At 34.1% G+C, this 144179-nt stretch overlaps 3 protein-coding genes across 4 annotated transcripts; 1 reads left to right on the top strand and 2 right to left on the bottom strand.

Annotated features, from left to right (window-relative positions):
- The first annotated feature begins 57554 nt into the window (after window positions 1-57554).
- Window positions 57555-121578, top strand: LOC129801536 (mucin-2). The gene is made up of 4 exons (XM_055846742.1): window positions 57555-58284; window positions 85748-85899; window positions 109341-110244; window positions 115684-121578. The coding sequence occupies exons 1-4, from the start codon at window positions 58209-58211 to the stop codon at window positions 115848-115850; spliced, it is 1299 nt and encodes a 432-aa protein (XP_055702717.1). The 5' UTR covers window positions 57555-58208; the 3' UTR covers window positions 115851-121578.
- Window positions 121480-122526, bottom strand: LOC129801591 (uncharacterized). The gene is made up of 3 exons (XM_055846813.1): window positions 122326-122526; window positions 121864-122230; window positions 121480-121804 (listed from the first exon to the last, which is right to left on the bottom strand). Exons 1-3 carry the CDS (start codon window positions 122399-122401, stop codon window positions 121627-121629), a joined length of 621 nt encoding a protein of 206 aa, XP_055702788.1. The 5' UTR covers window positions 122402-122526; the 3' UTR covers window positions 121480-121626.
- A 5247-nt stretch (window positions 122527-127773) lies between these two features.
- Window positions 127774-132002, bottom strand: LOC129801572 (OCIA domain-containing protein 1). 2 transcript variants are annotated; one of them, XM_055846786.1, is made up of 6 exons: window positions 131827-132002; window positions 131450-131757; window positions 131299-131392; window positions 131151-131232; window positions 128232-128246; window positions 127774-128105 (listed from the first exon to the last, which is right to left on the bottom strand). In XM_055846786.1, exons 1-6 carry the CDS (start codon window positions 131920-131922, stop codon window positions 127879-127881), a joined length of 822 nt encoding a protein of 273 aa, XP_055702761.1. In that variant the 5' UTR covers window positions 131923-132002; the 3' UTR covers window positions 127774-127878. The 2 variants fall into 2 exon arrangements, with proteins under 2 accessions (XP_055702761.1, XP_055702762.1); XM_055846787.1 differs by lacking the exon at window positions 128232-128246 and having other exon boundaries at window positions 131827-132000.
- Window positions 132003-144179: the final 12177 nt, after the last annotated feature.

Below are 144179 nucleotides of genomic sequence, written 5' to 3'. Positions count from 1 at the left end.
ATTTCTGTGCAATACCTATTGTACCATTATTTATAAACTTACTTACTTACTTATCCGGCGCTACAACCAATTACTGGTCTTGGCCTGGCTCAGGACCCGTCGCCACTCGAGCCTGTTACGCGCCACTGTTCTCCAATTCCGCACCCCTAATGAGCTGGCGTCCTGGTCCACGCCGTCGGTCCATCTAAGGCTGGGTCGGCCTCGCCTTCTCTTAGCATAAAGTTCGCCCCTAAAGACTTTCCAGGCTGGGTCGTCCTCATCCTTCGTTATTTATATAAAATAAGATAAAATAATGAATAATAAATAGTTCCCTTTCGCAAAATTTCTTATATTATTCACATGTGTATGAGAAATATAACTCTACCAAATTGCTAAAGAAGCAACTAAGTAAGTGTAAAAATCTGAGTAAATTAAAATTCGTGCCAAATAAATGTTCCTAAATTAAAATTGAAATTCCCTAAGCCTTAAGGTGCTAATATTTGTGTGTAACATTGATTTTAAAAGCATAAATTTATACCCTTGAGCCTTGAAGTTTTCTATCAAATCAGAAAATTGTAAGAAAATGTCTCAGACTTTCCACCCGATTACCTCAGCTTAAAGAAATTTATGAGAATGTGTAGGTACATCGCAAAAGGTGTTAATCACCTGGTACGATGAATTAAATTTATCAGTGGGTAAGGTGACTCTGGGAAAATTACTTACGCTCCTGAGAAAATTCTGTGCTCTCGAAATTCTTGAGCTATCGATGTTGTGAGAAAATTGAAAAGTTCCCGGGGAATTCAATTGCGCACAGCCATTTCTTTGAGAATGCAGACAGATGCTGGAGACACCGGGGATGGGTTGTTTTGCCCACAGCAAATTGATTTCTTCTTCCTTGTGTATTGGGAGTCCTGAAAATACCCATAAATTCGCAACACCATCAATCATCGGTGAGTCTCTTGTGACGCCGTTCAATTGAACACGCCGCTGAATGATTATTTATTAATGGATTTATTACACCATCAACAGTTGCACGTTAATTAGTTTCGTTCTCTCCCAAATGGTGTACAAATATTTCCTTAAAAACGCAATATCATTGCAAAAGACTAAATATTGGAAAAATGACGAAGCATTTAATGGAATTGCTATTTTTCTATTTAATCGGAAGTTCACTATTAGAAAAATGTTACCTTTCGATATATTTTTTAACTTTGGCATAACGTTCAAGCTGGTAAAATGATGATGTTTTGGAAAGTTTAGTGGAGCTTTCTTTGGGATTCACACTTTGCATCAACAAACTATTCTAAAATTCTTTGAAGTTATAGCATTAGGAGAGTTGACTAATGCTTTGAGCCTCAGTTGATGCGTCAATTTCTATGATAAATCTAAGTTGATTAAGAATAATTTAATAACTTATTTTTTCTGAGAATTGTCTAAAGTAAAACAATGTTTCAGAAAAAAGACAATAAAATGCAAAATGTATTCCTCGATTTAACAATCTCGAATTTATCTTTTTTGCTATTACATTTACATTACATCAAAATATTCCTTCGCTATGAGATTCTTTACTTTATTTACATGTTGGTAGTATTATTAATTAATTAATGAGAATCGCGCAAGTTTGAAAATCGTATTATCCCATTAATTTGTGATATAAAAAATAATTCATGATATCAAGTTCGTATATTTTGCTGCTCGAACTCAAGGAGACAGCATTTATATAATCATTTTATTTTCAACTTGTAACACGGCTAGAAACCAAACGGTAAGAGATATCGATTTCCGGTCTTCAACCACCCTCCCATAAGTCAACATTTGCTTTTTCTGCCACCCCCCTCATTCACTTAAACATTTTTGCTCCTTATCAACATTTTTGCTTAAATTTGGATGTTTTTGAAAGATCTTGAAATTCCAAACCCGACTGTATCGGATTTAATCGGTCATGAGTCGGAATAATATCCGTAATTGATGTAACTTCTCAAAACTATTTTTTGTTCGAAAGCTTGGGATACGGCTAGAGGTCAAACGGTAAGAGATGTCGATTTCCTGTTTTCGATGACCTTCCCATGGGTCAATATTGTCTAGGATAGTCTTTTTTCTTTTTCCGCCACCCCTCTCCTGCCTCCGTAAAACCAAGTTCTCTTTGGTTTATTTCGAAAACGCCTCTTAGGGAGCATCTAAACGGGGGGATTTTATTTCGAAACCGCCATTTTGACACAAAAGTCCCCCACTGAGCTTTAGACCGGTGAATTTTTGCCTATCTTTTGGCGCTTAAAATCTTCCTCTTCGAAAGCCCTATTTGTTTATGTTCTTCAAATATTTTGACATTTTAAGCGATTTAAATTTTTTTTTGTTTTTTAGAAGATATTTTTCTCGTGATCCATTTTCAAAGTTATCAAAAGTCGAAAAGCAAGTGAAATAAGGACACGGTATCAATCTCTCTTCTGAATGTATCGTTTAATCTTCTTAATGGTCAAATTGTTAAATAGACATCCTTAAATAGAAATAAGGAAATGGTTAAATAGAATAAAGTTGATTTATAGAAAAATAAAACCTTTGGATATTTTCTTAATTTAGCAACAATATTGGCATAAAATCCTGCGGTGACGGTTTTGGTATAGAGGATGGGTGCCTCATTTCCTCTTCATTATGAAGTGTTCGTCACCAGGCATAAATATTAACTTTAGCAAATTCTTTGATTGTAAAACACTGTATGATTGACTTTTGAAACGTTTCGAATTAAAATAGAAAGTCTTCCATACTATCTATTTTAGTTAGAGCACACTTGGAGAATTTATAACAGAAGGTGGAGAAAATTTATCTCAGGCATGAACCACTAGGGGAGATGTCCCGAAACTCACCGGTGCATAGCACAGTGGGGTGCATTTCGAAATCCCCCCGTATAGAAGACGCCTTACAATTTCTTTCATTTTCGAATGTTTTAGGGATGTCCAGGATGAATATTTCGTCATTGGACACCTTTGTTCGAAAATCATTTCGATATCGAATTTTCGAAGATCAAAGTTTAACCATTTTAGAGGGCTATTTTTCAACTGATTTGCTTAAATATGGAAGATCTTGAAGTTTACAATTCGACTACATCGGACATAATCGGTCATGAGTCGGTATAATACCCGTAAACCTTTCACAGATTTACTTTTTTATTTGTTCGTATACTGGTTACTCATGCTAAAATATTGTAAAACCAACTTTTCTTAATCAATTTCTTATTTCGGAAATGTTTATTTTTTTATTTAGTAATTTAATCGGTAGTGGGGATCTCAGTGGCGCAATAGATAGGACCTTTGGGTTTTGGGCAGACGAGATTTCTGACTCGACTCGCAAAGTTGTGAATTCGAGTCCCGCCCGGTGCAAGCAACCGAATGTCAGGAAAAGACATTTTCAATGTGATAAAACGACGTACCACCTCATCTGCCCAAAAAACTCTGGGAGTATGGAAGAAGCATCCACATTTCGAGGAAGGCCCTCCTTGGGCGGTCTACACACGGACTTAGTGGATTCTTCCACTACGGAATCAATAGGAATAAAACATGATTACATTGTAACAATTATTCCGATACGAATAATAATAATGAAATCTGTAGTTGGTAGTAATGCGGTATACTCAAAAAGCATGCGAAGAAATAATACAAGGAACGGATAGCTATTTCTTGTGAGTTCGAGCACTCCGTAAAGCTTGGACACTTTGGCATCTCTTTTTATATTATCTCATTTTTTCTTACTAACTGTGGTCAAGAAAGAGTTTTACAACTGCTCAATAATGGTACATTAAGAGTTTAAGAAAACTTTCGATATACCCCAAGTTCTAACCAGTGACAGTGTTTAAAGTTTTCCTCGATTGTGGGAAAAGTTTCCAGTTTGCCAATAAATTCTAATTGAGGGAAGGCTCCCCAGACTTTTCAACACAACTTTTAATAATACCAAACAATTGTGTGAACAATTTCTCAGGGAAAATTGATTGAATATTAATCGGTAATTAATCAAACAGTAATTTACACAGAGAAGGGTAATTGAGTTAGTTTCGTGTTTAAATGAAGTACCGTCCGCTATTTGGACAGTATATGGATGGTATTCGAAGGCAAAATTGAGTATTTCTAACCAAAAGTTTGTAGTGGAAGTTTCGAAGAAGACCCAAAGTTTGGCCTGATTTGGAAAAAAAGTGGCTGCAAGAGTGGCTGGAAATAAAATACTCAGCGCAATTGTTGTGGGATCTTCGTGCTTTTGAGGGGGAGAAAAACTTCTTATGCAACAGAAACTTGAATGGAGAGATGAGCTTCAACAATACAATCGATTAGAGTCGTGGGAAAATTGTACAAGCAAGAAAAGTTGAAGGGAAGTATGGTTTCTTAACTCCGATTAATCTGCAGAGTTTTTTTTTGTGACGAAATCAACCAGGTTTTCTGCAATGTTTTTCGATGCACGTTTACTTATATTTGTATGTATTTTGATCTTCTTTAGAGAAACTTTTAGATTAAGATTTTAATTACTAGTAAATAAACATTTCAATTATTAAAAAATGATTTTGTATCTTTTGTATGCTGTTTATAAACAAAAGGTATTTGGTATCGAAGTCAAACCGTCATAGTCTGAAACTGGTGTTATAGATTTCGAGCAGGAATAATATTTTTCTTTGAAAGAAAAAAAAAACAACTTAATAGCTAAATCTGTGCTCAACATCTATTAAAAATTTAATTTTCACTAGAAATCTTAAATCAAGTTGAGAAAAACATGCATCAAAATTATAATGTTTAGTGAAGAAGAAAGCTCTATTGTTGGTGATTTATTGCGTTTGAAAATTGCATCTGAAAATAGTATTCAATTCTTTACCGAAATAAATGAAATTTTTCCATCGTCGTCTCAAAGGAAAAAAAGTACGATTTCTTTAGAGAATTTCTTTTCTTGACCCCCCCCCCCCCTCATAGAATTATAATTGAATTCTCGTTACGAATTTTCCTCGTACTTCGAAGGTGGAACACTAGAAAATTCCCAGAAATATGCAACGTGTGTTTTTGAGCTTTTTCCTCGCATGACAAACAGCTTTTGCGGCAAGAAGTGAATTTTATTGCATTTTATGCATCATTACGCGAAAGCAAAAGTATATGGTAGAATAGAACTTTCTCTCATAGGGTATAGAGTGTGAAAAAGCAGGAAAATTAATGATGGAATTTTCTTGGTGTTTCCCATTTTCCAACGATAGCTGGAAAGCTCCACATGAAAACTCCGAATATTCTCTGATTAAAATGACAAAGCACAAAATATATGACAGTTGGGGGGAAACTTTTCACTAATGAAAATTGTATGTTTTCTCCCCAATTTCCCCATTGAATCAGCGCTTTTTTCATCTCCACTCAGATGTACTTCCTTGATTTCTCGCCGATGATGGCAAAAGAAAGCTCCATCGCATGTGTGGAAAAGGGTGTGAAAATTGCTGTAGGAGAAACCCCAGTGATAGAGATGTTTCTCTCGTGAGGAAAATCCCTCTGACAGAAAAAATAATTCAGTTGGAAAAGCATCCTTCATGATACAAAGAAGAATATCTCACTCGAAAATTGCTCATATTTAAATAAGATTAAACAAGCTTAATTTTCCAACAGTTTTTCCCTACCACCTTTGGTATGTTTTGCGCTTTGTAGAACAGTAAAATTGAAAGAGAAAAAAGAGATTTGCATATTAAATTTTAGAAGACCAAATTTACCATACAAATCAACAGAGAATGAAAAGTTATAGCTGATATATTTCAGGTAAGTAGAATATCGTTGAGCTATTTATGTTTACTTCACATTTTTTATTCAATAATTTCACATAGAGGACAGTGGGACAGTTATAAGTAGTTGATGCTTTTATCTTCAAACTAAATTGGAAAACTTTTATGAGCAAGATTAAAGCTAACTGTCGAACTCACTTAGACATTGGTTATTTGAAAACGAACATATTATATATTTATTTACACAGAAAAAAATATTTTGTAAAATTGTTAAAAAAAATATTTGTGAATTCCTATCCGGGAGTTGCGAAATGCTCGTGTTTCGTATAATCCACAAACAAGTTCGTAAAAGTTTGTACTTTTCTCACAAACATTATTCGTAACATGATTATTTGACGAACATTTTTTGTACTTTTATAAACATTTGTTCGTAAATGTTCGTAAACACACAAAAAAATGTTCGTAAAAGTTTGTCATTCGTTCGTAAATGTTCGTAAAATGTTCGACAGGAAAACAAGCATTTATGAATAAATGACAAAATTTTACGAACATTTTTTGTGTGTTTAAGAACATTTACGAACAATGTTTGTGAGAAAAGTACAAACTTTTACGAACACGTTTGTGGGTTATACGATTCACGAGCATTTCGTAACTCCCCCATAGGAATTCACAAACATTTACGAACAATTTTACAAAATATTTTTTCTGTGTGGAGTCTTACGAAATGCTCGTAAACCGTATAACCCACAAAAAAATCGTAAAAGTTTGTAACTTTTTTACAAACATTGTAAGTAACATGATAATTTAACTCCTCCCGGAATGAGACTTCATAATACACACATTCCCTATATTGAGTGTTAAATTAAACAATTAAAGGTAATTTTTTTTAAATGTGTGTTGTAACAATTCGCACTAAGGCTTGACTAAACTCCCATCATACTTGAGCATAAATATGAGTGTTAGTACACCGCGAAAACTAGGATGGTAAAAATTTATCATCCTCAATGCTTCTATGACCTGTCTTAAAATGACATTATCTTGAAATTAACATGTTTTTTATCCCTCTCGTCCTTTAGTTGTTCAGAAATGAGATTTTTCTAACTTTTTGGATATGTTTTTTAATTAGCCCAGCTGAGCATTTTTTCATAGACACATTTGACCGGATGCACTAGAGGACTAGAGGGCCTATTTTTCAACCGATTTGGTCAAATTCGGATTTATTTGTATGGTCTTGAAGTTCCTAACTCAAATCCATCGGTCCCAACCGGTAATGAATCGGTAAAGTATCGGCAAAATTTTCTAAAATTAACTTAATTCCCTAAATTACCCTCCATTTGATCAATTTTCAATTTTAAGATATAGTATTATGATTATTTATAGACAAAATTAAATTGATGTTAACCCATTCCTTACCATGGCATTATACATCATACGCAAATTGAGTGATTTTAGATGATTTATTCCCGGGCAATTTTTATCCGAATTGCTGTCGGGAAAGGATTTTTAGTATTTGTTTAGTTCTTCAATTTCTTGAGAAAACTAGTCCGATAGAAATGGAAATACATTTTGGTATTGTTTTCTTGCTTCGCGGAAGGTCAAGCAAAATTTTTTCTCAAAATGGCGGACGGAAAATGCGACATCCTGTCGAATTTGTTAAAATTGGCCGCTTTCCTCTTTCCTGATTTGAATTCTAACATTGACTGAATGGGTTAAATTGATTTTGCACACAAAAACTCTTCGAATAAGAATATTTACTTACACACTAGGGGAAGGTGCTCTCCCTTGGAACGTTCATGCCTTCGAATAATGTGAATTTTCTTTTAAGCTTCCAAAGAGACTTACACATATCTTTTAAATATTAGTCTGCTTATCATCAATTATTGATAATTCCATGATGATTTAGTGTAAATCTCTTACGAAAAACAAAAGAAGGGGAATGTAGGCATGTTTTGCACAGAGTGAACCTTCAAACGATGCGAATTTTGTCTTTGTTTGCAAAGATCTGACCTACCATTTCTCATCTCGTTTCATGAGCTTAATAGTGATCTATCTTATGGCTAAGAAATGACAAACTAGCTGTTTGCAAACAAGGAGAAAATTTGAGTTGTTTGAAGGTTCACTCTGTGCGAACCATGCCAACATTCCCCAAATTCACATTATTCGAAGGCATGAACGTTCGAAGGGAGAGCACTTTCCCATACTCATTTGTAACTTTTTTTTTTTTTGAAACATTAGCACATTAGCATTCATCCTAAAAAGTTCAAGTTCTGAAGTGTGCAAGTTTTCTAAACTCTTATTCTTTTAATTCGTTATATTAACTTTCATCATTAAAGTTTCAGTTATGTATGTGAATTTAATAAGATAATAATGATAATTTTGTTTCAAAACAGGTTTTGGTCCTGATAGGTCCTTGTACTACTTTCTGAATTTCTTTCTGGTTACATTGGCTACCCTCAATAAAAATAAATTTAGAGACACACCTCAAGGTTCCAGAGAAGCTGATGTGGTTTCTCTTGATTCCTTTGGTAGAATTCTCTCTTTTTTTTTGTTCATAAAAGGGTTAGTGAAGCGAATATCTTCGATAGTGCATTAAGGCCCCGATATAGAGTGGGGTTATTCGTATAAAAGAAGAGAAATAGAGACTGAATAAATAATACTGCAATTTTCTGAATACGAAAAATTGGTAAATTGTAAAAAAAATGGTAGTATGTGGCTATGTGTATTTGAGGTATTTCCAATTCCATCTAATGGTATAACACTTCACTTCTCCATTCATAAGATAAATAATAAAGAAAAAGAATCGTCTCTTTCTGGCATTTTTTCTGCCAAAGTGGTTGGTTTGTGGAATGTCATTTATTTTACTTAATATCTCTTCAAGGATTCTGATGTCTTTTCTTCCCTGTTGTTGGCTACCGCGTCAGAAATCTCTGGATTTTTTCGTCCATCCATCGAAATAATTGTTTCCTCACGTGCTGCTTTTCATGGTGCTATTAAATATGAATGGTGGAAAAGGGGCTCGAGGTGTCTGTACCAAAAAGGAACCACTCTCTCAGAGGAAAATTTTTCTAGAAGGAGACAAAGACATTTGGAATCTTTTCACTGTTGTAAGAAGGGAATAACACTTCAGTTCAGATACTTATGGAGTGCTCCATTGTAATCGTGATTCTTAATTTAATGATCATCCATTTGGGAAAATAACATGGGTGGAAAATCTTTCAACGTCCATATAAAACTTCACTAAAAACGAGAAAATATACATTTAGATCTGCTTCAACCAATTAATAAGGAAGGTGTTAAACAATATTTAATATGACGTTAAATTTACAATTTAAATAAGATTGAAATTGGGCTCTTTCTTCATATTTTTAAATTAAACTGGTTTTTACCATATGAATATAATTTAGTTATGCAAACCATTTGTGAAGCAAAAATAAATCATGATAAGACTCCATTTGAAAATAGGAGAAAAAAGTCCAATTTCAAATCTGCCACACCTCTCTTTTAGGTATAGTTCGTTTAGAAAAAACACATTCATTCCCATCGCACTCATCCTTTAATTTTGTATAAAAATTTAAATTTTCTTAATAAACAACTTTTATTTTTTCTTAAAATGAGAAATCGTGAAGATTCGTTCTATGGCTCCCATTTTAAAACTTCTTTTTTAGTTATTTACTCAAGAAAATTCTAAATCTGAGATGTTTTAGTAATTAATTTTAAATAAATGTTCAAAACCTTGTCAAGAAGTTTCATGTGCATATTGGTTTTTAGGAACAAGCACAGAAAATCGTCGAATGAAGTGAGAGAATTGTTTAGATATAGAGTACTGCATATCTGCAATTGCAAATCCACTCAATTCAGAAGGACACACAAAAAGATAACACAGTCGATTGATGGTGTGAAAGCTCTGAATAGACGATCAAGCCTTTCTGTTCAGTGAAAAATCCATCGATTTCCCATTGCTGCGGTGTAACTAAAGAACTCCAAATCTGAGAGTGGTATATTGTTGACCAACAAACAATCCGATTGTTCAACAATTTAAAATGCTTCTCCATCTTCCGCCCCGGTTTTTCTGCTTTTTTTCTCGAACGTTGAAAGTCCAATCGTAGCATATAACAGTTGATGGTGCAAAAAAGCTGCCATTGTAGTTGATGTTTCAGTTCCTGAAATGCCAGGTCAGTGGGTGAGTGTGGTACAAAGGATCGTTGATTTCTTCTGCATTTTGTTCATACAATGCTTGTGATGGGGATTTATGCATTTCTGATGGAAAAGCAAAGCTTCCGTAAAGGTGAGATTAAAATTGGAAAGAGTTGTGCAATTTATTACAGATTTTTTTTTAAGACAGAATTATATAAGAAAATTTATTGTTTGCAGTTTCTATAACAGCATTTATTTGAGAAAAAAATAATAAAAGGAATTATAAGAGTTCGTTTGTAATGAGTTTTAATTTTGTTGAAAAATATGTAAAGTAGCGCAAAATTTTCCAACTTTGGGGAGTGCTCGAACTTGTGACTCAGACGATACACACTAGAATAACTTTCGAATTATATTAAGTGCTAATCCTAACAAAATTTCATGTCCTCCAATCAGGCCTACATTTTTACAGAATGTTTCAGATAGTGGACGGAAAAATAGATCTTTTTTTTCTCTTAAATTCTTCACGACGCCGACGTTTCTTTTTTTCACAATTGTTCACTCTGAACAATTGTAAAAAATTGTGAACAAATTTGTAAAAAAAAGTCCAAGTGCAGTGCAGCAGCAGAGTTCCCTACCTGTACGTGATTTTTCCTCCACATTCGAAACCTGATGAAGAGAACATCCATCCTCGAAATGTCGTCAAGGTAAAGAGAAAAAACCAAGAGTTTTCTGTCCACTATCTGCTACAGCCCATTAGACCGAAAATTCCTCCAAAACATTTTACAAAATGTGTTTCGCCAGTTCCTAATCATGAATATACGGGTGGCTACAAAACTTTTCCGGCCGTCCGTCTGTCCGGCAAACGGGCCATTCTTTAGGGTTTGATAACACCCAAACCTTTCAAACTAAGAGAGATATCGCCTTGTGATTTTTGGTAGACCTTATACAGTGGCATCCAAAATAATAAAACCACTCCTGCGAAACCTTTTGTAATTTTTTGATGTTGAAATATTCAAATAACGCCGAATAAGTATTGTTTTTGGCCTCTAGGGATCTCTATTTGACAGGGAATATGTCAATATTGAAATACTATTTGGAGAATAAAATTGGATCAATATCGTTTGTAACTGAAAACTCAAATTTTTGTCTAATTAAAAAAAACAAAATTTTTATATATTGTATAAAAATTTAATATAATTGCTTGACAATCAATTTAAAAAAAAGGTAAAGCAAATTTTTGTTTTGTAAACATGTTTTTGACATTTCAATGAGAGTGAATGAAATCTCGATCTAGTCATCTCGCTCACTCACATAGGAAATTTTAAAAACATGTTTACAAACAAAAGTTATTGTGCTTTGGACATAAGCCCACTGAGAAAAAAAAGAGGGTGCGATTAACTTTTTTTCCTCATAACTTTAACACTTTTTAGGTGTAAAAATATATCAACATTTTTTAATGTCAATTTTACACCTTTTTAAGGGTAAAATTAACATGAAAAAGGGCAACTTTAACCCCCAATACACCTAAAATGCGTAATATTTACACCGATTTTGGATCAATACTGCAGGGTAAAATTAACATTTACGGAATGTTATTTTAACTTTTTCGGATTTCTCTCACTCAGTGCCGGTCAAGTTCTGATCTACTCTTTTTTAAAGCTTGGGTCTGGGGTATCCGAGGAACTTAATTTTTGTTAGATTATATCAAGTACAGTTATACTAAAAGATTTCAGCTCGATCTATGTAACAGGTTCTAAAGAATTAACATTTTTAAATTAATTTCACAAGGTATTTTTTAAGGTCTTTTTTTGTTTAATTGATTAAATTCTGAAAATTATAATCAAAGTTGGAGGTTTGACCCCCTCTGGCTTTGATCGGGAAGATTGAAGGGGTTTAAGTGTTTTTCAAATCGAAATCACTAGGGTCCCAGATAAAAATTTTAGCCAGATCCAAGCCTTGGGAACGGAGCAATTGATAAAACGAAAAAGCGATATTTTCAAAATAGCGGTAGAAAGGGTGGAGGATGTGGGAGTTGAAGCACTTTACAATTTTTACCGGACAACTTTTGCTCCATTAACCTAAAACCGCAAATCGATGGTCGAACATATGGCCAGGAAAGCTTTTTAGCCACCAATTATATTTGAAACCAGAAACACAATTTGGCAAAATTTTTAGACCCAATTAGAAAACATATTTTGTTAAGATTAATACGTGAAGATTGTTAAAAATCTCACCTAATCAAAAGGTATTACTGAATTTTCAAAAAACTGAAATATACTTCATGAGATACATTCATACATTTTCCTGTTGTGTTTTTTTTGTACACATTTTTCCTGTTTTGTTCTTTCTTAAGTATATACAATTTCAATATGTCGATTCATAAAAAAATTAAACACAGATAAAAAAATATGTAAAATTTGTAAAAATAAAATATTTCTTAAACTAAACTTTTGCTGATAATTTAGAAAACAGCCAGGAGTATAAGACCTAAAGGTATTGAGACTACTAAAATTGCAAATTCTCACATAATGTTAGTGCAATTAATATTACTACCATTAGTTAAATTAGATGAGATTTTTTTGGAGGGAGACTTATTTTTTAATTAAAAATGTGGAATTATCTCAAGAAAAAAAAAAGATTTTTTCTCTAAAGCGTCCTCCTTTGAAATTGTATGTAGGTGTGACCCATTTCTCTTTATTCAATTCATTAGGTTGAAGAGCAAAACCTAGGAAACCCCTTTAAAAGCCACAAAGTTATCAGAGAGTAGCACTCAGAAGTCCTCATAATTTCTTTAAGAGAAAGCATCGTTGCTTCCATATGAGGAATTTCGGCAGGAGACAAAGGAGTATTCTATGGATTTACCCCATCTTCAGTTGCAAGGCTCGAAAATTACAAATTCACACACGATGTTTAGTAACAGATAAATGAGGAGTAATTCAAATCGAATAAGACAACTCGTCACATTGTCACCCCCCAGGGAGCTTTCGCGCCATTAAGCCAGATCTCGGCTTTTGTGGGGAATTACAGGGGAGGATGGGGGTGTACGAAACAATTTCCGTATGTGCGAATTTCGCTCCTCACGGGCCGGAAACTTGTGCAGATGAGAGACGTGGGGCTCCAAGAGATGCGCTAAATATAACAGCGAGAGCCAAAACCGTCATTTTAGATTTTCGTTTAACAAAACAGCATTTACACATTATCTACATCGTCCCAAATGGTGATTCTCACGAGATTGGCTAAAAGCGTACTGTTTAATTATGGCCGACTTCAAGTATTGAAGAACCCCTTGTGGTTGAAACAGATTGGATCGATTGAATTATGAAAATTTTGTTAAAAAATTTCAAGTAAAAAAATCTAATTTAGTAGTTATATAATTAAAACGAATATCTTTTTTTAACGAAACGAAGAAAATAAAATATTTTTGGTTTTCTTTTTTGTTACACAATTTAAGTATTAATTTTAGAGTAACTTCTGACACATTTTAGTTTTTCTGACCAAAATAGAAAAAAAAATGTTTAGTGTCTTTTTTTTGTTTTTTTTTACAGATTCTTTTTAAATTTATGATGAATTTATAAATTTAATTCGAATCGACTATGAATCCAGAATAAGCTAGTTAATTGATTTTGTTAATTTAAAATTATATTTTATGAACTTGAATAATTTAATTGTTTTAATCAAAAATCTTAAAGAGTCAAGGAATGTATTTCCTTGAACAATTTTATTGATTTTCTCCATTTTCTCAGATGATTGAAGAGGTTTACTTTTGGTATGTTACAATGTACTTCTATATCAATCCTCTATCAGGTAAGACCGCCTCAAGAATAATCGCAGTAAATGTAAATTTAAATGCTGTAAAGAGTGTTTTCAAAGCGTGGCTTGACAAGTGGTAACTATAGAAGGTTAAGTATTTGTAAATCGGACTTTAAGTCCGGTAAAAATTTATTTACGTAGTTTACTTACGAGGTCGCATACTTTGCAAATGTTGAAAAATAGAAATATAATTTTAATACCGGTAAATTAAATGAATTCTAGAAGTGTGGTTTTTTTTGTAATTTCTCATAAAAAATTAACAAATTTGAATAGATAATAGTTCAACAACTTCTACTTCGTTAGACAATTTTTGAAAACTGAAATGAAACAAGCCTGGTATAAGAAAAGTTGAATTAAAGACCACCAATCTAACACAATAGAATCAATAATTTCTTATAAGTGATTTACTAAATCTCTCATAAATAAAAGAAAACGTAATAAAGAATTTTTCCTCTATATAAAAATACTAATATCAACTTCTGAAACATTCGAAATTTACGTTCGTCAGATTTAAAATTTTTCATGGTTCCTTTCCTGCTATTTCTTTTACATATTGATATTTTTAAGTAAACATAATCAATTATCTCTCAAATTATCAATTCAGATTTTTTTATAATCTGAAAAATATCCAAATGTATAAAAGCTTTCGGCTTTTCCAATAACTGTCTGTAGACAATGTGCATTGAAAATACTTGTTGATGTCAGGTCAACCTGTGTGAATTCTAGAAGAGAATTCCACTGTGGAATATGGTCAGTCATTCGAATTGGGCTCAAATTGCATTTCAGAGACCATTTGGTGGCCAGAAAATAGCATATAAATCCACGTGTTAGAAATTTTCAGTGAGCACAAGTGCTTTATTGCAATTTCGGTATCCGATCATGAGTTGATAAATTTTTTGGGTCAATGAGATGCGCAGCAAATTCACAGCAAATCTCCACTATAATTGGTCAACTGTTCTGAGTAATATTCCATGTACATATACAATATTCTGGTTTGAAATTGAGGGACAGAGTCTCTCAAAACAATTGTCCTCTCAAAAGGACATCCGTTTTGAAGTGATAACATTTTGACGTGGATCCAGAACAAACAACACATGGAGAATTTGATTTCAGACACTCTCACCGCTAAAAGCATCTCCAAAAGCGAAATCAATACTAACAATATCCTCTGTGGGCTTTTAAAGTACTATTGGAATAGCGTCAAATCCAAATATGTGATCTTTACTCGGTCATTCGAAAAACCAAACATTCACTGATAAAAAGTGTAATTTGGATTTAGAGCTGTGTCTATCTATCGCATCACAATTTTACCATTTTTGAATTCAAAAAGGAAGTGCTTTATGTCTTTCTTATATTTTTTCGTAGAAATCAAAATCTGGCTTAGAGTTCCAATTAAACCAATTCTTATTTTTAGCCCAATTTGACCAAGATAAATTTTTTTCTGAAATTTATAACATTCTCCAGCTTCTGTGATCCGAAGACAAATTTATTCTTTTGTTACTTCTTTTCAAGCAATGTTGCCTGGAATCTTATAGATTAGTTTATAGTCTTTATTAGGTGAGATTCTTAACAATCTCACCTACTATAATCCTAACAAAATTTCATGTCGTCCGATCGACCTCAAATTTGGCCAAAATGTGTTTCGCCACTTCCTGATTCCGAATATATATGTGGCTAAGTTACGTTCCCGGCCGGCCGGCCGGCCGGCCGGCCGCTCTTTGGAGCTTAATAGCTCCTAAACTAAAAAAGATATCGACTTGCGGTTTTCGGCAAAGGTTATATATCGGGTGAAAATTGCAACTTGGTGCATAGACCCCCCACCCCCCACCCCTCCTTCCGCCATTTTGAAGACCACCCTTTTTTTGTTTTCTCAATAGCTCCGCCCCTATGGCATTCAGCGGACTCAAATTTTAGTATGTTATAGCTGGGCCTTAGAGCTTTCCATCAATACCAAACTTAAGGTCCCCCGACCCCCCTGACCCGAGCTATAAGAGTCCAAAAAAAATTTCTTAAAATGGCCATTACTCCGGTTCTAATTGTCAGAATTTAAAAAGTGATGGCTTTTTGGAAAGCTCTCGTGAAATGCCACTTCCCCTTCTAACATCGCAAGTTCATAAAACCACCGCTAGGGGCGCTTTTTTTAAAAAGAAAATTTTTAAATCTTAAAAGTTAAATAACTCAAAAATTCCATTGTGCATCGGGCTGAAAATTTAGTATGTTGTAGCCGTTGATTATACCTATCAAACAAAAAAAACCTTAAGTCGATCCATAACCCCTGACCCAAGCTATAAGGGGTCAAAGTTCGAACATTGACCGGCCTCTATCTCCGATTCTAATTAACATAGCGACCTAAATTTTACCTTTTTGGTTTCGTCTCGATGAGCACTTTCAGATGGAAGTTCAAAAAGTCACCATAGGTGGCGCTGTGATAGCGTCAAAATTCATCGAAATTCAAAGTCACTTTTCTCAAAAACGGCATTGTGCAAGTTAATGAAATTTTTGTATGTTGTAGTCCAGTCTAGGACGTTTCCAAAATGGTGCGTATGCGCGCTGTGGTTTCAATAGAACCGGAGATATGAGGGGTCAAAGTTCACGAAATTCAAAAAATCATATCTCCGGTTCTATGTGACCGATTTTGATGAATGAGGGCTTAAACGAAAGATCTCACCAAATGCTACAACTTTCTAGAATATTTGAACTTCGTGGGACCAACACCAGGGGCGCCACAGTCGAAAAACCAATTTCAATATCACATAACCTCAATTATCTCGACTGTCGCTGAACCGATTTTGATGATTACTTCAACATAATTGTAGAGCACATTTGTCTCTACATTTCGTCCATACATCATTTTCCACTCAGACTACGCTATCACTCCGATTTTGCCGTTTAAGTGTGAAAAAATTGATTTTTCCAATAATAACGCTTTGAAATCACTCAGATGCCAATTTGACTGCCTCTACTCCACCAAGACACTTAAAATATGGTTTTAAATGGAAAGTCCCACAAAATACAACAATTCTTTGATTTAGTTGAAGTTCAACAAATGACTACTTGGGGAACTCTGGATGAAAAAACGAGTTAAGAAACAAAAAACCTCGCTTATCTTGGCTTCTGAGTAATCGATGAGTTCAAGTTCTACGGCAAAAATATACAGAACATTCTGGTCTACATTTCACCCATATAACACTTTTCTGTCAGTTCATCCAAATCCTTGATATTTTGGTTTAAATACAAAATTTGTATAATTTCACGAATTTGATTCAAGATAACTGAATGGCGTCTCCCAACTTCAGCTCCAAATCGAATTTGCATGCATTCCGAGTTAGCTCACGTTAAGAATCTCACCTACATAAGCCGGTTAGGATTATCTGTCCCTTTTCTCTAAAATAATTCTTAATACATACTATATTGAATAAAAATGTAGACATAACTTTAGTGGCCTATTTCGGTCACCTTGGTTCTCATAGTTTTATGCCTCTCCGGAATACTTCCAAAGTATCTTTCATTTATGATCTTGATCGTAGAATGGACATTTTATTCTATTATTTTACACTGTGCATTCTCTAAAGTTTCCAAAAACTAAAAATTCATGAACTTTTGAGGAACAAAAGAGGTGTCCAAAATTACAAGCAGGCCGAAATTTGGTACGCTGACCCTATCATTGGCTGAATTTTTAAATTTTTTAATAAGAATTTTAGAAGATATGGTATAAATGTTGCAATTTCTATGTCTAGAATTAAATATTTTTTAAAGTGCTGAAAAAAATAGAGAAAATATTATATTAATGCTCGGACTCAAAGAGAGAGCAGTTATATAATCGACTTTTTTTTCAACTTTGCACTGTTCTGGAACTTAAACGGTAAGAGATATCGACTTCCGGTCTTTGGTGACCTTTCCTCAAATGACATTACCTCGTACCCAACCTCTTTATTTTTCCCCCCTCCCCTTTTATACGCTCCCTATCCCTCAAAAATAGGTCAAAAATGAGATTTCTCCAATTTTGCAAAAAAATGGCCCAAGCTTTTTTAATGATTTTTGGATATGTCTTAGAGCTAGTCCTAGCGAATATTTCGTCCAAACATATCTATGACCGGAAAATTCGCCATTTTGAATTATTGAAGGTCAAAGTTCAATCACTTTGGAGGATCCGTTTTTCAACCGATTTGGTTAAATTTGGATTTTTTGGAAAGATATTGAAATTTTGAACCCGACTGCATCGGTCATAATCGGTAATGAACCGGTTAAGTACCGATTTTTGAATAATTTTACATCCCATATTATTAACATTCCCGAAAAACAAAGTTTTTCCAATTTTGCAAAAAATTGGCCCAAGCTTTTTCAATGATTTTCGGATATGTTTTAGAGCTAGTCCAGGCGAACATTTCGCCCAAACTTACTTATGACCGGAAAATTCGCCATTTTGAATTATTGAAGGTCAAAGGTCAACTACTTTGGAGGGCCATTTGGTTAACCGATTATATAACCGATTTGGTTAAATTTGGGTTTTTTGGAAAGATATTGTAATTTCGAACCCGTCTGCATCGGTCTTCATCGGTAATGAACCGGTTAATAACCGATTTTAGAATAATTTTACATCCCCTTTTTTGTAATGTTCCCTAAGAAAAATGTTTTTCGATTTTTCTCAAAATTGGCCCAAGCCTTTTCAATGATTTTCGGATATGTTTTAGAGCTAGTCCAGATGAACATTTCGCCTAAACATACTTATGACCGGAAAATTCGCCATTTTGAATTATTGAAGGTCAAAGGTCAACTACTTTGGAGGGCCCATTGGTTAACCGATTATATAACCGATTTGGTTAAATTTGGGTTTTTTGGAAAGATATTGTAATTTCGAACCCGTCTGCATCGGTCTTCATCGGTAATGAACCGGTTAATAACCGATTTTAGAATAATTTCACATCCCCTTTTTAGTAATATTCCCTAAGAAAAATGTTTTTCGATTTTTCTCAAAATTTGCCCAAGCTTTTTCAATGATTTTCGGATATGTTTTAGAGCTAGTCCAGATGAACATTTCGCCTAAACATACTTATGACCGGAAAATTCGCCATTTTGAATTATTGAAGGTCAAAGGTCAACTACTTTGGAAGGCTCATTTTTCTTTTTGCTTAAAATTTGATTTTTTAGAAAAGTATTGCAAATTAGAATCCGGCTGTATCGGTTTTCATCGGTAATGAATCAGTTAAGTACCGATTTTTTGATTTTCAAATGCTTTTGTGATTGATTTATGAATCAATTTAATCTCTAGTAGATCAGTGATTCCAAAAGATTATGCAAAAAGCTAATTCACAGTGAGTTCTGTCTCGTGAGTTCGAGCATTCCGCAAAGCTGGGACGCTTTGCCATCTCTTTTTTTTTCTTAGTCATTAACCTCCTCTTAATGTATTCTAATTATAGGCAAATTTGAAAGTAAATTTTATGTATTGCTTTACATCGATCGTGAACGAGCAACTTTGAATTCTTATCATCTGATAACTTTCTTATCGAAAGAATTAATGCGCTACGAATCTTTGGGTCAAAAGCCACGGGTTCGAGCATTCCCGTAAAAGTGGAATTCCTTACCATTCCTTTTTGTCTTATATTACTAGTATCAAGAAGAAATATCCAGAAATAGGTGCCTATAAGATTTTCATTACATTGATATGTGTTTTCTGATTAGGCAACACATTTTCCCATTAAATTTATAAGCAATGTGCCTTAGTATACTATAATAACTTGTGATAAACTTTCTTGGTAGTAAAAATTCACTATTTAAGTGAAGGAAAAAATATTTTACTCAAATTATTAAAATTTATAGTGCATATTTTCTAAATTTTCTCTTTGAAAATTTTAATAAATTTCAATCTTAAGTTGGTGTACGTATTTAATATTTTACTTTGTCTTTGATTTGTGTTACTCTCTAAATTTTAAAATATTTTGATACTTTCAACATAATTAACCACAATACTGAATTTTGAATTCTCATCTAAATTTTCTTCGCATTGTTCAGTCCATCTAACTTTTCATTTAATATGCTTTATGATTAAAATTTTTCAAAAGTGTACAATAACCTATTGAAACTTCCCTCCTGTTCATACATCAAGCAACCGGATAAAAACTTTTAGAAAAACTTTTTCGAGACAATATTACCGTTCAAAATCTCGCTTTAAAAGCTGCTATAAACTCAGGCCATACTCGTACATACTAGCTTTGAAAATTACCCCGTCATAGCCGTCATACAAGAACTTTCAGTGCTTGATTATCGCCTTGATAAACACACCGTGAAATTATTTTATTATTATCCTTAATCGAGCAATTAAGGCAGCAGTTGAGCATTCAATTAATCTTCCCTCCATACCAACTTTATTTATGGTTTGAGAAATTATAATTTAATTAAATTGTGTCACTTGATTGACGAACAGGTTAATTGGTCTACAAATTACTCAATCTCATTTTATTTCACACAATTTCGGAGTTGACACGTCTCGCGTTGTGAGATAAAAACATCCAGACATACACTATCTCTTGTGTAAAATCCTTATATTGATCACGGAGGGTGTCCCTGGATGACAACGTTTTGGATGGAAATTTTGTCTTGTTAATTAGTGTTGTTAAATGAATGATAGTCATTTCTGTAACTGGGAGACACACACCATTGCTGGAACGCTCGAGAAATTTCTCAGCTAAAATATCATGAGCATATGAGATTATGAAATTGTGTCCTTTTCTCCTCTGAAACGTGAGAATATATTCATATTGAGGGTCTTTTTACTGACATCCTGCCTCTCGGTCGACAACAGGGGGTCTATAACAAGAAGTTTTGCATTGCATATCGACTTTAATCATGTGTCATATTCTGAACGTGTGAATTTTATAGTGTTCTCAATTTATATGAAGTGTATTTTCCCAAAACACTTTTACTCTACATTCTCATATGCAATACTTAATAAAGTTCTAAAAGATGAAGATTATTAGTCGTGAAGTAGTTTTGGGAAATCTGGCATTATGGGAAACTGGGGTAAACACGGTTTCTAACACTGCAATTTTTTCAATTATTTATTACACTTTAGAGGACAAGATATACATAAATTTATAGCTACTAATGGAGATCCTTATCCAGTGAAGAAATGGTCGACATAAGTTCAAGCAGTGTAGACATAAATATCAGTGTGTCACACTGCCCCAGTCTCCCCAAGTTGACTTAACCCATTTAGTCAATGTATCAGAAATACTTGAGATAGAATGTTCATATTTTGGGAGTAGTTTCCTACAGATTAATAGATGATTTTTTTTAAAAGAAATTTTTTTTACCTATTATGGGGGTGCGGTGCTGGAGCCCGTGTCAAACACACGTCTTAACGGTCACCGAATTTAAAATCTATGCATTAATTCATTATAAACTCTATTGCTTTAGATAGAGTAACTATCCAAGAAAACAAATTGGCAACCAGAATTCAAATCAGGAAAGACGAAAGAGGCAAATTTTAATAAATTCGACGGGATGTCGAATTTTCCGTCCGCCATTTTGAGCAAAAATTTTGCATGACCTTCCGCTAAGCAAGAAAACAATAACAAAATGTATTTTCATCTCTGTCGGAGTATTTTTTCCAAGTAATTGAAGAACTAAAGTTACTAAAAATCCATTCCCGACATAAATTCGAATATTAATTTCCCTGGAATAAATCATCTAAAGTCACTCAATTTTCGTATGATGTATAATACTATGGTAATGAATGGGTTAAAAAAACTATGCGGTGAATTGTCCATACTATAAACATTTCAAAAACATTAGGAGGAACGCGTTTTGCGAAACAAATTATACACAGAGAAAATTTTTCAAGTATCCAGATTCAATACCCATCGTATTGATTTTAATCCCACTATTTCAATACCAAAATTATCCCAAATTAATTTAATACCACGAGGTATTGGAGCCCTTTTAATACCAAAAGTATCCCAAAAAAGTATTGATTCTAGGGCATTTTTTTTCTCTGTGTACAAGAAAAATTTATATTTCGATAATCGATATCACTTTGTTCAGCTCAATTCATCACCCCGTAATTCACTTAGAATACAAGTCTGGTGTATAGCTCGAATCGATCAGAAAATTTCTTTTTTTTATATTAGGCTTTTAAATTACCAGTAAAAAAGACTTAACTCCCTTCAATTACTTCGATACAACGTATGGATCATAAAAAACCGAAAATAACCATTATATCTCTACTTAGGGGAAATGCTCATAATTTTGTCCAGTTTCTTATTTTGGACACTTTGAGGATAACATTGGACACTAAAAATAAATTGATTAAAATGATGGATTTTTATTCCAATATTTGATGAATAATGAATTCTATCTAAATATTTGCTCTTTTTGGAAGATTTTAACACTAAATACGTTAAAATTTGAATATGATTTGAGTTGAAATTGCTTTGTTGAAAATTCAGTGTGAGCAATTGCTTACGAGAAATATGACAGAACTTCGTGGCTTACTTCAGTCTTATTTAGTTTTGGTGAAGTACTAACAAAGTTTGTTCGCTGTTTTTGAGTGATATTATTGAATATTCATTGAATATTGTGTTGATTCACGTTACTGATGATTTGTACATTTGACCTGAAGTGAGATTTGCCTTGTGAATTATATTTTTCGTGTGAAAAATGGGAAATTTTTTAAGACATTCACCAGTGAGGTGATGATTCTTATTTTGGACAGGTGTTTTTCTCACGAAATTTCGTGAAGTTTTAGCTTTTGTGATGACTATGTTGGACAAATGCCTGGAGAAACAAAGGAGCATCATCTCTACGAAAGAGATGTAGCGAGAAATGCCTTGTAAGGCTCCCGGAAAGGTCAGGGAATGAGCGAATCCGCACGTACTTGGAGCACCGAAGTCAACTCACTTTAATGAATGATATGGAAAGTTTCCGGGCTTCTTGTGACATTCTACGTTTCCCTTACATGAACAGGAAGAGGTTCATCAAATGAAGAACAATGGGCATCCTATTGAGGCGGATTAGCTGTCCAAATTTACAGTCAAGTTGGACAAATTAATAAACAAGTTGTCCAAAATAAGAGCCAAGGTCACCTCTACTTATCAATTCATTTTTAAACGTATTAAAACTAATTTTAATAAAAATAAGACGATAAATAGCTTGCTAAGTTTCTAAACAACCCTTCTGAAAAGAGAGTAACAAGAAATGTCAATTAGTATAGAAAATATCGCACTTCAAACTTGGAACTTCGATGCTTATAAGCAGACTGTCCAAAATTATGAGCACTTCCCCTACCATTCAAAAAGTTTACAAAACATATCCTTAACCCCTGTTTATTTTTTTTTTGACACGTCGTAAGTCCTTTTCTACAGTTAAACTTTAAATGAGTTTTAAATTAATAGTCTATTTTGCAAAGATTACAATAATGCTATGAAATTCAGCAATAACCTAAGCTAAGCCCTCGTTAAACTCCACAGACACCTGCCCCCTGAATTCCATTTAGAGCTCAAAACATTCACATCGTGCGGAATCCGTCTTAGAAATTCATCCAGGCGCGTTTTCGAGGCAACAAAAAAAAAAAGAAAAACTGGCATGAGAGAAGTTAGAAGTAATGTTACATTTGCATGCGAATGCTGAAAAGGAGAGGATCCTTCTCTTTGTGTATAATTCCCTCCAATTTGGGGCTTTATTTGTCAAAATTGAAAGGAAAAGCTTGTGGTTAAATTATGAATTATTCACTCGCATTTTATACCATCCATCCGCCAAAGTGTCTCATCTCAGAATTACAGCGACACCACGAAACATTCTACTGGGGAAAACTTTCTCTATCTTGGTGCAAAATTAATTTGGAAAATGAGGTGTTCTCATATAAGGATTCACCACAAAATCGGCCAATTTGGTTCACCTCAATTGCTCTGAAATTTGCATCTTGCTCAATTTCTAACGTCAATGTGTAATTTATTTTAAGAGGTTGTTTCTTATTTATTTTAATAATTTATACGATGGATGCGAAGTCAAGAAGCACCAAATGACGCACTGAATTGAATTTTTTTATACATATAAAAAAACTTGTAATACTCTTCTAATGAAATTATCATAAATTTTAGACCATGTAGATTTTTCTGGAAGATACAAAGTTGCAAAGAAAATAGATAATATAAAAATAATATAGAGAAAAGATCAAAAGACTACAATAGAAAGAAGAGTATAAAAATGTGAACAACAGAAATAATTAATTGTTTCGTAAACTTTTTTGGAATCATATTTGAAAAAAATTGACATCTGGACCTTTAATTGCATAAAACAAAGTTTTTTTTAAACACTCTGTATTAGAATAAGGCTATCAGGCTTCGCACACATTGTGGCTCCAAACACTTCAAATTTTTCCCATATTTCTTTAATAAATTTGACCTACCTATGGCAACATATGTTAATCGCTAGTCTTAAGTCACACATTTCCTGAAAAAATAGGTTAGCTTTATTAAGAGGTTACATGAGTCGCGCATTCTAAAAAAGCAGCATATTTCCTTGACATATAGTTTCAACATAATAAACAAAAATTTAATTCGAGTTCTTAACCATATAAAAGAATAACGTTTTAACTATTTTTTCTAAAAGTTTTATTTAAATATTTTAAAAATTCAACCGGTGAGACCTGTTTTTTTAAGACAGTTTTTGAAAAAAGTTTTCGTTGGACAAGATTTCTCAGAGTGAATACATCTGACATCAAAAACCTAAATATTTCCTATTAGATGATGAGTCAAACTCGTATTTGAACTGTAGAATTTTTTTTAATCTTGATCACAACTTATTTTACAAGACAAATTGTGGTGCAAAATACACTAAAAATTGTTTTTTTTTTTCTTTTTTGTATAAAATTCTGATAAAAATCCAAACTTTATTAAAAAAAATCTATCGTTAAAAAAAAGGATGTTTTTTTTCAAAATAAGTCTCTGAAAATAAGGTCTCAACAGCTGAATTTCAAAGATTTTTAAATGATAATTTCAGAAAATATAGTTTAAATGTTGTGTACTTTTATATGTTTAAGAACATAAATTAAAATAAAAATTTATTACGCTGAAAAAGAAATTAGAGAAAATACAGTGTTTTCCTGTCTTTTTGACCCACGTAACCCCTTAGGGAGCATCTAAACGGGGGGATTTTATTTCGAAACGGCCATTTTGACACAAAAATCCCCCACTGAGCTTTAGACCGGTGCATTTTTGCCTATCTTTTGGCGCTTAAAATCTCCCTCATCGAAAGCTCCATTTGTTTATGTTCGAATATTTTGACATTTCAAGCGATTTTAATTTTTTTTTTGTATTTCAAGAGATGTTTTTTCGTGAACTATTTTCAAAGTTTTCAAGAGTCGAAAAGCAGGTGAAATGGGGACACGATATCGATCACTCTTCTGAATGCATCGTTTAATCTTCATTAATGGTCGGATTGTTAAAGTTGATTTATAGGAAAATAAAAACTTAAGATATTTTCTTAATTTAGCAACAATATTGGCATACAATCCTGCGGTAGGACGGTTTTAATATAGAGGATGTGTGCTCCATCTCCTCTTCCTTATAAAGTGTTCGTTACCAAACATAAATATTAACTTCACCTATCTTTAACAAATTATTTCATTGTAAAGCATTGTGTGAGTGACGTTCGAAACGTTTCGAAATAAAATAGAAAGTCTTCCAGACTATCTATTTTAGTTAGAGCACACTTGGAGAATTTATAACACAGGGTGGAGAAAATTTATCTCAGGCATGAACCACAAGGGGAGATTTCCCGAGACTCATCGGTGCATAGCACAGAGGGGTGCATTTCGAAATCCCCCCGTATAGAAGACGCCTTAGGAAGCATCTAAACGGGGGGATTTTATTTCGAAACCGCCATTTTGAAACAAAATTCCCCCACTCAGCTTTAGACCGGTGCATTTTTGCCTATCTTTTGGCGCTTAAAATCTCCCTCTTCGAAAGCTCCATTCGTTTATGTTCGAATATTTTGACATTTCAATCGATTTTAAATAATTTTTTTTGTTTTTCAAGAGATGTTTTTCTCGTGAACTTATTTTCAATGTTATCAAGAGTCGAAAAGCTGGTGAAATAGGAACACGGTATTGATCACTCTTCTGAATAACGTTTAATCTTCATTAGAATATTGTCGAATTGTTAAATAGACATTCTTAAAAAGAAATAAAGAAACAGTTAAATAGAATAAAGAAATAGTTAAATAGAACAAAGTTGATTTATAGAAAAATAAAAACTTAGGATATTTTCTTAATTTAGCAACAATATTGGCATAAAATCCTGCGGTAGGACGGTTTTGATATAGAGGATGGGGATGGATGCCCCATCTCCTCTTCCTTACAATGTGTTCGTCACCAGGCATAAATATTAACTTTACCACTCTTTAACAAATTCTTTGATTGTAAAATTATGTGTGATTGACGTTTGAAACGTTTCGAAATAGAACAGAAAGTCTTCCAGACTATCTATTTTAGTCAGAGGTCAGAGCAAACTTGGAGAATTTATAACAGAGGGTGGAGAAAATTTATCTCAGGCATGAACCACTAGGGTAGATTTCCCGAGACTCACCGGTGCATAGCACAGTGGGGTGCATTTCGAAATCTCCCCGTATAGAAGACGCCTTAGGAAGCATCTAAACGGGGGGATTTTATTTCGAAACCGCCATTTTGAAACAAAATTCCCCCACTCAGCTTTAGACCGGTGCATTTTTGCCTATCTTTTGGCGCTTAAAATCTCCCTCTTCGAAAGCTCCATTCGTTTATGTTCGAATATTTTGACATTTCAATCGATTTTAAATAATTTTTTTTGTTTTTCAAGAGATGTTTTTCTCGTGAACTTATTTTCAATGTTATCAAGAGTCGAAAAGCTGGTGAAATAGGAACACGGTATTGATCACTCTTCTGAATAACGTTTAATCTTCATTAGAATATTGTCGAATTGTTAAATAGACATTCTTAAAAAGAAATAAAGAAACAGTTAAATAGAATAAAGAAATAGTTAAATAGAACAAAGTTGATTTATAGAAAAATAAAAACTCAGGATATTTTCTTAATTTAGCAACAATATTGGCATAAAATCCTGCGGTAGGACGGTTTTGATATAGAGGATGGGGATGGATGCCCCATCTCCTCTTCCTTACAATGTGTTCGTCACCAGGCATAAATATTAACTTTACCACTCTTTAACAAATTCTTTGATTGTAAAATTATGTGTGATTGACGTTTGAAACGTTTCGAAATAGAACAGAAAGTCTTCCAGACTATCTATTTTAGTCAGAGGTCAGAGCAAACTTGGAGAATTTATAACAGAGGGTGGAGAAAATTTATCTCAGGCATGAACCACTAGGGTAGATTTCCCGAGACTCACCGGTGCATAGCACAGTGGGGTGCATTTCGAAATCTCCCCGTATAGAAGACGCCCTAATGGAATACGGGAAAACGTGCAATGTTCGAAGCCAGACCGTGTGCGAAGCTTGAAAGCTTTGCCCTACTATCTTCCAAACAACTTGTTATTGGTAATTTATTATTAAATTTCAAAACGTTTCAGAAACCTAAAAGGGTTAAAATTTTATTGTTAGATAAGATACATAAGGACGTATTTATCAACCGATTTGAACTGTATTAGGTAAGATTCTTAACGATCTCACCCACTATAATCCTAGCAAAATTTCATGTTCTCCGATCAGGCCCAAACTTTGACAAAATGTGTCTTGGCACTTCCTGTTCACGAATATAGAGGGGGGGGGGCTAAGAACTTTTCCGGTCATCCGGATTTCGAGCTTAATAACTCCCGAACTAAGAAAAACATCGACTTGCGGTTTTTGGCAAAGGTCATCGGGTGAAAATTACAACTTAGTGCATTGACCCCTTCTTTCACCGTTTTGAAGACCCTCCTTTTTTATTTTCTCAATAGCTTCACTCATATGGCATAGATGCACCTCTAATTTTAGTATATTAGGGTATAGAGTTAGAGCTTTCGATCAGTACCAAACTTAAGGTCTTCTAACCTCCCTGACTCGAGTTAAGGGTCCAAGAAAAATATCTTAAAATGGACATAACTCTAGTTCTACTTGTCAGAATTAAAAAAAATGAGGGAGTTTTAGAAAAAATGCCTAGTTCAGTTTATTTTAATCACACATTTTTTCACGAATTTGACTAATGAATAGCTTATCCCTAACGTCAGCTCTAACTCGAATTTGCACGCATTCCTAGTTTAGTTATAGCTCACGTTAAGAATCTCATCAACAGTAAGCAGATCTAAGCTTATTGCTAGTTTTAATTTTCTTTAAATTCTGTCTGATTCACAAAATGGCGAAATTTTTTGGAATTGGTAATGAACCAGTTCAAGAATGTTTATGACAGATTTTTACGGGCACAAGAAATTTGATCCTTTATCTATAAATTTTATACTCTATAACCATCATCTAACTTTCCGTGAGCTTTATATGGGAATTTGTGTTGGGCACAAATAGAGCTATTAGAATATTTCCGCAGGCATTTGGTCTGAAGGTGATGAAAAAGGACCAAGAAAACCGCACACACAATCCGCCAATCGCGGAGATGAAATTGCAGAGTAATTGTAGGCTTGATTGGGGTCCCCGGAAGCAATTGAGCGGTTTGTGGCGCCAAATGGCATTAGACCCTCCCTGGCTCCCATTCGCCTTTTCCCAATCCAGGCATCCGAAACTGTGGTCACGGTGAAATTAGGCAAATGGAGAAATGATTGTGGTTGAAAATCAAGTTAAATATTTGTCGACGAGATTGCGGAGATGACTTTTGAAATGCCCGGGTGGGTGGAAAAAAAAAGTTTACTCATGCCAAAAGCTCGCTTGTTTGCTAAACAAAATGATGTTCTCAACTTCTTGTTGCTCCACCCACTCCACAGGACTATCAACTTTCATCGCCCCAGATGTTACACAAATAAAATATGCTTCGAAGACCTTCATTGGAACCGTGTGTGGGGCTAGAAGGTAAATTGGAAAGGTTATTTCCTCAGGTACGTGGCGTTTTTTTCTTGGCTTTGACTTAGTTTTTTTCACTTGTTCTTTGCCACCTTTTGCCTGAAAAAAAACTTTCGATAAAAAAAAAACCAAGCGTTCATTACGTAGAAAATTTTAAATAATGAATATTTGTCTAAACTTATATAATCCTTTTTCAACCTAAATCTTTAAAGATGGACTCCTAAATAGAACTTTTCAAGTGTTTAATTATAATTATGCGTATGCGTATATGGGTTTAAAAGCTCTCGAAAGCTCAAGAGCGAACAAAGTGGGAAACTAACCCACAGAAATCCAAAGTGTCCGTCGTTCTGATGAATATGGAAATATGGTTATTTGGAAATCAATTACAGTGTTTCCACCACAAAATGAATTTCCATGAATTTTGTGCACATTCATGCAAATTTATTGATTTTTAATTGTTGCTTTTTAGACGAAATAAAAGCTCTGTGCATGTCCAAAAATCCCTTTTGCTGAAACACTCAATTCCACCTAATTTACAATTTCTGGCATCGAGTTTCTCCCACAAATACAAATTAACACTATTGGGAAATTATAATAGAGGAGCACGTGATTATTAATTTATTAGTGCATAAAATCAATTGTGAGATCACTAATTGAACTTAAATGATGACAATAATTGAGATTTTCAATCTGCATTGAGTTCTCAATCGTCAACAGATGCAAAAGACCTATGTTATATTTACAGAGAATGTTGTTTAATTGGGAAAATAGTATTTGGTATGGGATGATTAGTTCCATTCCACGCATTTCACCAAATATTGACCAAGTTCGTCAAAATAAACACACCTTCATGGCGCCTCTTTTAATTATCTTTCAGGTCTTTTTCCACGTTGTAACACTTACCCTATTGATTTCTCATGACCCAATCGTTTCTCCCAGGATTTTTAATTAAAAATGTTTTGCAAAAAATCGACAAATTTAATTAGGCGCACGTAGAATTAAATACTCTTAGGTTTCGTGGTCAACTTTTTAGCTGATGTCATTAAAAGTTAGCATCAAAAGCAAAATATTTTGAAGTATTCTTGCATATTCAAGCAAAGGGTTTTTTTTACTCGGACTCCCAGCACGACGCCGTATTTTAGGTTACAGACACTTACAAATTTTTATTACCGTACTATTTTGCTTTGAATTTGTAAGCCAAACTATCAAAAATATCGCCATGGGATATTTAGAAATCATTTTTAAATTCGTAAGTGAAATTATGAAAAATTTCACCTAATAAACTATTAAATCAAAAACAGCTTTAATTTTTGAGTTTATCATTTGACATATTTGGAAAAGCATATTTAATAGATTATCTCGAAATGGAATTATTCAATTATATTTTGTAAAGCATACGATAATTGTTAACCCATAGCCGAACGCCGAACCGAAAAATTGTAATCCTTCATTCCTATAATAATATGCCCAAACTTCATCCTTAGGGCAGTTCAACAGGCTGACTGTATACTGTATCCCGTTGCTTATGGCAAAACTTAAGAAATTCAATTTCCGGAGCTTAGAATCCAAGATCCAAATTTGTCAGTGTCGTCAGTGTGTATTTTATTAGATATCTCATTGTCTTGTTAAAGAGAATCTACCGATTTAGAATTATATGTATTTAAAGTTACACATTTTGATAGAATTTTGAAGTTTAAAGAAAAACCACTACCCGTTCTTCTGTCTCTCATTAATACACGGAAGATATTGTTTGGTAGCCTTTAAGGATAATCCTCATGTTCTAGCTAGGACATTTTTTAGAGATGTAATTTCTTTTGTCGTCTCATTACTATTCTTCTATCCATCTACTCAAGAACAAGTTTTAGATTATTTCAAAAACAGTTCCAAGGATTAATTTTATACTAGTAGAGATATTACGTCCGTAACAATTTTGACAGAAAATATAATTATCATGCTCCATTTATTTTTTTTATCCCATCTAAAACAACTTTAGAAGATTTATTTCTTAATTGGCTTGGTCCAAATTAAATATAATTAATAATAATGAATCTATTAAATATCCGGAATTTTTGTTTAAAATTTTCTCTCTTGTTGTTAAAGCGTGTTCACGATAAAGTTTTAACAAACAAAAACACTTCCCACATAAAAACTATTTAACTTTAAATGTGTTGTTATTAGTATTTAGTTGAACTCATTTTGCCTTTTTAATCCAACTTTCCATTTCCAAATTTTCGGATTTTTCTCTTGAGACCCACCATCATAGTTTTGGAAAGGTCATTTCCACGTGTCCTGATCCTGACTATCCTGACTATTCCACTTCTGAGCAAAACTTTTGGTGTCATTCTATAACGGTCACTTTTAAATTAAAAATGAAATATTCTAGTAATTCGGAATTTGCTGCGACTTTCGGGGCAGATACCACTTTTGTCTGTGTATGTTTTATCCCATATTTCACCCTTGATCCCATTCGGTTCAGTCTAGGTCTAGATCTAGACTAGCCCTCCAAAGAGTGTGTACGTGGACAGTGGTTGGTGTGGAGTGGAGAAAATTTCCTCCATGTGGAGGGTACTTGAGAAGCCTCGGACAGTCTTCAGCGTCTTCAGAGACACCAAAGGATCCCAACCACGTACCGTCGTTGCGGGTGACTTTGCACTTTTTAATAAATACTAAAAAATCAACAATTTCTGTTAATAAACGACAATGAAGATCTTCAGATCTAATGGTAAGGTGCACGAGATCTACAAGATAACGTGGTCGCCATCTTGATTTGACGTTTCTGTCCGCCATTTTGAATAACTGTCAAAACTTAAAACTTGTCCTATTGGACTGAAATTTTAGTATGTTGTAGCTCATGTACATACCTTTTCGAAATGTATCTTTGTTCCGACTCAGGTCAAGCAATTACCTAAGTACAGAGGCTCAAAGTTTAAAATTTTGAAATATTCATATTTTGGCGATCTTTATTTTCTAATCCTGAATTTTAATACCTAAACGAAATGCCTCAATAACCATTAACAATGGTTGAGGCTTTTATTCAATATATTTGTTTACTCTTGGCGTCTACACATTAGAAGATTTTTTTTTAAAATGCCTTTTTAAAGAAAATTTCCCATATCCCTGTAGGCAAAGGATTAAAAAAAGCATTTTTTAATAAAATTTCTACTAGTGTATAGACGGCATTAACATAATAAATAAAATAAACGAATTTATTTATTTTTTATTTTTTCATCTTTGCAAAAACCTCAGATAAATTTCAGATCCTCAAATAAAATGCTGTTGTAAACAATAACATTACTTTTCTTTTTGTTTGTTTGTTAGATCTCATCGCCTAATGACCAGCGCACAATAACTTTTGTTTGTAAATATGTTTTTAAAATTTTATATAAGAGTGAGCGAGATGACTAGATCTATATCTCGCTCACTCTCATTGAAATGTCAATAACATATTTGCAAAACAAAAGTATTGTGCGTTGCGTATAATGATAGAGCTGTCTTTTTTGTGATGGTTTCGATAAGAGAAGCTCCCCGTAGTTCTGTATTCATAAAATTGTCAAAATTTTGAACTTGGAACCCCTGTATCCAGACAATCGCTTGACCTAGGTCGGATTTTATATGTTCTGAAAATGTCTTGACATCAGCTAGAACATATAACATATAACATTCCCGTCTTTCCGGATGAGAGTTCAAATTAATATAATTTTTAGGGTGTTTTTCTCTATTAAATATTTAAAGTAATTTCAAGAACGATTTTTGAGTAAACTTTTCTGTAATATTAAATTTTCTCACAGTTTATTTACTTTCTTTTCTTTGTTTTTTGAATAAAAATCCCGAAATTCAGTGAAAATCATTGTTTCACTTCCTTAGCTGGTTCAGCATCCTTTCTCATGTCTCTCTTCAAAATATCCCAGTATTTCTCGATTAGCAGAATTTCTGGGCTATTTAGTGAGTTGTAGTCATGGGGTACATATTGGATGATCTTCAAATCATCTTACGGTGTCCTTGGCATAGGCAGGATGCTAGATTTGGCCAGAACAGTGAAGGAATGTCGTGGTCCCGATAAAGCGGCAGAGGAGGCTTCTGAAAGCGTAAATCTCGCGGTTCATTGTGCCCACCATGAAGAACTCTTGGCTCCAATGATCACAGGAGTAAATCGCATTCAAACCACGATTTTATTGGAAACTTCGAGTAGTTCTTGAATCTGTACTTCTTCGCTACACCCGTATGAGATTTTTCAGTATAAAATTGCTGACCAGGAGCGGAATTCTGTAACGCTCTGGCAATGCCATATGACAAAATGGGTTCGAATCTTAGAAGAGCTTTTTCGAAAATGCGATCCTGTAGCCGTGATATTGTCATTTCAGCTCACGTGACATTGTCAGAAGTCACATATTTGACATTTCTGGCAATTCAAATGACAATGAATTTTGTTAAACAAATCAACCAAGACGTTATTGTATTTTCATAAAATCATCAAGTAAAGGGATTTCATTAAAAAAATCAATGAATTGCATTTTCGAACTCACATGATATGACAAAAAAAGTTCGAATGGCATTGTCAAGTTTCGAACTCACGCGTGACAATGCCACGAAAATTACAGAATTCCCCTACAGAAATGTGCTTGAAGTCGAATCTCACGATCGTTTCATCATCTATCAGAGCACCCTGTAAAACCCTTAACATGTTTGTTATACAACCTTCGGGCCCTAGTTTTGGGCACTTGGTACTGCTGATTACTACGGTGGGCTGCTAGTTGAGCTTTGTAAGTAATCAAACAAGCAGAGGGGTTAATGTTAATGTACACAAGCATCTTTTTCTCCATTTGCTGGTTAGAATTCCTCGATTCTTACCACATCTTGGTTTTTGAGCAATAGTTTTGATTTCCTTGAATCGTAAAATTACGTTCCGGATGGTCCCACATGAGTTCCCAGTCATTCTTCCTCTTTGTGAATATGTGTAATATGGATTTTGAAGATATTTGTCAACTATGCCTTCACACCTTTTCTCCATTTTTTGTTTAATTTCTCACTGATTAATAAACATAATTGTGAAGATCAAAGCAAAAATGACACATATCCTATGGCCAAAGCTTAGGATATGTGCCATTTTCGCTCTGACCTCCACAATTATATGGTAATACGACTAAAACAAATCTTATGAATAACAATTCAATGTGAACAAAAAATCGTTCTGCACTATCACCAAATTGTGACAGATTGATAAATAATTTGTTCAAATTTTATCGTGCACACGCTTTATCATGTTTATTGTATGGGACTAAGCTCGAAATAGAAATTCATATGAAACCTTGTCATTTTGTTGTTTGTGGTTGTGTATTCATCAAACATTTAGCATTTTTTTCTTAATTCAAAATTATTAGATTTTATTAGGAACGGCACTTTCACTCTATTCAAGACTTAATGAAATTTTTTTTAAGATTATAAATTAATCTTGGAAATTATTAAGGAATTTCTTAAAGTTATATAGGAAGTCTTCAATATATTTTCAGATAACTTACTTATTTGACAGTTTGATGAAAAACTGTTGATCAATAAAGAAGCCCCATACGCCCTTACATTATTCTTTAAATCTTTAACTCAATATCTAGTCTTCGATACTTCAACTTTAAGGATCACATAAAGTTACCTGAAACTTTTAAGCTCAATTGTATTCAATTTAAGCAGCATGACAATTTTTCACTGAACTTTCGCAAAAGAAGTTTTATTACAATGTATTCCCATAAGGGATTTGTGATGCAATGCAAGATAAAGTAAGAGGGATTTAGAAAATCTCATGAAACTCCTTTGAAAAAAAAGAATTAATGTTACCTTGCAAAAGAGAGGCAGTACGAGAATTTTAAAGGGCTTTTCGAGAAAGCGACAATGCAGATTAAGTCCCTTTGTGTTTGCACAAAAATAGAAAAATACTTTGTAGAGATTAAGCGTTTATCTGCTTGAAAACTAGCGTATATAACCTACTTTTGTATTCTCACTAATAAAATTTTAAAACAACATAAAAGGCGATTTCAATTTCTTATCCACTTTTTACCTCGAGAGCCAGCAGCAACATCTCTATGATGATGCTTTGGCTCAGGAGGATGACAAAGTCTCAGGGAATGGAGTTTAAATTGTGTTTGTGAAAACTACACCAAACGAGCGACACTTTCTTGCACTCAATTCCCCATAAAGGTTTTCCCCATGCTATTTATTTTTCATCTCACCTGCATCCACACATTTTCTTCAACAGACACATCTTGCCACTGGGATTGAGTGCCTGAGAAAGGAAACTTGGTGAATTCAATCAGAGAGGAGATGAAGTTGAACCACTTTGGAGTGCAATTGACCCATTCCGTCTAGTGAACCCCAATAAATGACCATCGAGGTGAGACTCCGTGAGAACTATTGCATCTGTCTTGCCTCTGGAAAAAGCTCAACATAAAAGCTTTCTTTCTGTCGCTCAACTTCTAAGAAAGAAAAAAAAAAGAAAATTCCTCTCACAATTCCAACAACGACCATTGCAAATAGAACAGAAATTAACTACTCGCCTGATTGAGAAGCTTATTCTATATATGTTATATATAGATAATTATAAAGGTTTGATACAGCAAATCTTGAAACTTCTTCTCATTAATTCCTTACTAAGAAAATTGTCCTTAGAAAATTGATACAGCATATGGGAGGATACCAAGTTTACATATATTCTACCATTAGTAATCAATATAGAATAAATGGGATGAGTAAGACACATAACAAATGCATCAAACTACAAAGCTGACAATTTTTCAATGCGAGATATTTTGCTGAAATTTGTGACTTTCAAGTAAATTTAGTGGGTGCAATTTTCAAAATTTATTGCATCGATTTGGGGTATTGAAAACACTTTCTTCAGCACAGAAGATGGATGAAAGTTACAAGGCTGTTTTCTGAAAGAAGAAAAATATGTAACAACTTTATATGGCAGGTTATACTAAGATGAACTGCGGCTGAAAGATTACACCTCAAGTAAAGCTTTTACGTCAATTGATATTTTATTGAAGGGTGAGTACGAATAATTTTGGATATTTGAATGTTAAGTTGAACATCTAATAAAAAAAATTCATTTCTTGATGGCGTACTTTATGCGCTTCATAAAGGTGGATTAGAATTTGGTTTGAGAAGCAGAAGTTGATATGAACTTGGGTATACAATGAATTAAATGGTATAGAGCACTTACTATATCATGCAATGTGCTCTGGGTTCGAATCGCATCCAGTGAGCTTTAGTACAATGAATTTTGCAGATCTTTGGTACTAACAATCTCACATACAAGAAAAAATTTATACTGAGAGACTAAAAATCTCTAGTGTCTATAACTCTATAGAAAAAAACATTTCGTAAAATTGTTTGTAAATGTTTGTGAATTTCTATTGGGGGCTTACGAAATGCTCGTAAATCGTACAACCCATTAAAAAGTTCGTAAAAATTTGTACTTTTTCACAAACTTTGTTCGTAACATGACAAATTTTTGTATCAAAATTTTACGAACATTTTTTGTGTGTTTACGAATATTTAAAACAAATGTTTGTAGAAGTACAAAAAATGCTCGTCAAGTGATCATATTACGAACAATATTTGTGAAAAAAGTACAAACTTTTACGAACTTGTTTGTGGCTTATACGGTTTATGAGCATTTCGTAAGTCTCCGTTCCCAATAGGAATTCACAAACATAATTTAATAAATGAATGAATAATTTTACAATTTTTTTTCTGTATATGAGATATTTTACATCAGTATTAGGGGAAAGTTCCCATGCTTGATACGACCCAAGCTTAATAATAACTATTTTTTTCCTATGTTAATCAATAGTTATGATGACTCAAAGCAATATATTTCAATAGCTGGTGCTAAGCCTCAAATTTCCTAAAAAAATAGGATCCTAGCTCTTTTTTCCTAGTTTCAGGAAGCAAAAATCAAAAATAGGTCCAAAACTGTTGTGGAGAATTACCTATAAATATATTGTGGTGTTATAAATCTGTCAGGGACTGTGTGTTTCTTGGGCTTCCTTCTACCGTTTGTGATATTCACGTACCTGGAAATATATATTCCTTTATTAAATGTATTCAAGTGATCCGGAACGTAGGCGGCTGGATTTTCCAGAAGACGTTTCCTCGATGACCGCCAAATGCCATTCACCAAATCCACTGAGGCAGTGAAACACAATTATTCCCTTCACCAATTATTTATTTACACCAATTTCTCCACTACTAGACTGAACACAGTTTAACTCTACGTCACTGTCGTTTTTCTGTATTTTTAATTTAATATTTTTATAAAAAATTCACAAAATAAACTTCTAATTTTCTCTCCTCACGTCTCTTTGAAAAATCAAGTCTTACGTAACTCCTCAGACTAGTTCCCCCTCATTCCCCTACTTTCTTTCCAGCTGATCTTATTCACCACTTTTTCCTCCTTCTCTCTCCCTCCATGCATATTCAAAATCCAACCGTCTTTTGTCTCTTATTTTTAAGAGGTCTTATAGAATGGAAATTCTATACACTGTAATTTCGATACATGATATTTCATAAGTACGTTTTGACACTCATAGATCACGGAAATCATGTGCGCCAAAAATCGATTTTCTTGGACGTCCCGTCCGTCCGTCCGCCAATTTGGAATACCCCAAAATTTTGTTTTTTCAATTACCCAGCCCCTATAGCATGGATCGATCTCAAATTTTAGTATGTTGTAGTTGGGCCTAAAAGCTTTCGACCAATATCAAACTTAACCCCTTCCGACACCCCTGACACGAGCTAGAGGGGGTCAAAAATTCAATTTTTATATGGCCATATCCCCGGTTCTAATTATCGGAATTCGAAAAATTTTGGTGTTTTGGAAAGCTCTCGTTGACTACTACAACCCTTATGACATCTGAATTTCATCCGATTAAATCGAAAGTTTGATTATTCGAAAAATCGATTTTCGATTAATCGATCGCGAATATTTCGAAAACTAGACGATGCTTTTTCTTAGCTTAGCTGAGGTCGAGACCTTTCCAACGGTGGGTCGCACTCCTTCCTCTATGTTCCCTGATCCGAGCTATAACCAAAAATGTCATGACCGGACTGCATTTTTGGTGTTTCTGAAGCGATTATGACAAAATTTTAGTTTATATTATATCTGAGATCAAGATGTTTCTAACGATGGGTCCCATCCGTCTCTACCCCAACCCAATGTACCCCGACCCTTACTATATCCATATGGACCGGACTCTATCTCTTATGTTTATTAACCGATTTCAATGAACTTTTTTTTCTTTTGTTGGTATTCCCCAATCAGACTATTTAAAATAGTAAATGACCAGTAATAAGCCCAGATAAGCTTATGGTAGCTGAGATTCCTACCAACTCGGGGTGCTTGCAACTCGGAATACGTGAAAATTCGATTGTGAGTTGAATTTTGGGGGTAAAGAATCGCGACGAGTCAATTTTATCCATTTCGGTGTCCAAGAACCGTTTGCTCGACGCGATTCTTTCCCCTTAAAATTCAACTCACAATCGAATTTTCTCGTATTCCGTGTTGCAAGTACCCCGAGTTGCACGCGTTCCGAGGTCACCTGTAAAGAATCTCAGCTACCATAAGCTTATCTGGGCTTATCACTGGTTTTTAAGGTTGCAGAATGACATTTTCATGGACTCAAAATGAAAAAATGGTTTTCGCTAGCGCCCTAATGTCATAAAAACATGGTTTAGAAAAATTACATAAAAGTGATTTTAAAACTAATAACCAGTCATATAAACGATTTAGGCAGATAGATTAGAGTTCCGTCTAAATATTGATGTCCAATTTTTTGTATCCGGTAAAATTTTTACTGTGAAAATGGGCCTCCGAATTGTCGAATCAATCATTATACAGGAAGGCCCCGGACCCAACTTGTATAAAAATCGCTACTGAATTTCCATTTTCTTCTTGAAGAAAATCTAAAGATTTCCAGGAACTATTTGAGGTTAGATTATGAACCTAATAAGTGAGATATTTTTTTGACATAGTAGAAGAATCGCTTCGGTTTATGTGTTAATCAGAAAATAATCACAAACCTTGGACATCATTTTACAGTATCAAGCATGGGCACTGGGCACTTTCCCCTACTATTTATTTTTGTAAAAATATATATTCACAATGCAACTCAAAACATATACACTACTTTACATCACTCATTCAAAACTACAGGGGCGCACATTTAGCCATAAGTTTACTTTTGATCTAATAGTTTTAGTATTTTGCCATATTTTATTGGTTTATCACAATTCTTTTCTTCTTACTTTAATTTAAAGTAAAGGAAGAAAAGGAGACAATTTTTAAAGTTACCTTAAGTAAACTTGTGGCTAAGACTGTTCGGTTTTCGCCTTTAATACAAAATAAGTAAATATTTCACTCTCTCACTTCAATTAATAAAAGTGATAAAAAAAAAACAAATATTAACACAGAACCACCAGCAGTAACTCAACCTAGGGAGTACAAAATTTAATAAACACATTTAATTATGGTGGAAATTGTTCTCTTTAATTCACAGATCGTTAAATTATCCACAAGCTTGAGTATTTCCAGTAACATTCAATTTCTTATATTTTCCTCCTACACAATTCATCCGCCTATGAAATGAAATTTTGTTTGTAGGTCAGAAAACAGGAAGAAAATAACCATGGTTCAGTAACAATGACGACATCCAATTTATAGAGATGGGTGCGAGAAAATTAATAAATATTGCAAAAAAAAAAACACCAAGTGTAAATTCATCAGCAACCTGAAAAATTCATGGATTGCAAATTTACTCTAAATGGAGGGAGGGTACTGGCTTTGAAAACGTCACAGGGTCTGATTTATTTATTTTCAAGTCCACATCTGCTACTTTTTTTTGTACCTATTTCACTTTCAACCAGCAAATAAACTTCCCCCTGGACCGGAATTAATTAATATTTTACGAAGATCTCTTTTTTTATGAGCTTATTTCTCACAGAGAGAATTTAAATATATTTTCTTTAAGGTATTTGCTTCATTTAGACGGAGTGTTTTATTTTTTTTTTTAACCATTTAAACATTTGAATTCTCATTCGGAAGCTTAATCGTTCCATTGCATTGTTGATTTTTGATTAATTTCTCATACAACAGTGAAATTACTCACTGCAATTTTAATACACGTCCTGTACGGAAAGAACAATTAATCTCTATTTGTTATTTCATTTCGTCCTCATCGTTTTATTTTGTGAAAGATTTGTAATTTTGTGAATACGATGTTTTATCAATAAACACTAAAACCTACCAAGACCCCGTCAAATTGAGCGATTTAAAAACTTTTTAAAATTAACACATATTTAAACGGTATAATGTCACTATTAAACTTTATGAATTTCTTAAAATATGCATGTAATATATTTTTCAGTGTTTCAATTTTAATTTTTTCCTCTTTTCCAAGAAAAATTTGTTGAGTATTCTACCCTACCGCGGTCTGTTATTTGACCGAACGCGCTAGGAAAAACAACTAAAAACGGTCGGTAGCTTTAGTGTTAATTGTTTAATTCGAGCTACTAATCTTAAAGCCACAAACAGACTTATGCTAACGCTCATAAACATTTAGCCCCATAATGGCCTCTACACACTAGAGAAAATTATTTCCAAATTGAAGCAAATTCTCTACGCTTGTGTATAGATCTTGAATTTCAAATTTAGAAACTTTAGAAAATTTACGTTCCAAAAATTGTATTTTTGTAATTTTGACACACCTATCTCTCTACAGTTTTGCATGCGATTGCATTCAAAAAATCAATTTAAAAAAGATGACAAAGCATTCCAGCTTTGCAGTGTGCTCGAACACACGAGTAAGAGTTCTCCGTGCATTACTTTTTTCCGCACGCTTTGCACAACCGGTATGCACCCGGTTTACTAAAGATGAAATTGATTCATAAATTCACAAAACCATTTCGAAATAACAAATTGCTTAAGAAAAGCAGATTATAGAATTTATTTTGCACGAGTATAACAAGCATATGGATAAATAAAAAAGTAAATCCAAGAAAGGTATATCATTTACGGGTACATTACCGATTTCTTACCGATTAAATCTGATGCATTAGGGTTGCAAATTTCAAGATCTTACAAAAAAAAATCAAATTTAAGCAAATCGATTGAAAAATGAGCCTTTCAGGGTTGTTGGCATTTGACCTTCAAAAATTCAATATCGAAATGTTTTTCGAACGTAGGTGTCTAAGGACGAAATATTTATCTTGACTACCTCCAAAACATTGTTTAAAAATGGAAAAAATTCTAGGACCCGTTTTCGAAATAAATTAAGCAAACATGATTTTGCAATGAAAGGATGGGGTTGGGGGAAAAAGGAAAATAGATTGTCTTAGATAATATTAATTTATGGGGAGGGGTCTACGAAAACCGGAAATCAATGTCTTTCCCACTTGGCCTCTAACTGTAAAAGAATAAAAAAGTGGATTATGTAAACTGCTTTCTCTTTGAGTTCGAGCAGTAAAATTTTAAATCTTTAACGTTTATTTAAGGACGATTGTGTTATCGGTGATCCAAAGAAAAATTTTCCTAGGCTCATCTGAAATTATATTTTGCTCTAAGAAATCAAACAAAAATCTGACTACAATTTTTGATCCTCTCGTCCTTAAAGTATTATAGCACTTTATGAATAATTAGTTTTCAATTCTACACAAAATGTCCTTATATGCAGCTATATTCCTTTGGTAAAAAAAAGTAAATGACACGCAAAAAATTGTTTTTACGCATAAAGGATTCTTCAACTTCGCTTACGTGACTTGAATTTTTCTATTTGACATGCGAAAAAAATTATTCCAGTAGAGTGAAGAAAATAAAATTGTTGAAACCTCGAAAAAGTACGAAGTTTTTATTCAATTGGAACACTAATAAAATTTTTTTATGTGATCTTAAAACCTTAATCATTTTATCACAACATTCTATTTCCTATATTTATTTACGATAAAGATGTGAAAACTATTTTTCTTAAAATTATCTTTTCGGCAAGTTTCATCCCAAAAAAAGATCTAAAGAGGAAGTGTGTTAAACGATGAGTCCTCATGTCTTTTAGCGGCTGAAGCAATGGTTTCTGGTGACGACAGAAAGCTCAGTAGGTGGGCGGTGAAATGTTGGCCTAGTGCCAGGTCGAAATGTCCGGAAATTGAATGAATTACTTCCGTTTGAAGACACCCTCGCAAAATCAACCGCATAAAAGTCATTTTAGCTCTCTGCAACCACCATAAATTTCCATTCGGTTGCTCTCCCTATTCCTTTTATTGCTTCCTCGCGACCAAAAGATTATTATGGTGTGAGAGGACTTTTGCTTCGATACCACCTTCCACATTTTTTTTTCCCAGGATGGAAAGCGTGCTCTCGGCAAATTACGCCAATGTTGAAGAACATCGTGCAGAATTTTCTGCTCTGGACACTCTCGAGTAACCCCTTTTTCTGCCACAGCCTCTCGCAGTCGTCACCAGATTTCTGTGGGATTCAGCCCAGGGTGGTAGAGTTTTGTGAAGACCATCAAAGACGGATTTTCTCAGTTTGTGGGAAAATTCAGTAAAACTCCAAAATCTGTATTCATAGAAAACTGGCTAAATAAATTCCAGTCACGTTTGAATATCGAGAAGTCAATGGCTTTTCTTCCTCCGCGCCAAACCGATGAAAAATCAATTTTCCACACATTCAAAACCCGCTTCGGAGGCGCATCGCAAGAAAATCATTTTAATATTTAAATTGCGTGCAATAAACTTTTTCATATTTCAATTTTTCTGGTAAAGAGAACACTTCTTTGTTGGGATCTGAGGTATATTTTCTGATGCTCACTGATATATACAGCTTTCCATAAAACAGCACTTTTTGTATTTAATTGATTTCAAGAGAATTCTCCGTCAATGGATGTCTGAGTCTCTTTTGTCTCCATTCCTTTTAAATATTTGTGCTTCTTACCTCAGAAAATTGTTATCCTTCAAATATTTGTTCTTTTCTCAGACAATAAATATGAATATTAAATATATCATATTTCAGTGCTTTGAATTTTTCAGAAGAAAAATTTCAACCTTAGAAAAAAAGATATATATTTTTTAGAAAATTATTAATGCTTAAAAAACTATGTTAAAAATACCATTGTTGAAAAAGAACAAGTAAATTAAAAAATTTCAATCTCTTCAAATTTTTCACAAAGTCAAGTTCAATTCTAAAATTTAACTTTGTGAAAGTATCAGAGAACAAAATTGTGATATGGCAAACACTTTGTAGACTATATGAAATCGTTACTGATAATTCACATTGAAGGTTTGAACGGAATAAAAAAATATAATTAATCTAAAACACGGGAAATACTGTTCTTGAGAATAAAATCACCCAGTCTTTTATTGCTCAAACTCAAAGAGAGAGCAGTTATATAATCCACTTTTTTCAACTTGTGATACGGTTAAAGGCCAAACGGTAAAGGATATCTACTTCCGGTTTTCGACGACCTCCCTACCCCATAAGTCAACTTGGTTTATTTTGAAAAAGGATCCTAGATTTTTTTTTAATGTTTTGGAGGTAGTCAAGATGAAAATTTCACCCTTAGACACCTATGTTCGAAAAACATTTCACTATTGAATGTTCGTATGACAATGTTGAACAACGTTGATGGGCCTATTTTCAACCAATTTGCTTAAATTTGATTTTTTTTAAATCCTTGAAATTTCCAACCTGGTTGCCATGGACTTAATCGGTAATTAATCAGTATAAAGTATTCGTAAATGATCTGGGATTTACTTTTTTCTTTGTTCGTATGTTGTTACTCATTCTAAAATATTCTAAAATCTGCTTTTCTTAAGCAACTTTTTATTTCGTAAGGTCGGCTTCAGACTAGAGGTTTAGCCCAGTTCCCGAATGTCTCAAAATCTTAAATTGCGAGCAATTTTATTGCTTTTTAAGAGCCTAATAGGTCATTTGTTGTTAATAATCCAATCCTAAGTTAATTTTCTCCAAAAAATCGTATTTGATAAAAAATTAGAGTTGTTAAGCCATATGGCTAAACCATAGGTCTGAAGCCCGTATAATGGTTGTTTTTCTTAATTTATGAATCAATTTAAGCGTGAGTTCGAACACTCCGCAAAGCTGGATATAGCTTTCTGTTATAGTAAATAACAATGGATTATTATAATAAAGGTTATAATAAAAGTACAATGTGGTGGCGTGGGCACGGATGCGACCGACCGTTAGAATAGTCTCGATTTCAGATTCAATATTCGACAATTTCATAGAAACCGCTTTGTAAACACCGAAAATACAGTCCGATCAAGACATTTTCAATTAGATCAGGTCAGGGAACATCAAGGGAGGAGTGTGGCCTACCATTGGAAAGGTCTCGATCCCAGCTACAACATACTAAAATTGAAAGAAAGTATGGTCTAGTTTTCGAAATATTCGCCATAGAATTTTCGAGAATTTATTTTTCGAATAATCGGACCTTTGATTAAAACGGATGAAGTCAAGGTGTCAAAAAGCGTTATAATATGCTATAAGAGCTTTCCAAAATATGAAATTTTTTCAAATTCTGACAATTAGAATTGAAGATATGTCCATTTGAAAATTCAATTTTTTCAATTCAATATCTCGTGTTGTGGAAGGGGCTATTTTTATGGAAAGCTCTTAGGCCCAGCTATAACACACTAAAATTTGAGAATGTTACGTTCATTTTTAAAAACGAACGTGAACAAGATGCATATGCTGCTTATTCTCTTATCGGTCAGATGTTCTAAAAATACAATTGATCGACACTCGATGGTGGGGGAATTAATTCCTCTGATATCGGATGATAAAGAGATATTCATTCTCTTGGCCTGCAACCGCTGGTCCAAGAACAGTGTTTTATGTATTGTCTGCGAAATTGTCAAATTAAAATTAATTGTGAAATATTATAAATTGTGATTGTTAATGAAATTAATTCTTGATCCTCGTATTCGATGTTTTTATCTGGTGCAAGGTCCTTTGGAAGACCTGGCGCGCGACATAAAAATATTGAGAAGTACATCGCACCAGATAAGTATCGCGAAAATCTTCTCTGGAGTTTCCATGCTCAGGAAGAGTAATCACCAGATCGTGGGACAACTAAAAAGTTACCCCCTGTATCTTGGTAACAAGATCTATCGATGCCATAGGGGATGAGCTATTGAGAAAACAAAGTTTGGGGGTGTTTTAAAATGGCGGAAGGGAATGGGAGGTGGATCTGAGACCACCTACTTCTAGCCGCCCAGCGACATTTCACCCGGCATTACCGAAAACCGTTTATCGATATCTCTCTCCGTTCTCTCACCAAAATGCTAATGGGACGGGACGTCCACGAAAATCGATTTTTACCGCATATGATATTCGTGATCTATGAGAGTCAAAACGTGTAAATCCAAAATTTGGACCCGATAAGATTTCACCTATAGGACCACAAAAGCTGAGATTATCTCAGCTAATTACCTTAACGATGTGTATATTGAAACTAAGTTATAAGTTCGAGTATTCGACAAAACTGGAAACCTTTGCATCGGAACAAGTTGCTATTCCTTTGATATTCTTATTCCTGTTCTTTTTAAGCCACAAAACATGATAAATTACTGAGTAATTAACATGACAAGAGACTGGAATGGAAAATGCACTTAAAGCTTAAACTGCAGTGAATGTGCAAATTATTTGGGTAATTTCAGCAAATTCATCTTGCTGTACTCTACATTGAGCGTACTTACGAATCACTGAGCAGATAAATCGTTAAGGATATAACGATGATCTCTGACTTTGCTTTTAATCACTTTCCATTTAACTTTCCGCATTTCGATTTTCGTAATTGATTTCTCATCACAGGAGCTTCTACCACGAAAGCTCTCTGCTATTCATTCTGAAAAAGATGTATATACTTCATTTTGCATGCACAATAAAATGGTATAAATATGATTAGGTTGGTAAATCACTCGTGTAGTAAAGCTCATAATTCTTCACAGTCTTATTTCAAGGTATATCAGTCACACTTGAGGAGGATTTTTAGCTCATCGCGCGAGCTGTCTTATTGTTGTGAGGAATATGATGTAAATTTTGATGATTTTCCTGGTGAATTATTAAGTATAGTGAAACCGGTAAAACCGCATGTGGATGAATAGAAAATATTTTCTTGTCTGCTTTCCCCCGTTTACCGAATGAGGTGGAAAAATTCAAATGGTATGGGAGAGAAAAATGGTGAAGTATAAATTTTAATCAAATCCAAATAAACTCACGTTTCTTCTTTGGGGTGGATTGAGATTAAAATTTCCCAATGGAATCCTCGAGAGCACCTGAGATTCCCAACTCTTTCTTCCCAATCCCTCCCCCACATCATTCTCCTCTTGAGCTCTCTTGAGGACAATCTCGTGCACCTCTTTAAGTCATCAAAGTCTTCATCGTGTCGCAGACGCTTACCTGCTCAATCGGCGTGATTCAGGAGAGAAAGAGGATTGGCAGGGGTGCCGCAGGTATAATTAGATTTCCCATCTCCAACCCCATGACTTCTCGCGCCGAAGGAAATTACACCAGAAAAGGCGGAAGAGTGGGTTTGGAAAATGCCAAGAAACAATATGAATATACGTGAGAAAATTTCCTCAAATAGTTATAAATTTGAACTTTTATCTCAACTTCTCTCTAGCATACCTTCCCATCTACTTACAATCACCCTGCCTTTCGCCACCCACTCAGCTCTATAGAGCTTTGTTTCCCTCGCCATAAGTTGTTCTCTTTGTCGCACAACTCTTCAGGATAGACACTTGAGTTGGAGTCTTTTTCCAACCTTCTTCTTCTGCAAGAGCTTTTTGAAGAGAAAATGCTTCAATTTCTCGTGGAATTTATAAAATATTCAAAATTGCAGGACAAGAGCTCGAAGTTCATCCCAGAAAATAACTCAAACAAATAATTAAAGAAACAAAAGCACCAGCGGAAATATGTGATTGTTTAATAAACTGGAAGCATAATCGGGATTTTTTTTAATATTTGCCAATTAAATGTAAAGCTTTCCAAAGCTCAAGCTGCTGCAAATATTTTTCCACTTGATAAAATTTACAAGCATGTTTTATTAGTAATAAAAGTAAGTTATTTTCTTATTAAAACGAAATTTCGTGATTGCAAACTGAAAGTCCTTAGCGATCCATTTAAAAATATTCTTTTTATAGGGTAGAGTGGTACAAGTTGGACAGTGGTACAAGTTGGACAATGGTACAGTTTGGACAGGGATTTTTGTCTTGATAAATTTAGTACTTCATTTTTATTTGTATATTTTTAATGCTTTAGTTTTATAATTTGGTTCCTTGTGCTTAAAAACAAATTTTGTACTGTATTTATCAAGAAAAAAGCCATGTCCAACTTGTACCGGCGAATTGTCCAACTTGTAACACTAATTCCAAATTATATTACTTTATCCTATATCAACTGAAAATATTTTGAAATCATTAATGTATTTTTGCTCATTTCTGTAAAAAAAAAAAAACGTCATAGGAAATTTAAGAAACCCAGATCTAGTCCAAGATTCTTTTCAACGAAAAAAAAATATCCAATTCACCCTTAAATTACTTCCTTGTAGCAATTGATGAACTTTGAGGGAGATTTTGAGTGTATCATTGCGGACCAAATTGCGTAGCAGCTGACGATATAATTGAAATTTGCAACGCATTTTCAAACTTCAGCCTCCAACCATTTGCCCTAATCCGCGAAATTGAAAATCTGTTTAGGAACTTTTTCATCAATTTTATTCACTTTGGCAGTCCTTCAGTTCTTTTTATTTTCCTTTTCTTGTACCGCCCAAAAATTTACAATATAGGTTTTTCAAACCAACAGAAAGGGGGAAACAATCTGGAAAATCTTTTCTAATAAATTGCCTCAGATGATAAATTTGTTAAACAATTTTCTCCCAAGTCACCAATTGGGGATGAGGTGGGCTGTTAGTGGGTTGGTGCGCGAATGATGGAAATTTACAATGAGGCAACATAACGTATAGAGCCCAGCCCGTATTTTGTGCATTGTTCTTTGCCACCATTTGCTATATACAGTTATGTGAAGCTACCAAATTGGAATTCCTGATCGTGACGGGCTGAAAATACTCAGCAGGTTGTAATTGAAATTGCCAGAACAAGTTCCTCGATGGCAAATATGATTTTAGACCGCGACATGGTGGCTCCTGACTTTGTGGTAGACATTATCGAAGCTTTTCCCAAAATTTACTTGCCACCTTACCAAACTCTCTGCCAAAAGTGATAAGTGATTTTGGTGGGTATTTGCCGCAAAGTTTCAGGAATATGGTATAAATCAAAAACAAGGAACGAGCTTTTGTAATACCTAGTAGAAAGTGGTGAAGAGCATATGCAAGAAAATTTACCAAAATACTGATTTCAAATGCAAACGTTGCATTCCAATTATCCTCGTATACGGAAACTAAGAAAAAAGTAAATTACGTTTTGTAAAATTGATAATCAATTTTCGTACAATGCAAATTCGGTAAGTAAATGTAAAAATGCTCCTGTAATTCAAAGGATTCTTCCAAAATTATTTTATCAATTTATTTTTATTTATATAAGATATTTAAATTTGAAGTAGGGTTTAAATTTAATGAAGTTAAGTGAGAAGTGCTGAGAAGTTTTTGAGATCAAACTGTTACTGTACTGCTACGGTACGTAAAATACATTTAAACATTGAAACATTTAAAAATTGATCATAGATTTAATAGTAAAAACTTCATTACTCTAGAATAGATGTTCCACTAGAGGAAAAGTGGGAAAAGTTATCGAAATTACAAAATACCAATGCGAATAAGGGCACCGAGCTCATCAGCGCCCGCAATCTCGGCCACGTGCCATCCTCAGGAGACACTGGCTCACGAGAATCCCTCTTCAATTTTCCACACCATAAGGCATCCCATGGCGATTCCCATAAATAGGATGTGGTCTCAAGGGATGTCTCGGTTATCGTTCCACCTCGACGCGCTCTGCAGAAAACCCTGACATTTCTTTAATAGCAACTTTCTTCCTGATTACCATGCTGACCTTTGGAGATACCGCATTTTTCTTCCAGCAAAAGACCGCTCAGAAGAAAAATACAGATATTTACATTATTCCAGAAAAAAATACTCTTAAACTAACACAACCCTTTTTAAATGAAAAATCATACGAAATCGTCCACATAATATTGTTTTTGTTATATTCGGCTTGAAGGAATTACTGTGTATATCCATATCACTGAATTCATAGCATTTTTCTTTGAAGGATCTAAATCTAATATATCAAATAACAATTCCAGAGAAACAACAAATCGGAAAAGATGATTTTTAGGGCAATATTGTGATATAAATATAAAGAAAGTGATGGCAAAACGTCCCAGCTTTGCGGTGTGCTCGAACTCTCGAGAAAGAGCTATTACGTGTATTATCTTTATGCATGCTTTTTGAGCACATACTGTCAAGTGCGCTAATTCGGACACTTCGCTATGTCGATCGTTACGACTACGCTATCTAGATAAAATCCACTTAAAATAATATTTTTATTTTTATTTCTGTAATATAGTCACTACAGTTACATAATATAACTATTCAACTTTGAGAAAAAGCAAAAATAATATTTTTATTCATTAAATAACTGAGTGTAATTAACTCATTTCAAACGTTGGATTCTGTACTAAAAACTTTCTTTCAGAGAAAACATTTATTGTTTTTTTTTCTTGTGAAAAAAATATTTTAAATCCAAAGGTTTAATTAAAAGTGAAGTGCAATCATTCCCCTACAAGGTGAGTAAATAGATTTTCATGAAATAATAATATTTTATAAAGAAATTGGTGAATTTGACTGTTTACATTTTGCTCTAAAATGGGCACTTCGCAAATCAATACACTCAGTCCCGGCATTACGTCAGTTAAATCAGCATTTGTCGTAACTTCCTTTTGACAACTTTTCAGGAGACGAAATTTTCAGTTCAGCATTATTTTTCTTAAAAATGAGCCCCGAATGCGATAATTTTGAGTCAAAATAATAAAAGTGGTACTAATAAACTGTAAGTTACCTTGAAAAAATCTTCATGAAATGATTTAAAAGCTGAGATATTGAGATATATGTTAGAAGAAACACAATAATATTTTATCGTAACTTGCATCGTTTATAAATCCGTAACTTCTAATGTATGGAGATCTTGGAAGTTTCGACAATTTTCAAAAACACATTGTATCAATTTTAATTACTCTAGTGATAATGAGTGCCTTTATTTGACTAAGTTAGTCAATTAAACTGTGGCCCCTGTCCCTAAAAGCTTTTATTTCATAAATTTTATTTAATAAATTTTGTGCGCCACGTCGCTTGTTTTGTTTTGAATTAATGACAGATGGGCAAGGATTTTTCCTCACTTTTTTCTCACAAATATCGAATTAAAATGATTTAATGTTGCATTATTCGCACTGTCTTTAAATATTTGGAAGATTTTGTGAACGTTTTATTGAGAAATATTACATTTTTGCTGCAAATTACAAGCCACGCAAGTGAGCGAAAGAAGATACGGCAAATGCTGATTAGAGCAAATTTTGTATGAAAATTTGTCGTAACTTCCCCAAAAATGGAAGTTACGACAAATACTGATAAATTTTTATTAATTACGGGCACTTACGATAATTTTTGTTTAAAATAATTTTTAATGGGCTTATAAATGTTTCTTTTTCTCACGTGCGTTTAATAAACAAAATTACGCCGATTCTAAATATGTATATAACCCAAAATCGCAAAAATGAAGTTACGACAAATGCTGATTTAACTGACGATTATGCACTTCAGGATTATGCACCTGACGGAATTATGCACACACATTATGCAAGTTTGCCTACCATCGGGAGTAAATTTTTGAAATCATTTTTGAAACACGCCCGAATGTATACTATTTTGTGACGCATGAAATTTGAAAAACTGTGCTTCTTTCACAGAATGAAACATTAATTTCTTTTACTTAGGTAAAATTTTTAAATATTCTTACCATTTATTGAAGTTCTCTCCAAAAAATACTATTTATTCTTAATGCATTTCTATTAAATAGTTGAACGTTTTTGTTTGAACTACTTTTACTCCGCACGAAATTCGTTCTGTGGCAGATTTATTCAAAAGAAATCCCCTGCGGGTAGGCAAATTTTCTCGATGCATAATGCCATTTCGCGCGTTTTTTCCGGTCCCAAAAATGTGCATAATCCCGAGACTGAGTGTATTTCTTTCCGAAAATGGCATAGTTCAGCACTGTTTTACTATTTCAGATGCCAAAGGGAACAAAGGAAAAAATTCCTATGAACAAACCTTATTCTAAGGAAGATCTAAAGAACACCTTGAAGTGTGTACGAGATGGTTCTACTCTACCATAACCTATGCATCCAAAACATTTGATTTACCAAGGGCGACATTGTACAATAAATTGACTGGTAGATACCCGGAAGAGTGCCCCAGGTAGGCCAACGACGCTTACAAAAGAACAAGAATAAGAACTTGTCATATGGATCCTAGGATGTGGGGCTGGTTGGCATCCTATCGGCAAGGAACAAATTCTGGACAGCGTTAAAATCATTTGCGAGACCTTCAAAATTCCAAACTATTTTACGGATGGAAGGCCTGGAGATGCTTGGTTCAGGAATTTTCTCAACATCCAGAGCTCAGCATGCGCAAGCCAAAGTCCTTTTCATTGGAAAGGGCTGTGGTTATTGCTGAATATCTCACGGAATGGTTTCTGAATTGTCAAGAATATTTTACAGAACACGATCTGCTGACTATTTCACCAGACCGGGTTTTAATATTCGACGAAAGTGCCTTTTTCTTGACACCAGAAGATGTATGTATATTGGCCAGGAAAAGTCCGCGTGTTGTGGCAGCTCTTAAAAATTCTGGTTCGAAGGAATGTGCCACAACACTCTTTATGGTGTCTGCTACTGACCAACTTGTTCCTCCAATGGTTGTTCATAAAACTGATATTACACCAAAGATTGCCGTTCACATTAAATACTGAATGAAATAATCCAATAAAAAATTTTAAAGAAGTAATAAAAAATTATTTTCTCGTTTTAATATGCTTGTAAATTGAGTCATCCAATTAAAAGACCATTTGACCCAATTAGCGAAAAGGCGATCCATTTAGTGAACGCTAACTTATTTTAGTATTATCATTATTTTATAAATTTTCTTTAATATCTTTAATAATTTTTTATATTATGCTGCTGAATGAAACAGTGAATAATTCTATGGATTTAGAAGAGTAAAGAAGAATTTCATCAGTCCACAAACCAGTGTTTAAGTAGCACTACACGGAAAACGATCCGGTTACTGCACCTTACTATACCGCTGATTAATTTGATTGATAAAAAACATCATAAAAAACATGGCTTCAGAAAAGTAAGTTTAATAATATTTTAGAATAAGCAACAAGCTTTCGAATTTCGGGAATTTGCTTCAATAAAGACATAAATTTCTCTAATGTGTAGAGGGAATAAAAGCTTAAATTATTTTTTTTATTATATGCTGGAAAAATTTGACAAAATCTGTTTTTTTTAGTCTTCCTGATCCATGCTTTGCCTTGCAGTATACTTTAAAAAACCAAATAAGACAAAAACAAAAACAATCTTTTAATGGTTTATGAGGCGTTTCATATTGTCAATTTAATTGCAAAAATAATTATTCTGAATATTTTTTACATATTCTTCTGTATTTTTGGAAATATTTTATAAAATTTCATGATAATACTTAAAACTTTACAGTGTAATAATGATCTTTCAATGTTCAGAAATAGTTTTGAACCGCGAAACACCTTATTCACTCAATTTTGATAATTTTATCTGAGATTATGAGGAAATGGCAATATATTTCCTTATTTAGTAATCTAAATATTACATTTGTTCTATCTTATTTCTTTTTAACACAAATCTATCTTATACTATATTTCTAATAGGATTGTAATCATACTTCACGAATACCTAATGGGTAGCTAAAGCCTGTCCTAATAATTTCTCAAAAAGAGATTCTGATTTTTTTAACCTATAAAAAGTTTTAAAACCCAAATGCAAATAGATTATTAAAAAGATTGTATTACTAAGAAAAATTACTAAGGAACAAGTCAAGAATATAGGTGTCTTAAAATGATCAAGGTACTAAATTTATTGTTTCAAATTAATTAGTTGGACATCTGTTTTAAATTAAAGTATCTTTCGTACTCACTAAATTATCGTAAATTAAATCTATTTCCGTGATTTCTATATACTATCTGTACACTTTAATTCAAGGTTTATCTTTAAATAAATCTCTTAAAATTTAGAGTTGCATTTATTGCAGGTTTTGTGGTATCTTTTTAATTAATTTTAAACGAAAATTCTAGCTTTATTTCTCCTAAACAAATGCCAGCAGGTGTTGTCCTGCACATACCAGTTTGTTACAGAAAGGGGAGGAAAAGTTCTCATCTGTCACCAATTAATTGTGATAAATCCTTCAGGTATTTGTGATATATTGGCAAACACTATTCTCCCACACGAGGCGTGAAAAATGATCCGTGGAGGTTGGAAAACTTTTTCATACGCACTTTTTCATCACTAAATCCATTCCCGCACTTTTCCCCTATACTGAGGGCTGAATGCCTGAACAGGAAAATCCTCTCAAAGAAACAGAAACAAGAGGGAGAAGGGCTTAAAGAGCTCTTTTGGATGAATTTCACGGATGAGGTGAACGAAAAGGAGGACAGAAAAAGCTCCGCACAAGACACTCCAATGAATTTCGAGTGTGAAAAATCATGAGAAAATCCATCCACATCGTCCAGCATCAGAAAAAACAACCCCCAAGGGGCCGAAAGTCCATTAAGAGCTTTCTATAATGGAATGGGTGATATGTGACACATTTTTTTTTCGGGGGGATGACCAAAGACTTCCCCCAAAGGCTAAGCAATTTATTACAATGCAAAGGTGATGAGAGAGATAATTATGATAATTTTAATGGGGTCGACATTCATGTTTTTATGTTCTGCAAGTACCAAAACGAAAACTTTTTCCTCACTGATTTTGCATTTCAAAGAAAAACGGTTTTTATTAACTGTTGCCACTATCTAAATATACCTTTGCCAACATTTAGCCTATTAAAATGTACAAGCTTTCGAAGAATGTTGGATTTATGAATTTCATGGGAATGCGAAATTTCAATTTTAGAAATTCGATGGATAACATAAATTGATTCACTAAATAATAGAATTTAAAATAAATCATCAGAATAATTTATTTCAACTTTATTACTCGAACTCATATTGAGACCCAGTATATATGCACAAATAATGCATCGACTAGGGTAAGTGTGCCAAATTCCGGCCAGCTTGCAATTCCGGCCATCTTTTTTGTTCCTCGAATTTCCATGAACTTTTAGTTTTTACATACTCTAGAGATTATACAATGCAAAAGAATAACAAAAAATGTAGCTTCGACAAACAAGATGACGTGAAAAAGACATTTGAAGAATTCCCGAAGGGCAAAGAACTATGAGAATGAAGGTGACCGAAATATGGCACCAAAGCTATGTCAACATTTTTATTTATTTTAAAATGTATTAAGAATGATTTTAGAGTAAATAAAGACGATAAACTGTAAACAAGTTTCCAAGCAACACTCCTTAAGAAGAAGTAATAAAAATATTGAATTTGTATATTAATAATATTGCGTTTAAAACTTGAAACCTTGGCGCTTGCATGCAACTATGCCGAAATTTGGCACATTTACCCTATATAAATATTTTTGTTGTTAAGTGTATTACCACTTAAGAATAAGCAAATTTTTAAAATGAGACCCTCGGGGAGATCCTAAAACAGACAAGGAAGTCTTGTTCAATGTATTCGTTTATTTTCGAAAAACTCAGTATAGTGTAAAATTTTGAAATTTTACAACATTTATGTATCATATCAAAGAAAACATTACTAAAGCATACTCAAGTTTCAAAATCCTTTAATTGTATCCCTTAAATCTTTGAGCTTTTAATGAAAATCATAAAAACTGTAGTGAAAATTTAAACTCTTACTGTTTTTTTTTATCTTGAAATATATCAAATTTTGAAATGCCACATTTTGCCCTAGATTTTCAAAAATCTTTTGAATTATTATAAATTTTCATCAAATTGGCACATATAACCGTGTTTGTAATAAAAGAATCGTGGCTTCCACAAGTTTATAAGCTCTTTTCCTGGTTTTTTGTGAAATTACTTGTGTTAAAAAAGGAAAACAAATTTGTGCACCCTTTTTAAAAAGGACAAGTTTGCACTGTCCCCCCCCCCCCTGGAAAAAAATTGTGTTCTACCTCTGTAAAAAAAATAAGCAGTTTTCTTGTGGAAAATGCAGTAAATTGTGTCAGCAACATTGTAATATTTTGCCGAGGGTTGTGATTTCAAACGGGGGAGAAAGAATATCACCCATTCAGGCGGAAGCGGATGGGAAATTATTGCAAATACCACGTATGGGAAAAATGCCAACAGTGGATACTGTCTTATCTAGCTCCTCCGGAAAACTCATGTCATCCAGTCCATTTGCATTGCTGAGGGTAATTTGCAGTGGGGAGTCCTTGACAGGGGTCACGACAGGATTCCTCTTGCCAACTCTGTTACCCTGAGCCGCTGCTGTGACTTTTGTGATCTAATTTTGCATTTTGGAAGGTGGGGCCAAAAGACCATAGGGTGGGTGTATTTTGGCGTCTTTGTGAGATGGACAATTTGCTTTGCACTGACAGTGGAATTTTGGGACGAAAAACCGCCATAAATATTTATGAGGTTGTCTTTTAAAGCACAATTCACCCCTCAAAAATGAAGGATCGCATTCTAAAACGTGGCTTTGTCCCTTGAATTATTTACATCCATAGAATGTCAATAATTTACACGAATTAATGAGAAAACAAGGCACTTTAGCTCTCATAAATTTGCAACAAATTTACAAGCCAGGAAAAGCCCAGGGAAGAATTCACTGGGATTTTTCCAACTAAAAGACTCCCAAACAATGTGCAATATTGAAATTAATTGGAATGTTGGATGGAATTTATCCCTTGAAGCGGTAACAGAGTCTTTCACCCCATTTTTTGCACCAATTGAACATGCAATAAAATAAATAGAATGAATTTTCCACCCAGCAGTGGATGCTTTGGGAGGTGGGTGTGTAGATCTCATTCCTCATGTATTGCTACACGATATTTCTTCGAGGAGACTAAGGCCTCTCGGCGTTCCCTTATGGTTCACTCTCTCTCTTAAAACAGTGGAGCTTTTGAGGCTCCAGTGGTGAGAGATAATGTACGTACAGTAAAATCAAGAGAGACAGTAAAACCAAGAGAGAGATACATAGAATTTCTCTACCAAGATGAACATTCTCATGGGAAGTGAGAGCCTACGAGGTTTATAGCAATAAATCTCGTAGCATAATAGCATAATAAAAGCATAATATTGACTAAGTGTACCAAATTTCGGCCAGTTTGCAATTCCGGCCACTTTTTTTGTTCTACAAATTTCCATGGATTTTTAGTTTTTTCATGTACTGTAGAATGCAAAATACAATATAAAAAAATAACAAGAAATATCGCTCCGACAAACGAGGTGATGTGAAAAAGATATTGGAAGAATTCCGAAAGGGCAAGGAACTATGAGAATGAAGGTGGCCGAAATAAGTCACCAAAGTCATGTCTACATTTTTATTCATTTAAAAATGTATTAAGAATAATTTTAGAGAAAATAAAGACGATGAACTGTCTACAAGGTTCCAAGAAACACTCCTTAAAACCAAGTAACAAAAACATCAATTTGTATTAAAAATATTACATTTCAAACTTGAGAATTTGAGGCTTGCACACAACTATGCCAAAATTTGGCACACTTACCTTAAATATAAAACAGTAAAAAGAAACTAATAAATTGGTCGAGATAACCTAGATATAAGGGAAAGCTCCCATGCTTCATATGATCCCAAGCTTCGTATTCACTAAATTTTTCCTATGTTTCTCAATAAATGTGACTCATCGCAGCCATATTTTAAAAACTAAGGAAAATTGCATAGTTTTTAAAATACATTTTGGAGTCAGATTTACTCAGAAACATAAGAAAAATTTAGCCATTACGAAACTTAGGATCGTACGAGGCATTAGCACTTTTCCCTAAGTTTGCAGCGGTAGATGATGTATCCGTAGAATGATAATCCAAAAAACCCCATAATCGTATCTCAAACCGTTTCAGCTGCAAGTCACGCAGCCATTTTTTGCTTAAAGACAAAACAATTTTCAATTTATACATCATTTGATTTCTTAAACTGAATGAACATATCGCGATTACATTTTGGAATTCCAAAGTTGTGTCCGTTTATTTGTTTTCTGTTAAAACTTGAGAAGAAACGGTGATATCGTAAACCGAGATCTTCGATAACTTCTCTATAAGTCGGGAATAAATTATAACTTATCTTATTCTCTAGCCGGATATTTTATCTGTTTACAAAATACATTCGAATTGGTAGGTACAAATAATCAAAAGCATGTATTTTAATATAAAACGTGAAAGCGTGCCGCCGAAGAAATGTCACAAGAATGGATATATTTGAATGTTGGAAAGCTTATCTCTTGATTGAAGAAAACCCGAATCATTTGACAGATTTTTGAATTCTGTTCTAGACAAGTCTGAACCACGATTTCGAATCTAGTTAAGTAACGTAAAATTAATTATTTTTTAGACCTAATTTAATGTGTGATTTTTCTCAGTGTTTATAGCCGCCACCTTGGCTGCTTATCGAAATCTTCCTCCAGAGCATTTTCCCGGCATTTCCTCTCTCCGTAAACTCTCCCGATGGAGCAACTTGAGCGCATGAGAGTGAGTGGTGCTTGCGACCGAACATCCCTCTCTCTTGAATCTGGGATTGAATTTCAGTTGCACCGGTTCCGTCTTCTCGAGTGGATCCTCCGCAAAATCGCGCTTATCTGAGCTTCCTCTCAAGTCGCAGGAATCTCCTTCGTCAATCTCTTTCCTTTTTTGAGTTTCCTGGACCACAGTGCTTCATGGGCCTTCACGTAAATTCAGTGACTATGACTTTGTGAGCTTTTCTCAATGGATTAAAGTGGCACAACATATGCTCAAGTGTTTCACAGGAATTGAGCAAAAATCAGTGGTTTGAGGTGTAAGAAAATCAGTGAAGAATTTCCCACGCAGACACTGTGAAAGGAAGAAAACAAAAAAAATAACTGCAAAAAGACTCCAAGAAAGAAAAATAAACTTCTCTCGCAAGTCTCAATCAGACTGAAGCTTTTTTCACGCACAAGTGAACCCCCAAGTCTTTTATTTTCTTCTGTTGGTTGTCTGTGAAAAACTTTACCTCCCTCTTCTTCCTCTTCCTCCTACTTTTCAAGGTATATATACATATATCTTGTAAGTTTCTCGACGGTGTGCTTTTTTTTTGCTCCTTCTGGTCCATCTTTCTCCTTCCGTTTGTTGCTTCCGCATCCATTCCACCAACTTTCTGCAGACATTCACCCCCAAGAGAGAAGAAAGAGGGTGAAAAGACATTGGACAAGAAGGACACAAAAATGCAATCTCCAGTGAAATGGCTTTTCTCCATCGTCCTATGCATCTCCACCCAGCATAGCATCATCGCTAATTGTGGTAAGTGCATGTGGATGCCATTAATAGTTCATTGAATCGTCTAGCTCAAGAGGATGCCTCCTTAAAGAACATTGGAATACACACATGTTTTACACTTAATCCAATTATGGTATTTTTGTTTTTACTTTACCAATGAATATTTCAGAAACGATGATGAATTTTAAATTGAATTTTTCACATGAAAAACACCGTCGTTTTTCGACTTTTGATATTATTCTCTTTGATGTGTCGATGTCGAGAAAATTCAATGGAAAATTGTTTGGATGACAACTAAAATTGTATTTATTTTTTGACATCATTATTTCCTAAAAAAAAGTTTAAAAACGAAGTTCAGATGAGAAGAATTTTTAATGAAAGTTTACATCCTTTAATATTTCATAGTCATACAGAGCTTATCAAAGTGTTGACGAAGTAAATAAGGTTTGCTAAATACTCGATGTCTTAATTTTGATACAATGCCTTAAAGTGGTGTGCTAGATGTGCTAGCATGTGCAGTAACTGGTTAATTGCAGATTCTCCTGTGCAATTTCAAGAAAGACTAATATCAATTCCTTAGCTCAAATATCATCCAAAGTCAGTTTTAGCATATCTTTCTTTATTCACAAATAACTGATTTAAATTATATTTATAAAACGTAAAGTTTTTTTTTATATAGACAAACATGTAGGGTAAGTGTGCCAAATTCCGGACAGCTTGCAATTTCGGCCATCTTTTTTGTTCCTCGAATTTCGATGAACTTTTAGATTTTACGTACTCTAAAGATTATACAATGCAGAAGAATAACAAAAAATGTAGCTTCGACAAACGAGATGACGTTAAAAAGATATAGGAAGAATTCTGGAAGGGCAAAAAACTATGAGAATGAAGGTGCCCGAAATAGGGCACCAAAGCTATGTCTATATTTTTATTAATTTTAAAATGTATTAAGAATGATTTTAGAGTAAATAAAGACGGTAAACTCTTTACAAGGTTTCAAGCACACTCTTTCAGAAGAAAGAATAAAAAAAAATCAATTTGTATTTAAAATATAACATTTCAAACTTGAAACTTTGACACTTGCATGCAACTATGCCGAAATTTGGCACACTTACCCAACAGTCTGCAAAGTTAACTCCTAATTTTGAAAACTCAAATCAATTCCGAGATACAGAAACATAAAAACATCTTTTTGAAAAAAAATAACACTGCTTTGGTGTTAGGAGAGACCTTAAAAACCCCATGTTACCGTCACCTATCGTTTGCTCTTTAAGTATTTTAACAAACAAACAGGTTATAACTGTTTCTTTTAAATAATCTATTCTCTTTCTGTGTAGAATTTAAACTCTATTAACTGCAACGACAACTCTTTACAAAATTGGATTAGTTCAGGGAGAAATGCAAAAAAGAAATAACGACACATTCAACACCCGCCGAAAGTGCATACGGAAGAGCCAGAGCGTTTAATTAACCCTTCTACCACTTGTTGGCACAAAAACAACAAATACGAAGCAGGAAAAGCTTGGTAAAAGTTAGACGTAAAGCTCAATGTCTCCTAATTAATCCCATACACGAACAAGCCTGAGATCCATAATATGTACTTTACTGCTTTCCAATTAGTTTGACCGAGGAATTGCTATGATTTTCTTTGATTTCCTGGCAAATCCAGACAAAATTACTTCCCACTTTTTCCAACTACCAACCATTATTGCGAACAATACTATGCGATATTTTAAGTTATTTATCGCAATTCATATTTACACAAAAGCCATAAAATTCAATGTCAAATAATAAGGGAATTTCCCATAACTATGATTTGTGCATGTGGGAGTTTATAAAAAAAAAATAATTAAAAACTTAAAATAATTGAAATATAATGCCATATAAAACCAGAACCTTTGTTTATAACAGTGGAGAAAAGGCATGTTGGCATATTACTTGAAACTTCTAAATAAAAAAAATCTTCCAAAGTGTAGACCCCTGTGTTAACCCATTCAGTCAATGTACCAGAAATACTTGAGATAGAATGTTCATATTTTGGAATTAGTTTCCTGCAGGTTAATAGATGATTTTTTTTTGAAAAGAAATAATTTTTATCCATTATGGGGGCGCGGGGAGCCTCTGTCAAACACACGTCTTAACGGTCACTGAATTTAAATTCTGTACACTAATTTACTTCAAACTTTATTGATTTACATAGAGTAACTATCCAAGAAAACAAATTGGCAACCAGAATTCTATTCAGGAAAGAGGACGAGGGCCAATTTTAACGAATTCGACGGGATGTCGAATTTTCCATCCGCCATTTTGAGTAAAAATTTTGCATGACTTTCCGCGAAGCGAGAAAAGAACAACAAAATGTATTCCCATCTCTGTCGGGCTATTTTTTCCAAGTAATTGAAGGACTAAAGTAACTAAAAATCCATTCCCGACAGAAACTCGAATATCAATTGCCTTGGAATAAATCATCTAAAATTACTCAATTTGCGTATGATGTATAATACCATGGTAAGGAATGGGTTAATATATTGTATTTATTATCAATATTTGTCTTATCATTAATCTCCTCTACTAATGAATACAAGTTCAGAACTTAGAATCAATAATTTAGAATAAAATAACTTGGAAAATTTTTTTTTTTTTAAATGAAACATGGAAGTAGGATATTTTTGAATTCGTACATTGAACTTTTTCTACTATTTTGAAATAGAACTGAGCCTTACTATATTGTAATTTAGCTTCACAATATAAGATTGTGAAGCTAAATTATATCACGATAAGATCTAGTACCATTTAAAAATAAAGAATCTTAGCTAACAGGAGAAAAAAATTATTTCATAGGTGCCCCATTTCAAGGGTGCACGACTTTCCCCTAAATAAAATTTGATATTTAGTTAAAGGGTAGAAAAAGAATTTTAATGTTTTTAATGGATACGATCTCCCAGTTCGTCAGTTCATTCAGGTAATAACGTACTAGAAATACTGGAGCAAAATAATCATATTTTAATATTGGTTCCTTAGGGGGAATTGGGGTACCTTTATATTTGGTCAGCTTTAAAATTAGGCTTTTATCATCTATTTTTAAATGGAATTTAACCTTACGATGATATTATTTAGCTACACTCCTGTGTGCTACTTCAAGCAAAAACTTTGCATGACTTTCCCGCTAGGTAAGAAAAATGAAACAAATTGTGTTTCTGTCTCTGTTGGACTATATTTCTCATGCCTTTGATGGTTAAAAATTGGGCATCACAAACATAACTTCAGATTTCCGTAAGAAAAAAAAGATCTCTGGTCACTCAATTGTCCTTAAAGGGTTAACCTCTAGTCTAGACCATAGGGGAGATCGGGGAGGTTTGGGACACTTTTTCATGTTTTGAATTTGAGACAGTATTCCAAAAAATCATGATAGTGTATTAGTTTATTACAATTTTATGCAGTCTATAGGATACTTATGGGTATTGACTTTATAAAAAGTACCCGATAGTTGGGTAAAATGTATAATTTGGAATTAGTGTTACAAGTTGGACAATTCGCCGGTAAAAGTTGGACATGGCTTTTTTCTTGATAAATGCAGTACAAAAATTGTTTTTAAGCACTAGAAACCAAATTATAAAACTAAAGCATTAAAAATATACAAATAAAAATGCAGTACTAAATTTATCAAGATAAAAAGCTCTGTCCAAATTGTACCATTTGTCCAAATTGTACCACTGTCCAACTTGTACCACTTTACCCTAGTACTTGGAAAACAACTGAGTTTTCTTGGCGAAGATAAATCATTCAATTTGACGCTTTGTCCCAAACCTTCCAGATATGGGGCAGTATAGGACGCAAAAGGGGATGTTTGGGACGCGTTTTTTCTCGCAAAATTTGCATTATTGGAGCACGTTAATTAATTTTAAATACTAGATTAAAAATATTTCTAATAGAAATAAAAATGTTTCATCTTTTTTTTCATACTTAGAAATTAATATCAATTTAATTTGTATAGTAGAGGAATTTATTGTCAATCAATTATTTAAAGTATTTTTTCATTATTTTCCATCTACCTTTCTTTGTTTTTTATTCTAAGTATTGCAATCATGATCATCAAATTCCTCACGCGAGTAGATTTTCTTGCAACATTCAGTTTTGAACTCATTGACAGATTCCTATTTGATTTTACGACAACTATTGAAGAAATTATTGATTCCCAAGGCAGTTATGGTTTAATTATCCCTGTAGAGACATCTGCTTCACTGGTAAAGTTTGCACAAGAGGGAGATTTCCAGTAGAAACTATGGGCATTACTCTCCATTTTGACAATAAAAAATTGCACCCCACCTACAATCTTGTCGAAAATCAACGCCCTATTCATCCCCTTTCAGGTGTCCCAAACATCCCCGCGTGTAGTTTTGGTATTTAAAACCTTTAAGTAAAAATCAAAAGTGTATAATCTCTGAAACTTTTATAAAAAATTGTTCCCAGACTACACTGCTAGCTAATGAGATAAAAAAAGTTTTGATTACATATCGCTGATATAAAATATAAAGAACAAACTGAGAAATCAAAAATATAATATTTTTATCGATTTTTAAAAAAGTGTTCATAGAATTAAAACAATAAAACTTAGGATGTCCATTTTTTTAATAGTGCTATTATTCTTAATAGTGCCTATGATTGTATAGTGGTTAAATCCAATTTATTTCAAAACTTAATGAAAAAATCGCCTTGTCCCACACTACCCCTGTCCCAAACCTCCCCGATCTCCCATATCAGTCGTGCTACATCTACATCATCTTAAGTTCACATCCATCGTCATCATCACTTTCAACCGCTTATCCCTATTGGGGTCGCGGGCGCATGACATCCAGTTTAGCAGCCTACGCTTGTCGATACTCTGCCACTTCAGAAAGATGTTCGGGTTCGATCGCACATCCATATTTTTCAATTTTCGTAAAAAAAAAATAATAAGTCATTTACACTGAGAAAAAACCGGGGGTGCGATTAACTTTTTTTACCCATAACTTTAACACTTATTAGGTGTAAAAATATATCAACATTTCTTAATGTTAATTTTACACCTTTTTAGGGTAAAATTAACATGAAAAAGGGTCACTTTAACTCCTAATACACCTAAAAAGCATAATATTTACACCGATTTTGGATCAATACTGCAGGGTAAAATTAACATTTCCGGAATGTTATTTTAACTTTTTCGGATTTCCCTCAGTGTAGTGATGATTATGAGATAAAGGGTTCCCAGTGAACATAATTTACAGGATGTATCACTATAATATCGTTATCTATCTAGAACTAGAGCACTCCTCACTTTCTCTTATCGCTTTTTGATCGAAATTTTGATCAGTTTTTGTAGAATTCTTAAACCAATAGCAAATGGATGATAAAATAAGAAGCTCCTAATATAATAGCTTTGTCAAGATAGAGTACGCTCTTACCACAATAGACAATCCCACAATTACAGTTTTCAAGGAATTTCAACATTTAATTGAATATTTATATATTTTATAAAAATATACAATTTGTCATAATAGGCAAATATTATTTTTCCGGAAAATATGGTGCATTTTTCTTATGCAATTATTATACTCTCTGGAGGAATGAATTATTCCAAGAAATTGTACAAGCGGAAGATGTAATATTTACATAGAAAATCCATAAGGAAAGAATTGCTATTGGGTGGGGATTTAATCAAAATGATAAAATGGAATGAGAAAATGGAGTACTCTTCGTGTTGTGGATCAATTTGAAGTATTGAGAAAGTTTTCACAATTTCTCATGTGAATACGCCAAGTGTATGAATGTTTGGATAAATTGCAAGTAGACTAATCGCGTTGCACAAAATGAGAAGGCAACAGTATACCGCAAAAAGAGCTTTCCTGTATACACATATCGATACGTTTGTATGCAAAAGTTACACAAAAGCTCATAGTAGAATTTATTATCGGGGTGAAAGCGACATGAAGTTGCTTTAAATTTCCAAAAGTTTCTGTATATGATGGAATAGCTCTCAATCCTTTTTCAAAAAGCATTTCGCATCATGCAATTTGTACACAGAGTGCAAGAGCACATTGACACTCATTTTCATGAGAATGCACATATTTCTCAAAAACCCTTACAAACCCCACCAGGAACGTGTCTCATCGACATTTGCAAAGGATCCCGGCGGCATCGCGTGCAAAAGAAAACTTTGAGAGAAAGTATCACAATAACCAAAAGCAGAGACTGTTTGCAATTCTCGTGACTTTACGTGGAAACGTGCTATCGCAAGATGAGTCCTTTTAATGTATGTTCGTGGGATTTTTTTAAAATTAAATTCACACTTTAGACAGATTTGCATAAAGAAAACCACAATCGAAACTTCAGTCATCAGCATACTTATAATTTGGTGCAACTTTTTCTGAAAAGCAAGATTTTCTTTCAACTATTTCCACTCCATAAAAGAAACAAATGTTTTTTACAATAAAAGAAAATTAAATTTTACATAATTCTAAATATTTTATAAATAATATTTGAATATTTTAGTGTAGTAAAATATTTTATCTTTGCTCTATCTAAAAAGCCAGAAAAAATGATAGTATTTTCTTACTCTCAATTTTTGACTTTCTCATTCTTCACCCCTTAAGGACGAGTGGCACATCAGTGTCCCAAAAACCAAAACAACTTTTTGACCAAAGACACTGGTGTCCCATACGTTCTTGAAAGGTTAAAAGGATTAATTGCAAATCCTCAAAACCACCAAAAAACATTTTTTATGCCACCGACCGACGCCATATCTGCATTTTGACAACTTTTCAGGAAGATCTTTTATTGTTTATCTATTCATATATTCGGCTGTTTTAGTAATTGAAAAAAAAAATTGTTGTAATAATTAAAATCCTTTACAATTATTTATGTCAGTTACGACAAACGACTTAAAAACATCCACTGTATCATATTTCCCTTCAGGCATGTCTGGAACTCACTGATCTTTTTAATTAATTTAAAATTGCTGAAATCGATTGAGAAATACGGTGTCAGGAGTCTTTTGGACTTATAAACTGAAAAAAAACCAAATGCAATTTTCGTGTCATGACTAAATGACCGCTTAGGATAGGCTCTACAAATATCTGAAATAACGAAATATCATTAACCCATTCAGTCAATGTACTAGAAATATTTGAGATAGAATGTTCATATTTTGGAATTATTTCGTTACTGATTAATATATGATTTTTTTGAAGAGAAAAATTTTTTATCTCATATTGGAGCGCGGTGAGTCGCCCTCAAATATACGTCTTAATGGTCACTGAATTTAAATTCTGTACACTAATTTACTTCAAACTTTATTGATTTACATAGAGTAACTATCCAAGAAAACAAATTGGCAACCAGAATTCTATTCAGGAAAGAGGACGAGGGCCAATTTTAACAAATTCGACGGGATGTCGAATTTTCCATCCGCCATTTTGAGTAAAAATTTTGCATGACTTTCCGCGAAGCGAGAAAAGAACAACAAAATGTATTTCGATCTCTGTCGGACTGCTTTTCCAAGTAATTCAAGGACTAAAGTAACTAAAAATCCATTGCCGACAGCAATTCGAATATCTGTTGCCCAGGAATAAATCATCTAAAATCACTCAATTTGCGTATGATGTATAATACCATGGTAAGGAATGGGTTAAGCATACGCAAGGCATACAAAGACAGAAAGTCGCTCCAATCATTTGACCTACATAACCCTGATATAGGTCGAATGGAATTGATATAGAAACAACAGAATATCATTTTTCTAAATTTATCTGATTAGCAGAAAATATACCAAAAATAGTTTTCAAGGGATATAGGGTTTAAATGTCGAAAAGTTGTATAAAATCGTAGGATCAAAATGCATGATCTACTCGTATAAGTCACTGGCTTATACGACTTATGCCTTATGCCTGACTTATATGACTTATACGACACAACCAGCCACTACACAAAGCTGCTAGATCGAGCCGAAAGCTTTGGAAAAATGTTCTTTTTGTTGTGTCATTTCTCTTAACCTCATAGTTTTAATGACTTAAGATAAATAAAATCTCTGTAATTTTGTTATCGATCAGTGGTCTGGTCAACCATCTAAATATCTACAAATAAATAACTTCACTATTACGAGTAATACCACATTACACTAAGGTATAATTATTGGAAAATCCTTTTCTTGTGCATAAGCTGAGTTTTTCTACTTTCCCTTTGAGTTTAAAATTATCCAGACATTCCCTAAAGACTAAAAAGAAAAAGAAACACTCTCAAGAGACGCTTTGCGCGAGGGATTTACACCCTAGTTTTCCGGGTTGGAGACGATATACTCTACGACAGGCAATCTTCTATGGCAGCTTCAAAAGAGCTTCAATATTTAAATTACATCGTAGTCAAAAGAAAGTTTTAGCAAAGTTGCACCAAAGTTGAGGAAACTTTTGCAAGAGTACTCAACAAGAAACTTCTGCAGGGTGCAGTGTTAATGTCAAAGATGGAAAATCTTGTGTCAATAATTGCTCTCCTTCAAGCACCAATAATTACAAATGCAGTGTCAATAATTGTTGTATCATTATATTGCGAGGCATTTCAAAATCCTCAGGAGAAGATGTACATAATGTAAGTGTATAAACTTCACAAGACCACTTTATGTCATATTCGCTTTTTGAGAAAATTGCATAATTGAATATGTCATGCATAGATATGATTTAATAGTGCAAGCGAAAATGGAATTTCTCAATCTGCTGCATTTCACTTGTGGTAGAAAATGAATAAAATTCAGATAACACGGTTGTTGATATGTAGATAAAGTGGGGGAAAACCACTCCAAAGTCTGTCTGTCACTGGTAAAAGTTAGCAAAACCATCCGAGATTCTTGCGTGCATTACATCCAGGAAAAGAACATTCAAAACTATCAAACTTTGGTTTGAAAGCTAATGATAAAGTTGTTTTAGCTTAAAAGCTAAATTACTGTTTTTAGGAATATCCGAAATATCTTATTTTTGAGATAATTTAAATGAAAAAATCACCGAGTTATCTATTTCCATTTTCCAAACCTGGCATACATTTTGGGGCCAATTGTTCGAACTGAAGTAAAATAAGGGAAAAGCACCAGCGATCGGCAGTGTTCCTTGAATTCTTAGGTTAATACCGTGTCCGTGTCTTAGATTAATACTCTAAATAAAATGAATTTTTATAAATTATTAACTAATTTTTACCATTAAATTCTCACAAGAATGCATTGTATTAGCTCAGATTTAATTCATAAAACCAATTTTCCGTGAGAGACCTAAACAAATTTGTGACGATCCGGGCCGGGGTACAGAGTTCAAGTTTGGAATTACACCTTACTTTTACTGCTTGAACTCCACGGAGAGAGCAGTATATTATAATCCCTCGATTTTGAGTTATATATACAGTGGTGGCCAAAATAATAGGACCACTTTGTAAAGCTTATTTTTGTTTTAATTTTTGTATCTTTTCCCAACTTTTTGCCATAACCTTGATGCTCTTGATGTAGAAATCTTCAAATTATTAACATCGTAGAATAAATTTCCTATAAAACTGAACCGGTTCTCATGGGTTCTTAACCGGTAATGAACCGATTCATAGCCGATAACTAATTTATTTTATCTGAAAATCAGTTCTATTACTTTTTAAACTATTCTGGGGATCTTTTGAGTGATGAATCGGTTCAAATCGTTTGAAAACCGGTAAATGATGCGAAAATACTTTTGAGGTATAGCATCTAAATCTCGAGTTCGAGCATTTCGCAAAGCCTGGGATGCTTTACCACCCCTTTATTAAATTGTTAAATATTAAAAATTCAAATGCACAAATATAGTTAAATGGATAATTAATAGATCAATTCACAAAGATAAGAAAATTTTAGTCATTACAAAGCTTGGGATCTTACAAAGCATGGTCACTTTCCCCTATATTTATAACAGATTGGCTTAATATAATTAAAGAAAATACTGGAAATACTTGGAACTTGGCTAAACCTCTAGTTGAACTGACCCTTAAAGATACGAATCATTCTTAATTATATCCAAATCACAGTGCTAATGCTAGAAATTCAGTGCAGAGTGCAAATCAGTTCCTTCTTTTATTTTCCCTTCTTGTTTATTTTACTAATTAAACAATTCTTGTGGTTCGTTTAATATTTACCCGTTCACCACAAAAAAAAACATTCAACTCTAACATGAAAACTTCTAACCATTGTAGCATCGCAGTCTGAAAATTCCAAGTTTCCAGATATAATACAATAGCAGAAATTGAGACGTAAATTAGCTCACCTTCTTCACAATCGATAGGGTAGAGTCAGTACTTTTTCGCCAGTAAGCACTTTTTCGCCACCTACAAATAAAACCACTTTTTCAGGGAATTATGAGCTCATGGAACTACGAAATGACTATTACTTCGTAACCTCTGTCCAACGGATCAGAAAACCATAACTGGTGCTCCATCGACTAGATTATTTGCAAGTTAATTGAAGAAATTGTCGACAAGGTGAACAGTCACCAAAAAAATATGGAGTTCTTAATAAACTTGTCAACGCTCAGACAAATTGTCTTGCATTATTTTATGTTTTTGCAGTACAGTATTTGATATTTTTTCACTAAAAGTCACTTTGTTATTAACTAAGCTTCGCTCTAATATCATTATTTAATAATGTTTCCCAAAAAAATAAAGAAATACGGATGTGGTGAAATAGGGCTTACTTTTTTCGGTTGTGTAAGTACTTTTCGCCACCTGTTTTTCCAAGCATTTTCCAAGTGGCGCACCTCGCGGAATTTAGTTGAAACAGACGTAATTGTCAATTGATTTTTGTCGCAAACAAAAAATGTGCAAAAAATCATTCGAAATACTCTAATAATTGTCTAATATAGGTGTTAAATAAGAAAAGTACTGTGCAATGTACTTTTGCGGGTTTTCGAAAGCTGCTGTTTCTTAAAAATCAATTAAAAACAAGTGGCGAAAAAGTGCTTACACAGTGGCGAAAAAGTGTTTACAAAGTGGCGAAAAGTACTGAAACATGCATTGTTGCAGGAAATGTATTTTTTCAACTAGATGCCCAAAAATTCCCGGAAAATCTCCTGGTTCATTAGAGAGACAATGCTTCAAAGCACTTGTACAGAAAATTTCTTTTTATTTCGACAAAAATTGTAAGAATTACAAGGGTACAAAACCTTAAGGTGGCGAAAAGGGCTTACTCTACCCTACTTCTCTCAGTAGAACCGATAATGTTTTCCATGTTCATTTATTTATGTCTAACAAAAAAAAGGATAACTTAACACAGCAAGATCTTTAATTCCCAGAGATTTAAGCCTCAATATGTATAGAAATTTTATTATTATTTTATTATCATGATTAAATATTCTCTAAAAATAATTTTTAAAAAGTAATTGAAAATTAAGAAAAAAATGCTTGAAAACTTATTTATTTTATTTGTTGGTAACCCCTTTTTGCACATGTGTTGTTCTCAAGAAATCAACCTCATTTTCTGGTCATTAAAATCCAACAAGAAATAATTGCCACACAATCGAACAAAACTTTCCAGACCATTTTCGTGCTTTTAACTGACTGGAAAAGTTGATATCCGGAAAAGTTTTCCTTTGCGAAATGTCATGAGTTCACTGGGAGCTTTTTTCATTGCAAAACGAAATTCTGAGCTTTTTTACCATGGCACGGAACAGTTCATTGACTGCGGTGGTTGTTCATTTGGTAAGGTATAATACTTCTGTCCAACCTCGTTCTCAACATGCGAGGAATGTCTTGTCCTTCTCAAACAAGCATCATTAGGTTGCGAAAAATGAGGGGAATTTTCTCATGGTGAAATTATGCAAATTGCCCTGCAAGAGGGTGAAACTATTTAGATTTCATTTGGGTCATTTTGAGATAACAAGCGCATGGGGAAAAGTTGCCAAAAGCTCAAACAATTACTAATACGGGAAACTTTACTTTGCATGGCGAAAACATCATGTTTTGAAAGCTATAGCCTCAATTTCCCATTAGTGGCTTGTCTTTGGCATTAGTTGAAGACTTTCAAACAAATAAATGAAGATGATTCTTCTTTATGCATTTGTCGAGTTTACAAAGTGAGTGCAATTTTTCTGTCTTCAACTTAATGCCATTATTTATTTCAAGCACTCCTTCAGACATTTCGAAAATCAATTGCCAGCCTTTTTCAGCTGTGATTCTTATAGTCCAAGGAGCAGATGTGAATGGCATTCTCAAGCTGAGAAAATTGAGGAAGAATTCTTTTAAATTGTTCAACCGCAGAGAAAGCGCAAAAGGAAGTTCTTGAAGGTCTCTTCCGTAGATAATGGAAAAAATGAGACAAGTGGTGTGCTGAGGAACTTTTTGCCATCTGCTCCGTATTGGACGTACGGTTGGGGCTTACGTGAATTTTTCATCATTACTCATCTCTCTAAATTGAGTGAGTATCCTCAATTTGTTGGAATTATCCGTGGTAGTACTTTGTCAGTATATTCTCGGAAACATTTACACAGTTAATCTCTGGATAGTTACATAAAAACCTGTATCCTTTGCGAAAAGGCATTTCCTTGTAATTATACAATCTACCAGAAGTATCATGTAATGAAGCTACTTACATCACTTTACATTTCTCTAAGCCGTAAATAACCATGTATCTTGGCTGTAATAAATCCTGCAAAACATTTGATACTTGTGTGATATTTTCTGTTCCCTCTCCCTTCACTTTATGCACTATCTCGAAATATTTCTTCGCTACTTAAATCCTGCTCGTGAAAGCTCCTCAAAAGGCATCTCTGAAAATGCCAAACCACCCCACCCCGACTCCAGTATGTGGTAACAATATCACATGGAGCACAATATATGTCATTTGGGAGACACGTTGGTATCCAGCATTCTATGAACTGTTGATGCTTGATGAATGCCAGAGAGCGGGAAGAGACTTGGAACCGCACAATGGATAGTGGCTGTATGGTATTTGTGGAGCAGGGTCGCCTGCAACGGGCAGATAGCGCGGAATCCAATATATTGACGAGTATGTGGCATTTGCACACAATAGTCCGACTGGAGCGTTAAATAAAATAAAAGAACGAAGACCACAGAGAAAGCGGAAATAATAAACAGCCCCAATGGTTGAGAAATGTCAATCTCCTCAAGAAAGGAGAGACACTTTCTCTGGATGCCTTTCCTCGGAAAGCTCCCTGAAGAACATCCAATTTCGTTACCGAAGCACCCACACTGTAGGGATTTTTCCGACTGGAATCCCTAAGTTCTCTTTATGGTATTTGACAAGAAGAAATTCCTCTGTCAGTCTTAACTGAATTTTTCTTCTAATTCTTTTTTTTGTGTTCTTTTTCCCTCCACATAAGCCACAAGCATTTAGCACAACTTGAAAAAAATATAGAAATATAAAACTAAAGCACTAAAAAAAGATTTCCAATCATGTCAACTATCCAAATTTAAAAAAAAATCAAAATTATAACATAGGAGGAATTGGAGCATCTTTGAAATTGGGATTTGCACCTATTTTTAAATAAAATTGAGCCTTATCGTGATATAATTTAGGTTCACAAATAGATTGAGAAGCTAAATTACATTATGATATGACTCAGTTCCACTTAAACATGGGAGAAAAATCCCAATTTTAAAGCTGCCCCACTTTCAAAAGTGCCCCACTTCCCCCCATCAATAACAGGCATTATGAATTTTTTTTAGTACTGTATTACGTTATAAAGATCAAGCCTACAACTGGTTTATGTTTAGGAATAATTTAATATTTAAAATTAGATCTATTTTATTGGCCTGCAAAAAACGATTAAATTGATCTAAATTCTAAAGCATAAAAATGTTTCGCTAAAAAGATAATATCAAATCCGCATTACATTTCGCATTACTTCTAAAAATTAATTTAAACCAATTTTGTAGGTCAAGTCTACCGTTTTATCAATAAAAAATCAAATTCTAAATTATAAAGATACAAATAACAATTTAGAACACTCGTCAGCGACAATCAATGCACAAATATGATTGCAGAGCACCGTAATATCCTAAACAAAATAATGATCGTATTAAATTTCCAACAGTTTCCGACTAATTCTTAATTAGGCTCAGTTAGTGGGAAACTGATGAGAATTTAGTCAAATCATTATTTTGATTGTAATTAAGCCATCTCTCGGTTTTAGTCGAAAGTGTATCTAGGGGGTCAACTAGGACATAAGGCTTGTACTTCTTCGTAATTTTTTCTCTTTAGGGGAGACTGGGGCAAAAAGTCACAAAACGGATATTTTATTTTTTTACGAGCTACTCGAGCGCTTCAAGAATTTCTAATTAGCGCAGTTTTATAGGAAATTTACCGCTCTACAACTTTGTGAACGTAATTTTCCTCTATTTTATAAGAAAATATGTTTATCGAGCCAATTTCTAGAAGGTAATATTGTGACTATTCTCAAAAATGCTAGGGCAAATAGTACCAGACATTGGGTATTTATTTTGATTCGCTTCATTACGGGATTCCGTAAATTTGAAAAAATACCTAGAGAACATATTTTCATTGAAAATTTATTCATCTACACTTTTGTAAAACACCGTTTTCTCTACGAGAAAAGTGAGAAAACGAGAAAAGCGATTTTCAAGCTATTTTAGAAAAAAAAAACACATAAAAGACTGCAAATCGTTTGACCAATGCAAAAAACAAGCGGCGAGACATGATAATGACGTTTCTTTTCGCCGTGAGACATCAGAAATTGCTTGGTTTTTTGTTCCTTTTTGCAGTATACCTTTTGTTACTTTTTACCCCAAGTGGCCATTTTTAATAAAAGGATTTCTGGAGAAAAGAACTTTTGTGAAATTCTAAAATAGATAGCGGATTTGTATACAAAAAATCCAAATTATTTAGAAAATATTCACCAGTGCATCAGTTTTGGAAAGTAAATACTGTCGTTGCGGGTGACTTTGCACTCGGGGGGTGACTTTGCACTCTGCTGTTTGTGAGACTTTGAACAATTCTAGCACTTACTGATAGTCTTCGCCGATCCGGTCTACCATATCAAAGTATATAGGGATATGTTAAGTACCAAGTAAGGTACAATGATCCTCAAAAGGATTCTTGTAGTTTCAGTAATAGTCAATGAAATGCTAATATAGGTATTTTGTCAAAAAATGCCTCCGCGAAAAAGTTATCTGAAGATGCAATTCCAAAATCGATTTCAAAGAAGTAAATTGCCCAAATCTATTCTAAATTTATCTGGCTAGAATAATCCACATCGATTTTGTTCTTTAATTTTAGTAAGTTCCTTTTTTTCACTATAGTCTTCCTAAGAACGCATGATTTATATTATAAAATTGCATATAATGGGCTTTCTTAAGCGTTATTATAGAAGTATTTGGCTAAAAATTATCCAATTTTATGGGAAGTTAAGATAAAATGACCGAGATCTACAAGATGGTGTGGTCGCCATCTTGATTTGACGATTCTGTCCGCCATTTTGAATAACTGTCAAAACAAAAAACTTATCCGATTGAGCTGAAATTTTAGTATGTTCTGGCTGATGTCAAGACCTTTTCAGAACATATATAAAATCCGACCTAGGTCAAGCGATTGTCTGGATACTGGGGCTCTAAGTTCAAAATTTTGACATTTTCATAAATACAGAACTACGGAGAGCTTCTTTTATCGAAACCATCACAAAAAATGCAGTATTATCATTAGGCGATGAGATCTAAATAACAAACAAAAAGAAAAGTAATGTTTTTCTTTATAACAACATATTATTTGAAGATCTGAAAAATTTTGCAAAGATGAAAAAATAAAAAAAAATAAATAAATGCACTTTTCATTTATTTTTTTTTAATTATGTAAGAGTAAATAAATATATAAAATAAAAGCCTCAACCATTTCTAATGGTTACTGAGGCATTTCGTTTAGGTTTTAAAATTTAGGATTAGAAAATAAAGATCGCCAAAATATGAATATTTTAAATTTTTAAACTTTGAGCATCTGTATCAAGGTATATGCTTGACGTAGACCGGAACATAGATGCGTTCTGAAAAGGTCTTTATATCAGCTACAACATACTAAAATTTCAACCCAATCGAACCTGTTTTAGATTTTGACAGTTATTCAAAATGGCGGACAGAAACGTCAAATCAAGATGGCGACCACGTCATCTTGTAAATCTCGTGCATCTTACCCCTAGATGTGAAGATCTTCATTGTCGTTTATTATCAGAAATTGTTGATTTTTTAGTATTTATTAAAAAGTGCAAAGTCACCCGCACCTTATCCCAAGTGCAAGCCTTTTTTTCTTGATTTTTTTAAACATAGTAAAATTTTATAAAATTAACGCTAGTGGCACAAAATCCATTCATTAACAACAGAATACAAATAATTTTACTCAAAACCCCCCTCCCTTCACTTTAACTATCCACTTTTAGAGGGCAAAGTTGAAAAACAGCGAAAAAACGTGCAAAGTCACCCGCAACGACGGTAGGTAATAATTGATATCTTCTGCAAGGAAAATATTTCAAAAATAGGGCTAAAAATTTCGATATTTTTTTATTTTCTAAATTCCTTGTTCGAATTCTAAGAAACTTACGACATTGAAGAAGGTCTATGGAGGCTATCTATGGAAAAAAATTTGAGTCGCTATCTTTTTTACCTTGGAAGATATTGAATTTTGAATTTTTCGATTTGTGACTTTTTGCCCCAGTCTCCCCTACTCATCTAAAATAATGCCAATCGGTGAATAAATCTCGAAATTATAAATTAGAATTGATTCCAAGTTGCATCATTTTACCCTATTAAAAAAACATGAAAATTTGAAAATTTTTGTTTAAAAACATTTCCCATTACAAATCTACAAAGCTAAAATAAAGCTTAATTGATAGCGAGCATGTTAAGAACAAGAAAATAAAACAAGAAAATATATTATATAAGATTTTGAAGTTTTAGCTGAATGACTTACAAGCTTAAAAGTGAAAAATTATCATTTATAAATTTGCGTAGGGGAAAGCGCGCTACCTTCGGACGATTTATGCTTCGCACAAATCATTTTTTTCAATGTGTTATAAATGAATTTGGCCAAGTGTAATATTATATTTTAATAGGTAGTCCAATGCCTCAAATTTTTAGAAAAGAACTATGGGTGAAATCCATAGGGAACATAGAGAAAAAATTGAATTTTCCGAAGCTTGAGTCGTCCGAAGGTAGCGGGCTTTCCCCTAACACTCGTTTTATTGTTCAGAAATGAATATTTTACTTTATAAGATTTCATATGCTTTAAGTCACACACCTAAAATTCAACATTAAAATTTCTTTGAGAATAATAAAAGAAAATAATATGACTGAGTGCGTGATTGGATGAAATGGGTAAAATGGGTAAAATACATGGGAAATAACTGAAAAATAGACGAGTCCTAGTATATTAGGTGAGATTCTTAACAATCTCACCTACTATAATCCTAACAAAATTTCATGTCGTCCGATCGCGCTCAAACTTGGCCAAAATGTGTTTCGCCACTTCCTGATCACGAATATATGGGGGGCTAAGTTACGTTCCCGGCCGGCCGGCCGGCCGCTCTTTGGAGCTTAATAGCTCCTAAACTAAAAAAGATATCGACTTGCGGTTTTCGGCAAAGGTTAAATATCGTATGAAAATTGCAACATGGTGCATTGACCCCCCACCCCCCACCCCTCCTTCCGCCATTTTGAAGACCCCCCTTTTTTTGTTTTCTCAATAGCTCCGCCCCTATGGCATCGAGCGGGCTCAAATTTTAGTATGTTATAGCTGGGCCTTAGAGCTTTCCATCAGTACCAAACTTAAGGTCCCCCGACCCCCCTGACCCGAGCTATAAGGGTCCAAAAAAAATTTCTTAAAATAGCCATAACTCCGGTTCTAATTGTCAGAATTTAAAAAATGAGGGCTTTTTGGAAAGCTCTCATGAAATGCCACTTCCCCTTCTAACATCGCAAGTTCATAAAACCACCGCTAGGGGCGCTATTATTAAAAAGAAAATTTTTAAATCTTTAAAGTTAAATAACTCAAAAATTCCTTATGCAATCGGGCTGAAATTTTAGTATGCTGTAGCCGTTGATTATACCTATCAAACAAAAAAAACCTTAAGTCGATCCATAACCCCTGACCCGAGCTATAAGGGGTCAAAGTTCGAACATTGACCGGCCTCTATCTCCGGTTCTAATTAACATAGCGACATAAATTTTACCTTTTTGGTTTCGTCTCGATGAGCACTTTCAGATGGAAGTTCAAAAAGTCACCACAGGTGGCGCTGTGATAGCGTCAAAATTCATCGAAATTCAAAGACATTTTTCTCAAAAACGGCATTGTGCAAGTTAATGAAATTTTAGTATGTTGTAGTCCAGTCTAGGACGTTTCCAAAATGGTGCGTATGCGCGCTGTGGTTAAAACAGAACCGGAGATATGAGGGGTCAAAGTTCACGAAATTCAAAAAATCATATCTCCGGTTTTATGTGACCGATTTTGATGAATGAGGGCTTAAACGAAAGATCTCACCAAATGCTACAACTTTCTAGAATATTTGAACTTCGTGGGACCAACACCAGGGGCGCCACAGTCGAAAAACCAATTTCAATATCACATAACCTCAATTATCTCGACTGTCGCTAAACCGATTTTGATGATTACTTCAACATAATTGTAGAGCACATTTGTCTCTACATTTCGTCCATACATCATTTTTCACTCAGACCACGCTATCACTCCGATTTTGCCGTTTAAGTGTGAAAAAATTGATTTTTCCCATAATAACGCTTTGAAATCACTCAGATGCCAATTTGACTGCCTCTACTCCACCAAGACACTTAAAATAGGGTTTTAAATGGAAAGTCCAACAAAATACAACAATTCTTTGATATAGTTGAAGTTCAACAAATGATTACTTGGGGAACTCTGGATGAAAAAACGAGTTAAGAAACAAAAAACCTCGCTTATCTTGGCTTCTGAGTAATCGATGAGATCATGTTCTATGGGAAAATTATAGAGAACATTCTGGTCTACATTTCACCCATATATCACTTTTCTGTCAGTTCATCCAAATCCTTGATATTTTGGTTTAAATACAAAATTTGTATAATTTCACGAATTTTGTTCAAGATAACTGAATGGCGTCTCCCAACTTCAGCTCTAAATCGAATTTGCATGCACTCCGAGTTAGCTCACGTTAAGAATCTCACCTACATAAGCCGGTTAGGATTATCTGTCCCTTTTTGCATTCTACAGTTAGTTTTATGAAGTCCTAGTCTATTTTACAAAGAGGAAAAAATTCTATATTTCAACATTCATGCAACTTCCCCTTTGGTTTATTCCAAGTAGAATGATTGCAATCAATGATGATTTCATTTGAATCCACTTGTACAGTATGGACCAATTCATAAAAGATGAAGATAAGAGACTTCATTGTAGAATTGAATACAACACAAGACCGGGTATTCTTTCACAAAAATCACCCGAAACTGCTAAAATGTCCAGGTAAATCAAAAATTTTGTCAACTTGATCTTATTTCTCACAAATATTATCACAAAATTTAGAATATCACCAAATACTCATTTTGACACAAACAACTGAAAAGAATAAGTTAAATGATTAAAATAAATTTTGAAAGCAACTGAGATATACTTGACGATTTTTTCCTTTATGCACGCATTTTATTTTTTATATTCACAATAATTTGAATATCCTACGTACCAAATCCTAAACTTAATTCTACTTTTCAAAATGTTGCATAAAATTTCTCAAAAATTCTCAATTGTATTATTGGGTGCATAAGAGGAGGTTTTCCAGAAAAATCTCATTTGATTGAGTTATTTATTTGCAGGGGATTTTAGGATTTTCCTTTCATTTCCCACCCACAAGAATTTACCTCAGTGGGAGGTATCACAAGCACACAATGCACTTTCTTCTCAGAGAATTGAAAAGTTGACGAGGCGATTTTCTCATGAGGTGGCAGTTTTTCCTGCATCCTCTGCAAGTGACACGGTGTAGCTTGCGTCGTCATCTACCAAAACCCCTCGAAACATGAGCAAATTTTGCAATTTGTCGTTAAGGCGGTAACAATAGGAACACCAGGGTGATTTTTCTGCACACGACATTTGGAGCTTTGAATCCGTATCCAACTCCCTACAATCGCGTAGGAGCAAAAGCTACCATGGTGAGAACAAGAGTACAATTTTACGAATCAATAATTGCAGAAAGAATTCTCCATCCACTCCATCCCCCGGTGAAATTGGTGCGTGGAAAATGGTAAGAATTCTTAGGGGTTAGAAGTGGTGGTGGGGCATTTAAATGAAATTATGAGTTGAGGAAGCTGTAGTCATACTCCTTGAACCACCAAAATCCACCCACGTTTTGTTCTCCAAATGGCAAAAATGCCTCCCCCTCGATCATTTGCGATTCAGCGGCGTGTAACTTTTTGTGTTATATTTACTTAATGCAGACGACAGAATGAAATAAATGCTTAGTAGAGGATTCCCAATGTACCCTCGCCGGATATCCATTTGCTTTTGCTAGGCGAGAAAGAACACAAATCACCACATTATACCAAATTATCCCTTAAGTAGATTCAATCGTCAATCTCTTATTTGCACAAGCTCCGCCGCCAATTCATAATGACGCGCCATAACCATTAGTTTTGCCCAGGGTTGGCGCCCAGACGCACGGATGCTGTGGGGAGCTCACCCTTTTGGACGCTATACCATCAACATAAGAATGGGTTTTGCATGCACACATCAGACCTTAGGGGAAGATAGTAAACAAACGAAAAAGATACCACCACCCATCATGGGCTGTATCACAAACCCCAGTATAGGAACTTCCTCATTGTTTTGGAAAAAGGTGAGAAACACCTTGAAAAGAAGATGTGAGCAGACGAGGCGAAATGAGCTTTCACCGTGCAAGTATTAAAACTGATTCAGAGTGCACAAATTTTTGGAAGCTCTGATGAAGTTCACCTAAATAAAATTACAAGTTCTAAAGGGAAAATAAAACACTGAGACGATTGACTAGAACAAAATCCCCAGCAAACGTTACATCCACTTAAGTAAATAATTAGGATTGGCGGGTTCGACCGGCGACTGGGTTAACAATTGTTAAATGCTCCGTACACTCAACCGTTAATCGTGGAAATTAAAATCGCGATTTTAACTCCCTAAAAGTGGTCAAAACGGCTTGAATTCTCTAGGTAATAAACTAAAATTTCCTGGGGAATAAAAATATGCTATTTAGAAATAAAGTACCGTTAATAATAATGTAAAGCTATAAAGTAAATACTCTACATATTGAGGAAGTTTTAAAAAAAAGAGAACTCAAAGTGTCTCAGCTTGGAAAATTGTTTCACTAAATTAAAGAATTACATCTAAAAACCTAGTATTTGCATCTGTTTTCAAATGACTACACTGTGAGAGAAATCCGAAAAAGTCAAAATAACATTCCGAAAATGTTAATTTTACCTTGCACTTTTGATCCGCAAACGATGTAAATATTACCCTTTTTAGGTGTATTATGGGTTAAATTTACCCTTCTTTCATGTTGATTTTACCCTTAAAAGGTGTCAAATTAACATTAGAAAATGTTGATATATTTTTACACCCAAAAAGTGTTAAAGTTATGACGAAAAAGAGTTAATCGCAGTCTCTTTTTTTTCTCAGTGTAGAAACCTCATGATGAATCTTAGGAAAATACTAAGAAACGGTCACTCAAATTCATAAAGAAATGTGAAACATAGGGGAAAATGCCCATGTTCTACATCTACACGGTCCCAAGTTTTAAATGACTAAATTTTTCGTTCTTTTTTTTCAAAAAATAGGGTAAGTATGCCAAATTTCGGCATAGTTGCAAATAAGCACCGAAGTCCTAAGTTTGAAATTCAATATTTTTAATACATATTGATATTTCTTGTTACTTCCATTTCGGGAGGGTTGTGTGGAACCTTGAAAACTAGTTTATCATCTTTGTTTTCTTTAAATCAGTGCCTAAAATATTGAAAAATTAGTAAAAATGTGGACATCGCTTTGGGTAGTATTCCGGCCACTTTGAGTGAAATACCGGCCATCATTTTTCTGGCCACCTTTTGTGAAGCAACGGATAGAAAATTTCAAAACATCATACGGAACGAGTTAAATATTTAGTTTAATACGTTTATATGACCCACAAGTCCTGAGATCTTCCGTGTAATTTGTCCTGAAGATCTGAAGAGTAGCATCTCAAATTTACGCGCAGATTCCCGTAACAATTTGCCCTTCCTGAAGCATTCCAAGGTCTTTTCCACATCATCTTTGTCATAGAAGGGATGGTTTTTTTTTCTATGGACATTGGAGAACTCAGACATTGAAAAAATAACATAAAATGAACAAAAAATTTAGGAAAGCAAAAGATGTTGCCGGAATAGGCAACATTACCTCTCCGGAGAGACGATCACAAAGTATATACTTTTTTACGCGAAATACAGGATCCAGCTGGGAAATTTCACTCGAAATTGAAAGACTGATTCACTATTAACATAAACAGAAACAATCTTTAATGAAGACAAATCAATTTTCATGGAAAACACCGGAGGAAAACCTTCTGCACTTCACCACAAATCACAAGACTGCTAGAAACACAAGTGATTCGTCACATTTTTTGTAAGACTCTTTTCACACTGAGTTTTTACAACACAATTTAAATTCAAATTTATACCTAAAATTCAACGGTCTTTGTATTAACACATCTTAAAATGAATAAATATTTAAAAGCAAAATTAATTCATTGACTATTCGAAGATTACATACATAATTTTAATTTATTTATTTGCTTGGCCGGTTTCACACTCAAAGTGGCCGAAATTAGAAGCTGGCCGAAATTTGGCACACTTATCCTATGACTCATTGCACCCATATTTTAAAAACTAGGGCACGGTGTCCCGTTTTTAAAATATATCGCTGAGTCACATTTATTCAGAAACATAGGAAAAATTTAGTCATTATGAAGCTTGGGACCGTGCAAAGCACGGGAACTTTCCCATAAAATATTTTTTTTACAAGAATCCAAGAATTAATGAAACTCAATTTCCTTTAAATTTTCGAAACCATTTCATTAATGTACTCTTCGAAAAATGCTTCATTTACCTCCTCCGTAATAATTCTTTCAATTGATGTACTGGAAGTTTTGAGACGTTTTAAACCTTAATAGATCTTTTACTATTATACGGAATTCTTAAAACAATACAAAAACAATAAACTTTATAAAGTGCAAATTGAAGAAATACGGAAAAATCAAAGGATTTTATTGATATATTACTATCAATTTAAGTACAAGCAATATAAATTTCTAAGTGCATCGACATATCGGAAATACTCGATCACCATCCGCTTTGCTTCACACCTCGTGAAGAAAAAAATCACATTTGGCAGCGTGTGGTTTGGTGGTCGGATACAATTTTGCTGATGGCCCCAAGTGAGGTTTTTTTTGGTATGAGGGTGAAAAACAATTTATTGACGAGGGAGGCAAAAGCCCTCACGTAAAAGTCAGGAACAGTAACTAAATCTACAAAATTGATTCGACTGGGAGTTGAGAAGCAATCCCAAAGAAGAGGTGGGCACCAAAACCACAAAAAAATGGTATGAGAATTTCATTTAAGCAATTGCCAAGGCACGTTTTGTGTAAAGTTTTATATTAAAAGCTATACTCTCGCGGAATCCCATATACAGTTCTTTTTTCGAGTGAGTAACATTTTTCCCACATTCTCCAATTCAATTGAAAATTCATTTTAGATCTCTTATCACTTCATTTTCCAACTCTTTCGCTTTCACTCAAATTTTTTTCCAGTGGAGCCGGAAGAGAGTGCTGCGAAGAAAACTTTTATTGCATTTGTGATTGTATCTGGGGAGGAAGTGGTTGAAAATTGAGGTTCAATTTGAAAATTTTACAACAAGATTCAGCTAGAGATACAATTTGTGTCGAGCATTTGGGGAGAAATTCAATGCGGAGATAACAAAGTGAAAGTTTTTAACAAAAGCACGTTGAGACTTTAAAATTAGGCTCGTTCAACGAATAAATTTAAGAGGCTGTGTAGTAATCGCCATGGGGTTGATCCACGTAAAAAATGCAAATTAATCATCTGGGAATAATTTATTTTCTAAAACAAAATTTAAAACACAATCTCAGGAATTAATTTCCTAACTATAAAAAAAACCTCTCGATCTTGATGATAAACAGAAGAGTTTTAGAGACTTGTTGAATTTAAACAGATTATTCCAATTTGCATTGCGGATTCTATTTCAAGACCACTTTTAGAAAGAAACAATATCAGTGAGAGGTTTCATTCTGTGAAAATCCAAGGCTAAAAATGACCGAGTTCACTTAAATATATCCATGGAGAAAGAGAGAGTTCTTCTGTTGACACAAATTAATTGCTGTGAGACACAATTCCCAATGTTGATGGATACTGTCGAGGGAGCTATGTTGAGGGTGTCTATTAAAAGTAAACATTGTGTGGATCTCTTCTCCGCCGGAAATAGTGTGGAAATCAATCAAACGGAGCGTCGGAAGTGATTTATTGTGAGTGAGAAACTCTGGATAGCCAATATCTCTTCCAGCACGAAATAAACATTGGAGATAATCGCATCATCTGAACGAGATCAAACATCAAGCTTTCATCCTCCAAAAATTCTCAATTTCTGACAAATTGTCGTCAATTCGTGTGAAATTCTTTGGGGGTGGATGGTCTTCCATTGGCACAGTCATTTGCATACTTGGCCCCACGAAATGGGGTGAAATTCATTAAATTGCTGCCCTTCATTTGTTTTCCATCGACGGTCTCACACACCGAGATGATTTTTAGGGGAGCTTTTGACGAACGCAAGAGATCGAAATGGTAGCATCCCGCCCGACCCCATTCACTTTAACTTTTCCGCCTTCACCCAGCTAGTGCCTCAATGGAAAATTCATTGATTTCCTCACATTTTCATCTCGTCGTGTGCCGACAAGAAAAAACCACCCCAATTTGGGCACCAGACACATCCCTTGTCATCAGAGTTAAAATACGACACGTTTTATCTGGTTAAAGATGATAATTAAAAATTTCTTAGAAAAGTTATTTGAACTAATGTGAAGAAACGTCGTCCTTGTGGTCGGCCTATAAAGGTCCTCTAGGATAAGATATTTGAAGCTATTCAGTATCTTGCCTGGAATCGTCCTAAAATCGACCGCTCATCCTGAAAGTATTCCCGAAGTAGCGGAGGATCGGACAGGCGTGAGTTGAAAAAGGCATGAGTTGATAAAGTGGACTTAGAACCCTTAGAACAGAACTATTTATTTCCGGAGCCAGTCAAAATCCCGAACGCCAAAATCCCGAAAGCCGAAATTCCGAAAGCCAAAAATACTGAAGGGGATGAAATTATATGGAGGATAATGTGTAGAATAATTTCCCAAGACACAGAAAATTTTCCTTTGCCTCCAGATTCCAGAAAGCGCGTGTGTAATCTTGGGAGTAGCTATGACATTTTTAAGAATTCAGAATTTTGACCAATTCGGGATTTTGGCTTTCCTGATTTTGGCTTTCGGGATTTTGGCGTTCGGAATTTTGGCTTTCGGGATTTTGACCTGGGGGGGAATTCTGTAACTCTGGTGAAGTGATCACCTGTCAAAATTGGTGAACGCTTGACTGAAGTGATAGCAAAAGAGATTCTGTAACTTGCGATAGCTTCACGTGAAAGGATCACTTTGAGGTTATGTGTTTCACTTGGCAATTTTTCGGTGAAGATGATGTTATCACTCGGTGAAGCCAGTAAAAATTTTTTCCATACTCAGCTTGAAAAACAAGACCATATCATTTCTAATACTCAATTCTAGTGTTTTCCATAGTTATTCAGTTCAAATATTGATGAAAATCTTAAATTTAATTAAAATTTCAATACACTTCCCCTCTCTGCTTCACACAAAGGTACAGAATAACTTTTCTAGCAGTCGTGAAGGGAAGCTCGTGAACCTTTCAGTAGTGAACCGTTCATTAGTGAAGCGTTCATCGAGTTACAGAATTCCCTCCCTGGAGGAGAATTCTGTAATGCTCTGGCTATGCCATATGACAAATTGGGTTTGAATCTCAGGAGAGCTTTTTCGAAAATGCGATTCTGTAGCCGTGGCATTGCGATTTGAGCTCAAATGATATTGTCAGAAGTCACATATTTGAGATTTCTGGTAATTCAAATGACAATGAATGTTGTTAAACAAATCAACCAAGACAGACTGTATTTGCATAAAATCACTAAGTAAAGGCATTTCGTTAAAAAATCAGTGAATTGCATTTTCGAACTCATATGATAAGACAAAAAAAGCTCGATTGGCATTCTCATTTTTCGAACTCATGCATGACAATGCCATAAGAGTTACAGAATTCCCCTCCTGGACCCATTTATTTCAACTATTTTACAAATTCACCTCTTCAGCATGAAAACTTATTTTGTTTCTCAAAACTTTATAACAATTTTCATCCTTAATTTATTCTCTTTCCAACTCTGTCCGAGATTCCCTTTTTTCACCCGAGGCCTCCGCCATTCAAATGACAACGAGTACGTGTAATGACGCCTTAGGGGTTGTTGCTTCAGCCCTATTGAGGCGAAAAAATCAGTAAGGGAGTGAGGTATCCACCAACAAGTGCCGATGAAAAAAAAAGATGCCCTCACCGAAAAGCAGATGCGAATGCTCGGGAGGACACTAAAAGCTAAATTATATGACCATGAGAGCATAAATTATTCAGGGAAATCTCTGTTTTATTCAGTATCACTTGTTCATTCATTTGATTTACCGTCCATCCCTCACCATTTTCATTGATCCTGAAGCAATGTTTGGGCAAGCAGCTGCTGTGAGGTATTTTAATTAATTTATAATGCATCGCTGAATGGCAGTTGAAAAAGGACGTAGAAAAAATGTTATTTTGGACTGTAAAACTTCAAAGGATACCTATTTTTCAATTAATGTATTTTCAGGGTTAGGCTAGAAAATTTTTATTTGGAAATGTTCATATACGAGGCATAAATTAAAATTTTCAAAATACGTGAAAGGGTAAATTCAATATTCAATATCCCATGTTTTTTTTCATGAAATTTTAAAAGGTTTGCTCACAAATAGTGGTTAAGATATTTGTCTAAATTGTTAGTGCTTGGGGAAATGCTAAAAGCTCTTCCCAAAGCTGCTTTGAAAAGCCAAAAAGCCCACAAATAATTAATTTTCGTCAAATAATCGTGAGCTAGAGAGTCATTTTGTGTGTTGTTTTGTGATGGGCCAAATAAAGCTTTAGTGGCTCATTTATCTCACCCAGGAAAGTAAGAAGAGAGCGAGAAAACAGACCCCATTTGTCTTGCTATTGACACCCGTAGAATATGAGAGGCATCCTACAGCCACCAGAGTAAAAAGGATGTAGGATTTAAATTTCAAATAGACACCCAGGAATATTAATGAACTCTCACTAATCTTTCATCTTCTAGCTCCGGCAGAGTACGACCTGGACAATGAGCAAGCGGAGGCACGTTATGACCCCAGGCTGCTGTCCCAGGAGCTTCTGGGCTCCCATTCACCTCCCAAACAGGGAGCTGAAGACTGTGTGAGCTCCAATAGAAGATATGAACACGGAGAAAAGGTAAGGCAATTTCTATTTACTCGTAAATCACTTTGTATTACTCTGTCGGTAAATATCTGTTACTTGGATGTGGATTTTCAAGGATTTTCTGAAAAAAATTACTTTTCCAAAAGATTTTATTTTTTCCCAAAAGTATACTATATTTCAATAAAAAAAAACAATGACAGAGTGCTACATTTTTACGAAATGCTCGAATTTGTCACTAATGCTATAAGATTTCGAACTTTTTGTAAAGTTCTTTTCTATATCACGTTATTTTTTTCTCATTGTTGGCTCTGCGCAACCGTTTTAAAATTATTTATTATGTTACCTAAAATATAAATGAACTAACGGAACTAATATGCAAATTTCATTTTGTATTAAATATCGTTTCATTAAAAGCCAGACAGCACTGTTCAAATTGTTCCGGAAGTCCAAGACATTTTCAACGAACCTAAAATTACCCAAAATATTTGAAAAATATTTTTTTTTAAAGTTTTTGTTTTAACTCTTGGCCTTAAAAATGATTATTAGAAATTATTCGAGGTCAGACAATTTACCCGGGGTCTACCGAGGATTTTAAATTGTTATTTAGACCCATTTGGTATGCAAACAGTTCTGAAATGCACATGAAAACCTGTTACTAGGAATGTTTCTACGGTATTAGGTGAGATTCTTAACAATCTCACCTACTATAATCCTAACAAAATCTCATGTCCTCCGATTGGCCCCAAACTTTTCCAGAATGTGTTTTGACACTTCCTGATCACGAATATATGGATGGCTAAAAACCGTTCCCGTCCGTCCGTCCGTCCGTCCGTCCGTCCGGCCGGCCGCTCTTTGGAGCTTAATAGCTCCTAAACTAAAAGAGATATCGACTTGCGGTTTTCGGCAAAGGTTACATATCGTATGAAAATTGCAACTTGGTGCATTGACCCCCCACCCCCCACCCCTCCTTCCGCCATTTTGAATACCCCCCTTTTTTTGTTTTCTTAATGGCTCCGCCCCTATGGCATCGATCGGGCTCAAATTTTAGAATGTTATAGCTGGGCCTTAGAGCTTTCCATCAATACCAAACTTAAGGTCCCCCGACCCCCCTGACCCGAGCTATAAGGGTCCAAAAAAAATTCTTAAAATGGCCATTACTCCGGTTCTAATTGTCAGAATTTAAAAAGTGAGGGCTTTTTGGAAACCTCTCGTGAAATGCCACTTCCCCTTCTAACATCGCAAGTTCATAAAACCACCGAGGGGCGCTATTATTAAAAAGAAAATTTTTAAAACTTAAAAGTTGAATAACTCAAAAATTCCTTATGCAATCGGGCTGAAATTTTAGTATGTTGTAACCGTTGATTATACCTATCAAACAAAAAAAACCTTAAGTCGATCCATAACCCCTGACCCGAGCTATAAGGGGTCAAAGTTCGAACATTGACCGGCCTCTATCTCCGGTTCTAATTAACATAGCGGCCTAAATTTTACGTTTTTGGTTTCGTCTCGATGAGCACTTTCAGATGGAAGTTCAAAAAGTCACCACAGGTGGCGCTGTGATAGCGTCAAAATTCATCGAAATTCAAAGTAATTTTTCTCGAAAACGGCATTGTGCAAGTTAATCAAATTTTAGTATGTTGTAGTCCAGTCTAAGACGTTTCCAAAATGGTGCAAATGTGCGCTGTGGTTAAAACAGAACCGGAGATATGAGGGGTCAAAGTTCACAAAATTCAAAAATCATATCTCCGGTTCTATGTGACCGATTTTGATGAATGAGGGCTTAAACGAAAGATCTCACCAAATGCTACAACTTTCTAGAATATTTGAACTTCGTGGGACCAACACCAGGGGCGCCACAGTCGAAAAACCAATTTCAATATCACATAACCTCAATTATCTCGACTGTCGCTGAACCGATTTTGATGATTACTTCGACATAATTGTAGAGCACGTTTGTCTCTACATTTCGTCCATACATCATTTTCCACTCAGACTACGCTATCACTTCGATTTTGCCGTTTAAGTGTGAAAAAATTGATTTTTCTCATAATAACGCTTTGAAATCACTCAGATGCCAATTTGACTGCCTCTACTCCACCAAGACACTTAAAATAGGATTTTAAATGGAAAGTCCCACAAAATACAACAATTCTTTGATATAGTTGAAGTTTAACAAATAACTACTTGGGGAACTCTGGATGAAAAAACGAGTTAAGAAACAAAAAACCTCGCTTATCTTGACTTCTGAGTAATCGATGAGATCATGTTCTATGGGAAAATTATAGAGAACATTCTGGTCTACATTTCACCCATATATTACTTTTGTGCCAGTTCATCCAAATCCTTGATATTTTGGTTTAAATACAAAATTTGTATAATTTCACGAATTTGATTCAAGATAACTGAATGGCGTCTCCCAACTTCAGCTCTAAATCGAATTTGCATGCACTCTGAGTTAGCTCACGTTAAGAATCTCACCTACATAAGCCGGTTAGGATTATCTGTCCCTTTTCGCACATGATCGAAAAGTTTACCTAGTCAAGTTCTAAAAAATATTCAAAAAATCACACGGCATCTTCTCGGGTAATCTTTAAAAGGAGGAAGAGTAAAGAAAAAACGAGGATCGCGTCAATGTTTCTTAGAGGGTTACATGTGTCAAAAAGACTAAAAACACCATTTTTTTCGACATAAAAATTATTTTAATTTATATTCAGTATAGGATTTAAACTATGTGTAAAAAATTTTCATTTCAAAATCCAAAATCTAAAATTCAGCCATTGGAACCTAATTTTCGGAGACTTATCTTGAAAAAAACATGCTTTTCCGTGGACAAGATTTCTCAGAGTGTATTCATCAGAAATCGAAAAACTAAATATTTCCTGTTAGCTGTTAAGTTAAACTCATACTTGAACCGTATATTCATTTTTTAATACAATTTGGATCATCATCATCATTTTCAACCGTTTATCCCTATTGGAGTAGCGGGCCCATGACATCCAAATTAGCAGCTCAAGCTTGTCGATCCTCCGCCACCTCAGGTTCGATCCCAAGGCGTTCCAAGACAAGATTCTGAATTTGATTCAGCCATCTTGACCTAGGTCTGCCTCGAGGGCCTCGAGATCCTCGAGGTCGACGCATCCTCAAAATGGCTTGCATAGCAATTTGGATTTTGGCAGAATTTAATATACAAAAAAAAATCGGTGTATTTTACACCACGTTTTGTCTTGTAGAATAAGTTATGATCAAGATAAAAAAAAATTACCGTTCAAGTACAAGTACGAGTTTAATTCATCAGCTACGAGTAACAGGGAAAATATAGTTTTTTAACGTCAGACGAATATAAGTACTCTAAGAAATCTTGTCCACCGAAAAGTATGTTTTTCTTTTCAAAAAAACGTCTCAAAATTTTTTAAAATTTTGAAATGAAAATTTCAGAAAATATAGTTAAAATTATTGTGCTTTTATATGCTGAAGAGCTCGGATTGAATATTTTTTTTATTTTGTCGAAAAAAGATATGAAAAAGAAAATATTCTATTTTAGTTTGCGAGACCCACCTTCATGCCCTAGACACACTTACGACTTAAGCCGAGAGACGACTTAGTGGAAAATGATGGAAATGTAGTTTGGCCAATATTTGTAACATAATTACGCTAAGCCGTCTCTCGGCTAATCCTCAGGTCTGTCAAGGCCCTAAGTCAACTTAAGGGAATCTCTTGAATGTCCCACCGTCGGTATTTCAAACATTTTGGCCCCTATGTCCGACGAGCACTAAACGTATCAAAACAAACAAAGGGGTAAACAGCGTGACATCATTTCTTTTAGAAATCATTTAAATTACAAACACATGTTCAGAAAAGCATTTCCAGAAGGATGAAAGGTGTCAAATTAGAAGGTCGTAAATAAGGGGTTATACTCCTTTTATATAGAGTTCAAAGAGTAAAAATAAGTATCCCACTATTATAAAACGTATACAAATAATATTTATAAAGCAATAAATTATATAAGTCCAGATAAACTGAGTATTTGAGATTATTTTTAGGAAATTTTGATGAGTTTGCTTGAAACGCAGAATGTGTACATAGGTGTAAATTCAATTCATCTGTTAAACTTTAGGAATAATATATCACGTCGACTATATAATTTTAATATTTCGATGGTCAAAATGGATGAAATTGGGTCAATTTATTCCTAAAATTCAACTCACAATAGGGCGTCACTAGTTTTTGATTTGTTTATAAAAATTTACATGTCGATATTCACATTTTTTTATGAATTGATAAAATGAAACGAATTTGGAACGTGAAGTTAAAAAAAAAACTGCGAAATGCATTAAACTAACTGATATGGTACATGCCGTGCATTCCATTTAATAACCTAGTTCCGTATTAAATTATAATATTTTCTAATTCAATTGTTCTCGTGTATTCTGTGAAGTCTTTTCCATTTTCTTTTTCAGAATGTTAATAATATCTTAAAACAAAGAAAACAGTCTTAAAACACGCTAAAAGTTTACCATACTGATTTCATTAAAATAATTTCATCATTTCCTCATCGACAATTTTCACTAAAAGCACAAACTTGGTTGGTTATTCCCTTTTAATGAAACTTTGCGGTTGATTTTTCTAGTGAAAAGTTGCATCTTTTTCTGCTTTCATTTTCTGGTTTCATCGGAAAATTCTGTGCTCTCAAAAATGGTTGCACTTTTGCACTAACTTCGGACAACTTTTTGCCACTTCTGAATACACCAAAAGCACACTAACAAGCTCTGTGGTTGATGTAAAAGATATACCAGGGGAAACCATTGTGCGAAAACTTCCCTCAACTCTACCACTTTTTTCCCCATTGCCTTTAATACGAAATATGATCGTCTCTGGCAAAATATGTGTCTTCTTTTATAACTAATGACTTTTTCCTAGCCTTTTAGAACTTGTCTGATTCTGTTAATATTCTCCAAAAGGCCCATCTTTCGTATCGGATTTCACTTCTGTGAAAACTTAGTTAAGTGGTACAAAAAACAGAAACCAGAAAAGTTGCATAGTGTGTCGTAAATTAGAAAAGAATTGCTAATGGAATCAAATGCGGATAAAAGAGTGAAAGACCAAGAGCCTCACACAAAATGTTCTGATGCTATAAATGTTAATTTGAGAGCTGTCTTTCTTATTACAGTGAGTGTTTCACATAACGACTTTCACTTCCAATTACTTCTTTGTTTTGAGTTTATTGAGAAAGCTTTCAGGATATAAAATAAAGGTATAATCATTGTTGAATTGCAATTCAAGTGTAATTACGAATGCATTCTTGGTGCAATGTCAAGAAGATTGCTTAGTTGATTGCATCGAAGTGTCGTGCTGAAGATCAATCAAAAGCTTAATAAATTAGACTTGTTTTGAAAGGACATCTTATCAAATTGTAGCTTTTCTTACTGGATTATCTTTCCAAAATATATAGAAAGCTCATCCATTGCCCAGTGCTTAATCGTCCAAGAAACATCACAATCTCGGATCGTATTCATTTGTATCGATGGTTGAAAGAAGTAATCTCGGATTCTGGTACGAAACGGGGTTCATTGACAAGAGACCTTCGTGTTAGTGACACTATCTGATAGTTGGCCTGAAAATTCCTTTGATTCCCCATTCATCGACCCTCTTCAATCCCCCAGAGCTCACTAAGGGTAAATTATCTCATTAGACGCTTGCAAGATTGGGATACCATCGAAAGCTGACTCAAAATTATAGCCAGCATTAATCAATATTGATTTTCTTCTGAATTATTGACTTTACAAATAATTTGTCTGCACTATAGGATAAGGAAGTCATCCTGGGTTTTAAAGGGTTACCAGGAACGAGCTTTAAAGCTCACGAATACATTAAACTGTTGAATTTCCTAAAGGGGAGTCTCCCTCTACACAGTGAAAGACATCTAGTTAAACATGAATAATGGATTGTTTATTTGGAATAATCTAATTTACTAACATATCTCAAGTAGTATATATATCTCTCTGGAAGTCCTCGAAAATCTATTGAATGGCTCAAGAGCATCAAATTCAATAAGCTCATTCGCTTCGAAAATGAGCTTTTAAATAATTCACCCAGAAAGCGCACTACATTGACTTCCTATCTTAGAGAGAAGGAAAATCCTTTTAAGCATGTTACACAATTGAGACACACCGAGCAATCTCACTGTTAAACCCCAATCCATGCTTGCATTCATCTACATCCATGAATTCAATATGTGAAGATTGAAATTTACTCGGCCCTCCAACTCCTATACTTTCCTTTATTCAAGAAAATCGTGGTGCATAATTTATGAAAATCATGTACAACCAGCGAAAAAAAGCGCTCAAGGATGACATGGAAGATTCATTGAGTGAAGACAAGCAAAAGAAAACAAGCCAAAAAAGTAAGTGAAACTTTCTTCAGCCTCATTTTCATGTGGAAGTGCTACGTTTTTGCAGAGGAAAGTTCCCTGAGGAAAGTAGATAAAATAGATCAAACTGCACCTGAGGAGGAGTCTATATCGGAAGTACTGAAACTAGAAAAAAGTTGTTAATGTTTTCCAGTAGATCCTCGGAAAATTGATGGAAACTTTTTCAGAGTGCTTCAAAGATGAATTGAAAAATAGAGATTTCAACATATCAAGTGTTACCCTAAATAAAATTTTAAGCAAAAAGAATGATTAATTGCAAAGGGGAGACCAAGTGAAAAATACTTCGCGGTTTAATCGTATACGTAAATTCAAGTTTCAATCTGTGTGGCGAGAAAACAGAAAAATCCAGGAAAAATTACCACCATTACCACACAATAAATATTCTTTTTCAAAAAGCGTTTGCAAAGTGTTCGAAGCTGTAACTTAGACGCCATACCTTAAAAGAAATTTCGCATCATTTACCGCTTAACAGTTTTCTTAAAATATCCCACAAAAGTTTTAAAAATAATTTCTTTCCGGACAAAAATTACTTATCAGTTCATAGCCGGTTCACAACCAATTTGAACCGATTTAAGTTACTTAAAACAATAGCCAAAATACATTAGGAGTATTACAATTGAATTTCTGATAAAAAAAAAGTCTGTCATTAAAAAAAACTGAACCCAAACCTGAAGCGATTCAAATCGGTTATGAACTTGGTAATGAACCCGTTCATAACCGATTTGCATCTGTTCTGGTTTGGGAATTCCAAGAGCTTTCAAATTAGCCCAAACATGATATCATTCGGTTGAAAAAGGCGCTCTCTAGAACCTTTTTAACTTTTGACGCCTAGGTAATCTCAAAAACGGGTTTCGGTCGAAATCTTGAAAGCCAAAATCCGGAAAGCCAAAAGCCCGAAAGCCAAAATTCCTAACGTCAAAATCCCGAAAGTCAAAATCCCAAATGTGCCGAATTTCATCCCTTTCAGGACTTTGAACATTCGGGATTTTGGCTTTCGGGATTTTGGTTGCCTCCGCGCGCTCTAAAACATATCCAAAAATCAAAAAAAAATCGAAGACACGTTTTCGAACAATCCCAAAAAGCATGGTTTTAGAGGGGCAGACGAGGGGTCTTATGGGGGGGTCCTCCAAAGGTCTTAAATTTCTAACTGTAACCATTTGGCGTCAAAGCGTTGTTATGGCCTGACAGACGGACGGATAGATAGACAAACAGCGTGACATAATTTCTCAGAAATCTGAATCTGAATCTCCGGGTATTGGAAGATGAAAATTTTGAGGGTTGAAATATCGAAGTATTATATACTGCCTATAAGTACTACTTTCCCTGTGGATTTTAAGCAGTAAAATAACGGGATGACTCAAAAATTCTTGAGAGCGGTGATGAAAAAAGCAATACATAATATCAAACATGCCGATATCTAATACCGATTTTCCCTTTCCCGCTATTATTTCAAAGTCCATTTTTGGGAGTTGGAATTAAGGCTTTGAAAAAATCGCAGCCAAATCAATGACAGAAAATCCCATCACGATGAAAGTAGATGGAAAATTAAAAAAAAAATCACATAGGGGGAGGCGGGGTTACTTTGAGCTGTGGGGCTACATTGTTATACGATTTTTTCGTATTGTTGCGGACCTGCTTTGAGGCATACCCTGCCTGGGGGATGCTGCACGGCGCTCTTTCACGGCGAGCAACACGTACTCGTAGCGAAGTAAGTCGAGTACATGTGCTAGTGAAGTTTAAGTTTGATCTTGGGTTTATCATCCGCGCTCGAGTAAGTGAAACAGCTTGCTGTAGCTATCCTGCTTGCGCATCTCTCACTCTACTTGGAAGCGCGAATCCCCGCTCTGTGCGCTGAGAAGCTGTACGAGATTCCCGTGTTATTTCATGGGAAATAGTGAAGTAAAGAAAGTATTTGTGAGGTTAAACTCTCTGGCCTTTGTTTTTCCTCCCTGCCGTCGTGGTCTCCGGTCAAATCCACAACAATATATTTTTAAAGGAAACTGGGTTTTAACATAATGTAATTTGAATAAACAAAATAATTGTGGTTTTAAATAAAATAAATGTAAGGACCAGCTTCATTTAGACATAGGCGAAAAAATTCGTATAAAAATCTAGCCCCATAGCTCAAAGTAACCCCACCTCCCCCTACTGCCAAAAGAGGTGGCAAAGCCTCCGAGGCTTTGCGAGCTGCTCGAACTCTCGAGAAGAAAGCTCTGTCTTATATTCTTTTTCGCAAATTTTTTGGGTGCAAGATTAATATCGATTTAAATTTGTCTATAAATCATCATAAAGTCATTTCGAAATTGAAAATGGTTCATGAAGAGGGTATTTTAAAAAGATGGTAATTTGATTATGGAAACTACTTTCTCGTGGAGTTCGAGTAGTTAAAATTATAAATATTTAAATTAATAATTTGACCAAATCGAGTGAAAATTAGACCCTTTTGCCCTTAAATAATTCAGGATAGCAATTTAACCGGTGAAAAGTCTCGGGAGAAATGTTCATTGACCTAACAGCAAAATTTATCCGAAAATCATGGAAAAAATTGGGAAAACTTTTAGAACAGTTAGAAAATCTCATTTTTGGCGGATTTCAGCGGATTACCCATTATTATCCATTATTATTACCCCCGGAAATTTTAGCGGGTCGTAAAACAGGAAAAAAAACTTAAAAAACAGAATTTTTAAAACAGATCTAACACCGTTACTTTCTAGATTCATTCCTGATTGTCACCAATGCAGCTGAGCTCAGAATTTCAAGATCTTTCAAAAAAGTCCAGATTTAACCAAATCCATTGAAAATTAGGCCCTCAAGTTTGATTGAACTTTGACCTTGAATAATCCAAGATGGCGCTTTTTCCGGTGATAGGCGTCGAAGGACGAAATGTACAGCTGGATTGCCTCCAAAACATATCCAAAAATGAACGAAATCTTGGAGTTCGAGCAGTTCAAATATAATTTCACTCTCTAAATTAAATGATCGATGATCCCCATTGATTTCAATTCACTTAGTCCAACGACTCTCCAATAATTTTATTCCATTTGAAAGTGTGTTTCTCAAAGTTCTGCAAAAAATACTTCCACGGTTGATTATTTTAGATGATGTTCTAAATCTAAACAATCTCAATACTTCCTTCTTAATTGAGAAAAAGCTTTATTTCAGAATCGAAAAATTTAATTTCACAAAAATTGATTTAGATTTGCTCTACTGATTTAGAATGTAGCATCTTTTACAATATCTTATACATCGCCTTAATGAACAATAAAATAGCTTAAAATAGCTAAATAAAAAATAGCTTAAATAGCTGATGAATTAAAATATAAGCTCGTTTAAAAAATTAAAATTTCTGTATAGTTGTAGTACCAGAAAAATAAAAGTTTGTGATTTTTTTTCTAATTTTAAGATGGCTTTTAGTGCAGAAAACATGTAGTTACATGAATTGTAGAAAATATCAAACAAGTTTAACTTTGTGAAGCAAACATCCGGTGACTCAGTGAATGTCCAAAAGTTTCTACACAAATATCCTAGAACGTTTCATATTTCATTTATTTATGAATTATTCACAAAAGTAATATCATATTTTTCACAAGTTTAAGTTGATCATATGGGAAGATTTAATGCTTTCATGAAGGGCATGAAGAGCACTTTCTTTGATAAAACAATTAAGGAAGCAATTGAGATAAGACAGAAAATACCCTGTCATCAACAAATTTTACCCGCAAAAGCTGCAATTTCCGCTTGCTTCTTTTCCGGGAGGTGGCATCAACTAGCGGAAGGGTTTTTCAAAACCTATGTGAACCCAATAAATTGCTCGCAAACCACATTCTCGGGCTTTATGGCTCAACAGGGGGGATTATCAAAATAAAAATGATCACCATTCTACTCGAAGTTAACACGGACCGATAGAGACACTTTATATCGTTTTATGTTATGTTGTTACGTTTCATGACCATTTGGGTTGTCATTGTGTGTGGCTTTTTAGGTGCAAGAAAACGACCACGTTTCATTTCACAAAGTGACTCTCAAACCAACATTTTTCCATTCTGTCCCCGAACACATGTTTAGTGTGATGAAAGTCAACCTCCATGTTTGGAACATAATGTTCATCTCACAAGCATGGTGTCTCTCCATAAACCCTGTTTGCCCTTCGAAGGAATGGAGCATTTGCGCCCTTTTCATGCCATTTACGAGTGTGTTTGTCACCCACATTTACCATGTTGGCTCTCACTTGGATGGCGTCCTGATTGAGTTGAAAAGTCTCGCAATTCACCACCCACAATCCCATCCTAGATAACCCTCTCCCCAGAGTACACAATGACGTGAAATAATATTGCTCTCCTAGTCAAATTATACATTTTCATTTTCTCCCATCAGCGGAAGGGGATGATCATTCGCGAGAAATTTATCTACCAGGGTAAATTGAAATTCAGTGAAATATACTATCCCCTTTCCATGGAAATTTAACAGAAAAGCTCTGATAACTGTAATGAACATTTGACAGTGGAGGCGCCGGGTGGAGCTTTTAACATAAAGCGTTGAATTGCAGGTGAAAAGATGTCTCTCGAGGATTGTGATAATTTGCTGGAATTTCACATTCCCAGCACTCAAGCTAGAATAAATATTCTCTCGAAAGTTTAGTTACAGTACTTGGTAGCAGAACTTTAAATTTGAAGCTTCAGGTGGGTGTGATAATTTTACTAGGGCTTGAGGATAATATGTTAAATTAAAATCCCGGATAAGTTTAAGGTAGTTGAGATTCTTTACAGTCCACTTCAGCTGAAGCCTAATGGATAAAATTTGCTCGAGACGATACTTCACCCCCACAATCTAACTTAAACTTAAAATTGGTGTCATTTGCACATTAAAACCAATAATAAGCCCAGATAAGCGTATGGTAACGGAGATTCTTTCACAGGTGATCTCGGAGTACTGTCGTTGCGAGTGACTGCACTTTTTTCGCTGTTTTTCAACTTTACCCTATAAAAATGGATAGTTAAAGTGAAAGGAGCAGGGTGAATGGATAAAATTATTTGTATTCAGTTGCTAATGAATGGATTTTGGGACACAAGGATTCATTTCATAAAATTTACTATGTTAAAAAAATCAAGAAAAAATGCTTGCACTTAAGATAAGGTTCGGGTGACTTTGCACTTTTTAATAAGTACTAAAAAATCAACAATTTCTGGTAATAAACGACTATGAAGATCTTCAGATCTAAGGGTAAGATACACGAGATCTACAAAATAACGTGGTCGCCATCTTGATTTGACGTTTCTGTCCGCCATTTTGAATAACTGTCAAAACTTAAAACTTGTCCTATTGGGCTGAAATTTTAGTATGTTATAGCTCATGTAAATACCTTTCCAAAATGTATTTTTGTTCCGACTTAGGTCGAACAATTACCTAAATACAGAAGCTCAAAGCTTAAAATTTTGAAATATTCATATTTTGGTGAATATCATAAATAAAATTAGATAAATGGATTAGATAAAATATGAATATCATTCATATTTTATCTAATCCTGAATTCTGAAACCTAAACGAAATGCCTCAGTAACCATTAAAAATGGTTGAGGCTTTAATTTTCTAGATTTATTTACTCTTACATAATTAAAAAAAAAAATAAACCAAAAGTGCATTAATTAATTTATTTATTTTTTCGTCTTTGCAAAAACAGCTTTTAAGATTCTCAAATAATATGCTGTTATGAAAAAAAAACATGACTGTTCTTTTTGTTTGTTTGTTAGATCTCATCACCAATGATAGTTCTTTCTTTTTTGTGATGGTTTCGATAAAAGAAGCTGTCCGTAGTTCTGTATTAATGAAAATGTCAAAATTTTGAACTTAGATCCCCAGTATCCAGACAATCGCTTGATCTAGGTCGGATTTTATATATGTTCTGAAAAGGCCTTGGTATCAGCTAGAACATACTAAAATTTCAGCTCAATCGGATGAGATTTTTGTTTTGACAGTTATTCAAAATGGCGGACAGAAACGTCAAAACAAGATGGCGACCACACCATCTTGTAAATCTCGGTCATTTTATCTTAAGTTCCCACAAAATTGTATAATTTTTAGCCAAATACTTCTATAATAAAGCTTTAGATCATGCGTTCTTAGGAACACAATAGTGAAAAAATGTATTTTAATAAAACTAATGAACAAAATCGAAGTGGATTATTTTAGCCAGAAAAATTTAGAATGGATTTGGGCAATTTACTACTCTGAAATCGATTTTGGAATTACACCTTCAGATAACTTTTTCACGGTGCCGTTTTTTGACGAGATATCATTTTATTGACTATTACTGAAACTACAAGAATCCTTTTGAGGATCATTGTACCTTACTTTGTACATAACATATCCCTATATATTTTGACATGGTAAACCGGATGGGCGAAGACCATCATTAAGTGCTAGAATTTATGAAAGTCTTACGGACAGCAGAGTGCAAAGTCATCCCCCGAGTGCAAAGTCACCTGGAACGACGGTATTTGTAAATTGGAGGTCGGGAATTCATTTTGAGTTGAATTTTAGGATTGAAGAATCGCGTCAAGAAAACTGTTCTCTTTTTATGCTTTAAGGTAATTTAAACCAAATTTTGCGGGCTAATTTGGGCCTCATCACCTCATTAGCACTTCTTTTAACAATATGGAAATATATATACTATACAAGAACTGCTGATGAGATGATGAGAAAGATACGACAATTGCTGATCCAACTGACGAAATTATTCAAAGCCACAATGCCTGGAATCACGTCCCGGAAAACCTATTTTGCGGCCTAAATATACACTAATTTTATAAATAAATAGGTCAAATTCTAATTATAAAGTTGTACAAAGGCATGAATCACATACTCGAACGCGTATTAGCGACAATTAATGTGAATCACATTAAAATTTTAATGAGAAAGTCTGATAACACCGTAAACTTTGTCAATTTTTCAATACATATAAATTTATGCAGCTCCAAATTACACCTATAAAGAGTTCCGGGACATGAATCCACACATAAATAAATAAATTACTCATAACTAATTAGTAGATGCGCTGTAAAAATCGATGATGTAATGGCCTAAATCCCAAACCCTATCCTGAATTTGTAAAAGCATCAAAACAGCGCCCAATTCAATAAAGTTCTACAGACCTTAAAATTTATTAATGCTTAATTTGTGTGTGAAAATTATGGCTTTCGCTTGCTGTTTCCATTTTTAATAAGGGCTTGAGAATGAGAAATCCAGATGTTAATTTCCCAGAGTTTGGCATACTATCCGCTTTTGCCCCTTTGTTTGAAGCTCATACAATAACAGATATAGTATAACGTACGGCCTATTCGACATATGTCAACCCTCTCGACTGCCAAGCTCATCTATGCAAATCCTATCTTCCTTTAATACGCTCAATCCCTATTATCCCCAGACGGTAGCTTAAGGTTGTTATATGGAGCTGTTGCTAGTTGTTGCTCGCCTGTACTTCAGAGATCGAATATTAGTCTTCACCGACAGCCACTCCTAGGAAGTTGAAAAGGGTGACATCTTCAATTCTCCATTTCTCTTTAGAAATTTTTAGATGAACCCCATCTGGGCTTATATCAACATCTGGTCTTCGATGACCTCCGATTTCTATTTTTTACTTTCAGACCATTTTTCGATCTGTCTATTCGGCCGGCGCTTAATTAAAAATAGGGACGTGGGACCTTCGGAAGACCCTCTAAACTCGACTTGGGAACCGTTAACACATCCTTAATTTAAAAGCCATATTTATTGGAATTACTCGAAAGATTTAGAAGTTGCATAAGCGGATATTTCGTCCGTATTCGAAAATACTCAGTAGGACTTCACAAACATTTACGAATAATTTTACAAAATATTTTTTTCTGTGTAAACTATTTTGGGCAAACTTTTGAATGAAGTAAATGATGTAAGTAAATGGTACGAAAGTTCTTTTGAAGTATAACATCTAAGTCACGAGTTTGAACATTTTAAAAAGCATCGAACACTTTACCAAACCTTTGTTAAGCGGGTGCCCTAATTACAAAGTCAAAAAAGGTCTTTTTTTTTATTGCTTAAATAGATAGATAAATTATCTAAGAACATACAATAAAATATAGAAGTCAATTCGAAGTATTTTTGATGACACAGACACGAAAGCAAAGAAGGTCAAACAGATTTGCAATCATTCGCGCGAATTTAAGAAAAAACTTGTTGACCGAATGAAATTCAATAATTAAAGCTTATACCCTTCAGAATTAAATTTTCTTCTATTTGAAATACAAGAATTGTTGTAAGCCTATTTTATTATCTTTTACAGCGTGTTAAATTCAAAATCTTGTTCCAAAAAACTGTTTAAAATTAAAAAAAAAAGTTACGATTTGACAATTTTCTTCATATTTTCTTATTAAAAACATATTTTCTTCATATTTTCATATTGAGAATTGAAATTTTTTTAGTTGATCTTTATCCGACAAGAATTACGAGCTGCAGATTTCCTATCAAATTAGGGAATGCTACGACGAGGCACTCCGTTGAACTCTTCTCTAGTTAGCCATTTTCTAATTTTTTTTTCTAAAAATAATAGCCGTACTCACTATGGCGTTGTTATCTCGTAATCTCCGTAATCTGTTATCTTGTTATAATTTTTCATTTATAAAATACATTACGAGAACATAACGAGATAACGAGATAACGAGATAACGATATTACAAGATAACAGCGCCATAGTGAGTACGGCTAATATTTAAGCGCTCCCTAATTGGCAGGAAATCTACAGCAAGTAATTCTAGTCTGAGAAAAAAAATCTAAATAGATTTTCAATTTTCATAATTGTATTTTATAATGAAATAAATTAAAAACAAGAGAAAATTGTGAAATAAAATTTTTTTTAGGTTTTTCAAAAATGCATATTTTGAGACAATATTGATTTTAACACTCTGTAAAAGATATTAAAAAATATTTTATCAAATACAATTTAGGTTCAACTAGAAGAGAATTTAATTCTGAATAAGATAAGCCTTTACTCATTAACATAAGTTTATTTTTCTTCATCTTTCCTGTCAAGTTCAAGTGTAGTCATTCGAGGAGAGTTGGAACAGTAGGAGAGATGGACCACTTCGCCTCCTGCCTACATCCTATGCACGATCTCCACCTCATTTGGTCTCTTTGTGTGCTTCAACATTCTAATGAAAACCCCCAAGTTACAGCTTTCTACCTTTAAAATTGTACGAGAAAATTGAAATTGAATTTTTTGGATGTCTGAAAAATGGCCAAAAATTTTTATTTCGCTATAATGCCCTAGACACACTTACGACTAAAGTCCAGAGACGGCTAAGCTCGCTCATAGCCAAGTCAGTTCCTGACACACTACAAACGAGGCTTAGCAATCACTAGTATCCACAAAACATAACTTTCGTGAGTTTTTATGCTGATATTTCTACTGAAATGCACTAATACTCCTTTTAAAATGAAACTATTTGTAAATTCAAGTCTCAGTACCCTTGCAATAATTATTGTTAATCACAATTATTTGTGAAGTGGAAGGTAATTCGCGACTTAAGCCAATTTAGGCGGTTTCAGTGAATAATTCTTGTAGTTATACGTGAATTGTGAAGTAAATTTACAAGTAGTTTCATTTTCAAAGGAGTACTAGTGCATTTCAGTAGAAATATCTGCAGAAAACCCACGAAAGTTATGTTTTGTGAGTGCCAGTAAACGTTAAGCCTCGTCCGTAGTGTGTCAGGAACTGACTTGGCTATGAACGAGCTTAGTCGTCTCTGGACTTTAGTCGTAAGTGTGTATAGGGCATAAGAATACGTATATTTGGGGGCTGAGGAGAGATGGAACTTAATAGTTTTGGCAACACTTCCAGTGTGAATTTTGATCAATGTTCTTCAAAATCCTTTCAAGTAAATCTTAGAAATTATTTTCCCTAAATTTCTGGTAAGACTGACCTGATACACTCAGCGAAATTGCCATCGAAGTATATGAGCCACATATTCCACAAAATAAATCATTTGTACTGAAAAAAATAAAATAAACTCCAATAAATTCAATGAAATAGTGTTCATGTCTAAAATCACTTCCCTCCTATTCTAAATTAATAAAATAAACTATTAATATTTTGCTAAAATGCAATTTTAGCATCAAAATGCAACTTTTTTTAAATCCTATTTTTCGAAGTGACTATTTTCAAATGATAAACCAGTGAGATTCGTCTTTGTCTCGCATTCAAAACGTACCCGCAATATTGAATATAAAAAAGGTGTTCCATCTCTCCTCGAATGACTATATCTTGGGATATTATCTACGAGTGATTGTAGTATGGAGGCAGAACTCTCGTCACGAATCGGTCAAACTTCTGCAGTTATGAGGGAGCTTGGCAGAAGCATGGTAGCCGTACATAGTCGTTTAGCTAAATTATCGGTTTTCAAAGCTGTGTTCATTCCTATTCTCACCTATGGCCATGAGATTTTGGTAATGAGCGAAAGAGTAAGATCACGAGTACAAGCATGCGAGATGAGGTACTTCCGGACGGTTAAAAGAATCGACCACTTTTGACCTCGTAATTTAGGCTTCCCCCTTAATGTGACTTTTTTTTAGCATGTTGGCATATCCAACACATAAAAGTCCGTTATTTGAGGTATTCACTTAAAATTCGAGCAAGAAGTGATTTTTCAAGTTAATTCTTATCTATTCAACGTTTTTTTTCTTTTTGTAAAACATTATCTAGTGCTAAATGTAATATTCCTTGAGACTATAAATCAACATTGCCCACACTTCCTATTCCATTGGTAACTTTGCAGAAGAAGTTAAGTGATATTTCATGAGCTTCATCGCCAAAGAATAAAGGATACATTGTAATTGATGTGATGATATTTTCCAGAAAAACTCTCGTTTTTTCTTCCCATCACTCCCAAGAGCAATAATCATAATTTAATTGCTGTCAAAAAATCCCACTCATTCATTTTTGAACTTTTTAAGGAGCTTTTGCTTGGTCCATTTTTCTTCTGTGATTTTTTTTTGCACTGAAGAGTGATTTCCTCACCAAGAGTGTTTGGGGCGAATGTCGGTGGTAAACACGATGGTGATAAATTAAAATTGCTGCAAATGAGCAATAATGCTGAGCTTCGTGAATGGCAGGGTGGATGGGTGGCTTTTTTTTATGCCCACAGCAGAGAAGTGTGAGGAGGAGTCTGGTGAACCAGGCAAGAGTGATACATTTCCAGGCATCACCTACTAGTTGCTGAATGAGTGTGAATGTAAGTTTCTGTTGACAGACACATTAATTATGCCACATACAACATATTCACTGGCGGAACTTCATCAAGCCATATGAAAAATCGCCTTGGGGCGTGCTGGAGTGGCAAGGAAAGCTTATGAAGGCTTTCTCTTTCATATGCCATACATTTTTTTTACGTTGTCACTTTTTTTTGCGGAGAGAAAGTTTCGCGATTCACAAAAGAAGATTGCGTTGAAATGGGGCAACAAGGAAGGGTTCCCATATAAGCTCATCCTTCTTAAGGCATTTTCGCCTCGTACTCTCTTAAGCCAACAGAGAATGGGTGAAAATGAATAACAAGAGATGATGCTGAGGAGAATGGATGAAAATCCCTTTTCAACTTTTGCGTGTTTGTTGCTTTTTGCCAACTCTTCTCATGTTGCAGAAAAGCTGGGTAAATGAGGAATTTTCCCCACAGGACAAAGGATGCACAGCATCAATTGCACCTAACCATGATTTTGCCCAACATTGTGCCGCTCACGTTCTTTTCTTTTCCCAAACAATTGTGCCTCCAATTTTAATCTGGTAACTCCCGATTGAGACAAAAGATCCCACAAAATAATTAAAAGCCAGACAAATGTGAAAAGCTTTGCAGATTTTTTTTATAGTACATTTTAGAATCCGTATTAAAAATGTGTCTTATCAAATGAAGAGTTCAGTGAGAAAAAAAGAGGGTGCGATTAACTTTTTTTCCTCATAACTTTAATACTTTTTAGGTGTAAAAATATATCAACATTTTTTAATGTTAATATTACACCTTTTTAAGGGTAAAATTAACATGAAAAAAGGTTACTTTAACCCCTAATAAACCTAAAAAAGGTAATATTTATACCGCTTTTGGATCAATACTGCAGGGTAAAATTAACATTTTCGGAATGTTATTTTAACTTTTTCGGATTTCTCTTAGTGTTTGTATAGAACGTATACATGTTATATGCCTAGTAAAAGCGTGCACAAATAGGAATCCTTTATATATACCGATGATCTTGAAAAACTTTAAGGGTTATTTCCAGGGCATTTATTTTCACCGCTCTTATAATTCTTCTCTGATTATCAGCCTTTAACTTACACCACCGTAGAGGCTATACGACAGAAATTGCTTTTAAATATTTCGGAGGTCCTTGCATAAGGTGGTATTAGGTGAGATTCTTAACAATCTCACCTACTATAATCCTAACAAAATTTCATGTCGTCCGATCAACCTCAAACTTGGCCAAAATGTGTTTCGTCACTTCCTGATCACAAATATATATGTGGCTATTTTACGTTCCCGGCCGGCCGGCCGGCCGGCCGCTCTTTGGAGCTTAATAGCTCCTAAACTAAAAAAGATATCGACTGGCGGTTTTCGGCAAAGGTTATATATCGGGTGAAAATTGCAACTTGGTGCATAGACCCCCCACCCCTCCTTCCGCCATTTTGGAGACCCCCCTTTTTTTGTTTTCTCAATAGCTCCGCCCCTATGGCATTCAGCGGACTCAAATTTTAGTATGTTATAGCTGGGCCTTAGAGCTTTCCATCAATACCAAACTTAAGGTCCCCCGACCCCCCTGACCCTAGCTATAAGGGTCCAAAAAAATTTTCTTAAAATGGCCATTACTCCGGTTCTAATTGTCAGAATTTAAAAAGTGAGGGCTTTTTGGAAAGCTCTCGTGAAATGCCACTTCCCCTTCTAACATCGCAAGTTCATAAAACCACCGCTAGGGGCGCTTTTTTTAAAAAGAAAATTTTTAAATCTTAAAAGTTAAATAACTCAAAAATTCCATTGTGCATCGGGCTGAAAATTTAGTATGTTGTAGCCGTTGATTATACCTATCAAACAAAAAAAACCTTAAGTCGATCTAAAACCCCTGACCCGAGCTATAAGGGGTCAAAGTTCGAACATTGACCGGCCTCTATCTCCGGTTCTAATTAACATAGCGACCTAAATTTTACCTTTTTGGTTTCGTCTCGATGAGCACTTTCAGATGGAAGTTCAAAAAGTCACCATAGGTGGCGCTGTGATAGCGTCAAAATTCATCGAAATTCAAAGTCACTTTTCTCAAAAACGGCATTGTGCAAGTTAATGAAATTTTAGTATGTTGTAGTCCAGTCTAGGACGTTTCCAAAATGGTGCGTATGCGCGCTGTGGTTTCAATAGAACCGGAGATATGAGGGGTCAAAGTTCACAAAATTCAAAAAATCATATCTCCGGTTCTATGTGACCGATTTTGATGAATGAGGGCTTAAACGAAAGATCTCACCAAATGCTACAACTTTCTAGAATATTTGAACTTCGTGGGACCAACACCAGGGGCGCCACAGTCGAAAAACCAATTTCAATATCACATAACCTCAATTATCTCGACTGTCGCTGAACCGATTTTGATGATTACTTCAACATAATTGTAGAGCACATTTGTCTCTACATTTCGTCCATACATCATTTTCCACTCAGACTACGCTATCACTCCGATTTTGCCGTTTAAGTGTGAAAAAATGATTTTTCCAATAATAACGCTTTGAAATCACTCAGATGCCAATTTGACTGCCTCTACTCCACCAAGACACTTAAAATAGGGGTTTAAATGGAAAGTCCCGTAAAATACAACAATTCTTTGATATAGTTGAAGTTCAACAAATGACTACTTGGGGAACTCTGGATGAAAAAACGAGTTAAGAAATAAAAAACCTCGCTTATCTTGGCTTCTGAGTAATCGATGAGTTCAAGTTCTACGGCAAAATTATAGAGAACATTCTGGTCTACATTTCACCCATATAACACTTTTCTGTCAGTTCATCCAAATCCTTGATATTTTGGTTTAAATACAAAATTTGTATAATTTCACGAATTTGATTCAAGATAACTGAATGGCGTCTCCCTACTTCAGCTCTAAATCGAATTTGCATGCACTCCGAGCTAGCTCACGTTAAGAATCTCACCTACATAAGCCGGTTAGGATTATCTGTCCCTTTTCTAAATAATTTGGATTCTTTGAATACGAATACGCTATCTATTTTAGAATTTCACGAAGGTTCTTGGCTCCAGAAATCATTTTATTAAAAATGGCCATTTGGGGTAAAAAGTAACAAAAGGGTACAGAGCAAATAGTAACAGGATGCGAAGCAATTTCTGATGTCTCACGGCGAAAAGAAACGTCATTACCATGTCCCACCGGTTGTTGTTTGCATTGGTCAAACGATTCGCAGTATTTTGTGTTTTTTGTTTCTAAAATAGCTTGAAAACGCTTTTCTCGTTTTCTCACTTTTCTCGCAGAGAAAACGGTGTTTTACAAAGCTGTAGATGAATAAATTTTCTATGAAAATATGTCCTCTAGGTATTTTTTCAAATTTACGGAAGCCCATAATGAAGCGAATCAAAATATGACAATACCCCATGTCTGATACTATTTGCCCCAGCATTTTTGAGAATTTTCACAAAATAACCATTTAGAAATCGGCTCGATAAAGGTATTTCCTTTCAAAATATAGGAATTATTACTTTCACAAAGTTGTAGGGTGGTAAATCTCCTATAAAACTGCGCTAATTAGAAATTTTTGAAGCGCTCGAGCAGCTTGTAAAAAAATAAAATATCCGTTTTGTGAAGTTTTGCTCCAGTCTCCCCTAATATTCTAAATTAGAATTTCCGTAAAAATCTTGCTTTTTGAGAAATTGCAGCATTAAGGCCATAAAGATATCAACCTTTGGTTTCAGACTTGTACGAAAAAATACCAGTGATTAGCTTTAATGAGCTTGCGATAATTGGAAAGTAACTTAAGAATACGTGCAAATCAAAACCAAACATGTTTTAAAATCCACAAAATATTATAAAGCATGTCCACGTCCAGTCCACTGGTGCATTCCAATTAGACAATATTGTAGTAAGAAACAATGTTCTTTATTTAATGAAGAGTGTGGATTTCAGTGTTTAGTTTCCTCACTCTGAGATTTTTTCAAGTACACACTATGGCACCTAATTGGTACTTTGTCATTCTGTAAACTCTCTTTACATTCAGCCTGTGTCACGTCTGAGGTCGAAGTCTACAGCAGATATCGCTGTTCCAGAACGTCCTAAAAAAAATCCCACGAGATTGTCATTATAGAAATAAAAAGGAAACTCACTTCGAAGTCCTTGCACAAAAATTTCGAGGATGACCAAATATCTAGCAGACTCATTTAAATATTCAACATCTGGCTGAGACATCCATTTAGCCGTTAGTCTTTGTTATGCCTCCAAAATCGCATCAAATTTATGGAAGTGGGAGGACCCGTTTAAATTCACTCGAAGAAGGGTTGATAAATTTCCTCTATTTTCGAGACCATTTCCTCAAATTGAGACAACCCCTATTTTAAAATTTAATTAACTAGAATCTCTCCCTCAGGAAATGTTTTTCAATACAATTTAGGAAGAAGTAAAAGTGCTTGAAAACTGAAAAACTTTATAAAATTAAAACTGAAGCGTATGTTCACCATTCACATTAATAAACTTTTGTCTAAAATATACCTAAACTTCTGCTTATTTTAAAATTCATCCACTTCCAGAGAAAAATCTCAATTGAATTATAATCTAATTCTGCACAATATTCAGTGGCTATTCTCCAAAATAGTTGAATTTATATTTAAAGGATTTCAATTTACCGTATTTGTCGTTTCTTAGAACTTGGTTCAAAAGGAAATTTTGTGTATTCATATTGTAAGGGTTATTTGCCTTTCATTAAGCACGAGCTCATTGCTTTTGCACAGATCCAAATGGATGTTGTTAATTAAATGATTGACTGATGGTTTTGTCTCAAATCGTCTCTGAAATATCCTTCCGATTATGAATCAATTTCGACACATGATTCGTTATTCTCTTTGAACTGAATTGATATATATCTTATTCATGATTTCTGGAAGACGCTTTCAAAATTAATTTGAAACAAGAAATTGATTACAAAACTTGAGATAGAATTTTCACCCAAAAGTGTTTTGATATGTAGCTTTATTAAACAGCTAAAGCTAAATAACTAAACGTAATAAAAAAATAAAAATATATTTTACTGCTCTAGCTCAAAGAGAGAGCAGTTATACAATCGTCTTCTTTCAACTTGTCACCATCCTGGTGCTTAAACGGTAAAAGATATCAACTTGCGGTCTTCGATGACTCCCAAAAAGAAGTTTTTAATTTTGCTCAAAATTGTCCCAAGGTTTTTCAATAATTTTCGGATATGTTCTAAAGGCAGTCCAGGCGAACATTTCGTGCAAACATACCTATGACCGAAAAATTCGCCAATACGAGTTATTAAAAGTCAAAGGTCAACCAATTTGGAGGGCCCATTTTTCAACCGATTTTGTTAAATTTGCATTTTATGGAAAGGTATTGAAATTTCGAACCTGGCTGCATCGGTTGTTATCGATAATGAAGCGGTTAAATACCGATTTTTGAATATTTTTTTCAGATTTTCTTTTTCTTCACCTTAAGTTTGTTCCTGAGCAATAATAGGCCAAACAGTAAGAGATATCGACTTTCGGTCTTCGATGACCCTTCCATAAGTGGACATTATCTCCGACGGTTTTTTCTTTTTCCTTTACCTCCCTCCATTCTCTCCAAAATCTTGTTTTTCGGTTTTTCTCAAAATTGGCCCAAGCTTTTTCAATGATTTTCGGATATGTTTTAGAGGTAGTCCAGACGAACATTTCATCCAAACACATATACTTTGACCGAAAAATTCGCCATTTTGAATTATTGAAGGTTTATAATCGAACACTACAATCATTACAAAAAGCATTTTGCAACCAATTTCTCTTCTTTTCAGATTTCTCGACGAGATCCGTGTGAGGTGTGCATTTGTGTTGACGGAGAGATCTTCTGCTGGTGGAAACAGTGTCCTACTGAAATTACAACAATCGAACCTACAACAAGGAATCGACCGCCACCCACGAAAAAACCACGAAAAAACCCTAAAGTTCCACCAAAAAAAGCCACAAATTACCCTAAAAAGAAAATCCTGACGTTCCCACAGAATCTTCCAGTGCATTTGTCTGAATTGGAACTCCTAAATGAGTCTGATGGGACAAATATTACATATGCACCACCACCCAAGATTTTAACAACACCTTATCCAATTACTACAACAGTATTTACCACACAAAGTGCTACGGAACTTTCAGATAACATTACACATTCTGAAAGTTTAAATCAAGCACAGGAAGCATCCACAGAAGCTTTTGTGGACACAACAGCCCCACGGGAGAATGTATATTTTGAAAAAACCATTGTCAATCGCAATGGTGTTTTTATTGAGAATATTCGAAAGATCACTGAAGTGGTCAATAGGACATTGGCACCGGAGCCACCTACAGAAGAAGACGAAGAACACGGGGCTAGAAAGATATCAATTGAAGATGATGCACTCTCCAAGCATTACATAATCACATCTTCAGGTCGTATTGAGAACAATCCGGATAGTGTATTGGCTAGTGAGAGCGTTGTAGCTCAGTTCCGGAATTCTTTCGATTCTCAAAACACAACAACATTACCGTTGAGAGTTTCTACATCACCTACAACATCCGAAGATATTGCTACAATTTCCACGACCACGATTGAGTCCTTCACACAAGCGCCGGATGTATCAACGACAGTTAGTGAATCAACAACATTGCAATCGACAATGCAAACGTCGACAGAGGCACCTCCGAAACTTAAGTGTATCGTTATGGGTAAGTCTTTTAAAGAATTTGAAAAAAAATATTCTAGGCTAGTGACTATAAACAAAATTATTTGCACATCTAATAATAAGATGAAAAGTACATTTTTTTTGTACAAAACGATCTTAGAAATGTAATATCAACAAGACTTAAAAAACATCGACAAATACTTAAATTTACTGTGTAGGGTAAAGTGGTACAAGTTGGACAATAATGGTACAATTTGGACAGGGCTTTTTTTCTTGATAAATTTAATACGTCATTTTCATTTGAATATTTTTAATGCTTTAGTTTTATAATTTGGTTCCTTGTGCTTAAAAACGAATTTTGTACTGTATTTATCAAGAAAAAAGCCATGTTCAACTTGTACCTGCAAATTGTCCAACTTGTAACACTATGTCCAACTTGTATCACTTTACCCTATCATTTAACTAAATGTGTAGTGTGTCTACAAAATATAAATACAGTGGGACCTCGGTAGAGTCAACTAATTATTTCCAGGTCTGTTGACTCTATTGGAGTCCGAAAAAATTAATTAAAATGTGAAATTTTGATAGAAAGGGGTATCGTTTTATGTTTGTTCTAGATCATTGATAAATTCAAAACGATAGTCGAATATTTAATTAATTAACTCATAAATTCTACACTCTTTGGTCCAAAAAACTCATATGTATGGGCAAACGTCGGAGATTAAGGAATGATTTTACGGAATGTTTTTATTATTAGCAAAAATTACTCTCCATGTGGTAATCTTGAGGTCCACCCACGATGTTAAGATAAGGAAATGGTGTCCTAAAGATTTCTTTTTCCCCTTATTTTTATTTATTTATTTATTTTTTTTTAAGAACTTCGGCAGATAATTAATTATTGAAAATTCTGATGCAAGTAACATTATTAACTAGAATTTATTTTAAACTTTTAGTGTATAAAAGAAAAGATTGAAAGTTCTTTTCATTATGCCATAGTTCTAAACTTCACAAAAAGAGCAATAAAATCAATTTTTTGTCATTTTCTTCATGTTCTGTAATATGGGCGCTAAATGGTTAGAGATATCGACATGAAGTCTTTAGATGACCCCCTAATAAGTCAACCTGAGGATTATTAATATGACCCTCATTTCCTCCCTACCCTCCCCTTCCCAATAAGATCGTTTTTGTTTATGATTACAGGAAATCACGTTATACTGGCTTTTCGGAAGATTAAGGGGAAGGGTGGGGTGGAAATTAGGGTCGTATTAATAATCTTCCAGTTGACTTATGGACTCCAAGCCAATATCTTTAACCATTCAGTACTTTAATCTTAAATGTACAAAAGAAGGGCGTTTTAACCGTTTTTTTGCTGGCCACTTTTAATTTTATGTCGCTTAATTTCTTTTTCATCCAAATTTTCTTAAATTAAAAATGTAACTTAAAATTAATTTACACTTTTTTTAGAAGGATAATTTTTATGATCGTTTATCAGGTACATTTTTTTAAACAAGTTAGTTCTTTAAAAAGTTCGAATGAATTTAGAAAAAGTTTCTTCATTATGTTGTACTCAAAAAATCTAACATCCAGTACATTTTTCCTTACATTACAAATTTCTTTATATAGCGATCATAGGCTTAACCCATTCAGACAATATACCAGAAATACTTGAGATAGAATGTTCATATTTTGGGATTGGTTTCCTACAGATTAATAGATGATTTTTTTTTAAAAGAAAAAAAAATACCTATTACGGGGGCGTGGGGAGCCGTGGTCAAACACACGTCTTAACGGTCACTGAATTTAAATTCTGTGCGTTAATTCATTACAAACTCTATTGCTTTAAATAGAGTAACTATCCAAGAAAACAAATTGGCAACTAGAGTTCAAATCAGGAAAGAGGAAAAGAGGCCAATTTTAACAAATTCGACGGGATGTCGAATTTTCCGTCCGCCATTTTGAGCAAAAATTTTGCATGACCTTCCGCGAAGCAAGAAAACAATAACAAAATGTATTTTCATCTCTGTCGGACTATTTTTCCCATGTAATTAAAGAACTAAGGTTACTGAAAATCCATTCCCGACAGCAATTCGGATAAAAATTGCATAGGAATAAATCATCTAAAATCACTCAATTTGCGTATGATGTATAATACCATGGTAAGGAATGGGTTAATAAAAAAAATCTTAAGACAAGAGAGAATAGACAAGAGAACTTTCAAATCGTCAAAACGCTTAAAATCTCGAAAAGAAAATTATTTTGTTGGAAAATGATTACACGGTTAATATACGAATTTTATCATAATATTACCATGTTACTTACACAAATGTTTTTCTTGTATTAAAAACGTTACATTGATACACCAAAACACTTATTTTAATTTCGAAAAAATCATAATAAAATCATATAATATTATTAGATTAATAATAAAGGAAAAGTTGACTCTATCGGAGTCAATTTGGGTCCAAGTTGACTCTATCGGAGTCCGTAGAGTAAAAAAATAGCTGTTGACTCTATTGGAGATTGACTCTATCGGGGGTTGACTCTATCGGGGGTTGACTCTATCGAGGTCCCACTGTATTTTAAATGGTACAAAAGTACGTTGAATCCCATAAAATGCTCTATAAAGCGATACAAATTGCAGGATAAAGCGCCACAAAGTCGGAGGCAATAAAATTATTAAAATATTAAATCAGAAGCAAATGCGCTCTTTCTCATTTGGGACTCAATTTATAGCGACATCCTCCACAAATTTTCCCAGTTTGCCTATAATACTTCTAAATTTAATTTTACATTTGATAACGCATAATTACCCACATTATCATCATTTGGACTGATTTTGCTTGACTCTTTAGGAGTCACCCATTAAATGTGAGTGCGATTTTATCCTTTCATTCCCCTATAGTTAAATTTTATGCACTCGATGTCATGTTTTTATCATTTTGCCATATTTGTAGTCTCACACCATTTTCCTCTTGTTTTATGCAAAATCCCCGGCAGTTTTTTTCCACCAGGATAGCTCTCTTAATCACTGCCAGAAAAACATTTAATGGTCGAGAGCTTTTGTTGGAAAATTAAATTTAACGTTGTTGTGTCGGAATATTTTTGCGCTGCAGTGACAACAGAGCTATCTTTGACGAACAATGGATAGAAATCTTTCATATATATCAAGTTGTGGTTCCAATGGCCTCAAACGCCTCAAGTCGTTATCTCTAACCGTTTCTCTTCAACCAGCTCTAGTAAAGGTAGAAAGAGTCGAAATACAAATATGTATAGAAAAACTGAACGCTGATCTAACCTCTGAATTACTTATAAAAAGTCAAATTTGATGTTCAATTTTTTCGTAGGGGCGACTGGGGCAAAATTTGTCAAAACGAAAATTTCAATATTCACTATTTTTTTTTTAAAAATAAAAGAGACTGAGGCTTGAAATTTTTATTACAGATAGCCTTCATGAAACTTCTTAAACTTACAAAAGTTTCAAGGGATTCTAGGAAGGATAATGTAAAATAAAAAAAAATAATGAAATTTTGAGCACTGTTTTTGGAATATTTGGCTTACAGAAAATATCAATACTGATTAACTCAATTTAAGCACATTTCTCGTTAAGATAAAGAAAAATTATCTTCGACAAAATTGTAGAGGAATAAATTTCCTATAAAAATATGTCTATTTGATATTTTTAGCGTTTGCGAGAGTAAAACGTCACAAATTATCCGAGGACTGAGAAAATTTGCCCCAGCAATTTTGAGAATCTCCACAAAATCGACTTTTAGAAAATGATTCGAAAATCACATTTCTTTCGAGATAGAGAAAAATAGTCTTCTGCAATGTTGTAAAGCAGTAAATTTCCTATAAGAATATGCTCATTTTAAAACGTTTATGTTTTCTCAGAGCTCGTGAAAGAATTAAATATGCGTTTTGACAAGTTTTGCCCCAGTCTCTCCTACAACCAATGTATTGGCCGAAAATCCTATAACTCGAATTCAAAAGATTGCATTGTTGTAACTCTTTGTATAATTCAGAACGATATACTCGATTTCATTTAACATTTAGGCTTTGGAACAGTGAAAAATCGGTAAATTGTCTATATTATGGTGTTACATGGGTCTCTTAGACCAAAAAATAGGCCCTTTTTCTGATAATTTATTATAATTTGATTATGATTTACTGTGTCGAAAATACTTTACAGATTCCAATTTTTTGGATATGAAAGAGTAACTTTAGAACAAAATTTAGAAAAAAAATTGACAAATTTTGAAAATTCGAAATTTTGAAATTTTGTAGCTGATTTTCGGGACCATTCCTCAAGAAACAGACCTTGCTGGTAGAATTTATGAATTTGGTACCACCCACAAAAACAGTGTCCCCAAGTAAAAATATTTTTACATAAATATTAATACTGATGAACTTTCTATGTGCCTATGATAGTAGTTTTCCTGAACAGCGACATTAATTAAGAAATACTTATGAAATATCATGTATAGAAATTACAGTTTTGAACCTATTTTTGATTTTTGCTTCCTGAAACTAAGAAAAAAGAGCTAGGATCCTAATTTTTCAGGAAGTGTGAAACTTAGGACCAGTTATTAAAGTATATTGCTATGAGTCACAACTATTGATTAATACAGGAAAAAATAGTTATTATTAAGCTTGAACCGTATAAAGCATGGGCACTTTCCCCTACTGCCCCAGTTCTCTGTAGGGGAAGGTGCCCTGCCCATGCTGTAAACGATCTCAAGCTTTGAAATCACTACATTTTTCCTACAGTAGAGCCCCGCTATAATCCATATTTGGTTCCAAATTTGACACTTGGGTCGCACTATAGTCCATGTCATTTTTTAAAATTATCAAAGACTTTTAGTATTGAAATTGCTCGACGGCTTCCACTTTCTTTGCGATTGTGGTACTTGTCTTCGCTTTTTTCATTAAGGATCACAATTATCACAACTACTCAATAAAGTTTGCCAAAAATATTAAAATAATTATGACAACATTGCATGTCGCGTACTAAAAAACATAACCTAACTTAATTTAAAATCAGTGTTTTGAAATCAACGGTCGATAAATTATGGACTATAGAGCGATGGCCTATAGCGGGGCTCTACTGTATGTTTCTTAACAAATGTGACACATCGCACCCACTTCTGAAACTAGGGAAAAAGTGCCCAGTTTTTAAAATATATTGCGAGTCACATTTATTCAGAAACATAGGAAAAATTTAATTATTATGAAGCTTGTGATGGTGTACGAAGAATGGGCACTTTCCCTTAGTTGTACGAAAATTGTAAATATTTACAAATGTGTTCATATCGTTCATATACACTCAAAATGTCTCAATCCTTAATTCCAGTACGAAACCAAATTTGAAATTAGTTAAACGTAGGTCATATTAAGGTCCTTATTTTAGCATTCACTTCTCTTGGTGTATCATAGATTTTATATTGTTTCACTCGAGAAGATTTTTTTTTCTTAAATCTTTCAGGACAATCATACGAGGTGGGAACAGTTCTACCTCAAGAAACTGGAAATTGTCTCCAGTGCATCTGCATTGCAGGAGCTACGGCCCAAGATGCACCGAAAGTCACATGCAGTCCTCACAATTGCCCACCTCTTATTTTGCCTGACCTTTTCGATACAACGGGCTACTAAAAGAGCACTCGCCGAGGAATCCATCCCCGGAAAAGGTTCAAAAACAAGATGTAAAAGGACGCAGAGAAAATGTTACAAGATGTTTCAGTATAGTTGAATGTCAGAAATTAAGGAAAGTTGCCCGGTGTCCGAGGACAAACATCCTACCAGAGGGTTTGATGTAAAACACCATTTGAAATTTTAGTCAGATATGCTGTAAAATTTGTTATTCTTTTGAACTTCTTCTACGTTAAATTAACTACACTAAATTAAATTTAACTAAAATGTTAAATTCATTGAATTGATAAATTTATTTATTCACCCAAAGTTAAAATAAATGGCATAAATTACTAGCAGACTTTTTGTCATGCTCAATCACAGGTTAAATGTTTTGTTGAAAAAATGAGCATTTGCAGCAGAATGGTGAGCAATAGCACAGAAAAAAAAACTGCCGACAAAAATAATTTATAATTGCGAATCACTCAATGATGAATATAGCAAATTACCCAATTAGTTTGTTAATTAGTCTAATTATTAAAACAGATTTCACCCTCTTGTATCCTGTTTTTCCGCACCAGTTAAATACACAGAATTTAATTAATGCATTTCAAAATAAAAACTTTCTCTCCCAGTTCTTTCAGCATAAATGAATGCAGAAAAAATGGTAGCACATAAAGAGAATCATTCCCATAGTATGTTCTTTTTTTTTAATTTGAATATATATGACAACGTTTCAGAATTTAATTACTGAAAAATATTTTAGTAAAAAATAATTACAAATAATTGCAATGGGTTCGGTTAATTTGATTTTCAGATTGAAATAATCACGAAACAAGCGTATTGACGCTGTCTACATGGCCGCTAAATTATTTAATTAAATATTTTTCTACAATATTCGCTATTTCTTTTATGTACATAGTTCTCGGAAAACAAATATCAAACGTGAATCAGGAAAATTTAATAAAAACTTAATATGAAAGAGTAAATAAATAAATACTAAACTGGTCGAATTGAAATATGATTTTAAATTCTCTTTCAAAATCAACCACAATAATTAAATTGAAATTGATATTTGCCCTCCCTTTTTTGCACGCACTCCCTTGTCATTATTTATCACTCTCGACGCTAAAATTGCACGAACTGCATTAAATTAGCAATATTTGATTATTTATTATTAAAAATAAATAGTAGACGGTGTACTTTCGGTCACTGGGGTTCTGTTTGTGGCCAATAATGGCTCTCACGGGTGAAATAAATGTGTTTTAATTTTTGCGCCAAAAATCGGATATTTTGTAGCGAAAACTAATTTCAAGAGGGAAAATGTTTTTTTTTTGCAACATCAATAACTGAGTCAAAGTTTAAATAGCGTAATATGCAGCATAAGCTTTAAGTTGGAAAAAATTACAGAATATGTACAGTGGCAACAATTTAAACAGGGACAATGCATCCAATGTGCTGGACACACCTACACCTTAAGCCGAAAGACAGATTAACGTAATTATAATCAAAATAATGATTAGACTATATTTACATCAGTTCCTCGCTAAGCTGACTCTCGGCTTAAACCATGAGTTTGCCTATCAGGGCATAAAACTCTCATAGGCGACGAAAATTTCATTTGTTTTCGTAATAACAAAAGATGAAGACACCAAAGCAGTCTTTAGACTAGAGGTTAAGCCTAGTTCTCGAAGGTCTCAAAATCTTAAATAGTGAGCAATTTTATTGCCTTTTGAGAACTTTATAGGTCATTTAGCTTTAATAATCCAATCCTAAGTTGAATTTTCCAAAAAAATCGCAATTGGTAAGAAATTAAAGCAAATAAGTCATATGCATAAGCCTTATGTCCTAGACACACTTACGACTTAAGCCGAGAGACGACTTAGTGGAAAATGATGGAAATGTAGTTTAACCATTATTTCTAATATAATTACGCTAAGTCGTCTCTTGGCTTATCCTCAGGTCTGTCAAGGCCCTTAGGTTTGAAGCTCGTATAAAGGCCTCTACACATTAGAAGCAATTTTCGTCAAAAATTGTATTTTTGACAGACTTTTGACGATATAACACCTGCAAATGATTTTCTTAAAAAAAAAACAATTTTTGAGGAAAATTGCTCCTAATGTTTAGAGAACATAATGTATTAAAAAATTAACCTCAAAGTCTATTTTCCTAGACATTAATACATGTAACAGAAATCCAATTTCCAAACGGTGTTTTTTTCACATAAGTTTCTAAAGGAAAAAACCACCGAGTTCATCGGCCAAGAGAAGGAGTCACCACGACTTTGTCGCTTCCCAGAAGATTGCACATCACCCTCGACTTCAGTCCAGAATAGTAGTTATCAGTGACTATATATTTCCCCAATGCAATGTTCAAGAAAGAGAGTTAGAATTTGCATACATTTAGGGACATGTGGAGCGTACGGCTTATTCGACACATGTCAACCTAAGTCGATGTCTGTAACGTAACGGCTGTATCCCACCAATCCTAATCCTTTATTCCTTTGACATGCCCAACCCATACCATCCTTATCGGTGCTAAAAGGTTGCTTTGGGGGCTCTTACTGTTATACTGGTTTCAGGCGTAAGGCTTAGCCATATGGCTTATTCGCTCCAATTTCTTACCGTTCAAGATTTCTTGGAAAAATTTAACTTGGGATTGGATTATTAAGAACAAATGATCTATTACATTCTAAAAATCAAGTAAAATTCTTTATTATTTAGGATTTTGAGACCTTCGATAACTCGGCCAAGCCTCTAGTCTGAAGAACGTTTTAGGTCACTGTCCTCAGTCTTCAGTGAGTGAGCATCAGTCGCTGTGAACAGTTCACTCTCATGAAGTGAAAACTGGGTGGCACCTACAATTCTCCAATTTCCCTCTATAAGTTTGTAATTTTATTCAGGTGAGCCCCATCAGGGCTTACAGGTAGGGTAAAGTGATAAAAGTTGGACACGGCTTTTTTTTTCTTGATAAATTTAGTACTTCATTTTAATTTGTATATTTTTAATGCTTTAGTTTTATAATTTGATTCCTTATGCTTAAAAAAAATAGTACTGTATCAAGAAAAAATCCCTGTCCAACTTGTACCAGCGAATTGTCCAACTTGTAACACTATGTCCAACTTGTATCACTTTACCCTATTTCAAAAATGATTTCACAAATTAGCTTGTAATGATATACAAAGGTTCATAAAGTGTAATTGCATAATCCAATCATACACACAGAAAAATGGAAAATTCTTAAACAGAAACACCCAGGAATTTAATTTCAAATCCCATCCAATGAATGCCGATACCCTAATCCTAAATCCTTGATCATTTAGTATAATGATACTAAGAATTTCTTTCAAAGCGGAACTCGTTGTAAGTTTTTTTTTGTTATCTTCCCATAAATTCGAATATTTGAAGAAATTCCAAACGCTCTAGCGCTCGCAAACCCTGCCTTCGTTTCTTTATTTTCAATGGGTTCTAAAATTTTTGTTGTTATAGGGTAAATTAAGCTAATTCAAAACCTGCTCCAAATGGAAATTATACGCTACTCCAAATGGAAATGTAATTTTTTTCATGATAAATACAGCACTAATTTATTATATTATATTTATATATTTTCTATATAACACAGTTTCATTATTTAGTTAATTTTGCTCCAAATAAAGCGAAAATCCATTCATATTCACAAATTTTAATTTGTTAATTTCTCGGAAAAATTAAAAGTGTACCTTTTCACCATCGACCATGTTTTCTAATGAAAAACACAATGAGGTGACTGTTGTTTATTCGTTTTGTTTAACATTTATGTCATATTTCTGGCTAATTTTAGTTAAATTAAGTGCTAATCTTTATTGTTAACGGCACGTGAAGTTTTCAGATGAAATAATTGCCTATTTCGTGAACAAAAAGGGTTTTTCTGAAGTGTCTGTTAATGCTTCAATAGTAAACCCCGGAAATATGATTTTTTTGGAGAGATTTTCTTATTATTTTAGATAGGAAAGGAGAAAGACCAGGAATAAGAACAAATCCTGCACTCAAGAACAACACAACAAGATTTTGGAAGCCTTTCGTCGCGGTTTCAGTTACACTGTTTGTCTCCAATAAGAAACTTTCCCTTGTCTCCATTTGGATTAATTTGTTTCCAATAAAAGCATTTCACGCTCGCGTATTTTTCTTGTATTTAAGAAGTTTTTAAATTATATCTAAAGAAATTTCACTAAACAGTAACATTCTAGAAGAGTCAAGGAGCAAATTTATGTAATTCTCTTCAGAAAAAATATGAACTCAATGTGTTAAATTCTTTGAAATTCAGGAAACCCTCTTTAAGCTGTTTCTAAATGATACATGTAGAAAAATAATTTTACATGGAATAATAAAAATGTTGAAAAAAAATCTTTAAGGTTAAGTCATTCTATATTAATTTTTTCGTCATCTTTTTATACACTGACAGAAATCCGAAAAAGTTAAAATAACATTCTGGAAATGTTAATTTTACCCTGCAAAATCGGTGTAAATATTACCCTTTTTAGGTGTATTGGGGGTTAAAGTTACCCTTTTTCATATTAATTTTACCCTTAAAAAGGTGTAAATTAACATTAAAAAATGTTGATATATTTTTACACCTAAAAAGTGTTAAAATTATGAGGAAAAACAGTTAATCGCACCCTCTTTTTTCTCAGTGTAAGGATAAAATTACATTTGCGTATCAAATGTAGTTTTTGGAGTTTTTGTATCATCAAAGTTATTCAGAGGTATTGTTCCTAATTAAATTGTTGCCACTGTATGAATTGTGTCCTTTTTTATGCATCAAAAGAGGCAGAGAACTTTACTGAAACTGATCTAATTTTTTTATCAAATGAAAAGGCTCCTAGAACCAAGTCTAGCAAAAAAGTTATCGGATGGATAAAGAGGCATAATTCCTGCAAGAAATAAAATTCAATGCATATAAACCCCATTTCAATAAATAAAAATTAATGAGAGAATCAAAAGAGAATGGGATATTTTCTCTTACGGAGAAGAAAGTGTTTCAACGTGTTTTTATTGAAAGAAAATTATACTTCAAAATCTGTCTCTATCTTCCCCCTATTAAATTGCAAAAAAAAGAATTATAGCGAAAGTTTCTTACAGAATAAAAAACAAGAAATATTAGAAAATAGACGACCACATATACAACAAAATTTCTCGCTAAGAATCAATGTAATCTATTAGAAATGGACTTAGAAATTGATATACAACTTACTATATTTTTAACTAAATATAAAAAAAAATGAAAGGAAAACCCTAATTAATCCTTAGATATAAATAAAGTAATATATATATTCAGCGGAGATGGAGGATCTTGTATTAAAAAAAAGGTAGAATTTATAAATGTGATTAATAAAAAAAAAACTAGATGAAATAGAGAAATATCATAAGAAAACATTTCAACAGAATTAATTGGTGATTGTGAATTTATTTATCAGTATTTAACATTCTACCCTGAAAAATATATAGCATGGAAATTCTTCCCCCAACGCCCCAACATATCGAGAAAAAATCCCTAAAATCATCCAATTTTCTTCTTTCGGAAGAAAATTCAGAGAAAATTCAAGAATTGAGACACATATTCAAAACTGTTAGGTAGATAATTTTGAATATTTGACCAAAGAGAAAAAGAGCAGATAAAAAGTGAAAAAATATTATATTGTTGCATTTAAAAGTGATTGAGAAAAAAAACTTTTTTGAGAAGAAAATATATAAGTGAAAGTGTATTGAACAATTTTCTTTTATTCCTTAATTCCATTGGCATTTTCCTAGTGATGGCAATCCACTTACCAAAGATGCTCCAGAGATTTTCCGCCAATTTCCTGGATTGTTTTTAGGCTGTTCTCATAGAGAATATTCAGAAGGGTGTCCTGAGGTTGATCTGCATTGATTTCCATCCAGTATTCCTCCTTCAGTAATTTGTACATCTCAATGACTTTCTCCTGCATGTGTTTCTTCTCGTATCTGCAGACAAAAAAACTTTCATTTCCATCCTTCAACACTTTTTTGGAGCTCTCCTTTACCTTTCATTACCAAAACCACCACGCAACATAATCACCTCAATGGGCAAGGTGAGTAGAAACACAAGGTCCGGCTTTGTCAATCCAGCTTCCGGAGATCGACACCAGTCAAGATTCAGCCCTTTTGCAGCACTAAAAGCTACTCCAGAGTATGAATATCTATCACAAATGATTGTTGTCCCTCTCTTGAGAGTCTCCTCAATAAACTCCTTCGCCTCCCAGCGATTCGTGCTGAACAGAAGATGGATACCTTCATCAGTCAGTGGCTTCTTCTGTCTCAGGTACTCATCAATTAATTTCCCACATTCTGTGTCTCTGTCAGGAAACTTCATAAGTTTCGCATCCACTCCAGTCTCTTTGAGCTTCTCCACTGCAGAAACACCCCCATTAAGCCCAATTATTAGAAAACTGAGTTAGTGAGGAATCCGGGAAGAAAATTAGGTTATGTGTTTCTAAAATCCTTACCCAATTTCTGCGATTGCGTACTTTTACCCGATCTGTCACATCCTTCCAACACTATAAATGCTCCGCGAGCCTTCATGATTGATTTTTTATGAAAAAATGATGTGAAAATGCGTCCAAATACGTGATTTTGAGCCACTTTAGCAGTGTTGTGTCACTATGAGAAAAAATGCGCGGGATTTTACTTTCCACTTGACGCATGGCGTGTCAAAAGGATACGCAGCCACTTTCTTCAAGGGGGAGATATTGCGTCGAAAGTGGTGTACATAGCTTAAAATGAAGTGCTCCTTAGAAGTGTTTGGAAGTAGGGTAGAGTCAGTACTTTTTCGCCAGTATGCCCTTTCTCGCCACCTAAATTAACCCATTCAGTCAATGTACCAGAAATACTTGAGATAGAAAATTCATATTTTGGGATTAGTTTCCTACAGATTAATAGATGAATTTTTTGAAAAGAAAAAAATTATCCATTATGGGGGTGCGGGAAACCGCCCTCAAACACGCGTCTTAACGGTCACTGAATTTAAATTCTGTACATTAACCCTTTAACGACGAGACAGTTTTCGCGGACCGAAAATCAGTAATAAAAATGAAACCAATGAACAAAATCAGTAAAAGGTCTTATATCTGGCCTTCGAAAAGCCAACAGAGTATGATTTGGTATATTTTTTGTCTCTATGAACAATAAGGACAAAAATAGCCAAAAAAATTTAAGTAATTTTTCTAACAATACTAATGAATGATAATTTTCAATCTAATGAAAAATAATATGTTTGAGTATTTTCCCAAAACGATTTTGCTTAAAAAAAAATTGGAAGTATAAAAAAAATATTTAAAATTATTTTTCATTATAAGGATTTAAAAATTCGTCATATTTGAGCTTAAAAATGTACTATATAGCAAATAGCTGGAGACTTCCAAAAAATGTCCTAGATTCCTTCAACCTTCTACTCTGCAATTACGTACACACATAAGAAAAAAGGCAACTTTACGTAGTCAGGAAAAATTATTTTCTTTATGGGACACCGGTGTTCCAATCGTCCTTAAAGGGTTAATTTATTGCAAACTCAATTGATTTAGATTAAGTAACTATCCAAGAAAACAAATTGGCAATCAGAATTCAAATCAGAGAAGAAGATGAAGGCCAATTTTTCCGTCCGCCATTTTGGGCAAAATTTTTGCATGACTTCACGCGAAGCGAGAAAAGAACAACATAATGTATTCCCATCTCTGTCGGGCCATTTTTCCCAAGTAATTGAAGGATTAAAGTAACTAAAAATCCATTCGCGACAGAAATTCGAATATCAATTGCCCTGGAATAAATCATCTAAAATCACTCAATTTGCGTATGATATATAATACCATGGTAAGGAATGGGTTAAAATCACATTTTAAGAAAATTATGAGCTCGTGGAACTACGAAATGAGTGTTATTTCGTGACCTCTAGCCAAATGAATCAGAAAACCATATCAAATGCTTCACTGAATAGATTATTTGCAAGTTAATTAAAGAAATTGCCGACAAGGTGAACAGTCATCAAAAAAATATGGAGTTCTTAATAAACTTGTCAACGCTCAGACAAATTGTCTTGCATTATTTTATGTTTTTTCAGTACAGTATTCGATATTTTTCACTGAAAGTCAATCCGTTATTAACTAAGTATTGTTCTAATATCAGTTTTTAATAATGTTTTCCAAAAAAATAAAGAAATACGGACGTGGTGAAATAGGGCTTACTTTTTTCGGTTGTGTAAGTACTTTTCGCCACTCATTTTTCCAAGCATTTTACAAGTGGCGCTCCTCGCGGAATTTCGTTGAAACAGGCGTAATTTTCAATTGATTTTTGTCACAAATAAAAAATGTGCAAAAATCATTCGAAATACTCTAATAATTGTCTAATATCGGTGTTAAATAAGAAAAATACTGTGCCGTGTACTTTTGGGGGTTTTCGAAAGCTGCTGTTTCTTAAAAATCAATTGAAAACAAGTGGCGAAAAAGTGCTTACACATTAGTGTCTTACATCTCTTCAATGCCAAAAATATTCTAAAAAAAAGCCGATTTGTGCTTTTGAGGACTTTTACAATATAAGGAACGAAGAGGCGCATTTGCAATATTTAATGTTAGACTAATTTTGGAAGGATCTAAGTGATGGACTTACAAAAAACAAAAAAAAAAACATTTTGGGGGTTTATTTAGCAAAATATTAAAAATATGTGTAAAAATATTTTTTTTGAGTTTTTTTAATTGTTCTGGTCGAATTTTTCATCAGATTAAATAAATTAGTAATTTCTAAGTATGAGAAGTGCATGAAGTGCTGGAAGTATTGCAACATTTTCGAGAGTGTTGCGAAGTTTGGAAGTGCGAAGTGCGAAGGCCTCTTCCATACAAATCGTGGAAGTACCTGGAAGTGGTGTACACATTTTTACCCAAATATTTCCCCCTTGACTTTCTTGCATTCACTTTTTTGCCTTTTTTGTCTTTTTTCTATTTATAAGAATAATATAATAATAGTAGAAATTATAAAATAGTAGAATTATCACATTGTCACACAAAAAACGCTAAAAATATACAGTGCCCGCTTTGTAATTCGGATGATTGGGAGACAATATGACAGATGCCCGCTTCGAAGTCCGGATGGATTTTTTGAATTTGTTCAACGTCTCGAAAATATTATACAAGATTTTTTTTGTAGAATTAGAATAAAACTTTTAAAGAGGATTGAAAAGACATAATTAGAAAAGTCTATTCTATTATACTTCATTTATTAAACAAAAACATCTTAGGATAATTTATTTTCATTGCTGAATGAACATGTATGTATACATAGCCTTAAAAGTATTTTAAATGTAACCGACGAGAACTCGTCCGGATTACGGCGATCCGGATTAGAAAGCGAGCACTGTATATTTTATTTTAGTAGAGATTTTTAACTGCTCGAACTCCAAGAGAGAGCAGTTTTCACAATCGACTTTTTTTCAAGTTTGCAACATCCTAGCTGCTAAACGGTAAGAGATATTGACTTCCGGTCTTCGGTGACCCCCCAGAAATCAATACATTCTATCTAACTAACTTACCCAAATTACCCCCCACCCCTTCTAGCCCCTCCAAAAAACATGTTTTATGACCTTGCAAAAAATTGGCCCTGACGATTTCCTTCATTTTTGGATATGTTATGGAGGTAGTCCAGCTGAACATTTTGTCCTTAGACACCTATCACAGGAAAAATCGCCATCTTGAATTATTCAAGGTCAAAGGTCAACCACCCTAGAGGGCCTAATTTTCAACGGATTTGGACAAATTTGGACATTTTTGAAAGATCTTTTAATTCTGAACCCGACTGCATCTGTCACAATCGGTAATCGGAAAGTAACGGTAATAGTCCTATTTTTAAAAAATGCTGTTTTTCGCAATTTTCAGTCTTTTGACCCATATAAAATTTAAACGGTAAGACATATCAACATATCATACGTTCCCTATCCCCCAAAAATAGGCAAAAAATGAGGTTTTTCTAATTAAAAAAAAATTGGCCCTGACGATTTCCTTCATTTTTGGATATGTTATGGAAGTAGTCCAGCTGAACATTTCATCCTTAGACATCTATCACCGGAAAAATCGCCATCTTGAATTATTCAAGGTCAAAGCCTAATTTTCACCCGATTTGGTCAATTAATTAATTGAAAGGTTAATGATTTTTTGAAACCCTCTTCTTGACCAATTTTGAACTTCAAGATGGTTTTGTGGTGATTTATAGACAAATTTAATTCGACAATATAATTTTCTATACATCAGAAAGTTTGCGAAAACGTATATAAGGCAGAGCTCTTTCTCGGGAGTTCGAGCAGCTCGCAAAGCCTCGGACGCTTTGCCACCCCTTTTTAAAGACGAACTCTAAATCTGGATATTTATACGCAGCCGAAACTTCGTAGCTTATTTTAAAAATTCGCGCCATTTTGCAAAATTATAGAAATTTAAACGGAAAATTGAAAATCAATTTCAATATTAAAATAAAATAAAAATTGATTACTTAATTTTGTATTTTTAAGTAGAACCATTTGAGACACAAATCCCATAAAAAGATATATTTTAATGTCTGTGTTTTACCTTAAAAAAATCCCCTTAAAATACTAAACAAAGAGGAACCGAAACAACAGAAAGAAGTGAGATAAATTTATTTATTTTGAATAACAGATATACAAAGTTTTCTCCCAATTGGAGATAGTAATCTATATAGTAAACATAATTATTGCAGAAATCAACTTTTCAGAGTGTCAAAAGGGTCAAAAATGACCATGCACAGCATTTCACTGAAATTAGTCACCACTCTTTTCTAAAAGGTATCAGCTGAATTCCTGAGATTTTGCAGATGGGAATGCCTTTCCATTGCACAGACAGAAATCCCGAGTGCTTGAAGATCTGCATTTATGGCAGTTGTTAGCACAAAAGTCCCTAGGACATTTTTGGTATGAAGATGGAATTTTTTCCAGCACGCGACTCCTTGCCAGAGCTTCTAAGTGAGGCCTGAAGCGTCTGCCACAGCGTGCACTGCCATGAGCATCCACAAAGTGATAGTGCTCCTCAATTGGACCAACGATTATCGTCAGTGAATGGTAAAAAATGTTTTTCATGACAAAACCACTTTTGATGCCAGACTCAACTCTCAGGTGAGTCACTTGAACCTTCCTCCCTGGTCCAATTGATCCCAATTCCAATCTAATTGCACTGGAGTACTAGAAATTTTGATTAATTGTAACTAAAATGTATTCTTTCGACGTCAGACATTTTCAATTTTTTAATTATACGCACCCACATGAAGTGATTGAAGGCTGGTGGTCCAATCAGATATTTATCACTATTGAACTGAGCTTCCCGTTTCTTCAACTCCTCCTCATTCATTTCAATCACTTCCTCCACTTCAACACTAGTTTTAAGGCCCATTTGTGGCTTGAAATGCACAAACGCCACTTCTAACTTTACTACTTCACGATCCATCTCGACTGAACAACTGAGGTCAACTGATGGTCTCCAGGAATTCCTACCTGATACAAGCTGAGAATGGAGTACGTACTCTTCGGGCATTTAATCGGTTTTCCCACCAAATAAACAAACAAGAGAAAATTTGCCTAAAATTTGCAAAGTTGTAAATCATCCACAGCCCTATTTTTATTTTAAACAGATGTTAATTTGCAAATAGGGGCTGCAGTTTGAATATTTTAGATATTTCCTAAAATTTCCCTTCTCTTCCTGAACACCCAAAATCTCTCAAACCGTCCAAAGAGGAAGAAAACCAAGGAAGATCATAAAATTCTGAGAAGAAATTTTATTGCCCATTTTGAAAAACACTTAAGAAAGTGTCAAAGAGCAACAATGACCTGTCGGCACGTTTAAAAGGGCAAAAGATAATGCTGAAGGATTCCACTGAAATATTCTCCAAGAACAGCAATGATTCACAAACTATTTTCGTGTTTTCTCAACTAAGTTTTACTCAAAAATTCTTCAACAATCAAAAGTACAATTGCAAGCATGCAAGGATCCCAGATTCTCCCACTTGGAAGAGGATTCCTATTGGGACCAGACGTCTCCGTATTTATTCTTCTGTCCCGTAGGACCCTCCGGAGGTACGTCCCTGGGCGGTGGAGGTCTCCTATCAACAGGAGGTGCTTCCGGTGGAGCTCCTCCGCGCATTCTCCTCACGTACTCTTCCCGATTCTTCTGCCTCAGCTCATCGTAACTTGTGGTAGTCTTGGGCGGATCCAACGGCAAATTGTCGTCGAATTTTGTGATTGGGGCTAAGTAAAAACAAAATGTATTCTTTTAAAACTTTTCCTTGCGGAAAAGAAACACAAAAAGCGCGCTTTCTTGGTTAATCTTCATCGCAACTTCACTCACAGCTCAAAGAAAAAAAGGATACAAACCCGGTTTTGCGTCCGCTTTATACGAAGAAACGAATAAATAAAAAATTAGGAAATTAACAGAGCTGAATGAATTAAAATTGATATGATTTTTTTTAATACATATTAGTTTGGCTCCTTCAATAAATACATTATACTTTATTTTTCAAACTCCGAAAGACCGAATAAAATATCGATTTTGATTTTGTAAAAGAAAACTTTAAATTTTACCGAACGCTAAAAATGAATTCAAGTTTATTTAATTAAATAAAAAAAGAAAAGCCATATAGGACCCTTAAATTAAGTAATTTTATCTAAACTATTTCTATTAATCATTTAGCTTGGGATTAAAATAATTTTGATAAATCGAAAAGTCAAAAATCGAATACTTTGAATAACGCAAAGTGCCCATGCTTCGTGCGATCCTAAGCTTCGTAATGACTAATTTTTTCTATATTTCTCAATAAATGTGACACCGCAAAATATTTTAAAAACTGAGTACAGTAGACTCTCTCAAATTCGGGCATTTGGGACCGAAATGTCAACCGAATTAGAGAGAAATTCAGGCAGCAAATTGTTTGAAATGCAACGATTTTTTGTTCATCTGCATCATCTGCATACTCATATTGAGTTTACGCTATTATAAATTTCATGAAAACCTCTTAATAATGCAAAATCACATCAAAGCTAAGATAAACTAGGGCAAATTTGAGCATATTTGCTTCATTTGATAATCATAATCGAACTTGAAAAAATATCAACAAACTTTTTTCGAATTTAGCTGCCGCCCGAATTAAAAAGTAGCCCGATCTTAAAAGAGCCGAATTTGCGAGAGTCTACTGTACTTTCCCTACTTCTATTTTCTGCATTTTACTATCAAAATCGAATGCATAAATCGAATAAATTCACAATATTTTTTTCAAACATTCTTGACAATATCATAATTTCATCATAGAATCTGAGAAAAACTGATATTCATATGCCCTAGACACACTTACGACTTAAGCTGAGAGACGACTTAGCGGAAAATTATGGAAATAAAGTTTAACCATTATTTCCAAAATAATTACACTAAGTCGTCTCTTGGCTAATCCTCAGGTTATGTCAACTAAAATAAAGACATTAGGAGGAGGCGGGGCTACTTTGAGCTGTGGGGCTACATTGCCATACGGTATTTTTCGCATATTTCTAAAAGAAACTGGATTTCTTTAACATGATGTAATTTGGATAGACAAAACATTTGTGGATCTAAATAAAATAATTGTGAGGATCTGCTTCATTTAGAAATAGGCGAAAAAATCAGATATTAATGTAGCTCAACAGCTCAAAGTAGCTCCACCTCCCCCTATTCGGAAAAATTAAAGTTTTGCTGTATAAAATATTACCCTTGTGCCCCTTGGGAAAACTATGTGTAGGGGAGACCGGGGAGGTTGGGATACTTTTTCATGTTTAGATTTTGAGACAGTATTCCAAAAAATCACGATAGTGTATTAGTGTGTTACAATTTTATTCAGTCTATAGGATACTTATGGGTATTGACTTTATAAAAAGTACCCGATATTACTTGGAAAACAATTGAGTTTTCTTGGAGAAGATAAAACATTTAAGTTGACGCTTTGTCCCAAACCTCCCCAATTTGGGGCAGTATGGGACGCAAAAGGGGATGTTTGGGACGCGTTTTTTCTCGCAAAATTTGCATTATTGGAGCACGTTAATTAATTTTAAATACTAGATTAAAAATATTTCCAATAGAAATAAAAATGTTTAATATTTTATTTCATACTTAGAAATTAATATCAATTTTATTTGTACAGTAGAGTCATTTATTGTCAATTAATTTTAAAGTATTTTCTTCTTATTTTCCATCTACCTTTCTTTGCTTTTTTTATTCTAAATATTGCAATCATGATCATTAAATTAGGGGACAGCGCATTACCTTCGAACGATTTAAGCTTCGAATCAAGCCTCGAATGAAGCGATTGAAGCTTTAAGAACATAGAAAAGGGATGGCAAAGCGTCTCAGTGTAAAATTCAGACGGTAGGAGTTATCGACTTCCGTTCTTCGATGACCTTCCTAAAATTACATAATCTCGAAGTTAATCTCTTCCTTTTTAACCTTCCCCTTTATTCGTTTTTGTACCTCTTAAAAACGTCAATAATGGGGTTTTTCTAAGTGTTCTCAATTTTTTTAAAATTATTTTGACATTGAATGCATGTACCGATATTTACGTCGTTGGTATTGCTCGAACTCTGATAACAGTTTTGCCACTTTAACAAGAAAAGTTTGTCAAAAGGATGTCTCCCTCCATAAAACGTAAGAGAAATCTTTTGTCAAATTGAGGAACAGCATCCATTTCACAAAATTTTAATAACAAATCTTTTTTTTTTCAAGAATATTCAACGAATTAGTAAAGTTTAATTATATTAAATTGTAAATAAGTGTTTTCACTTTCCTAAGTTTTTATAAATTTTGATCAAAAACCTATTTTTCATTAATCTTATTTTTCATAAGTTTTTTGAATAATTTTTGATCAGTTGCAAAAAATATTCTAAATCTAAACGCTTGACTTTGACCTTTAGCGAACATCTTTGATGCCTGCACAAACCAATAAAAAAAATTGACCAAAAAGCAATTTTATAACTCTGAATGAGCATTAAAAAAAACTTTATCATTGTAATCGTTCTCAAATTCCATTTTTCGCTGTTCATGATTAGTCAGGAAAGGGAGCTAAAAATAGTGCTACTCCCGGACAAAATCTTCTTTATCGAGAAGAATTTCATTATCATTTTTAGATAACCAAGCAATATCACGAAACTTATTATCATATTGAAAATCTATTACCCAATACCTGCAAGATTATCACAATATTCTCGATGCCTGGAATTTGTCCAGGAGCCCAAACTAACAATAATGTTCTTTATAGATAACAATGTACAACTTACAATCAACATTCGGCCTGTAAGTATCATCCAGTTCCGTGTTGGCAGGTCTTTCTGTGTCCAGATTGAGTGCACTGTTGCGATTCTGAGGAAAAATATGAAGGGATTAATAAACTGGTCCATAAGATTCCCAAGAACCAAGCTGTCTCACCTTCCGAAAGACTTCATCGCTGTAGGAATCTGTTGTGGTGTTTCCAAAAGGTGGAAGAGCTAGTCCAGTCCCGAATCCCTGATCAGGAGTCAAACTAAAGATAAAAATTTATTTCAGAGGATGTCCAATGTCAATTCTGATTCTTCCTCACCTCTCATAGAGTCCTCCTCTCTTCCGTTGCTTGAGTATTTCAGCAAGTTTTGAATTGGGCAATCTCATTAGCTTTTCAGCACATTTTTGTTGATAGCTGAACTTCCCAAAAAAGTATCCCACAATGACTCCCAGGCAGACTTTTGGCACAGCGCCGTATTTTGCGTTGGGCCGGAAGAAGCCTCTTTTGACACCAAAGTACGCCGCTAATCCCAGAGCTGTTCCTAGTGGAAGGGATCTCTGGTAAAAGCTTTCCATATTGCATTCCTTCAGAACTCTCAGTTCATCAGCTGAGAAGTGATAATTAGCCTGCAATTGCAGAGGATTTTAGTGAAGAGCTGTTTCCAAGGAAATGAGCATATTTATCTGATAACTCACCATCGGATGACGAGGACGCTGTGACCTCTGGTCCTCTGGATACCCTTCAACCCCGGGAGGAGCCTGGTAAGGATGTTGACCAGGATTTTGAGACATTTCACAAGATTCTTTAAGAGTTTCTCAACTCTAACCAAAAATACACACCACCCTGAAGAAATCACAAACTTGCGGTGAGTACAAACTCCCAAGTACACTGTAAAAAACAGTTTGTTGAAAAAAAGCTCAATTTTATTTTTTAACGGGAAATAAGAAAAAATGCATTTCTTAACATCAGATCAGGAGGCACTCCACATTCACGCTCGACCCAAATGGGGGCCCATTTCCTGAGAAAATTCCATATTTTTTTCTCTGAAAAATGCAATTTTCCCAATACAATTTCACAAAGAATTTAAAAATTCTTCATGAAATATTACTAAATCGATGGAGGAACTCTTTCTGAACATTTTGAGTCATCTTCCAGATCCCGCTAGACGGGTGAAGCCCCACAATGGCCCCAAACGTAATTTACTAATTGAATTTTCCAAAGCTTTTTTATATTTATTATTGAGAAAATCGCAAATCAAATATACCAAGAACCAAACTTTTAGGATTGCTAGAGGACTCTTCCTGAACAAAGGTGGTTCATTTCGGGATGATATGGAGGGTTAGACGCTCTATTCACGTTAATAGTGGATACAGAGTGCTTTTTTTAACAAAAAACTATCAAAAAAAAATTAGGTTTTTCCCATATAGAGGAAGATGGGCTATTTTGGGCTGTAGAGCTACATTGATATACAATTTTTCGCATATTTCTGATAATTTATAATTGTAAGGATACTGGTCCTTACAATTATTTTATTTAGAGCTACAATTGTTTTTTCAATCTAAATTACATTATGTTAATGCCCAATTCCCTTTAGAAATACGCGAAAAATCGTATATGTATCAATCTAATCGATGTAACCAGATACAGTAGGTGTCAAAAGTTTGTTGCCTCATGTATGTTCGGTAAATCAGGTGCAAAAAATGATGGAAAAAATTACTTTTTTCAATTTTTCTTTTTGCAAATCAGTTGCCTATAATCCGTAGATCTTGTTGTGAGTAACATTTCAAATGAGGCAACAAACTTTTGACGCATTAAAAATGAACAACTTTTAGAAAACAATTTTTTTTATATGAAATAAAATGAAATATTTTTTTCGTGATACATAAATAAGATCTACGGATTATAGGCAACTAATTTGCAAAAAGAAAAATTTTAAAAAGTAATTTTTTCTATCATTTTTTGCATATGATTTGCCGAACATACATGAGGCAACAAACTTTTGACACGTTTGACACCTACCGTAGCTCAAAGTAGCCCCACCTCCCCCTAAGGAAAAGTCCAGATAAGCTTATGGTAGCTGAGATTCTTTACAGGTGACCTCTAAATGCGTACAACTTGGAGTGCTTGCAACTCGGATTGCGTGAAAATTCCATTGTGAGTTGAATTTTACAGTACAGTTTACTCGGCGTCTTTTCAACTCACAATCAAATCTAGAGTTTTGAATTGTTTCCGTGGTTGCATCTGAATTAGTGATATGTAGGAGGATTTTATAACAGTATGAAAATATTATATAACAAATTTAATTGTTTTCAAGTGGTAAGAACAACGTTCTATATTGTGTAGGATTTTTATTATTCTTCACAAAGAATTACATGACATACGTGCCCTTATGGACAAAAATCCTTTTTCAAATTGTCAACTTAACTCTTTCGTCTCCTTTGGGACTCTGGGTACCCATGGAAAAAATAATTTTTTTAGACTATTTAGAATCGATAAAATTCCGATTCTTGTGGATGATTATAAACTATAAGGATGTCCAAATCTAGGATATTTTTTGCAGGATCCCAATTAACTCCTGAGCTAAGATATTCTTGGTCAAAAATCGTGAATTTTCGATTTTCTGCTTCCTTGCACATATTGTGACTTTTTCATATTTCTAGACCCGAATAAGGAAAAACCTCTCGGGGCCAATAAGTATGATAACTAACGATTACAGATTACATAAATTTGAAAATTATTTTTTTCTTAAATTTTCAAAAAACTTGTTCAAACTTTATGGGTACTCTCGTCCCCAAAAATCTAGAGGTCAAATGTAAGGTTATCCCGCCAATGTCCGCCATTTGCTTTTTGACACCAACCTTGTAAGAAAATTCGAGCGGGAGCGAAATTTTTGTCAATATGGCCGATAATTTTGACATTTGGCAGCGAAGGAGATTGCTTTCGGGGAAGTTTTTCCTATTCTTCCAGATTTTGGTGAATTCTGATTGTCCAGGAAGTGTTTTTTTGGCTCTTGAGAAAGCTTAATGTGTCTGCAATAACATCCTGTTGAGAGAAATGTGTGTTAAAGTGTTATTCTGTGAAATATTTTGAGGAATCTGTTGGCAAGCAGGAGCTGGGTGTCCTTTTTAGCACTTCCTGGACATCCCACAAGATACTGGTCAATAATTCTTCTTGTTTTAGTGATCAACATTGTAAAGGAGTCATTTGACACTCAAAAATAATTCACAAAATTGATATTATTGGCTTTTGGAAAATTGAAGTTTGTCCAAGTTTGTATCCTTTGCGTTCTTTAGGGGACGAGAGTTCCCATGAGTTTTCCAATTTCCCAGAGGCGGAGAAAATTCTTTCTCTACAAAAGTATCATATTTGACCAGTAAGATTTACACTAAAGTGAGTTTTACTGAAAATCGTTCGCTGGATATGTTGTGGTCCGGAAAGAGTTAACCGATAGATTGTTTAATAGTTATGTTGGAACATATTTCAAAGAGGCATGTTGCGAAACGAGACAAAATTGAAAGTCGGAAGATTTATCGAACAATCGAAAAACTATACTGGAAAAATTGAAAAAAAATCAGATGTGAAGAAGAAGTTAATCCTTAGTCTATCAAAATTAGCACAAGCAAAATTCCTGAAAAAGAAAATCAGTTCCAGGAAACTTGAAAAAAGAAGAGTAAAGATGAAAAGTCTTATTTCGCAATAATTGAAAAAAAAAAGATTAAGGTTGCAGTCTTATGATAAAATGTTTGGAACCTGATGCATCCACGGAAACAATCCAAACTCTAGATTCTTACAAGGATTCTTAAGATGGCGAGGGTCTCCACTCTGGTTTTAATGGTATCAAGTAACACGCCAGAGGACAAGAGCTACAAAACTGTGACTCTGAATTTTGAAACAAACTCACAACAATTTTTTATTAATTGGAAAAATATCGAAAAAGGTGTAGACAAAAATTTGGTCTTCATAATATCCCTAATACGCAAAATATATATAAAAAAAAGGATATTCTATTTTCATCAAGTGATATGAAGACAAAAATTGATGGATCTGTGATAACTGCATTGATATAATTTTGATAATGCTAATCACAGAAAATCCAACAGAAGATTTGTCTTCTACTGAAACCACGATGTTTTATGAGTTTCTTCGTGAAGACAATGCTTTTCGATCTTGAAAAGCATTGAAACATATTGGCCTCTACACAGTTGAGAAATTTATGTCCATATTGAATTTTTTTCCTATACAAACGTAGATTATTTCCTTCAATATGGACATAAATTTCTTTATTGTGTAGAGGCCATATGTCAACAATTGTAGATTTGAGGAGAAGCATTTAGTTTCTTGCCATTCAATTGGAATAATTCACATTGGGTCATTTTTATCATTGATGTTGATAAAAGCACTCTGTTTTACATTGATCCATTATGGGCGGATTTGGAATTCCCGATGCAAATGAAGATGAAAAAATATCAAAACTAATATACTGGAAGGATAATGTTATCATTTAACTAAAATGTTTCAAAGGTAGGGGAATGTTGGCATGGTTCGCACAGAGTGAACCTTCAAACAAAGCAAATTTTCTCTTTGTTTGCAAAGAGCTAGTTCGTCATTTGCTAGCCATAAGATAGATCATTATTAAGTTCATGAAGCGAGATGAGAAATGGTAGGTCCGCTCTTTGCAAACAAAGAGAAAATTCGCATCGTATGAAGGTTCACTCTGTGCGAACCATGGCTACATTCCCCTAATATGTCAATTCCAATACAAACAGACTCATTGCCTCTACACACTTGAGAAATTTATGTCCATATTGAAGAGTTTTTCCCACACAAGCGTAGAAAATTTGCTTCAATAAGAACATATATTTCTATAGTATGTATATGCCTTAAAGACCATCACGGAGTTGCGGAATATACATCCTTCTGTATAATATTCTGTATGAAGCAATTCACGCTCAGAATAATACGCTGTTGAATGGAGAGAGCATTTCACACAAATGCTGCTCAAAAGATCCATCGCTTTGTCAAATTTGTGTTTCAAGTGTGGCTATTCCCAAACGGAATGTGCACAGACTATGGCACCATGTGAATATTGTTTTATATGGATTCACCGAAAATGTCTGACGACAAGTTTGGACACCAAGCTAAAGATTTCAGACATTAAGGAGATGGACTGGAAATGTTTTATTTGCCAAGAAAAACTTAAGTTGGTGAAATGAAGCAACTAAAAGAACAGGCCAACATTGATAGTATCAATGTTTAACAATTTTTCATCATTGCTTGTCGGAGATATGAATCCTTTGCTTTATGCAGATTTCAGACTATTCAGTTATGGCCTCTACAAACTTAAGAAACTTATGTCCATATTGAAGAGTTTTTCCTACACAAGCGTAGGAAATTTTCTTCAATATGGACATAAATTTCACTAGTGTGTAGAGGCCATTAGTCTGACCAACCACCTCTATAAATTACTACATTGACGCGGTGAGGTGGCTTATGTTGCAAGCAATAAAAAATATTGCAGTCTTTCCAATGCTTATAAGCGATTAATTTTGTTTTGCATATCTTGATCTGTCACATACTATTACAAAAAAAGAAATTACGTCAAATTGTTATGTATAAGAAGACTATTTAAAGTTCTTCCGAGAAAGCTAAATTTTTGAAGTGAATCAAATAATGAAGTGAGTATTGTTAAATTCAATTGGTGTGATCATGAAAGAATCACACCTAAAAACCTGATTGAATTACTTAAACAACATTACTTGAAATTGTCTTATGGCGTCTACACACTAGAGAAATTTATGTCCATATTAAAGACTATTTCCTATGCAAATGTAGGGAATTTGCTTCAGTATGGATATAAATTTCTCTAGTGTGTAGACGTCATTGCACTAAATATATTTCAAACTCAATTATTCAACTCAAACATAATAATTTACCATGAATATCAGGTGCTTATTTATTGTAGTGCTTATTTCTACAACCAAAAGTAATTCAAACTTAAGAATATCTAAACATATCTTGTATTAAAACTTATTCTTTTTGACTTTTTTTTCGTTGACAAGTCGTTTCACAGAATCTGTTTATTTTGCGGAGATATTTATTATTTTTATTTATTTCCCAGAGATATTTAATTACCGAAATGGTCGAGTTGATGAAATATGCTACTTATGATAACAACAAAACTAGAATCATAATAAGTAATCTTCAGTTAACAATTTTACCAAACATGTAGGATATGCAGGCCCAAGAAGGCTGGTAAAACTTCTAATCTAAAAAAAACTAATAATAACTACTACTAACTAACTAATCTAAAAAAACTAATCTAAAACTTCTAAGAGTTAATGATAATCTTGAAAAATCTATAGGGTTACATCGGTTACATTGATATACGATTTTTCGCATATTTCTAAAGAGAACTGGGGTTTAACATAATGTAATTTAGATTGACAAAATAATTGTAGATCTAAATAAAATAATTATAAGGCCCAGTATCCTTCAGAAATATGCGCAAAATTGTATATCAATGTGGACCTATAGCTAAAAATAGCCCCATCATCCCCTACATGGGAAAAATCTAACTTTTTTTGATAGTTTTTTTGTCAACAAGTCGGCGACTGATAAGGTCTTTTTGAACACAAGAATTGCACAGTCATATTTTACTCTCGAAAAGCAATACGTTCAGAGATAGAATTCATCAGTTGGATAAGCAATTGTCGTAATTTCTTTATCACATCTTTAAGATCTATACATACAAGAACTGCTGATGAGGTGGAAGAAGTTACGACAATTGCTGATCCAATTGACGAATTTCTTATATTTCTTCTTCGAATTATATATTTCGATTCAACAGGCACTGTGGTTCGAAAGCCATCTTGTCATGAGAATTATTTCAAATCAAAGGAGATCTTCTACTATACGTACGTAGGCATTATCTGGTGCCTTGGGAAAGTGTTGCCAGTGCTGGAACACATTGCTGAAACCAACACTTCACATGCAATAGAACCAAATAGAACGTCTCTACAACCACTTCCAAATCAATATGAGACACATCTATTTATGGCCTCTATACACTAGAGACATTTATGTCCATATTGAAGAGTTTTCCCGACACAAGCGTAGGGAATTCGCTTGAATATGGACATAAGTTTTTCTAATGTGTAAAGGCCATTAATGTCATTGTTTTGACAGTTTTAATAAACTAAGTATAACAGGTCACTTGATGTGGCATACCAATATGTCACAAGTGAAATTGTCGCTTCAAAAATATTACATTATCTGTGATATGTTGTGCACACATGATAAATTACATCAGTTGGTACATTGATACAAAATGCTGAGGTACAAACTGCAACAAAATAAAGGCGTTCATTTTGACAGCAATTGCTATGATTAACATATAAAACTTTAATGAGATTCTGCGAGTCTTTCGACGAATTTGTGAAGTTGGTTTATCAAAAAAAATCATTCATGGGAAAGTGTGAACAACAATTTCAAGGAAAACAATGAATTTGACTTCATAAGCTGTTTGCTAAAAAATGATATTGAGCCTGAAATTGAGAAGGCTTCTCATTATAAGGACAGCCAATTTTATCAAGTTTTCGATTACATTCTACAGGATTTCACATACCAATATATTCATGATTCATGATAGTGATCATAATGGCGGCGAAATTTAAGACAACGTTCTGTATTGTAAAGGGTTTTTATTATTCTTCACAAAGAATTTCATAACGTACGTGCCCCTATGGACAAAAATCCTTTTTGAAATCGAAAACTTATGGTACTGGCACACTTTTTCAATTGAGTGAAATTCAATCGATTGAAATCTTACATCTGACTCTTTCAAACTGAAATATGATATGTGTATCTCATAGTAGTTTAATAAGGATAAGGTCTTTTTGAACACAAGAATTGCACAGTTATATTTTACTCTCGAAAAGCAATACGTTGAGAGACAGAATTCGTCAGTTGGATCAGCAATTGTCGTAACTCCTTCATTACCTCATCAGCACTTCTTGTAACAACAGAAATACACAGAACTGCTGATGAGGTGATGAAGAAATTACGATAGAATGCTATCTTATCAGTAGCAAGAAGTGCTACTGATGTGAAAATCAGTAGCATAAGCAGTCCTATTTTTAAGGCGTTATGTTCAATCATTAGGATAAAACCTAATGAAATAAATCGAATAACCCTTAAAAATTCATTAAAAGATGGTGATTTTAGAAACAAAATCGTAGCAATTTTTATTTGGAGTGGAATTGCTTAAGAATAACCTTCATTTCTGTCAAATGAAAATCAAAATTTGAATTTCATTTTCAATTTTAATTCTTATTTGACAGAAAGAAACGGTTTTATCTGATTTCAGTAAAAGAGTAAGAGGTAAAATTTCAATCGATTGAATTTCACTCAATTGAAAAGGTGTGCCAACGTCATTAACCGATCGATTGTCTAATACTGTTGAAACATATTTCAAACAGGTAAAGCATGGCATGTTGCACAACGTGATAAGATTGAAAGTCGGAAGATTTATCGAACAATTAAAGAATTACAATGGAAAAATTGAAAAAAATCAGATGTGAGGAAGAAGTTAATCCTTCTTCAGTCTAAAAAAAATATGACAAGGAAAATTTCCGAAAAAGAAAATCAGTTCCAGGAAACTTGGAAAAAGAGGAGTAAAACTGAAAAGTCTTATTTCGCAATTAGTGAAAAAAAGACCAAAGTTGCAGTCTCATAATAAAATTACTGAAAAACAGGATATTGTTCCAAATTAATCTACTGAAAAGACTGAAATGAAAGTACAAAGTGAAGAATTTACTACTAATTCTGTAGTTGATATCACCAGGGTGGGAATTCTGAGATGCGTGAGTTACTCACGTGAGAAATTCAGGGCTCTGAGATCACCTTTAGTTAGAGTTTTGTAAAGTTTTCGTAAAAAGTATACTGTGAAGGTGCATTAAGCGTTTGACATGACACTTACCATGAAAACTTAATAAAACACTTGGAAAAGACGATCCAAAAGTCATGAGTTTCTCACGTGAAAAACTCACGCATCTCAGAATTTATACCCAGGGGGCATATGCTGCTATTTAGGAGTTTTTCACATGAGTACGAAAATTGAGAAATGCGCATTATTTTAGTGAGGTTGACTCGATTTTTCCTTAGAAAACTTAGTGTGTTTCTCGATTTTTGTACTCGCGCAAGAAACTCTCGAAAAACAGAATATGCCCCCAGATCAACAATTCAGATGCATCCACGGAAACAATTCAAACTCTAGATTCTTCAGATGACGAAGGTTTCCACGAGTTTGAATTGTTATCGAGTAACACGCCAGAGGATAAGAGCTGCAAAACTATCACTCTGAACTCTGGAACAAACTCACAACAATTTCTTAGTAATTTGAAAAATATCGAAGTGCAGACAAAAATTTCGTCTTCATAATATCCTGAATACGCAGAATATATAAAAAGGATATTCTATTTTCAACAAGTGATAGACAATGAATGGATGGATCTCTGATAACTGCATTGATATAATTTTGATAATGCTAATCACAGAAAATTCAACAAAAGATTTCTCTTTTATTGAAACCACGATGTTATACGAGTTTCTCCGTGAAGACAATGCTTTTCGATCTCGAAAAGCATTGAAGCATATTGGCCTCTACACAGTTGAGAAATTTATGTCCATATTGAATTTTTTTCCTATACAAACGTAGATTATTTCCTTCAATATGGACATAAATTTCTTTATTGTGTAGAGGCCATATGTCAACAATTGTAGATTTGAGGAGAAGCATTTAGTTTCATGCCACTCAATAGCAATAATTCATATTGGGTCATTTTTATCATTGATGTTGATAAAAGCACTCTGTTTTACATTGATCCATTGGGCGGATTTGGAATTCCCGATGCAAATGGAGCAGAAAAAATATCAAAACTAATATACTGGAAGGATAATGTTGTCATTAAACTAAAATGTTTCAAAGGTAAGAGACTCATGGCCTCTACACACTTGAGAAATTTATGTCCACATTGAAGAGTTTTTCCTGCACAAGCATAGAGAACTTGCTTCAATATGGACATAAATTTCTCTAATGTGTAGAGACTTTTAGTCTCTTCACACTAGAATGAATCACTAGTATGAATTACTACCTTGTCGCGGTGAGGTGGCTTTACAAACCGAAGATTCCGCAAACCGTCTCACCCTGCCTATCATCCCGAAATGAACCACCTTTGTTCAGGAAGAGTCCTCTAGCAATCCTGAAAGTTTGTTGCTTGGTGTATTTAATTTGCGATTTTCTCAATAATAAATACAAAAAAAATTACAAATTGAAAAATTCAATTTGTAAATTACGTTTGGGACTACTGTAGGGCTCCACCCCCATAGAGGGGTCTGGGAGATGGCTCAAAATGTTCAGGAAAAGTCCCTCCATCGAATTAATAAGGTTTCATATAGCATTTTCAAATTCTTTGTGAAATTATGTTAGGAAAATTGCAGAGAGAATTTGAGTCTAGCGAGGATGTGGAGTGTCTCCTGATGTTATCAAATGTATTTTTCTTATTTCTCGTTGGAAAAAAAATTGAGCTTTTTTTCAACAAACTGTTTTTACAGTGTACTTAAAAATTTATACTCACCGCAAGTTTGTCATCTCATGTATGATTAATTACACCGCATACACTTCAAGTCACTTTCGTAAAATTCCCAAAATTAGCACAAGAGGCTCTCAAAGCACTGGCGCTTAAATATTGGCGGGAAAAACACGTTGCCAGATTTTCAGTCTTATGGTCTCTACACACTAGAGAAATTTATGTCCATATTGAAGAGTTTTTCCTACACAAGCGTAGGGAATTCACTTCGATATGGACATAAATTTCTCTAGTGTGTAGAGGCCATTAGAGACACTTCACCATCCACTGATCCACGAGTTGAATAAAATTATTTCAGAATACTTAAAAGTCTCTCCACTGTGGGGCAATTTGAGACAAAAATGGGACACTTTCTATTAAAAAAAATATCAGTCTGTATCCAGAAATTTAGCTAGAATAAATTCAAAATTCAAATTATCATTTTAAATACTTCAAAAAGACTTAAAAGTACGCAAATAGAATATACAAGGATCTTATTTTATAGAATTTAACATTCCTTTATAAGTCAGAGAACATAAAACATATTTTTTCGTAAATTGCCCGATTTTGATATTTATTATGCAAGTGAAAGTTTTTTGAAATGCTAAAACTGACCTGCTTAAAGAACTATTTTTAACTAAGTTTTTTTTAGTAAAATAGTTAATGATAGCTATAGCTAATAGAAAATCCAGAGTTGTTAATCGTTTAAGGACAAGAGGGTTAAAAATTGAGAGTCAGAAAAACTTTTTCTGACTTTCTAGAGGAAAACATTATGGGAAACTGGGGCACCACCAAACACGGGGTAGCACCAAACACTAATTTTTATTTCTAAACTACTTGGACTATCCCTATCATTTCTTCAGTGAACAAGTATCCCTATAGCGTCTATAAATTTCTATAAGTCTTGTCCTCTGAAGTCGAATATCTGATTAAAAAATCTCAGTATTTGGTGCTACTCCGTGTTTGGTGGTGCCCCAGTTTCCGCTACTTTAGATAGCCGAAGGAAAAAAAAATAATTTATGGGTTACCGGTTATTCTTAAGCAATTCCCTTCCTATAAGAATTGCAATGATTTTGTTTCTAAAACCACCATCTTTTAATGAATTTTTTAAAGGGTGTTCGATTTATTTCATTAGGTTTTATCCATTTTATCCTAATGATTGAACATACCGCCTTAAAAATAGGACTGTTTTAGTTAATGAATTTCACTTCAGTAATACTTCTCGCTACTGATAAGATAGCATTCTTCAAATCCTTAAGAAATTCGTCAGTTAGATCAGCGATTGTCGTAATATCTTCATCACCTCATCAGCAGTTCTGTGTATTTCGGTTGCTACAAGAAGTGCTGATGAGGTGATGAGAAGTTACGACAATTGCTTATCCAATTGACGAATTTTATCTCTCAACGTATTACTTCTCGAGAGTAAAATATAACTGTGCAATTCTTGTGTTCAAAAAAACCTTATCTTTATTAAACTACTAATTTACTGATCAAAACATTCTAGGGCAAATGTGCCAAATTCCGGCCACCTTGCAATTTCGGCCACCTTTTTTGTTCCTCGAATTTCCATGAACTTTTAGATTTTACGTACTGTAGAGATTATACAATGCAAAAGAATAACAAAAAATGTAGCTTCGACAAACGAGATGACGTGAAAGATATAGGAAGAATTCCCGAAGGGCAAGATACTATGAGAATAAAGGTGGCCGAAATTTTACCCAAAGCTATGTCTATATTTTTATTCATTTTAAAATGTATTAAGAATGATTTTAGAGTAAATAAATACGGTAAACTCTTTACAAGGGGCCAAGCAACACTCTTACAAAAGAAAGAATAAAAAAAATCAATTTGTATTTAAAATATTACATTTCAAACTTGATACTTTGACGCTTGCATGCAACTATGCCGAAATTTGGCACACTTACCCTATCTATTCCATTATTAAATCTAATCAAGGAAAACTCACTAAAACTTTGCTTGTAGAAATATTCGCTACGCGCCCTTTTTTTATTTTTATACATCTTTTAAGTAAAATTAAAATTTCTTTTATATTTTAAACAATAAGATTGCCACACAAATCACGCCTAACGGAACATAAGGTGGAGAAGACTACAATCTCTATAATTAATTGACAATTTGAACAGTGGCCAAGAATTCGCTTCATTAATTAGCGCTGAAGGTGCTTAGAATGCCTCAATTGCAGTCATCTACTGATTACTCAATTAACTGCATAGAAATTTCACAGAAAATTAAAATGTCCGCAAAACATTTTTCAAAAGTTAAAATCACATACAGGAAGTTGTCAGCAATAAGTTATGGAACTGTGAAATTTGTTAATTAGTCGAAAAATAACTTGATCACTATATGCGATTGAGAGAGTACCTCCTAATTTTAATGATCTTGAACTTGGTGATTGGACTTCA

This window comes from Phlebotomus papatasi, chromosome 2 (assembly GCF_024763615.1).
Source record: "Phlebotomus papatasi isolate M1 chromosome 2, Ppap_2.1, whole genome shotgun sequence".
NCBI lineage: Eukaryota > Metazoa > Arthropoda > Insecta > Diptera > Psychodidae > Phlebotomus > Phlebotomus papatasi.
This window is presented reverse-complemented; position numbering and strand designations above follow the sequence as displayed.

Coding starts and splice junctions, on each gene's coding strand:
- LOC129801536 (XM_055846742.1), top strand. CDS start 58,209: ATGCAATCTCCAGTGAAATGGCTTTTCTCCATCGTCCTATGCATCTCC. Junction 58,285..85,747: donor TAGCATCATCGCTAATTGTG/GTAAGTGCATGT, acceptor TTCATCTTCTAG/CTCCGGCAGAGTACGACCTG. Junction 85,900..109,340: donor GATATGAACACGGAGAAAAG/GTAAGGCAATTT, acceptor TCTTCTTTTCAG/ATTTCTCGACGAGATCCGTG.
- LOC129801591 (XM_055846813.1), bottom strand. CDS start 122,401: ATGAAGGCTCGCGGAGCATTTATAGTGTTGGAAGGATGTGACAGATCG. Junction 122,231..122,325: donor TACGCAATCGCAGAAATTGG/GTAAGGATTTTA, acceptor GTGTTTCTGCAG/TGGAGAAGCTCAAAGAGACT. Junction 121,805..121,863: donor GGTGGTTTTGGTAATGAAAG/GTAAAGGAGAGC, acceptor TTTTGTCTGCAG/ATACGAGAAGAAACACATGC.
- LOC129801572 (XM_055846786.1), bottom strand. CDS start 131,922: ATGTCTCAAAATCCTGGTCAACATCCTTACCAGGCTCCTCCCGGGGTT. Junction 131,758..131,826: donor AGCGTCCTCGTCATCCGATG/GTGAGTTATCAG, acceptor CTGCAATTGCAG/GCTAATTATCACTTCTCAGC. Junction 131,233..131,298: donor GCGATGAAGTCTTTCGGAAG/GTGAGACAGCTT, acceptor ATTTTTCCTCAG/AATCGCAACAGTGCACTCAA.